The sequence below is a fragment of the Ranitomeya imitator genome, chromosome 10, assembly GCF_032444005.1.
Source record: "Ranitomeya imitator isolate aRanImi1 chromosome 10, aRanImi1.pri, whole genome shotgun sequence".
Taxonomy (NCBI): Eukaryota; Metazoa; Chordata; class Amphibia; order Anura; family Dendrobatidae; genus Ranitomeya; species Ranitomeya imitator.
The window spans coordinates 24,930,683-25,068,821 of NC_091291.1; the positions used below are offsets into that span (position 1 = coordinate 24,930,683).

Genomic DNA, 138,139 nt, shown 5'->3' on the forward strand with positions numbered 1-138,139 from the left:
ACCAGCGCAGGTAAAGCTGAAAGCTGTGGAAACTGAATGAAATGCAAGACTACCTCTTGAAGCTCATCAAGAGAATGCCAAGAGTGTGCAAAGCAGTCATCAAAGCAAAAGGCGGCCACTTTGAAGAACCTAGAACATAAGACATATTTTCAGTTGTATCACACTTTTTTGTTAAGTATATAATTCCACATGTGTTAATTCATAGTTTTGATGCCTTCAGTGTGAATGTACAATGTTCATAGTCGTGAAAATACAGAAAAATCTTTAAATGAGAAGGTGTGTCCAAACTTTTGGTCCTGCACTTTACATGCAAGATTCTTTTCTTTAAAGCGATTTTTATTTTAATATTTTACAAGGTGCAAGGGAAATTTCTTTCTTTATGAGATTCTGCGGTAACTGCTCGCGACAAAAGACGGGATTTGTGCGGTTTGACAAAGGTGTCCTGAGGATTAATGCCACCTGCTGCAGCACTAACAAGTGCACTCCTATCAGCCCCATCAGTAAGTCATAGACGAGATGTCATTATGTAAGTTGCATGCTTTATATGATACAAAATCTATAGACTTATTAGACTTCAGGTTAGGACTCACAGAGCCGCCTGGCTGCTCCAAAATAAAACTGCACTGACGCACGCACCATTAATTCCAGAACTGCTTGTTCTTTTCCTTTTTCACATAGTCCCCCTCATCCATTCAGCACCATAGCCCCCGTTATTTAAACTGACATGCCCCCTGCCCTGACACGCCTTCCAGAAAAGCATAGCGAAACGCGCGTCGGGGTAGAGGGACGCCGGGAGATTTCCATGTGGCCAATATCAGGTACATTATGCCATTTTGGTACTAACTTAGGCAATGTTATTACATCAGTGCAACTAAAATGTGTATATAGTAGCAGTATAGGACTTATTAAGGAACATAACATCTGACTCATAGTTATCCACTTGCTGACAAGCACATCAGTATAGCCATTATTGAAATAGGCACATGATGTTTTTTCAAGGATCTGTTTCTAATATTGCCAATATTTAATTCATATTTATGGATTTCATACACCCAAGAATTGTTTTGTAGTACACTTTACTCTTTATGCCAATTTATACATTGGCTTATTTCTACCTCATTTGTGGTCATGTGTTTTGGAATACCCCATGGCATTTAGGTCCCTCTTTCACTGGATCTAGTACCTTTTCAATTAGCATGTTTTTAAATTGTTTAATCGATAAAAATAATATTTTAATTTTAAAGCACCACGTTTTGGGATCATTTTCTACTTTTGGCCCCCAATATAATGAATTATTGAGGCTTCAAAATAGTGTGTTATTGTGTCCCAATACACCCACGGTGGGATTAATCATAGAATAGAATCATTACTTTGTCTTATTTGTGATAAGGAGAAAATAACAGTACGTTTTACTGTAGGCTGTAAAGCAAAACTCAATTTTGGAGTTAGAGCTTTACTGACATCTAGTGGTCAACGTACGAATTGCAACTTTTTTTTAATTATTTTAATATGAAAAGCTGATGATAAAACGTAACCTCTTTTTTTTTTTTTTTTTTGTTTTCTTTTACTGCAAGTTCTACCAGATAAAGTTTTCTCTAAAGATGAAAAAGTCAAGGGCAATGGGATTAGGTGTAAATCGTGCTTTGCTACCAACGCTAGAAACTGTGATTGTAACGCCTATGTGAACTGTATTGCTGGGGAGACGCGATGTATTTCACGCTATATGTCTGCTACAGGTCAGTTCTGCGCAGATATTTATAATTATTGCTTTTTTAGATCATTATGATCAGGTTTTGCTTTGTATAATGTTGGAAGATGCGCATAAAAGGACCCACTGAAGCTTTTCCCATCCTTTTTCCATAGAGGGGCACCACCATGTTGCCACCATGCGAGGCTGCACCACCGCGGACATGTGTGAAGTCATCAAAACCTCAGAAATAAGCATGAAAGTAAATACCACCAGGATAAAATCCAACTTTTCATGCTCGAATGAAAGTGACAGCGTCCACAGGAGTTTACTGTTGCTTGTCTTTACTGCCGCCCTATTCTCCAGGTTTACGACAGCCACGTGATATCCGTCAGAATATGATGATGACTATTGACTCTTAAAAGCATTAAAAATAGTATTATTGCAAATTTACATATTACTAGTAATGAGAAAATATAACGTTTTCTTCTCCGCATACATACAAAGCCTAATCTGCTTCTTTCTCCACTTAAGAGCCTCTTCTTCTTCTACCCTTAAGAGCCACTTTCTCCAAATCCAAGATATAAGTCATATAATGGTCAGAAATAGTGTCATTCATCATGGACACATTGGGCAGCTTATTTTGACGGGTGAACGACAAACCATTAAAACAATGGAGAATGCGCTATTACGGAATAACGTAACCACTATGTACGTACAACAACGTGTTCACAGTCAGAAAATTCACAACAGACTTTTCCATTGGAGAAATGAAGACACTGAAGTCAGTGGTAAAAGGGTTGAAACCATTTTCGAAGAAGAAATGTCTTCAAGGAATAGAAAAATAGCAACCAAATGTGAACGGGGCGGACAATGAGGGCAGTCTAGGGTCATCCTGGTGAATATCTTTCCATGGGTAGCAAAAACCAGGTCAACATCTCCATAGATACAGTAGTACCGGGGTGACATGACCTGTAGGAACCTCGCTGACTGTATATAATGTGTGCGAAGTAGTGGAGAATACAATGGAATATTAATAAATACATAGAAAATGAGTAAGAACCTTGCGATTCCCTGTTATTTCTCCCACAGAAAGGGTGAAGAAAGAAGGAAAGAAAGAAAGAAAGAAAGAAAGAAAGAAAGAAAGAAAATGCATAGATAGATGGATAATAGATAGATAAATAATAGATAGATAGATAGATAGATAGATAGATAGATAGATAGATAGATAGATAGATAGATAATAAATAGATAAATAGATGATTGATAGATAGATAGATAATAGATAGATAGATAGATAGATAGATAGATAGATAGATAGATAGATAGATAGATAGATAGATAGATAATAGATAGATAGATAATAGATAGATAGATAATGGATAGATGATAGATAGATAGATAGATAGATAGATAGATAGATAGATAGATAGATAGATAGATAGATAGATAGATAGATAGATAGACAATAGATAGATAATAGATAGATAGAGAGATAGATAGATATTAGATAGATAGATAGATAGATAGATAGATAGATAGATAGATAATAGATAGATAGATAGATAGATAGATAGATAGATAATACATAGATAATAGATAGATAGATAGATAATAGATAGAGTGATAGATAGATAATAGATAGATAATAAATACATAGATAATAGATAGATAATAAATAGATAGATAGATAATAGATAGATAAATAGATAGATAGATAGATAGATAGATAATAGATAGATAGATAATAGATAGATAGATAGATAGATAGATAGATAGATAGATAGATAGATAGATAGATAGATAGATGATAGATATATAGATAATAGATAGATAGATAGATAGATAGATAGATAGATAATAGATAGATAGATAGATAGATAGACAAATAGATAGATAGATAATAGATAGATAGATAAATAGATAGATAGATAATAGATGATAATAGATAGATAATAGATAGATAGATAGATGATAGATAGATAAATAGATAGATAGATAATAGATGATAATAGATAGATAATAGATAGATAGATAATAGATAGATAATAGATGATAGATAGATAGATACTGTATATATAGATAGATAATAGATAGATAATAAATAGATAAATAGATGACAGATATATAGATAGATAGATAATAGATGACAGATACAGTTGAAACCAGACGTTTCCATCCACTCTATCACAAGACACATCTGTGTTTTTCTTTTCATGTCCGATGTTGGGAAACACACGCAGATGTCTATTTTTATATAGTGGACTAGCTATTGAACCCGTTCTACGCCCGCGTGGCGAGCATTTATATTGGTATATGGTCTCCATCCTGTCATGTGCTGCTCCATCCTGCGCCCCCACCCTGTCATGTGCTGCTCCATCCTGCGCCCCCATCCTGTCATGTGCTGCTTCCATCCTGCGCCCCCGTTCTGTCATGTGCTGCTCCCATCCTGCGCCCCCGTCCTGTCATGTGCTGCTCCTATCCTGCGCCCCCGTTCTGTCATGTGCTGCTCCCATCCTGCGCCCCCGTTCTGTCATGTGCTGCTCCCATCCTGTCATGTGCTGCTCCCATCCTGCGCCCCCGTCCTGTCATGTGCTGCTCCCATCCTGCGCCCCCGTCCTGTCATGTGCTGCTCCCATCCTGCGCCCCCGTTCTGTCATGTGCTGCTTCCATCCTGCGTCCCCGTTCTGTCATGTGCTGCTCCCATCCAGCACCCCCGTCCTGTCATGTGCTGCTCCTATCCTGCGCCCCCGTTCTGTCATGTGCTGCTCCCATCCTGCGCCCCCGTTTTGTCATGTGCTGCTCCCATCCTGTCATGTGCTGCTCCCATCCTGCACCCCCGTCCTGTCATGTGCTGCTCCTATCCTGCGCCCCCGTTCTGTCATGTGCTGCTCCCATCCTGCGCCCCCGTTCTGTCATGTGCTGCTCCCATCCTGTCATGTGCTGCTCCCATCCTGCGCCCCCGTTCTGTCATGTGCTGCTCCCATCCTGCGCCCCCGTTCTGTCATGTGCTGCTCCCATCCTGCGGCACCGTTCTTTAATTTGCTGCTCCCATCCATATGCCCCATACACTGCTCCATAAGATGCTCCATAGTATATGCCCCGTATCAGGTGGCGTAAGTAACAAATAGCTGTGACATGAAGTGCCACGGCCTCATGCCACAGCAATTTGTTACTTGTGCCACCTGATTCCTTTCCGTCACCATTTTCTTGGTCCTCCTGCTGGCGGAATCGGCGCCTGCGCAGTCCGCGCTTTCCGGTGCCATTTTCTTGAAGACACACTGCAGCGTGTCTTAAAGAAAATGGCGCCAGAAAGCGCGAACTGCGCAGGCGCCGATTCCGGCAGCAGGACCAAGAAAATGGCGGCGGAAAGGAATCAGGTGACGTAAATAACAAATTGCTGTGGCATGAAGTGCCACAGCTTCATGCCACAGCAATTTGTTACTTACGCCATTCCTTTCCACCCATTTTCTTCGTCCTCCTGCTGCCGGAATCGGCGCCTGCGCGGTCCGCGCTTTCCGGCGCCATTTTCTTGAAGACACACCTGCAGTGTGTCTTTAAGAAAATGGCGCTGGAAAGCGCGGACTGCGCAGGCGCCGATTCCGGCAGCAGGAATCGGCACCTGCGCAGTCCGCGCTTTCCGGCGCCATTTTCTTGAAGACACACTCCGGCTCCTCTGCATGTGACTGGTAAGTCAGAGGGCGGCGCCGGCGTGCATTAAGCGCGTCATCGCGCACACTGAACTGTCACAGCAGAGGAGCCGGGAGACGGAGCCGCACGCAGCGCTGGAACGGGGAAAGGTGAATATACTTACCCTCCTGGCGGTCCCTGCCTCTCCGGTGGAGATCGCGATGTGCGTTCAGTGCTTACGCATACCGCGATCTCCTGGGAGCGTCACTCTGTGGGGGCCAGACTGCGCCGGCGCTTGCGCTTGCGCAGTCTATAAAGGCTTCGGACAGAGTGACGCTCCCAGCGTTATATTATAGATGGAAACTTCTGGTTTCAGCTGTATGTATGAGATACGTTTCCACCAGTAGAGACTTATAGTAAACTCCACGTTTCCGGTCACACACACCACTTTACACTTCGTCCTTACTGTGCAATTATTCACCAAGTGCCAATTACAGAACTAAACTCAGAACTGATCTGATCTAAGATAATCATAATGAACGAACGGCCGACGCGTCACATTATTCTCCATCATTGTGGCTGTGACCGGATACTTTGTGCGGATGAGGTGTCTATGTTGTTGTGACTGCTGCTGACACAATTACAAAAAAAAAAAAAAAGAATCTTGAAGTTCTTAGTTTATCATGTGCTGATTTTACATGGGACTGCAAGCAGTCCTCTGTTAGCTAATTGAATTACTTGCATTTCGTTCTGTTCCCTTTTTGATTCGTACAAATCGGAGATGCGCGCACACGACTGAGTCATTATGGAAAACCAACGCCCCGGTGTCTTAAAAAAAAGCTATGAGTCTTCTGCTGTAGGTCGCGCAGTTGTTCTCTTACAATCCTCCTGGAATCATGGACCTCGCCGAGCTCCTGCTTCCCTTCATTCTATCCACCCTGATAGCCACAAGTAAGTAACTCTTTATACATCCTGGATCTTTCTGTAACTATGATTTACTTTTTTTCTTTTACATAAAGTAAACAAATAAATAAAGTAATAGACTAAACAATAAAGTAACAATAAATGTAAAGGTAATAATCTAAATATTGATTTTGCTAGAAACATGATCTCTATTTGTATCCTTTTTTTAGGTTCAACATTCTGTTCTCTAAAGATAAGTTTGTTTTTAAGACGAGGTCTGTTTCTAATTAAATGTTGCAAAAAAAAAACCCCCAAACAAACTGTCTTTGAATTTATTATGGAAAATAAGGAAACAAAATCCTGTTCTTTGTATTAACCTCTGATTATATTTCAGTAAGTGTCATAATTCAACACTAGTTTCGTGCACATTTCGAAAACGTTCCGTGTTCTTGCCTCCCAGAAGTTAGAACGTTTCATTCCTTAAGAGGAAAAAAAAAAAGGACTCGCTTTCCATTTTTGGCTAAAAAATCTTGGAAAATCTGACACATCGAAATGCTCTTGATTCTCTCACTAGTTAACTGCGAGAGTCCCTGCTCCTTATTCTTGTCAATATACAGCCTGGAGTAAATTTAGAAACTTTGGCAAGTAACCCTAGGAGAGGAATGTCATCTCCTGCAATGCCAGGACCCTACTTATACCGGAATGCAATGCCGGCAGAGTGGAGGGGTAAAGTATTAAAGCAGAGAACAACTTTTTAAATGCCATTTCCACATCAAACTTTTACAACTTTTTTTTTTTTTAAAAAGTGAATTTGGCTTCTTTGCAGTACCCAAATCAACCACTTAGTAAAAGGGGCGCTGTTCCTGGCTGACCATGCCCCATACCTGACAGGCAATGGCTGTGTATAACAGCCAGGATCTGCCTCTTTTAACCTGCGAAATGCCATGGTCAATATACAATGTGTCCGTAAAGTCATGGTGCACTTTTAACCAGTCACTGGAAAGCAACAAAAGACGATAGAAATGTCAAAAAGAAAAACTCTCTCAGTTTCATACCCATTCAGTGCAGTTCGATATGTGCTCCATTTGTTCCCCTACACACATCCAAACGATTGCAGGATGTCACAGACCTGGCAGTGTATTAATCAGAGTTCAGATTATCAGGGGTTAATCAGACTGGGGGGCTCAGCAACAGCTTAAATGAGTTAGTGTTGTTTGATTGGTTCTTGTTATCTCTCAACATGAACTGTTCTGATATGATTGGGCCAGAGAACGGGCACCAAAAGTGCACCATGACTACAAAAGTGCACCATGACTACAAAAGTGCACCATGACTGCAAAAGTGCACCATGACTACAAAAGTGCACCATGACTGCAAAAGTGCACCATGACTACAAATGTGCACCATGACTGCAAAAGTGCACCATGACTACAAAAGTGCACCATGACTGCAAAAGTGCACCATGACTACAAATGTGCACCATGACTGCAAAAGTGCACCATGACTACAAAAGTGCACCATGACTGCAAAAGTGCACCATGACTACAAATGTGCACCATGACTGCAAAAGTGCACCATGACTACAAATGTGCACCATGAATTTATAGACACACTGTACAATGGGAGCATTAGCAGGAGGCATAATTCCGCATGATGAGTTTTTTTTTTTTTGAAGGCCTATCATCTCTGACTGTGGCTCGCCTTCAAAGGAGAATGTGATTTTTAATATATACAGCAATAATCAAGTATCGCCTTTTATGGTGTAAACGATGAGATGATTGTAGAATCTGGTCTCATAAGTGGAGTAAAAAATACACTTAACTTTAAAAGAATATCATTTCTATAAAATTAAAAAAAATGAAAGCATAAAAATTAAAATAAAAAGAATTGACCAATTAGCATAACTCATTGTTGTGCCGACACATGGAACATGGCAATGTGCAACAAAAAAAAAACAATTGAAAGATACTATGACTTGATCAATATATAAATTACATTAGGTTTAATATATAATTATTTAGGTGATAATATGTATGTATATACAAAAACGGATTTTGCAGTTTTCACTTGGTCAATTGAAAATCATTGCAGGCTGAAATTTCTTGCTCTGTAGAGATTACTTCTCATCAGTTACCTTGTCATCATCACACATTGAATAACAATGAAAGGTATCACATATAATGCAGGATCCAACATTCACAATAGGTGATGTCGTCACAGCTCACCCCTTCCTCCTCCTGTACAATGAGGAGGATATCAACCTCGTGTGTTATCAACCTCTATACACAGTAGATAACACAGGATCCATCATTCACAGCAGGTGATGTCACAGCTCACCTCCTCCTCCTGTACAATGACTGATAACACCTCTATATACAGTAGATAACACAGGATCCACCATTCACAATAGGTGATGTCACAGCTCACCTCCTCCTCCTATACAATGACTGATAACACAGGATCCACCATTCACTATAGGTGATATCACAGTTCACTTCCTCCTCCTCCTGTACAATGAGGATATCAACCTTGTGTGTTGATATCCTATATATATCCTACCTATATAAATATATATATATATATATATCCTACCTATATATATATACAGTAGATAACATACGTGTGTTATCAACCTCTATATAGAGTAGATAACACAAGATCCACTATTCATAATAGGTGATATCACAGCTCACCTCCTCCTCCTGTACAATGAATGATAACACCTCTATATACAGTAGATAACACAGGATCCACCATCCACAATAGGTGATATCACAGCTCACCTCCTCCTCCTGTACAATGACTGATAACACCTCTATATACAGTAAATAACACAGGATCCACCATTCACAATAAGTGATGTCACAGCTCACCTCCTCCTCCAGTACAATGACTGATAACACCTCTATATACAGTAAATAACACAGGATCCACCATTCACAATAAGTGATGTCACAGCTCACCTCCTCCTCCTCCTGTACAATGACTGATAGCATCTCTATATACAGTAAATAACACAGGATCCACCATTCACAATAAGTGATGTCACAGCTCACCTCCTCCTCCAGTACAATGACTGATAACACCTCTATATACAGTGGATAACACAGGATCCACCATTCACAGTAGGTGATATCACAGCTCACCTCCTCCTCCTGTACAATGACTGATAACACCTCTATATACAGTAGATAACACAGGATCCACCATTCACAATAGGTGATGTCACAGCTCACCTCCTCCTCCTGTACAATGACTGATAACACCTCTATATACAGAAGATAACACAGGATCCACCATTCACAATAGGTGATGTCACAGCTCACCTCCTCCTCCTGTACAATGACTGATAACATCTCTATATACAGTAGATAACACAGGATCCACCATTCACAATAGGTGATGTCACAGCTCACCTCCTCCTCCTGTACAATGACTGATAACACCTCTATATACAGTAGATAACACAGGATCCACCATTCACAATAGGTGATGTCACAGCTCACCTCCTCCTCCTGTACAATGACTGATAACACCTCTATATACAGTAGATAACACAGGATCCACCATTCACAATAGGTGATGTCACAGCTCACCTCCTCCTCCTGTACAATGACTGATAACACCTCTATATACAGTAGATAACACAGGATCCACCATTCACAATAGGTGATGTCACAGCTCACCTCCTCCTCCTGTACAATGACTGATAACACCTCTATATACAGTAGATAACACAGGATCCACCATTCACAATAGGTGATGTCACAGCTCACCTCCTCCTCCTGTACAATGACTGATAACACCTCTATATACAGTAGATAACACAGGATCCACCATTCACAATAGGTGATGTCACAGCTCACCTCCTCCTCCTGTACAATGACTGATAACACCTCTATATACAGTAGATAACACAAGATCCACCATTCACAGCAGGTGATGTCAAAGCTCACCTATTCCTTCTTCCTGAGCAATGACCTCTACAAAGGTCACAGAGGTGTTCCCACAACGCTCTCCCAACAGGTCACCTCTAGTCTATTGTAACTGCTGTAAAACTTGTCTCTAAGTCATAGTAACTGCAGCTCAGACGCGATGGCTGCTCCGTAATCATATACAGAAGGACGCAAATGGCACAAAAATCGACAGCAAATAAAATAGGCAGAAAAAAGAGAATATTTATTGTTATCTGGTTTTAATAGATTTTTTTTAAATATCTGCCGTACACAGCTGATGCATTTCCTCATATGCTTTTGTAACAGCACACCACGTGGTCAAGTGAGGTACTGCAAGTAAAAAGTAAAATATTCTAAAGCATGCTAGCGTATAAAAGGGATATTTAATCTTAATCTATATCTCATATTTCTTTGCAAAACCACGTACACCAGGTTTGTGAACTGCTTTTACCATGAATTTAAGATAGCACCGACCTATGGATTTATATGGTCGTAATTGTAATCATTTGTATCTTTCAGCCTTTTCTCTATCTTGCAATGAATGTTCTGGGTTGGCTGCCAAATCCTGCCATAGGGTCAAAGTCACTTGTCCTCCAGACTTTAATGTTTGTGTTGCCACCTTAGAGACTGACATTCCAGGTAAGACGTAAAACATTATTACCAATATTGTAATATTCAATAGGGAAGATATATTAGAGAGTGAAGATATCACAAAGGTTTCTTTACATGGGACCCTCCGCATTTAGATGGAGCAAGGAGCCACAAAGAATCAGAATCTTCCTCTCTTTGGAGGCTTTGGCATAGCCAAATATTATAAAGTCACCCATCTATTTTAATAGTACCTTGCAATGCTGCATTTCTCCTGTAGAGGCCGCTGCAGCGAACAGGTATGATCTGTTACATCATTCCCAGCAATCTTTGTGGTTGGGGTAATTTACCATGAAGAGGAATCCAGCTGTTAAATAAAAGTTTATTTTGATTGATCACCATGGTCCAAACACTGAATGTATTTCCTAATATATAAATTAATTTAAAAAAAAAGTCACAAGTTCAAAGGGGTCCATTTTTTTTTGCTTATGCTTTATTCCCACTGCTCCACTGAGTATTCCACTCTTTTCTTTTTTTAACACTCGCCATATTTTTCCAGAGATATGGTTCTTTTTATTTAATGCTATTTTTTTCTTCACAAAGGGGCGGTGCTAGCAGGGTAATTATGCAAAGCAGCCTTAAGACACGCCCCCGAGGAACCTGTGCTTTAAAAAAAAAACGCCCTATTTCTGGAACTGTATGGCAGATTTTTAAAAAAAGAAAAAAAATTTAATATTCATGGGATTAATGGGGATAAAGTAGGAACGAAAATTGGTAACGTTTAACCACGTAGCATGTCCTCTTTAAAGGGACCGCTTCAGAGTCAAAAATAAAATATATATATGACTTTCATAGTGCCAGTGACCTTCAAAAATTAGGTCAAGGTCAGTTTGTACTCTCAAATCCTCAGCAGCATGCCTATAGGGATGAAGAGGAAAGATTGGCTACATAGGAAGGCGCCAGAGTGTTATGTGGTAGATGTGACAAAGTGCAAGGATTTTGCACTGGGATTTAGTAGCTCCTCAATCCTCCAAAATATCTGGAAAATGGTTGAATGTTCTTTTCTTCTATGTCGGATGTTCTTTTATTTCTCTTGTAGATGGAAAGGAGGAAATGACGTTGTACAGAGAGTATTGTGGGAAGAGTAGCATGTGCTCCTATACTGGAAGTCTCACCACCCAATTCGCTGGGAAAAAAATGAGCAGCACCTGCTGTTACACTAGTAACTGCTCTCCACCATTGCCAAAGTGTAAGCATCTCCTACAGGGATAGTAACACCTTAGCTACTAAACGGAATATCTGCAACTCTTGAGAAAATAACCTGGTGAAGACTTAAAGTGGTGGACTATCTATCTATCTATCTATCTATCTATCTATCTATCTATCTATCTATCTATTATCTATCTATCTATTATCTATCTATCTATTATCTATCTATCTATCTATCTATCTATCTATCTATCTATCTATCTATCTACCTATCTATCTATCTATCTATCTATCTATCTATCTATCTATCTATTATCTATCTATCTATTATCTATCTATCTATCTATCTATCTATCTATCTATTATCTATCTATTATCTATCTATCTATCTATCTATCTATCTATCTATCTATCTATCTATCTATCTATCTATTATTTATCTATCTATCTATCTTATATCTATTATCTATCTATCTATTATCTATCTATCTATCTATTATCTATCTATCTATTATCTATCTATCTATCTATCTATCTATCTATCTATCTATCTATTATCTATCTATCTATCTATCTATCTATTATTTATCTATCTATCTTATATCTATTATCTATCTATCTATTATCTATCTATCTATCTATCTATCTATCTATCTATTATCTATCTATCTATTATCTATCTATCTATCTATCTATCTATCTATCTATTATCTATCTATCTATCTATTATCTATCTATTATCTATCTATCTATCTATTATCTATCTATCTATCTATCTATCTATCTATCTATCTATCTATCTATCTATATATTATCTACTATCTATCTATTATCTATCTATCTATCTATCTATTTGTCTGTCTATTATCTATCTATTATCTATCTATTATCTATCTATTATCTATCTATCTATCTATTATCTATCTATCTATCATCTATCTATCTATTATCTATCTATCTATCTATTATCTATCTATCTATCTATCTATTGTCCATCTATTATCTATCTATCATCTATCTATTATCTATCTATCATCTATCTATCTATCTATTGTCCATCTATTATCTATCTATCATCTATCTATTATCTATCTATTATCTATCTATCATCTATCTATCTATTATCTATCTATCATCTATCTATTATCTATCTATCTATTATCTATCTATCTATCTATCTATTATCTATCTATTATCTATCTATCATCTATCTATCTATCTATCTATCTATTATCTATCTATCTATCTATCATCTATCTATTATCTATCTATCTATTATCTTTCTATCTATCTATCTATTATCTATCTATCATCTATCTATCTATCTATCTATCTATCTATCTATCTATCTATCTATCTATCTATCTATTATCTATCTATTATCTATCTATCTATCTATCTATCTATTATCTATCTATCATCTATCTATCTATCTATCTATCTATTGTCCATCTATTATCTATCTATTTATCTATCGATCTTTTTCATTGATGTATTATTGAGGGCATGATGAATAAATATTTGCATTGTCATCTAGCATTCAATCACATTACAAAATGTTCTGTTCTTGTTAAGTCCCAGAAGAAAAAACTGACAAAAATGGGGTCTCCTGTAAATCCTGCGGCGATTTGAAGGAAGCATCTTGTGAATCAACCACCACCATAGATTGCGTTGGGGACGAGAATAAATGTGTAGCTGTGGCCATCACAAGTAAATCAGGTACAAATCCTCAGTGCTGTCATGTGTAATGACTAGGGATGAATGAACCCGAGCTGTAAAGATCAGAATTCATACACGGGCTGCAGCGCAACCAATCAACGAGCTTTTAAGCTGCGGGCACTTCTGGAGCCATCATACCCATGCCAAGTATTGACATGGCTGTGATTGGCCGGCGCCACCCCAGACCCGACCTTTATAACTGCCAGATCTCGCGTGGCGATGCTACTCAAGTGAGAAACAGTGTAAAAAATGATTAAATGATTTAAAGAATGACGTGGGTTCTCCATTTTTTTTAGTAACCAGTCAAAGGAAAACAGACAGCTGTGAGCTGTTCTTATTATGCTTCAAGTGTGCCACTATCCTTGGACCTTTGAAGTCTATTAATATCAGTCCCCAGCGGTCTATTTTGTTTTTGCTGGATATTAAAAATGGGGGGACCAAAAAAATAACATAGGACACCCAATATTTTTAACAACCAGTTAAGGCAAAGCAGAATGCTAAGGGCTGATATTAATAGGCTGGGAAGGTCCATGCATATAGGCCTTTTCATAGCATAATAAGACCAGCTCACAGCTGTCTACTTTCCCATGGTTGGTTATAAAAAAAATAGGGGGGCCCTACATCATTTTTAAATGTATTTATTTATTAACAAATCCAGTAAACTACATACACTGCTCCACTCCTCCTCTTGGACCTCCACCTCCTGGATCAAGATTAGTGATGAGCAAACTCAAACTTTAAAGTTTGGGTTCATACTAGAGTCTGTGCACTAGACCCCGAACATGGACTTTTGTCCCTGACAGCTATCATACTGTTTGGGTTTGCCAGCCGAATAAAGCTTGTTGAGAGTTTGCTACTCAGCCAATCAACAATCCTTTAGGATGTGGTCACTTCCGGAGCCATCAAAGCCCATCATGGACTGGCATGGCTTTGATTTGCCAGAGCACCATGTGACCCTGCCTGTATAAATGCCAGGTCACGGGTTGCACAGCCATTCTGTTCCTCGTGGGCTGTTAGTTTGGTTCTCTGTGCCATAAAAGCCTGTTCCTCTGTGGCTTAATAGCCTTTTAGTAGCGCATCCAGATCCAACCTCTTCCCCGCAAGGTATTTTTCTAAGGAGAAAAAACATGAGGAGAGCAGCAAATGGGGATGTGGACATGGTCCTGGTGCTGTTAGTGGTGATGGTGTAGCTGCTACAGGGAGAGGACGTGGTCGATCTTCACCTGTTACGTGTCCAACTGCAACATTTTACTCAGGTGAATGCAGGCAACACGATGTTTGGTGTTATTTAGTAGGCCCCAATACCACAGAACAAATAGCGAGGCCAGAATATGTGAAGGCCTTGTTAGATTGGATGGCTGAAAGTGCCTCCAGTTTCTTCACATTTTCTTTCACTTAGTTCCCTGGAGAAAGCGTTCAGTTCGTTCAGTCGACACCTGAGTGCACGGCTGCCACTAGGAATTTCGGGGCCCAATACTGGCAAAATTTTCAGGGCCCCCTTAAGACTCCACCCAGGCTCAACCCCTGCCCCGCCTCTACCCCTCGAACTGTCCATAGCCCCACCGCTCTCGGAAAAACTCCACTTCTCACCAATCACACATTAACAGTTTCCATCACCAGATCACACACACAGCCAGCAGATTTTGTTTTGGCAAAAAGTTTTTTTTAATCTGCCACGACGACAAGGTAGACTCTTTTGGCCGGGCCCTACTCTGCTCTAACTTATTAAACATTTGCTAAAATATGCAATACAATTTAGGTATATTTTTATTTATTTTTCAATTTTTCAAATGACCAATAATACCACATACAAGGGACAAATACCACAACACCATGACCAGACACCATAATATCACCACATAGTGACCTATAATACTATCTACAAGGAACAAGTACCACCAGACCATGTGCAGACCACAAATTACCACCACAGTGACCGAACAATATCACATACAAGGGACAAATACCACCGCAGCATTTACAGACCACATATTACCACCACATGGTGACCAACTACATACAAGGAACAAATACCAACACAACATTACCAGACCACATACAGTATTACCACCACACAGTGACCGAATGATAGCACATACAAGGAACAAATACCGCCACACCATGGCCGGACAACATATTATCACCACATTGTGACTGAATAGTACAATACTGATCATTAATACAAAAAAATACTATCATTATAAGTGCCATTATACACAGGAGATCTGTACTTAGTATGCAGTGTCTGTGTACAAGTAATACAGTGGTCACCGGTGCCATTATACACAGGAGCTCTATATATAGTGTCAGTGTACAGGTAATACAGGGATCACCAGTGACATTATACACAGGAGCTCTGTATATAGGGTACAGTGTACATGTAATACAGTTATCACTAGTGACATTATACACAGGAACTCTGTATATAGTGTATAGTGTACAGATAATATAGTGATCACCAGTGCCATTATACACAGGAGCTCTGTATATAGGGTACGGTGTACATGTGATACAGTGCTCACTAGTGACATTATACACAGGAGCTCTGTATATAGTGTATAGTGTACAGATAATATAGTGATCACTAGTGACATTATACACAGGAGCTCTGTATACAGTATACAGTGTATGGTGTCAGTGTACAGGTAACACACTGACTCACTGATGACGTCTCTAGCTGAAGTCTTTAATCTTTGCGTTTCTTTTTAATCCAGCGCAGACCGCCATCACTTCTTTCAGCCAGGACTCGTCGCTGCATAAAATAACACAGTTATCTAGAGCACCACTTCCAGAGCACATTCCCCACTTTTTCCCTTTCTTCTACACTACACATCTGAATACACATGTTCACCCACCATTAATATATAATTGCTTATTATGCAACTCACCATTCCAAATATAAATTATAATCCGCCACTGTGCCCCCACTATCTGTACATAGCCACTTTCCCCATTTAATATATAAATTAATTTGCACCTGTATTCTTTCCCCCAATTTATTACCAGTCACTTTATCCTCAATGACCCCCACTATGTACCTCCCGCTCTAACCCTTACCCCAATTCATTATAGTTACATGCCCCTTCTGCCTCAATTCATTGCCATGTCTTCTCTCTCTCCCACCCACTATTCATTATCAACTGCTCTTCCCCACTCTCAAAATTATACTGTATACAGTGCATGGTGTCAGTGTACAGGTAACACACTGACTCACCGGTGACGTCTCTCCCCACCTTCAATACACCATTTGCTCTCCCCACCCCCACCTTCAATTCAATTGCTGTCCACGTCCCTCACACTCACTTGATGTGCAGTCCCTATCACCCCCACATCATCATTTGCAGTCCACCTTACTTCATCATTTAGTCCTCTATCCCCCCTTCACTTCATTTGCAGTCCCACTTGCTTCATCATTTGCATCATTTCATCATGTGTAGTACCCCCTCAAACACAATTCATCATCTGCAGTCTCCATCACTCCCACATCATCATTTCCAGTCCCCATCACCACCACTTCATCATTTGCAGTCCCCATCACCCCTGCATCTTCATTTGCCGTCCCTATCACCCCCACATTACCCTCACATCATTTGCAGCCCCCATCACCCCCACATTATCATTTGCAGTCCATGTCACGCCCACATCATCATTTGCAGTCCCCATCACCCCCACATCATCATTTGCATTCCCCATCACCCCATCGTCATTTGCAGTCCCCATCACCCCCACATCACCATTTGCAGTCCCCATCACCCCATCGTCATTTGCAGTCCCCATCACCCCCACATCATCATTTGCATTCCCCATCACCCCATCGTCGTTTGCAGTCCCCATCACCCCCACATCATCATTTGCAGTCCCCATCACCCCCACATCATCATTTGCATTCCCCATCACCCCATCGTCATTTGCAGTCCCCATCACCCCCACATCACCATTTGCAGTCCCCATCACCCCATCGTCATTTGCAGTCCCCATCACCCCCACATCATCATTTGCATTCCCCATCACCCCATCGTCGTTTGCAGTCCCCATCACCCCCACATCATCATTTGCAGTCCCCATCACCCCATCGTCATTTGCAGTCCCCATCACCCCATCGTCATTTGCAGTCCCCATCACCCCCACATCATCATTTGCAGTCCCCATCACCCCTGCATCATCATTTGCAGTCCACTTCACGCCCACATCATCATTTGCAGTCCCCATCACCCCCACATCATCATTTGCATTCCCCATCACCCCATCGTCATTTGCAGTCCCCATCACCCCCACATCATCATTTGCAGTCCCCATCACCCCGACATCATCATTTGCAGTCCCCATCACCCCATCGTCATTTGCAGTCCCCATCACCCCCACATCATCATTTGCATTCCCCATCACCCCATCGTCATTTGCAGTCCCCATCACCCCCACATCATCATTTGCAGTCCCCATCACCCCCACATCATCATTTGCAGTCCCCATCACCCCATCGTCATTTGCAGTCCCCATCACCCCCACATCATCATTTGCAGTCCCCATCACCCCTGCATCATCATTTGCAGTCCACTTCACCCCCACATCATCATTTGCAGTCCCCATCACCCCATCGTCATTTGCAGTCCCCATCACCCCCACATCATCATTTGCAGTCCCCATCACCCCCACATCATCATTTGCAGTCCCCATCACCCCATCGTCATTTGCAGTCCCCATCACCCCCACATCATCATTTGCAGTCCCCATCACCCCTGCATCATCATTTGCAGTCCCCATCACCCCCACATCATCATTTGCAGTCCCCATCACCCCTGCATCATCATTTGCAGTCCACTTCACCCCCACATCATCATTTGCAGTCCCCATCACCCCCACATCATCATTTGCAGTCCCCATCACCCCAACATCATCATTTGAAGTCTCCATCACCCCCACTTCATCATTTGCAGTTCCCTATCCTCCTTCACTCCATCTGTAGTCCCCCTTACTTCATCATTTGCAGCCCCCTATCATTTCACCATGTGCAGTACCCCCTCAAACACACTTTATCATCTGCAGTCTCACTCCCCCTAGCTCACCCATTTTTATACTTACCTCAGTCGTTCCCAGGGTGTCTAGTGTTTTCAGCAGTGAAGCAGCAGCTAGAATGTATGGGCTGCTGAGAGGACCTGACAGGAGCCCCTACATTCTAGCACATTCACTACTGAGATTGCTTTAATGTATGGGTATGCAGGGAGCCCATACATTCTAGCTACAGCCGAGCAGGAGCTGTGCAGCTGACTAGGTAAGATGGCCGTGCACAGCTCCAAAAAGGCTCCCAGGCCCCAGCGCCAACGTGTGCGCTGCAGTGCACATTAAGTGCATGATGGGGCCCGATCAGTAGAAGCACAACAGTGGGGCCCCGGATCTGCGGGCCCCTCTGTGTACTGCTGCTGACCGGGCTCCATACAGCAGTAAGGGCAGTAATGCCCTGATGGCAGCCCTGCCTGAGGGTCTTAGTCATCGTTCTTCCACCTCACCTCCTTGCAAATCGGCCTAGCAGTCTGAGTTCATGCAGCAGTTTATTCTGCTTTTTGATTAGTTCACTGGCTGGGCTTCAGTTGCCCATCCACTTGGCCCTGCTCCAGAAATGGAAGTGCACTTATGCCCAACCACTCGTTCTGTTGGAGGATGAGTACGTGGGAGGGCCAATGCACACGATCAGAGTACCACCGCAGCACATCTCTGAGGATGAGGAAACACAGTTGCCAATTGCTGCAAGTTTCTACAGTGTGCTGACCGTCAAGGATGGAAGCAGTCAGGACTGGGGGAAGATGATGTGTAGGATCATGAGGTCCTTGACCACACATGGATCGAAGGGCCTCATAGTGACATGTGCAGCTCGAAGGAAAAGGAGTTAGTTACGCTTCCCGGTCATAAGAGAAAAAAAGAGGGAGCATGGTGGAGAAGCACAATCATGGGCCCAGTAGCCAGTACGTTGTCTGCTACTGCACTTCGAGCTAAGGGGATGAGACCAAACTGCCAGCTCAAAGGAGCTCCCTAGCATGGGACTTCTTCACCCAATATAGTGATGACAAGTAGCAGCTTGTTTGCATGCCATGCCATCAAGTGAGGCGTCAATATTCTAAACCTGAGCACCACCTGCATGATCAGGTATCTCAAATGCAAGCACGAGGTGCAGAGAAATACACATCTTAAAAAAACAAGACAAATCTGAGCCTGCTGCTGCTCCCTCTTTTGCTGCACTCTCGACTTTTTCCTGTTGGTCACTTTCAACAGGGCCACCTGCCTCAGACAAAGAGACCAGTAGTGTTACCGATCATGACTACAGTGTCCCATGGAAATTTCCCGCTCTCCATCATTCAAACCCTTGAGAGAAAGAGAACATTCCACCCTAACCACCCATGAGCCCATGTGCCTGAAAGTCAGCATTTCTAAACTACTGGCATGTGAAATGCCTCCACTCTGGCTGCTGGAGATCGCCAGTGTGAAATAAACTGATGTTGGCGGCTGTCCCACACCACGTTGTTCCCAGTCGCCACTACCACAGTTCTTGGCCTAGCCGGTTTGACTCACATCTCTTGTCTGGTGCATGTGCTGAACTTGTTGATGCAGAGCTTCCTGAAGAGCTACCAAAATATGGCTGATTTGCTGCTGAAAGTGCGCGCAGCGTGTACGCGGTCTCAGCGTTCTCACCCTGCTGCTGCTCACCTCCTTACGCTGCAACTTCACTTCTGCATTCCAGCTCACGGCCTCATATGTGGCGCACCAGCAAGGTCGAACGCCACCTTGCATATGCTGGAGAGACTTTGCAGGCAGCAGCAGGCAATAGTGGGGCTTCAGCTGCAGGGGAGTTTCTGTCTTCCCCTGTGGGGGTCACAGGGGCTAAGTCCTACACAGCTCCTGTCAGTTCTCAGCGGACTAACGAGGACCCCACAGGGCGGGATACGCTGGTATGACTCTTCAATACCACTTCTACAGTCCAGTCAGTCAGAGTAACACACTCCATCCCATACTAATGCGTCTTGCTTTCTACATAGGAGAGTGTGTCCCAACATGGTGACCACTTGGCCTTCTTTAATATTCTTAATCGCTATAGTCCTGTAAGGATTACCGTATATTCCTCTTGCTTCCCTTCACTTCGGTCTTCTTTGACCTTTCAAATAAAACTCCACATCGTCCTGTAGGGAATCCTGGAGTAGACGTTAGTCCTTGTCCTTTCCTTCCATCTTTGTCGAGCCTCTTACCAGTAATCTGGCTTCTCACTGTCGTTATCCTTTTCAGATTCTTACAAAGTGTATCTTGGGTCTCCCTGTTGAAACATGAAAACACATTAACATACGAATCTCCAAACTGTCAGACCTGGGGTCTTTCACTGCCTGAAGCTGGACCCTATCTATCTTACTACAAGGAAGTTGTCTAATGTTTCCTAATGTAGTCCCTTCCATTCTGGGATAGTACCAACTATGAACTCTTTCTTGCTCCTACTAAGTGCATACAAATTAATAAACAGATAAAATCACATTTAAAGGGAATTTGTCACCCCAAAAATCGTATATGAGCTAGGGCCATCTGCATCAGGGGCTTATCTACAGCATTCTGTAATGCTGTAGATAACCCTCGATGTAACCTGAAAGGTAAGAAAAGGAAGTTATATTATATTCACCCAGGGGTGCTCCCGGTTCGGTTTGGGTCCGATGGGTGTCGCGGTCCGGGTCCGGCGCCTTCCATCTTCTTACGATGACGTCCTCTTCTTGTCTTCACGATGCGGCTCCGGCGCAAGCTCCTGTTGAGGGCAGAGCAAAGTACTGCAGTGCGCAGGCGCTGGGCCTCTCTGACCTTTCCCGACACCTACGCACTGCAGTACTTTGCTCAGCATCAACCGAGCAGACAAAGTACGCCTGTGCTGAAGCTGCGGCAGGAAGACAAGAAGAGGACGCCATTTTATGAAGATGGGAGGTGCCGGACCCAGACCGCGATGCCCATCGGATCGGACCGCAGCGGGACCACCCCTGGGTGAGTATAATGTAACCTGTTTTTCTTACCTTTCAGGGTACATCGGGGGCTTATCTACAGCATTAGAGAATGCTGTAGATAAGCCCCTGATACCAGTGGGCTTAGCTCATATATGATTTTTGGGGTAACAGATTCCCTTCAAAACATGTAATACATTATATCACACCATACAGTATATCATCAAGAGAGTTGGGGTATGGTCAGCACCTCTACTTCCAATCAAGACATTATTTAACCCCTCTCTGCCATTGGATGTACTATTCCATCCACGTGGGGTGGGCTCTACTTTCCATGGACGGAATAGTACATCATAGGCGATCGGCTGCGCTCACGGGAGGAGAGTGGCCGATCGCCGCCGGGTGTCAGCTGATTATTACAGCTGACATCCGACACTATGTGCCAGGAGCAGTCATGGACCGCTCCTGGCTCATTAACCCCCAAACACTGTGATCAAACATGATCGCAGCATTCCGGCGGCATAGGGAAGCATCGCGCAGGGAGGGGGCTTTCTGTGTGCTTCCCTGAGACCCTCGGAGCAACGCGATGTGATCGCATTGCTCAAAGGGTCTCCTACCTCCTCCTCCCTGCAGGCCCCAGATCCAAAATGGCCGCGAGGCTCCTTCCGGGTCCTGCAGGGAGGTGGCTTGCAAGCGCATGCTCAGAGCAGGCGCTTGCAAGCCTCCTCCAGTGCCTGTCAGATCAATGATCTGACACAGTGCACTGCAAAGTGTCAGATCAGCGATCTGACACTTTACCATGATGTCCCCCTCTGGGACCAAGTAAAAAAGTTAAAAAAAAAAATATTTACATGTGTAAAAAAAAAAAGAAAAATTCCTAAACAATGAAAAAAATAAAAAATATTGCTCCAATAAATACATTTCTTTATCTAAATGAAAAAAAAAAAACAATAAAAGTACACATATTTAGTATCGCCGCGTCCGTAACAACCCGAACTATAAAACTGTTGTAGTAGTTGACCCCTTCAGTGATTACCGTAAAAAAAAACAAGGCAAAAAACAGCACTTTATTATCATACTACCAAACAAAAACTAGAATAACACGCGATCAAAAAGACGGATATAAATAAACATTGTACCGCTGAAAACATCATCTTATCCCGCAAAAAAAACGGGCTGCAATACAGCATCATCAGCAAAAAAATAAAAAAATTATAGTCCTCAGAATAAAGCGATGCAAAAATAATTATTTTTATATAAAATAGATTTTATCGTATAAAAGTGCCAAAAGATAAAAAAGATATAAATGAGGTATCGCTGTAATCGTACTGACCCGAAGAATAAAACTGCTTTATCAATTTTATCAAGCGTGGAACGGTATAAACACCCCCACAGAAGAAATTCACAAATTGCTGGTTTTTGTTCATTCTGCCTCACAAAAATCAGAATAAAAAACGATCAAAAAATGTCATGTGCCCGAAAAAGTTACCAATAAAAGCGTCAACTCGTCTTGCAAAAAACAAGACCTCACATGACTCTGTGGACCAAAATATGGAAAAATTATAGCTCTCAAAATGTGGAGACGCAAAAACTATTTTTTGCAATAAAAAGCGTCTTTTAGTGTGGACAGTTGTCAATCATAAAAATCCGCTAAAAAACCTGCTATAAAAGTAAATCAAACCCCCCTTTTTTCACCCCCTTAGTTAGGGAAATATAATAAAATTTAAAAAATTTATATATTTCCATTTTCCCATTAGGGTAAGGGTTAGGGTTGGGGCTAAAGTTAGGGCTAGGGTTGGGGCTAAAGTTAGGGTTAGAGCAACAGTTAGGGTTGGGTCTACAGTTAGGGTTTGGGTTGTTGCTACAGTTAGGGTTGGGGCTAAAGTAAGGGTTAGGGTTGGGGCTAAATGTAGGGTTAGGATTGGGGCTAAAGTTAGAATTAGGGCTACAGTTAAGGTTAGGGCTACAGTTAGATTTGGGGCTAAAGTTAGGGTTAGGGTTAGGGATGGGGCTAAAGTTAGGGTTAGGGTTGGGGCTAAAGATAGGGTTGGGGCTAAAGTTAGGGTTGGGGCTAAAGTTAGGGTTAGAGTTTGGATTACATTTACGGTTGGGATTAGGGTTGGGAATAGGGCTAAGAATGGGGTTAGGGTTATGGTTGGGAATAGGGATAGGGGCGTGTTGGAGTTAGATATGTGGTTAGGGTTGCGATTAGGGTTAGGGGTGTGTTGGGGTTAGGGATGTGGTTGGGATTAGGGTTAGGGGCACGTTCGGGTTAGGGGTGTGATTAGCGTTATGGTTAGGGTTGGGATTAGGGTTAGGGGTGTGTTTGGGTTAGGGTTTCAGTTACAATTAGGGGGTTTCCACTGGTTAGGTACATCAGAGACTCTCAAAACGCGACATGGCGTCCGATCTCAATTCCAGCCAATTCTGCGTTCAAAAAGTAAAACAGTGCTCCTTCCCTTCCTAGCTCTCCCGTGCGCCAAAACAGGGGTTTACCCCAACATATGGGGTATCAGCGTACTCAGGACAAATTGGACAACAACTTTTGAGGTCCAATTTCTCTGGTTACACTTGGGAAAATAAAAATTTTGGGGGCTATAAAATCATTTTTGTGGGAAAAAATTTTATTTTTTATTTTCACGACTCTGCGTTATAAACTGTCGTGAAACACTCGGAGGTTCAAAGTTCTCACAACACATCTAGATAAGTTCCTTGGGGGGTCTAGTTTCCAATATGGGGTCACTTGTGGGGGGTTTCTACTGTTTATGTACATCAGGGGCTCTGCAAACGCAATGTGACACCTGCAAACCATTCCATCTAAGTCTGCATTCCAAGCGGCGCTCTTTCCCTTCCGAGCTCTGCCATGCGCCCAAACAGTGGTTCCCCCCAACATTTGGGGTATCAGCGTACTCAGGACAAATTGGACAACAACTTTTGGGGTCCAATTTCTCCTGTTACCCTTGGGAAAATACAAAACTGGGGGCTAAAAATAATTTTTGTGGAAAAAATAATAATTTTTATTGTCACGGCTCTGCGTTATAAACTGCAATAAAACACTTGGGGGTTCAAAGTTCTCACCACACATCTAGATAAGTTCCTTAGGGGGTCTACTTTCCAAAATGGTGTCACTTTTGGGAGGTTTCAATGTTTAGGCACATCAGGGGCTCTCCAAACGCGACATGGCGTCCCATCTCAATTCCAGTCAATTTTGCACTGAAAAGTCAAACGGCGCCACTTCCCTTCCGAGCTCTGCCATGCGCCCAAACAGTGGTTTACCCCCACATATGGGGTATCAGCGTACTCAGGACAAATTGTACAACAACTTTTGGGGTCCAATTTCTTTTGTTACCCTTGGGAAAATAAAAAATTGGGGGCAAAAAGATCATTTTTAGAAAAAATATGATTTTTTATTTTTACAGCTCTACATTATAAAGTTCTGTGAAGCACTCGGTGGGTCAAAGTGCTCACCACACATCTAGATAAGTTCCTTAGGGGGTCTAATTTCCAAAATGGTGTCACTTGTGGGGGGTTTCAATGTTTAGGCACATCAGGGGCTCTCCAAATGCGACATGGCGTCCCATTTCAATTCCTGTCAATTTTGCATTGAAAAGTGAAACGGCGCTCCTTCCCTTCCAAGCTCTGCCATGTGCCCAAACAGTGGTTTACCCCCACATATGGGGTATCGGCGTACTCAGAACAAATTGTATAACAACATTTGGGGTCCAATTTCTCCTGTTACCCATGGTATAATAAAACAAATTGTAGCTAAAACAATTTTTTGGCGGAAAAAAGTTAAATGTTCATTTTTTATTTAAACATTCCAAAAATTCCTGTGAAACACCTGAAGGATTAATAAACTTCTCGAATGTGGTTTTGAGCACCTTGAGGAGTGCAGTTTTTAGAATGGTGTCATACTTGGGTATTTTCTATCATATACAGTTAGGTCCATATATATTTGGACAGAGACAACATTTTTCTAATTTTATTTATATACATTACCACAATGAATTTTAAACAAAACAATTCAGATGCAGTTGAAGTTCAGACTTTCAGCTTTCATTTGAGGGTATCCACATTAAAATTGGATGAAGGGTTTAGGAGTTTCAGCTTCTTAACATGTGCCACCCTGTTTCTAAAGGGACCAAAAGTAATTGGACAGGTTCAATAATTTTAAATAAAATGTTCATTTTTAGTACTTGGTTGAAAACCGTTGTTGGCAATGACTGCCTGAAGTCTTGAACTCATGGACATCAACAGACGCCGTGTTTCCTCCTTTTTGATGCTCTGCCAGGCCTTCACCGCGGTGGTTTTCAGTTGCTGTTTGTTTGTGGGCCTTTCTGTCTGAAGTTTAGTCTTTAACAAGTGAAATGCTGCTCAATTGGATTGAGATCAGGTGACTGACTTGGCCATTCAAGAATATTCCACTTCTTTGCTTTAATAAACTCCTGGGTTGCTTTGGCTTTATCTTTTGGGTCATTGTCCATCTGTAGTATGAAACGAGGACCAATCAGTTTGGCTGCATTTGGCTGGATCTGAGCATACAGTATGGCGGCTCTGAAGACCTCAGAATTCATTCGGCTGCCTCTGTCCTGTGTCACATCATCAATAAACACTAGTGACCCAGTGCCACTGGCAGCCATGCATGCCCGCGCCATCACACTGCCTCCGCCATGTTTGCTTTGGATCATGACCTGGACCACGCCTTCGCCATACTTTTCTCTTTCCATCATTCTGGTAGAGGTTGATCTTGGTTTCATCTGTCCATAGAATGTTCTTCCAGAACTGTGATGGCTTTTTTAGATGTTTTTTAGCCTTTTTCTTCTTGATACTTATGAGTGGCTGCACCGTGCAGTGAACCCTCTGTAGTTACCTTCATGCAGTCTTCTCTTTATGGTAGATTTGGATATTGATGCGCCGACCTCCTCGAAAGTGTTGGTCACTTGGTTGGCTGTTGTGAAGGGGTTTCTCTTCACCATGGATATTATTCTGCGATCATCCACCACTGTTGTCTTCCGTGGGCGCCCAGGACTTTTTGCATTGATGAGTTCACCAGTGCTTTCTTTCTTTCTCAGGATGAACCAAACTGTAGATTTTGCCACTCCTAATATTGTAGCAATTTCTCGGTGGGTTTTTTCTGTTTTCGCAGCTTAAGGATGGCTTGTTTCACCTGCATGGAGAGCTCCTTTGAGCGCATGTTTACTTCACAGCAAAACCTTCCAAATGCAAGCACCACACCTCAAATCAACTCCAGGCTTTATATCTGCTTAATTGAAAATGACATAACGAAGGGATTGCCCACACCTGTCCATGAAATAGCCTTGGAGTCAATTGTCCAATTACTTTTGGTCCCTTTAAAAACAGGGTGGCACATGTTAAGGAGCTGAAGCTCCTAAACCCTCCATCCAATTTTAATGTGGATACCCTCAAATAAAAGATGAAAGTCTGAACTTCAACTGCATCTGAATTGTTTTGTTTAAAATTCATTGTGGTAATGTCTATAACCAAAATTAGAAAAATGTTGTCTCTGTCCAAATATATATGGACCTAACTGTAGACCCCTCAAAGTGATTTCAAATGTGATGTAGTCCCTAAAAAAAAAATGGTGTTGTAAAAATGTGAAATTGCTGGTCAACTTTTAACCCTTATAATTACCTAAAAAAAAAATTTGGTTCCAAAATTGTGCTGATGTAAAGTAGACATGTGGGAAATGTTACTTTTTAAGTATTTTGTGTGACATAGCTCTGTGATTTAAGGGCATAAAAATTCATAGTTGGAAAATTGCGAAATTTTCACAATTTTCGCAAAATTTCCGTTTTTTTTCCACAAATAAACGTAGGTAATAACAAAGAAATTTTACCACTATCATGAAGTACAATATGTCACAAGAAAACATTTTCAGAATCCCTGGGATCTGTTGAAGCGATGCAGAGTTATAACCTCATAAAGGGACGGTGGTCAGAATTGTAAAAATTGGCCCGGTCATTAACGTGCAAACCACCCTTGGGGGTAAAGGGGTTAATTGAACAATGAACATTTGATAATGTAACAAATACACAATTCCCACATGTGTGGGTCCCACCATTGGGTCTCTAGTCTGGGCCTCTAATGATATTGTTAAGAATGAAAAGTTGACCACACACGTGTGACTCTTTCTATTAATTTTTATGGGAGCTTAGAAGTTTGATAAGAAACCGTTGACAGCAGTTCTCATAGATTTCATGGGAATCAATGGCGAGAGGTATGCATGCCTATGAGCCTAGTAGCATGCTGGGGAGCGTTCAGAGCGCCCATAAAAAATCAATGGAAAGAGCTACGCACATGTCCAAGAGCCTAGTAGCATGCTCAACAATATTCAGACCTCACAAACAAATCAACAGAAAATTACTCATGTCTAAAGGTTTGAAAGCAAGCTCAGGAGTTTTCAAAACTTTCACTATGATGAAAGGAGAGAGCTATGCATGTGCGCACCTCTGATTATTCTTAAGATATTAGTTGTTGAAAACATTGCTTAATAAAATATCTTTTTTTCACAGAAACTATGTCTACCACATATTCTCTAAGTGGCTGCGGAACACCAGGATTGTGCAATTTGACGGAAAGAGAATATCAATTTGTAGGACAGACAATCAAAACCACCTTCACGTGCTCCAGTGGGAGCGACATCCATACTCTGGGTCTGCCTCTTCTGCTGCTGCTGGTTACATTCGTTTTTTTCAAAGTCCTCTCTTGAACCCTCAGATGTGCAAAAAGATGCAATGTTTCAATGATATTAGATTTTCCAGTATATTTATTCTACCAGTTTCTCATAGTTTTCAAGAGGTTTGCTTACTGTCATCCAATAGTTATAATCATTGTATACCATTGACATATGTGACAACCAGAATATCCCTCCAAGGATAATACATAACTTCGACAATATCCATTTGTCGATGGAGAATGTGCACACAGTGGTAATTTCATGAAAGCTCTCTGGTGTTCTCACTTTCCTTCTAGTTTTGTTTTTGGAGGACCATAAATGACCCAACAAGGGCTCCAACGGGTCCATAGAAAACTCATCCAAAGTTTTTCGTAAGCCCGAGTACTTAAAGATGGTGTTGAGTGTCCCTTTGCTACCTAAGATATGGCAGAGGAATGGAAAAGTACATGGGGACCCAATGGTTAGAAGTTTTGAGAAGTTCTGGTTTTGGTGGTACTTTGCATATCCTGGTCAATGGCTAATGTTAATGCTTTGCTTACCTACATTCTATAAAGCTTTTATGAGGTCTAAATTCCCAAATATGGTATTTCATAGAGGCAAGTGCCTTTACTCTCCTTGACTCCAGGTTTACAGCTATGGATAGTATCACATGATCTTTCTCAGAAAATTAGCAGCCTTAGATAGAGATCATGCGATACATGCAGTAACTGCAAAGAAGCAGGAAGTGCAGATTCGGGAAGTGCAGAAGTGGCAGCTGTACTCAGACTTTATCGTAGGTGCACTTTAAATGTAAGAGACAGAATCTAAAAAAAAATCTAGAAAAATTTAATTATAGGATTTTTACACAATTAATTTGCATTTTACTGAATGAAATAAGTATTTGATCCAGAAACCTTTCTTTGAAGTTACAGAGGTCAGATGTTTCCTGTAGTTCTTGACCAAGTTTGTACACACTGCTGCTGGGATTTTGGCCCCCTTGTCCATACAGATCTTCAGATCTTTCAGTTTTCGGGGCAGTCGTTGGGCAATATTGAGTTTCAGCTCCCTTCAAAAAATTTATATTGGGTCTGGAGACTGGCTAGGCTACGCAAGGACCTTGAAAAGCTTCTTACGGAGATGTTCCTTAGTTGTCCTGGCTGTGTGTTTCAGGTCATTGTCATGTTGGAAGATACAGACAATGCTCTTATTGAGTGAAGGAGGTTGTTGGCTACAATCTTGAGATACGTGACCCCATTCATCCTCCCTTCAATACGGTGCAGCCGTCCTGTCCACTTTTTTTTGTAGAAAAGCACCCCCAAAGTATGATGTTTCCCCCACCATGCTTCACGATTGGGACAGTGTTCTTGGGGTTGTGCTCATCCTTCTTCTACCTCCAAACACGGAGAGTGGAGTTGATACCAGTAAGTTCTAATTTGGTCTCATCTGACCGCGGAACATTCTCCTATGCCTCTTCTGGATCATCCAGATGGTCATTGGCAAACTTCAAATGGGTCTGGACATGAGCTGGAGTGAGCAGAGGGACCTTTTGTGCCCTGCAGGATTTTAATCCATGATGGCATAGTGTGTTACTAATGGTGATGTTTGACACTGCTTGTCTATTGTCCTCTACAATTTTGTCCCTGGTGTCCTTAGACAGCTCTTTGGTCTTGACCATGGTGGAGAGGTTGGAGTGTTATTGAGTGTGTGGACAGGTGTCTTTTATACATGTAACAAGGTCAAACAGGTGCACTTAATACAGGTAATTAGTGCAGAGTAGGAGGCTTCTTAAAGAAAAACTAACAGGTCTGTGAGAGCCAGAATTCTTGTTGGTTGGCAGGTGATCAAATACTTATTTAATGTAATAACTTTCAATTTATTTATTTATAAATAATATAATATGATTTTCTGGTTTTGTATTTTTAGATTATGTCTCTCACAGGTAAAGTGTACCTATGATAAAAAAAATTACAGATTTCTCTATTCTTTGTAGGTGGGACAACTTGCAAAATTGTCAGTATATCTAATAATTATTTCCCCTCCTGCAAATGGGAGGTGGATTCCCAGACATTAAACTTCTAAAATAGTAGTTGTAACTGTGCCTATTAAATGAAATATTCTAGGAAATCACACGGACATACTTATATTACTAGGTTTCTCATGACCACAGTTTCTCTTGTACAGCATAATGCCAATTATGTCCCATAAAAAAAAAAAAAGAAAATGTACAGGAAAATGTAACTGTATATTTTCATTTCCCATTTTATGTAATAAAACGTTTTTTCCACCAATGTTTCAGAATCTTATTTGGACTACAAAACTACAAATTTTTGTTCTACAAGGTGTTGAGTTCCCGCCTCTGCGCAGGGGGAATCTCGATCCATCTCTGCTGCGGTCTCCCATTCTTCTTCAGCCGCAGTGGAGTCTGCTTAGCAGAGACATCGGTCCCAGCATCTTACTCAGTCTCACTCTGTGCATAGGGTTGCTGCTGCTTTTCCAGCTTCTGCCATTGAAGCCAGTGCTGGGCAGCGGCGAGCAGACGCTTCTGAGACTAAGTCCCACTTTGCACACACTGAGCATGCCCAGGGCAAGATCTCTCAGTGGAGATCTAGGGTCACATGCTCAGGTACTGCAGCAATTCCATTGGTCCTTCTCACGGAAGGTCCTGTAGGTACTAGGACTAAGTTCTGCTTTGCACACTGAGCATGCCCAGGGCAAGATCTCTCAGTGGAGATCTAGGGTCACATGCTCAGGTACTGCAGCAATTCCATTGGTCCTTCTTTTGAAAGGTCCTATACGTGCTGCATCTATTTAAGGCTCGCATGGCCGCACGGCCATGCGCTAGTGTACATTTGTAAACGTGTGTGTGTTGTGAGTGAAAGTCGCTCTTTAAATAACCCTCCCTATTGGATGACTGTTCGCGGAAGGTGTATGATTGCTTTCTAGCGTCCGACATATCCAACAGCACGTTACACACAAATACAGCGTCTAGTTGCTGTGTCCGCCAGTGCGGCGCCGTGCGCTTTCACAGCGCTTTCCTGACCCAAGCCTGGGTGGTTAGTGGCGTCCGCCAGTGCGGCACCGCATGCACTCTCGTGCATTCCTTTGTTACTATTTTGGTTATGCTGACACCCCAGTCGCAGTGTCGACCGCAAGTAGTCTACACAGACTCAGATCCCAAGTCTTAGGACTGAGCTCGGAGACTCCTTGCTTGTGCTCTTGTGTGCGGTACCGCGGCCCTGTGACTTAACAGGGTTCACTTCCTTCACACAGGGTGAAGTTAACGCATGTGTATTCACATTGTACCGCCATATAGTCCATCATTACTTGGCAGCAGGTTCCATCTCTGCACGGTGGACCCCGGGTTGCGAACGCACCTTATTCTACCTATCTTATTATTTGGTGCGTTCTGCTAGGCCTAACATTACACTAACGCCAGGGTCTGGCTAGTAATGACGGACAAACAGCAATCCTTAAAAGTGTAAACGATGGTGGCGCAAAAGTGTCACCGTTATAAATAATCCAGCAGCACTACCAACAGACTTCCACTTCTAAGTCTGTAAAAGATGCAAAACGTATAAATATCTAGTGCCTACCGGTATATATTACTCACGTATATATACATATTTATACTTTAAACAGCAATCCTTGCAGTACATCCAGCAGCTGGAGGGTAGGTTGGCGGCTCTCGAGAGCTCAACCTCAGCTGTGGATGTAACCGCAGTTGCTGTTCAAGCTGCTAGCGTGGCTGCAGCAACCTTGTCCACTGCCACCCCGTACCGACTCTATCACGCCTCCCGCTGCCAGAAAAATTTTCTGGTGATAGTAAGTCTTGTAGGGGTTTCGTGAGTCAGTGCTCTATACATCTCGAGCTTCTGGCCTCTCGTTTCCCTACAGAGCAGGCAAAGGTGGGGTTTATTGTGTCTCTCCTGTCGGACAGGGCGTTAGAGTGGGCTATGCTGCTGTGGGAGCGTGGCGATCATGTGGTGCAGAGTGCTTCGTTTTTCCTGAGCACTCTGAAACAGGTCTTTTTAGGACCTCGTGTCACCCATGATACAGCGCTCCAACTGTTGGCATTGACTCAGGGCTCGTCCTTGGTCAGCCATTTTGCTGTTCACTTCCGCACCCTAGCATCTGAGCTGGAGTGGTCGGATAAAGCCCTAATTCCGATATTTTGGAGGGGGCTGGCTGACCACGTGAAGGATGCCCTGGCTACTAGGGAGATTCCTGCCACACTGGAGGAGTTAATAGCTGTGTCCACTCGTATTGACCTCTGTTTTCACGAGCGGAGGTTAGAGCGAGCCCAGTGTAGGCAGAGGTTTCGGCTGGCTCCCACCTTCGCCAAACCTTTGGAATCTCCAGTCCAGGCCCCTGAGTCACATGAGGACATGGAAGTGTCACGAGTGGGATCTAAGTCCCGGACCGCTCGTGCACTCCAGGTTTGTCATATTTGCCAGCAGTCAGGACATCTTGCCACCAGATGTTCCCAGCGGTCGAGGAAACGTCAGCGTTTAGTGGTAGTAGGTGGAGGTACACTAGACATGGCGACGTTTGCCTCCAAATTGTCCTTTAAGGGGACAATAACAATTGGCTCATTCACTCACTCGGTAGAGCTCTGCGTGGATTCTGGGGCAGAGGGCAATTTTATGTCTTCTGCCTTCGCCCAACATCACGCAATACCCCTGGTTATGCTAGCTCAACCAGTAACGGTACGGGTGGTGAATGGGTCGACACTGCCTTCACAGATAACACACCAGACCATCCCTTTTACTCTGTCCATGTCGCCATCCCATCAGGAGATTATATCTCTGCTCGTCATTCCTGAGTGAATTGATGAGGTCCTGTTGGGAATACCTTGGCTGTGGTACCACTCTCCTCATATCGAGTGGTCCTCAGGCAGAATTCTGGGATGGGGTGAATCTTGTGGGGGTAGGTGTCAGAGGGAGTGCATTCAGGTTGCTCCGACAGAGGTACCCGCCGGTTTATACTCTCTCCCCAAGCAATATTGGTCTTATGCAGACGTGTTCTCCAAAAAGGCAGCGGAGACCCTTCCGCCTCATCGCCCCTATGACTGTCCTATTGATCTCTTGCCTGGTGCTGAGCCTCCCCGGGGTCGAGTTTATCCGTTATCTCTCCCGGAGATGGAGGCAATGTCACAGTACATCCAGGAAAATCTGGCAAGAGGATTCATTAGGAATTCAGTGTCACCTGCTGGGGCAGGGTTCTTCTTCGTGCAGAAGAAGAATGGGGAGTTGCGTCCATGCAAAGACTACAGGGGTCTTAACGCCATCACCATTATGAATAAGTATCCTTTGCCCTTGATATCTGAGCTCTTTGATAGGCTTCGGGGAGCAAGGGTATTTACTAAATTAGATCTGCGGGGTGCTTACAACCTGATTCTCATCCGTGAGGGGGATGAATGGAAGACGGCTTTTAACACCAGGGATGGGCACTATGAATATCTGGTGATGCCCTTCGGGCTCTGTAATGCCCCAGCCGTTTTCCAAGACTTTGTGAACGACATCTTCCAGGATATGCTCTCCACCTCGGTCGTAGTCTATCTGGATGATATTCTCATCTACTCGCCAGATATTGACTCCCACTGGAGAGATGTTTGCAAAGTTTTCAACCTCCTACGGGCAAACTCCCTCTACGCCAAGTTGGAGAAGTGTATGTTCGAGCAGGAGTCCTTCCCATTCCTAGGCTATATCATCTCCGCCCAGGGATTGGCTATGGATCCTGCCAAACTACAGGCTGTGATGGACTGGCAGGAACCCCATTCTCTTAAAGCGGTGCAGCGCTTTATGGGGTTCATTAATTATTATCGCCAGTTCATTCCGCACTTCTCAACTTTGGTAGCTCCCTTGGTTGCCCTCACCAAGAAGGGGACAAATCCCAAATTGTGGTCTGAGGAGGTCTCCAAGGCCTTTAACTCCATAAAGTCACACTTCGCTAGCACTCCCATCCTACATCGCCCCGATGTAGATAAGCCATTTATCATGGAGGTGGATGCCTCATCTGTTGGTGCTGGAGCAGTCCTCTTCCAAAAGGATGCTCAAGGTCGGAAGCATCCTTGCTTCTTCTTTTCTAAGACCTTCTCACCAGCAGAGAGGAATTATTCCATCGGGGACAGGGAGTTGCTAGCCATGAAGTTGGCTTTCTCGGAGTGGAGACATCTCTTGGAGGGAGCTCGTTTTCCCTTCCAAGTCTTCACAGATCATAAAAATTTGGTGTACCTGCAGACAACCCAGCGGTTAAATTCTCGCCAGGCCAGATGGTCCTTGTTCTTCTCCTGGTTTCATTTCACCCTCCATTTTCTTTCTGGGGAGAAGAACATTCGGGCCGACGCTCTCTCTCGCTCCGTTGTGTCATCTGTGGAGGAGGAGGAGGAGCCTCGGCTTATTGTCCCTTCAGAGAGTCTGAGAACGCTGGCTCCGGTTTCGCTAGAGTCTGTGCCCCCAGGCAAGACTTTCGTTCCATCTAATATGCGACTGGAGGTTCTCTCTTGGGCTCACTCGTCCATGGTGGGTGGACACTTTGGGACCAAGAGGACATCTGAGCTCTTGGCGAGGACGTACTGGTGGCCGCATATGGCTCGTGACGTCACAGACTATGTTCGGGCATGTGTTTCCTGCGCCAAGAACAAGTCTCCTCGCCAACGGCCAGCTGGGTTGCTTTACCCCATGTCGGTGGCGGACAGGCCCTGGGAGATGGTCAGGATGGATTTTGTGGTGGGCTTACCCAAGTCTCGTAACTGCACCATTATCTGGGTGATCACTGACCATTTTTCCAAAATGGTGCACTTGGTGCCTCTTCCACGGCTACCTTCTGCACGGGCTCTGGCTGTGTTGTTCATCAAGCATATCTTTCGCCTACACGGTATGCCAGACAAAATGGTCAGTGACCGGGGTCCCCAGTTTGCGTCTCGATTCTGGAGAGAGCTTTGTCGTCTACTCAGTATTGAGTTGAATCTCTCTTCGGCATATCATCCCGAGACGAATGGGTTGGTAGAGAGGGCCAACCAGACCCTGGTCACATATTTACTACATTTTGTTTCTGCGAGGCAGCATGACTGGGCATCCTTGCTACTGTGGGCAGAGTTTGCGCTTAACAACGCCATAGCCGACTCCACCGGTCAGACTCCATTCCTCCTAAATTACGGCCAGCATCTGCGTGTCCCTGTGCCCATGCCCGTGTCTTCCACCGACTCCAGGGTGGCAGACTGGGCTGTGGAGGCACGGGACATTTGGGACCGCACTCAGGATGCCATTCGGGCCTCCAAGGAGAGAATGAGGTCCTCCGCCAATGCTCATCGGCGCCCCGCTCCGACCTTTGCTCCTGGCGACTTAGTGTGGCTCTCCGCCCGTAACATCAGGCTGCGTGTTGAGTCCACTAAGTTTGCACCTCGCTACTTGGGTCCCTTAAAGGTCCTCGAACAGGTTAACCCTGTGGTCCACCGTCTGGCCCTTCCTCCACGCCTGGGTATCACCGACACCTTTCATGTGTCCCTCTTGAAACCCGTATACATGTCCCAGTTTTCCGAGTCATCTGCCGGGACATCGGGTTCGTCTACGGACGATTACGAGGTGAATGCTATTTTGGGGTGCAAGGTGGTTCGTGGCAAAAAATTCTATTTGGTGGATTGGAAGGGTTATGGCCCAGAGGATAGGTCCTGGGAGCCTGCTGAACACATTCAAGCTCCACAGCTCATTGCTGCCTTCGAGCGTAGCGAGGTCCAAGGAGGGGGGGCCCTAGGAGGGTGGGTAATGTTAGGTGTTGAGTTCCCGCCTCTGCACAGGGGGAATCTCGAACCATCTCTGCTGCGGTCTCCCATTCTTCTCTAGCTGCAGTAGAGTCTGCTCAGCGGAGACATCGGTCCCAGCGTCTTGCTCAGTCTCACTCTGTGCATAGGGTTGCTTCTGCTTTTCCAGCTTCTGCCATTGAAGCCAGTGCTGGGCAGCGGCGAGCAGACGCTTCTGAGACTAAGTCCCACTTTGCACACACTGAGCATGCCCAGGGCAAGATCTCTCAGTGGAGATCTAGGGTCACATGCTCAGGTACTGCAGAGACTTCCATTGGTCCTTCTCACGGAAGGTCCTGTAGGTACTAGGACTAAGTTCTGCTTTGCACACTGAGCATGCCCAGGGCAAGATCTCTCAGTGGAGATCTAGGGTCACATGCTCAGGTACTGCAGCAATTCCATTGGTCCTTCTTTTGAAAGGTCCTATACGTGCTGCAGCTATTTAAGGCTCGCATGGCCGCACGGCCATGTGCTAGTGTACATTTGTAAACGTGTGTGTGTTGTGAGTGAAAGTCGCTCTTTAAATTACCCTCCCTATTGGATGACTGTTTACGGAAGGTGTATGATTGCTATCTAGCGCCCGACATATCCAACAGCACGTTACACACTAATACAGCGTCTAGTTGCTGTGCCCGCCAGTGCGGCGCCGTGCGCTTTCACAGCGCTTTTCTGACCCAAGCCTGGGTGGCCAGTGGCGTCCGCCAGAGCGGCACCGCACGCACTCTTGTACATTCCTTTGTTACTATTTTGGTAACGCTGACACCCCAGTCGCGGTGTCGACCGCAAGTAGTCTACACAGACTCAGATCCCAAGTCTTAGGACTGAGCTCGGAGACTCCTTGCTTGTGCTCTTGTGTGCGGTACCGCGGCCCTGTGACTTAACAGGGTTCGCTTCCTTCACACACGGTGAAGTTAACCCGTGTGTATTCACATTGTACCGCCATATAGTCCGTCATTACTTGGCAGCAGGTTCCATCTCTGCACGGTGGACCCCGGGCTGCGAACGCACCTTATTCTACCTATCTTATTATTTGGTGCGTTCCGCTAGCCCTAACACAAGGTGTGTGCGTGCGGGACGAATTTGAAGACCTTTTCCTGGCATTAGACTAGAAACTACAGAAAATATTTATTATAACCCATAATCATCATAAATAGAATCCATGTGGCAAATAAATTCAATTTTTCACACCAACCACAGGAAATTACAATGTTTCCAGCTTTATGCTTTTCTGTGTAGAGTGGGACATAATCAGCTGAGTTATTTCATCATTATTTTACAGATTATTTCATCATTATTTTACAAATTCCATTTTTCACTATAACCACAGGAAACCACAATGTTTCCAGCTTTATGCTTTTCTGTGTAGAATTGGACATAATCAGGGGAGTTATTTAATTATCTTACAGCTTAGTTGGTAGTGGAAGAGGAAAAGGAATTAAGAGGTAATCTAATCCTTCAATTGAATAATCATTATAAGACCACGCTCACATGTTCAGTTTGTGGTCAGTATTTTACATCAGCATTTGTAAGCCAAAATTAGGAGTGGATCGATCAGAGTAAAAGTAGAATAGAAACTCATCACCACTTCTGCGTTTTTCACTCACTCTTGATTTTGCCTTACAAATTCTGATGTATCATACTGACCAAATGTTGTATGTGTGAATGTGACTTTTATTTGATGGAAGTTACACAACAGGAACCCCTCTGATAGCTGGAAGAGCAGGAACGAATCTTATTTTTCACAACTTATCTCTAATTAATGGCATTTCAATTTTTTTATCCTCTTAATATATTGCCGTCATCATATTGTACAGCGCTGTGCACTTACAATTGCTTATTTTGACTTTCGACCCAATTTATTCTTCTCTTTTCCATTAAGTCTATGACATCACATGATTAGAAACTGACTAGCTGAATCCTTCTAAACTCTACGTAGAAACAGGAGGACAATTTTGCCTGCATGTGTCATAAGTCACTGCAAAAGTCATGAGTCACTGCAAAAGTTTCTGGCAGGAGGGAGAAGGGAGCAGCTGGGTCAGGAGTTGACCGGTACAGAGAAAAGAGACCTCCTCTTTCTACATAGAGTAGAGAAAGAGAAGAATTATCTGGGTAGAAAGGTAAAAAGAGCAATTGTAAGTACACACTGCTGTATAATATGATGCCTGCAATATATTAAGAGGATAAAAACTTTGCTGTGAGTGCTTCTTTAAATATATAAAACTTTTAACTTAAGGAACAAAACATTGCTAACACTTGATAATAAACGGAGCTATAATAATATGACACATCTCAGATTTTACCCCTTTCTGCTCTGTATTATAGTAATAAATCCCATTTAGTGGGTTTTTACTGCTATAATGTGTTATCCCATATATATGAACTATCCAATGCTAGGCGATAAATGTGTAATTGGGCAGGTATATGCTAATGGAACACACTCTGATCATGAGAACTGGGTCCCAAAGTCCCCAATTTGGTTGACACAGTAATGATCTTTTGTGACCATTGCTCCATTCACTGTCAATAAGAGTACCAGTTGCTCTCGCTCACACAGGGAACTTTGCATTCTCCATTCTCAGAATCGGTGGCATTGTTAGAAGCCAGATCACCAGTGATCATACATCATATTTATCATAATTTTTTAAAATTACTTTTAGATAATTATCCACATAAAAGAAATATATAAAAGTGCAATTTTCACACCTAACGCTGAAAATTACGCAATGTTTCCAGTTTTCTGCTTTTCTGTGTAGACTGGGACGGCAGCAGCTGAGCTATAACATCATTTTAAGGAGGAGTTAGCAGTGGATGATGAAATCTAATACTTAAAATAGATCATCAATATTAGTTCAATGGGGTCTTTATGTGCATGTGAATTAAAGATCTCTCTTATGAATAAGCATTAAATATTTATTTAATAATCTCTTTATAAGAAATCTGTTACTAGGTTTTCCCATCTAGTCTGAGAGCAGCATCATGTAGAAAGAGGGACCCTGTATCACTAACTGGGCTGATTGCTGTAGTTCTGATACAAACACTGTTTTATCATCAGGAGATTATCAGTAGAGGACTAGACAAATTGCTGGAAAATAGTTCTCCAAATTCATAAGCTCTGAAAAAGAGGGTAAGTAAAACGATCATGAAGCCAAATTATGATAGAAGGTACAATCACTTTATTGTAGCATATAATAACAGGTAAGAGGAAGAAAAAAGTGCATATGTGCGGTATAGAGGATTGCAGGACACACGGTAAGAGCTAAAATGACAATGACATATGTAAGTAATAGTGTCACACTGTCACACAGTATTAAGTATATTTCCAAAACCCTCAATAAGCGCCAAATAATTAGGTGTCAGGTATCAACAAATCCAGCTAGTATTATGACAAGGCCATATAGTCATTAGTATGGGCATGGACTACATGATAGAATTAATTACAATGGTACCATACCTTGTAGGGCATTTACCCCGACGAAGGCAGGTCCAAAACGCGCGTTGGGGTGGAAGCACATGTTATTGAGACTCTCCCTCTGTGATGTCTCTACAAGGTACGGAGCCATTATAATTAATTCTTTCATTCCCTTTATTCTCTTTAAGACACGGTAATTTTGATTATGTCCAAAAAAAGTTATTGCTTCTAAAATAAGACAATGAACAGTTAAGGGTTACCAATTGGTTTTACATTAAAGGGATTTCAGGGTCAGATGTGTCTTTCTGCAATCTCATATGCAATTTTTATGCATGCGGTCACGCGGTGACTAACTGATGATAGCAGTTTGTCTGGGTCGGAAAACTCCTTTAATCTGGGAAGCTTATGCATATATTTACATTGTTCTGCTTTCTTCCCGTGCTTGACATCTTGTCTCTTCATTACACAGTCATGTAGGCTTTATTTTACATGTTGCTACATGTCTCATTTGAAGAATGGAATCACTAGTGTACTTAAAAAATGTAAAATGTTTTACCAAATTATATTTTTCAAATTTAGTGCAAAATAGTTTTTGCAAAAACCATGGGGTGAAACTGCCCTAAGAAAACATATTTCACATTGCTAAGAATTCCAACATACTTGGAAGTTGCACTATCATCACAAGGACCCATTTAAAGAAGCACTTCTGCCAAATTTTGTATCCTTTTAATATATTGTAACCATCGTATTGTACAGCACTGTTCTTACAATTGCTCCTTTTGCCATTCTACCCTGTAAATGCTTCTCTTTTCTCTATTCTATGTAGAAACAGGAAGTCTCTTTTTATTTGAGTCATCCCCCTCTTCACTTTCAGATCCAGCTGCTCCTTTCTCCCATTGCCAGGGAATTTTGCAGTGACTTATGACTCATACATGGAAAATAGACTTCCATTTTCTGCATAGAGATTAGAAGGATTCAACTAGTCATTTTATAACTACATGATGAGTTAATCTAGAAGTGGGAAACAGAGCGCACAATAGGGTGATACCCTATCGAGGGACAGTAGGAGAGTGATGGTTGCGCTCAACTGGTGGAGTTGTGACAGGCAGAACTCCTATATAAGCATGAAGAAAAACTGCTGCTGTTGCGCCGTGGCTCGTGGATAAATCCGCCAAGAGATATTGGGTCCAGTTGGATGAACACATTGGTGGAGTGAATCAATTCTTCAGAAATGATGATGAGAACAAGGTTTCTTATTCACAATGCCCTACCGGTGTCTTTACCAAGTGAAAAAAGAACAGATGCGACCACATTGAGATTCTGGTTTGGCTATTATCCTAAGTCATGTGACAAGGCTCTTTAAAGGGTCGACATTGACTTGTAGGATCGCTACCTTCCAATAGGTGGCACTAGAGTTCTAATTCTCTTCCTCTCTGAAGAGAAAATTTGTATAATTAGCACTTGATAAAGGCGCCGTTAAGGCGTCGAAGCGCGTTGTGAATAAAAAAACCTTTTTCTCATAATTTCTGAAGAATTAATTTACTCCTGTAGCCCAGCCCACCCGCGTGTTCATCCAACTGGATCAAATCTAATTTCATGATTTCATAGACCTTTTAGAAAACAGAACACTTTTCCGAGTAGAAAGGCAAAAGGAGCAATTGTAAGTACGCAGCATTATATCATAGGATATATTGCCATCTATTAAGAGGATAAAAACTTTGTCAGTAGTGCTTTGTTTCATGCATGAATCACAATAGCAATCACATCGGGGTTAACAGAGCTTCAGCGTGCCACGAGGCTATCATTGCAGGAAACGTATTCAGGTAATATGTATGGGATCTGTTCACATTTTCATATGTTTTTTGCTTCTGTGCAGCTTTATTGGTTCTTAGCCTTATTAGAGCTGTGACTATAGGTTGACGGGACTGTTTGCTGGGCAGGAGTTGTTTGTACATTGGGGTGAGGGTTTCCCTTGGTACTTGGCCACTTTGTTACGAGGGTCATAGACTTATAGGCTTAGCCATATATTACAGGCGTACTTACGTCCGCTGCTGGGCAATTTTCCCTGCGTGCATTGATTTTTTCAGCCTTCTCTCTATGACCCGCTCTGGCTTTAGTGGTGGAAGATATACTTGCACAGCGCGTTATGGCGCCGTTAGACCGTTTCCCTCTGTATAGCCTGCATCGTCACCGATATACAACAGTATCTTTGGGCTTGAGAAAGCATATTTTTTGCACATTATGATATATAGATGAATGTTACCTAGATGGGTTTACACCTGCTTATCTAGCTGATCTCTGTATTGTTTACTATCTGTAACTGTGAGGCATTCTTTTAATTGTTTGTAGTTTTATGTGTTAATAAAAGTTATTTGGTATATCTAACGCTTCATGATTTATGGAGTTTAATAACTCCGTGATCAATATGTTCTGAGCAGTTTTTGGAGTGTTGCCCACCCTTGGTACAGAGGAAATGGGCTTGTGCTTTGTGCTTAAAGGGAAGGTGCCATCAAAAAAATTTTTTTTTTTCAGAAATTGTAAAAATGTAAAGAATTAATGATTACGTTTTCTTAAAAAATATTATCATTTGTTTATAATTTAGCAAAATATGAAAAATAATTTGAAAAGTTTTGGAATTTCCACTTTTCAACACTAGGGGGAGCAGCTGCTGAAATTTCACAAAAACCTAGTGTACAACTAGCTCACATTACAGCACTGCAGTAAATATGGGCGGAGTCTGCTGACGTGTGTGATGTCTCCTCTCCTCCCCTTCTGGGTGTTTGCTAAGGGATTAGAGAGGATGAGATTCAGGAACCCAGTGAGCAGCCATTTTGTTGGCGACTGCAGAGTATGGCTGCCATCACACTATCAGTATTTGGTCAGTATTTTACATCAGTATTTGTAGCCAAAACCAGGAGTGGAACAAATAGAGGAAAAGTATAATAGAAACATCTGCACCACTTCTGTATTTATCACCCACTCCTGGTTTTGGCTACAAATACTGAGGTAAAATACTGACCAAATACTGATAGTGTGAAGGCAGCCTTAGGCTACTTTCACACTAGCGTTGTTGGCTGTACGTTGCAATGCGTCGTTCAGGAGAACAAATGCATCCTGCAAAGTTGTCTGCAGGATGCGTTTTTTCCCCATAGACTAACATTACCGACGCATTGCGACGTATTGCCACACGTCGTAACTGCCGTGCGACGGTTGCGTCATGTTTTGGTGGACCGCCGCCACAAAAAAAGTTACATGTAACGTTTGTGCGTCGAGTCCGCCATTTTCAACCGCACATGCACGGCAGAAACTCCGCCCCATCCTCCCCAGACCTTACAATGGGGCAGCGGAAGCGTCGTAAGACTGCGTCCGCTGCCCACGTCGGGCATTTCTTTCACAGCATGCGTCGGTACGACGCACTGCGATGGGCCCGTACCGATGCTAGTGTGAAAGCAGCCTTATACTGACAAGTCTACGGTCACCGAGGATGGCAGGCAGCAAGGATTCTGGGAGATATGTGGTGGAGGGAGCAGGGTGACAGCAGCACAGAGTATTTCAGGAGAGCAGTGTGCTGGTCTATGGGCGCCCCCTGTTCGGTGCGCGGAGCAGCCAGGGATTGTACATAGAGCGCTGTCTTTTATACACATGGATGGACCGTCTGCTTGTTTGCTCCACAGAAATCCAGGAAACATTTCTGCATATTGATGGCCTGTTCTGATCCAGACATTGCATGCAAAGACCCCATTCCCCTCCTCAGATCCTGTCTTCCCCATCCTGTCCTGGCGATGTGTGAAAGCGAGGCGACAGGCGAAGTACGGGGTGACGCTGGGAAGGAAATGTAACCAAATAGTAACGATAAAAATGAGACCCCTCTCTACAGCTGCCTCACCAGCCTTCCCCTGACTACACCTAACTAGAGGTCATGCTGCCCCTCTATTACCCCAGACCCGCGTGCAGGTGCTCAGCCAGAACCACCATAGAATGGGTCCGCTTTCTGAAGATAATACTGCCATAGTGCTCTCATATAATACCGCCATATAGATCACACACAATACTATCAAATAGATCACACAATACTGTCATACAGTTCTCACATAATACCACCATATAGATCACACATAATACCGCCAGTGTTCTCACATACCGCCATATAGATCACACATAATACTGCCATAGTGTTCTCACATAATACCGCCATATAGATCACACACAATACTATCAAATAGATCACACAATACTGTCATACAGTTCTCACATAATACCACCATATAGATCACACATAATACCGCCAGTGTTCTCACATACCGCCATATAGATCACACATAATACCGCCAGTGTTCTCACATACCGCCATATAGATCACACAATACCGCCAGTGTTCTCACATACCGCCATGTAGATCACACATAATACCGCCAGTGTTCTCACATACCGCCATATAGATCACACATAATACCGCCAGTGTTCTCACATACCGCCATATAGATCACACATAATACCGCCAGTGTTCTCACATACCGCCATATAGATCACACATAATACTGCCATAGTGTTCTCACATAATACCGCCATATAGATCACACATAATACCGCCAGTGTTCTCACATACCACCATATAGATCACACATAATACCGCCAGTGTTCTCACATACCACCATATAGATCATACATAATACTGCCATAGTGTTCTCACATAATACCGCCATATAGATCACACATAATACTGCCATAGTGTTCACATAATATCGCCATATAGATCACACAATACTGCCATAGTGTTCTCACATACCGCCATATAGATCACACATAATACTGCCATAGTGTTCTCACATAATACCGCCATATAGATCACACATAATACTGCCATAGTGTTCTCACATAATACCGCCATATAGATCACACATAATACTGCCATAGTGTTCACATAATACTGCCATATAGATCACACAATACTGCCATAGTGTTCTCACATACTGCCATATAGATCAAACATAATACTGCCATAGTGTTCTCACATACCGCCATATAGATCACACATATTACTGCCATAGTGTTCTCACATAATACCGCCATATAGATCACACACAATGCTGCCAGTGTTCTCACATAATACCGCCATACATATAGATCACACACAATACCACCATATAATTCTCACAATACTGATCAACCATAATACCACCATACAGATCACATAATACCGTCATATAGATCTCACATAATGCCATAATACAGCATGACGCCCGCAGCTCCTGTTATCGCACGCATTGAGTTGTGTGTGCAATGGGGAAAGATATGCAGGGGGGAGAGGAGTGCATAGAAGTGGATTAGATACACGGTTCACCAGACAGTATCACACAGGAGAGGATTAGATACACGGCTCAGCATAATATCACACAGTATAGGATTAGATGCACGGCTCAGCAGACAGTATCACACAGGAGAGGATTAGATACACGGCTCAGCAGACACTATCACACAGGATAGGATTAGATACACGGCTCAGCAGTCAGTATTCCACAGGATTAGATACACAGGTCAGCACAGGATAGGATTAGATACACGGCTCAGCAGACAGTATCACACAGGAGAGGATTAGATACACGGCTCAGCAGACAGTATCACACAGGAGAGGATTAGATACACGGCTCAGCAGACACTATCACACAGGAGAGGATTAGATACACGGCTCAGCAGACAGTATCACACAGGAGAGGATTAGATACATGGCTCAGCAGTCAGTATTCCACAGGATTAGATACACAGGTCAGCACAGGAGAGGATTAGATACACTGCTCAGCAGACAGTATCACACAGGAGAGGATTAGATACATGGCTCAGCACAGTACAGTGATAGATGCAGGGTCTGATGTCCTGTGAGGAGCTGCAGTGAGGTCCGAGCAGCACAGAGCCTCCCCCATCCCCCTCTGTTACCTCTCTGCAGCTCCTGATAAGAGAACATCAGACCTCAGCACTTCAGACTCTCTAGCGATTCTAGAGATTCAGCCACACACCAGGCAGCAGAGGACAGGGAACGGCCGCTGAGTGTCAGGGGAGACAGATGGAGCTGCTCCTCCAACAGCACGGCTCTCCGTCACAGTGGAGCTCACAGTCAGGTACACTCCACTGTAGGCTGAAGCAAGATGGCGCCGACCTCCTGCCACTGCTGTGATGTGGAGACAGCCCAGGGGGCGTGGCCACATCAGAGCAGAGAGAAGCTTATGTGTAATGCATTGCTAGCTATGGGGTCGCCTTCCGACTACAGCTGTCTATGTCCAGGGCTGCCGTATGTGAAGACTGTAAGTGTCGTGCAGCTATACTTACAGTCCTGCAAATGAAAATGGCGGCGCCCAGTGGCAGAAAAAAAAATGAATAAAAAAAAAACAATAAATACTATGCACTTGAAAATAACTTATAAAAATAAGCAATTAAAGAGGTTTTTTTTTTTTTTTACAATATTAAAACGCGGCACCTTCCCTTTAATGAATCACAATAATGTCATGATTTTGCCATAACTCACAGTTGACCATTGGGCCCTAGTGTAGTATTCTTTTTAAAGGGATTTCAATGTAAATTCAACATTAACTATTACAGAATTGTTACCTGTAATTTGTATATCAGGAAATACAAGGAAAACAATTAATATTGTCTTCATTGCCACCCATAACTTTCTAAAAAGGGCAACAAAATAATATTGATTCCAAAAATGTAAATGAAAAAAAAAATCCATTTACAGAAAAAAATAAAACACCAGAAAAAAAATACAATTTTTTTGGACACTTTCAGAACCATGACAAAATAAATCTCTCTTTTTTGAGGCTATGTATCACGTTTTGCACCTACACCAGGCATTACACAATTTAACAATCTTAATAATAATAATAATAATAATGATAATCTTTTTTTAATATAGTGTGCTAACATATTACGCAGCGCTTCAGTTTGTACACATAGCATTCCTTTAAAACAAAAATGTTATAAAAAAGTAGATACTTATAATTTCATACTATTTTCCATTTTGCATTTGCAAATACAAATTTGAAAATTTTGCAAAATTGTTTTTTTGTGGTCAGAGAGGGGTTTGTAATAGAAAAATAAACATGTAAACCTTGAGTTGTGTTAATGGAACATGTCATCTCCTGGTGTATTCCCCTCCCTATCCCATCTGCCGAGTTCTGGCAACACCCATGGATGAATTATAACAGAGCACGGACAGCTGAGATCAAAGCTCTTTTGCTATAATAGTTCTGGAAGCCGAGTGGACAATGAGCTCCTGTCTGCTGATCACCTGCCTCCTGTCTGCTATTGCAGCCACAGGTAAGGACAGTTATTTTTTTTTAAAAGGAAATAACATGAAGCAATGATTTCTGTAATATGACCACTGAGCTGGTATGGAGTGCATATAAATAGAAGGGGACTACTCATTCCTCTCAATGATATTCTCAATGTAATATGTAGCTTAGGCTATAATTACTAAGCTCTCGGCTAAAATATTCTTCATCCAAAGCTCATACAGAATTAGTTCCTTATAGAAAACGACAAGTAAATAATAATAGTAATATGACAAACTCAGGTCTGCTACTCCACCATTTTCAGCCCTTCTGATAGATAAATAAATCTCTAGAATGTTGGAAGTTTTTCTTTAATTCTTTTTGCAACTTAAAGAAAACTTTTGATTTACGTCATCATTATCAACAGCACTTAAGTCATGTTGTGTTAACAACCTCTACATCTATATGTGAACCTGCCTATTTTATAAGATAGATTTCTAAATTATAAAATAGAAAATATGAATATATCTGCCTTTAATCAACATTTAGATGGCGGGTCTAGTTGAAGATAAATATGAGAAATAATGTGTTTTTTTTAAAGTTAAGGTTAAGTATTTTATGATGCTTTGTGGGTGTTCTGTAAAGTGATATAACATGAAGATTGTGCAGAGATAAGACAAGTGGTTGCAGCTGTTACACTCAGAAAATGTGTAAAAACCACAAGCCTTAGATATGAAGGAAACCAAGAAACCACAAGGTGAATGGATGTTGTAAAGCTTAAGGTTATATCATCCTCTCTACTCTTGTTTTATCTAGTTTTCTAATAGTCGTGGTAAAATCTGATGACCATAATATTTTCTTTATATCATTGGCAGAAACTTTTATCTTACTTTGAGTTCTGACAAATGTTTCTTTTTAGTCTTTAAGGAGGCAATCATCTTCTTCCAGTTAAAATAATAATTTTGGTTACTTTTGATGATTCTTCTATAAGGATAACAAGTTGAGTTAGTGAGGTGATAGAAAGAATTCATATGGGGTCAATGGGTAAAAGGGCATTTCTGTCCTTGTCACAAGACGTTTAAGTGCATGAATGACAGGTTCTTGGTGTACATGGGAAAGGGGGGTATGCATGAGTAGAGCTCCATTTTAATTTTTCAATGTATCCCTATCTGCTTAGGTGAAATCCCTATGAAAAGCATTCATACATGTGAACAATGTGAAAGTGTTGCCTCTAGGGTTGAGCGAAATGGGTCGTTCATTTTCAAAAGTCGCCGACTTTTGGCAAAGTCGGGTTTCATGAAACCCGACCCGAACCCTGTGTGGGGTCGGCCATGCGGTACGCGACTTTCGCGCCAAAGTCGCGTTTCAATGACGCGGAAAGCGCCATTTCTCAGCCAATGAAGGTGAACGCAGAGTGTGGGCAGCGTGATGACATAGGTCCTGGTCCCCACCATCTTAGAGAAGGGCATTGCAGTGATTGGTTTGCTGTCTGCGGCGTCACAGGGGCTATAAAGAGGCGTTCCCGCCGACCGCCATGTTACTGCTGCTGATCTGAGCTTAGGGAGAGGTTGCTGCCGCTTCGTCAGAAGCAGGGATAGCGTTAGGCAGGGTCCATTAACCACAAAACCGCTTGTGCTGTAGCGATTTCCACTGTCCAACACCACCTTCGGTTTGCAGGGACAGTGGAGGCTGTATTTTTTTTTTTTTCTCAGCGCTGTAGCTCATTGGGCTGCCCTAGAAGGCTCCCTGATAGCTGCATTGCTGTGTGTACGCCGCTGTGCAAACCAACTGCTTTTTTCAAAGCACAAATCCTCTTGTTCCTTCCTTTCTGCACAGCTATCTTTTTTGTTTGTCCACACTTTTTATTTAATTTGTGCATCAGTCCACTCCTTATTGCTGCCTGCCATACCTGGCTGAGATTACTGCAGGGAGATAGTAATTGTAGGACAGTCCCTGTTTTTTTTTTTTTGTGGGAGATTAAGATTGGCAATTTGGCATTTCTGCTAGAGTGCCATCCCTGTGTGTGCCATCTCTCTCACATAGTGGGCCATAGAAAGCCTTTTCATTTTTCAATTTTTTTTTTTTGTGGGAGATTAAGATTGGCAATTTGGCATTTCTGCTAGAGTGCCATCCCTGTGTGTGCCATCTCTCTCACATAGTGGGCCATAGAAAGCTTTTTCATTTTTCTGTTTTATTGGGTTTCTAAATACTCCCTGAAAAAATCAAAAAGAAATTAGTGGGAGATTAATATTGCCCTTTCTGCTTGTGTGCCACTCCTGACTCCTGGGTGTGCCATCTCTCTCTCTCAAATAGTGGGCACTGGGCCATAGAAAGGCTATTTTTTATTTTATTTTATTGTGTTTCTAAATTCTCCCTGAAAAAATCAAAAAGAAATCAGTGGGAGATTAATATTGCCCTTTCTGCTTGTGTGCCACTCCTGACTCCTGGGTGTGCCATCTCTCTTTCTCAAATAGTGGGCACTGGGCCATAAAAAGGCTATTTTCTTTTTTTTTTGGTTTCTAAATTCTCCCTGAAAAAATCATTTTATTTTATTTGTTTTCCAAATTCTTCCTGAATAAATCATTTTATTTTATTTTGTTTCTAAAGTTTCCTTAAAAAACAAAAAATAAATAAAAATACAGTGGGAGATTAATATTGACATTTGTGCTTGAGTGACAGTCCTGCGTGTGTGGCATCTCTCTGATTTGGTGCCACAGAAAACAGAGTGTGTAACATTGTGCCTGATTTTCCTTGTGGTCTCACCCACCTGTAAAGGGATATCTAACTCATACTGAAGTTATAGCTCACCGTGTAAGTTGTTTGACAGCAACAACTAAAGTTACTTTGGTTAAGTTTTTAAAACAATGAGGAAGTCTGGTGGAAGAGGTCGTGGCCGTGGGCGTTCATTGTCAGCTGGTAATGATGGTAGTGGTAGTGGAGCATCATGTGGTCGTGGGAAAAAAATTATTCCACCTAAGTCTGGAGCTGTGGAGCCAGGTTCGTCATCTGGCTACACAAGGCCTCGAACGCTCCCTTTTCTGGGAGTTGGAAAACCGCTTTTAAAGCCGGAGCAGCAACAGCAAGTTTTGGCTTACCTTGCTGACTCAGCCTCTAGCTCTTTTGCCTCCTCTTCTGAAACTGGTAAATGTAAAAGCAGCGCGTCGTTAGTGGATGTTCACGGTCAGGGACAAGTCGCTTCCTTGTCCTCTTCAGCAAAAACAACAACAGAGAAGAATGCAGCAGGCGACACAATGCGTTACTCCATGGAGCTCTTTACACATACCGTCCCTGGCTTAGAAAGTGAAACAGTTAACAGGCCATGCCCATTACAAGTAGATTCTGACATGGAGTGCACTGATGCACAGCCACAGCCAGACTACTATGCTGGTCCTTTGACTCAGACCACAACATTGCCCTCTCAGGGTACTGATCCAGAATCAGACCCTGATGAGACTATGTTGCCCCGTCACGAACGCTATACCACCGACCTACACGATGACACAGACGAAGTTGCACACGAGCTAGAAGAGGAGGTTATAGATGACCCAGTTGTTGACCCCGATTGGCAGCCATTGGGGGAACAGGGTGCAGGCGGCAGTAGTTCTGAAGCGGAGGAGGAGGGGCCGCAGCAGGCATCAACATCGCAACAGGTTCCATCTGCCGGGCCCGTATCTGGCCCAAAACGCGTTGCAAAGCAAAAAACTGTTGGAGGACAGCGTGTCCATCCGGTTAAAGCTCAGTCTGCAATTCCTGAAAAGGGATCCGATGCTAGAAAGAGTGCAGTCTGGCATTTTTTTAAACAACATCCAATTGATCAGCGCAAAGTCATCTGTCAAAAATGTTCAACTAGCTTAAGCAGAGGTCAGAATCTGAAAAGTCTCAATACAAGTTGCATGCATAGACATTTAACCACCATGCATTTGCAAGCCTGGACTAACTACCAAACGTCCCTTAGGGTTGTAGCACACTCGGCCAATGAAGCTACTCAGCAACGCAACATCCCTTCCGTCACTGTAAGGCCACCATTTTCTGCACCTCCGGCAGTATCTGTGCAGGTTTCTTTGCCATCCCAAAGCAGTCAGGGTCAGGGAATAACCAGTTTCGTAGGAGGAAATACTGCATCTAGGGCACCGGCGGAAACAATACCGTCTCCAACCGTCTCTCAGTTTGCCATGTCCACCGGCACACCCGCTAGTTCCACGATCTCCAGCTCTCCAGTCCAGCTCACCCTACATGAGACTCTGATTAGAAAAAGGAAGTACTTATCCTCGCATCCGCGTACACAGGGTTTGAACGCCCACATAGCTAGACTAATATCGTTAGAAATGATGCCCTACCGGTTAGTTGAAAGCGAAGCTGAACCACGCTACGAGCTACCCAGTCGACACTCTTTTTCCAGAAAAGCCATCCCAGCTGTTGTGAATTCTGTGGCAGAGCTCCCTCCTGTGGTCACAAGTGGTACTTCGGCTGGTTCTCTCTGTGAGCTTCCGTTGGTGGAGGAAAGTGGTACTGTGGCTTCTGAGTTTCCTTCCTCAGGTGATGTGGTGAAGTCGTTAGGTGCTTCTCTATTTAACTCCACCTAGTGCTTTGATCCTGGCTTCCAGTCAATGTTCTAGTATTGGACCTGTTTCCTCCTGGATCGTTCCTGTGGCCTGCTGCTCTGCATAGCTAAGTTCCTCTTTGCTATTTGTTTGCTGTTTTTTTTCTGTCCAGCTTGTCTATTTATTTTTTACTGCTTGCTGGAAGCTCTGGGACGCAGAGGGTGTACCTCCGTGCTGTTAGTTCGGTACGGAGGGTCGTTTTGCCCCTTTGCGTGGTTTTTGTAGGGTTTTGTGTTGACCGCAAAGTACCTTTCCTATCCTCGCTCTGTTCAGAAAGTTGGGCCTCACTTTGCTAAATCTATTTCATCTCTACGTTTGTCTTTTCATCTTAACTCGCTGTCATTATATGTGGGGGCTGCCTTTTCCTTTGGGGTATTTCTCTGAGGCAAGGTAAGCTTATTTTCTATCTTCAGGCTAGCTAGTTTCTCAGGCCGTGCCGAGTTGCATAGGCAGCGTTAGGCGCAATCCACGGCTGCCTTTAGTGTGGTTGGAGAGGATTAGGGATTGCGGTCAACAGAGTTCCCACGTCTCAGAGCTCGTTCTTGTTTTTTGGGTTATTGCCAGGTCACTGTATGTGCGCTGACCTCTATGTCCATTGTGGTACTGAATTACCTTTCATAACACCCAGCCCTGCACCAGTATGTTAAACAGCGCATCGTCCATGCACTCAGGCAATCTGTGAGTACAAAGGTGCACCTGACTACAGATGCATGGACCAGTAGGCATGGCCAGGGACGTTACGTGTCCATCACGGCACACTGGGTGAATGTGGTGGATGCAGGGTCCACAGGGGACATCAATTTCGGGACAGTTGTGCCTAGCCCACCTTCTAGGAAACAGTTGGCTGTAGGCGTTCGCACCCCCTCCTCCTCCTCCTCGTCCTCCTGCAGAAGCGAGAGCTCTTCCACAGACCGCAGTCGTCAAACCACTCCATCGTCAGCTGTCACTGTTGCACACCAGTTGTCCCATTATGGGGCAGCTACTGGCAAGTGTCAGCAGGCTGTATTGGCTATGAAGTGTTTGGGCAACAACAGACACACCGCGGAACTTCTGTCCGAGTTCTTGCAGCAAGAAACGCAGTCGTGGCTGGGCACAGTAGATCTTGAGGCAGGCAAGGTAGTGAGTGATAATGGAAGGAATTTCATGGCTGCCATCTCCCTTTCCCAACTGAAACACATTCCTTGCCTGGCTCACACCTTAAACCTGGTGGTGCAGTGCTTATTGAAAACTTATCCAGGTTTCTCCGACCTGCTTCTCAAAGTGCGTGGACTTTGCTCACATATCCGCCGTTCGCCTGTACACTCCAGCCGTATGCAGACCTATCAGCGGTCTTTGAACCTTCCCCAGCATCGCCTAATCATAGACGTTGCAACAAGGTGGAACTCAACACTGCACATGCTTCAGAGACTGTGCGAACAGAGGCGGGTTGTTATGTTTTTGTGGGAGGATACACATACATGGGCAGGCAGTAGGATGGCAGACATGGAGTTGTCGGGTGTGCAGTGGTCGAAGATACAAGACATGTGTCAAGTCCTTCAGTGTTTTGAGGAATGCACACGGCTGGTTAGTGCAGACAACGCCATAATAAGCATGAGCATCCCCCTAATGCGTCTGCTGATGCAAAGTTTGACGCACATAAAGAATCAGGCGTCTGCACCAGAGGAAGAGGAAAGCCTTGATGACAGTCAGCCATTGTCTGCTCAGGGCAGTGTACAGGACGAGGTAGCGGGCGAAGAGGAGGTGGAGGACGAGGAGGATGATGGGGATGAGTATATTTTTAATGAGGAAGCTTTCCCGGGGGCACTGGAAATTGGTGGCATGGCAAGGCCGGGTTCTGGTTTTTTGAGGGACACAAGTGACGTAGATTTGCCTGCAACTGCCCCTCAACCAAGCACAACCGCAGATTTGACAACTGGAACTTTGCCCACATGGCGGATTATGCCTTGCGTATCCTCAAAAGGGACACACGAATTACAAAAATGATGAACGATGACGATTACTGGTTGGCCTGCCTCCTTGATCCTCGCTATAAAGGCAAATTGCAAAATATTATGCCACATGAGAACTTGGAACTAATATTAGCAACAAAAAAATCAACTCTTGTTGACCGTTTGCTTCAGGCATTCCCAGCACACAGCGCCCGTGATCGTTCTCACACGAGCTCCAGGGGGCAGCAGACCAGGAGTGCTAGGGGTGCACACATCAGAAGTGGCGTTGGACAGAGGGGTTTTCTGACCAGGTTGTGGAGTGATTTTGCTATGACCGCAGACAGGACAGGTACTGCTGCATCAATTCAAAGTGACAGGAGACAACATTTGTCCAGTATGGTTACAAACTATTTTTCATCCCTTATCGATGTTCTCCCTCAACCGTCATTCCCATTTGATTACTGGGCATCCAAATTAGACACCTGGCCAGAATTGGCTGAATATGCATTGCAGGAGCTTGCTTGCCCGGCAGCTAGTGTCCTATCTGAAAGAGTATTCAGTGCTGCTGGTTCAATATTAACCGAAAAAAGGACTCGTCTGGCTTCACAAAATGTTGATGATCTAACATTCATTAAAATGAACCACAACTGGATTTCTAATTCTTTTGCCCCACATTGCCTGGGCGACACCTAGCTTTCCTATGAAAAGCTCTTGCCTGTGGACTACTGTGAATTACTTATCAAATGTCTTAATTTGCAGCAGCTGATTGTCCAGCATACGACATGTTTACACCTCCCTAAATGGCCAAACTCCCCACACGGGGCCGTGGTATCGCGACTTGGCGCAAGCACCCGTGAGAGTGCGGTTGTCTGAAGAGGTGGGTGTGCCCGCTTTTGGTCGACAGCACTGACACTGGGTCCCTCATAGTACAATAAAGTGTCTCTGGCGGTGGTGGTGCACACCCAACGTCAGACACACTGTTGTAACATGAGGGGCCCTGGCCCTGTACCGCCGGCCACAAGAGAGTTCACCCACCCCCAGGTCAAACATTGCTCTACCACTTCCACAATTATCTCTCACACTTCCACCAATGTTTAGACTATGCGCTGACATCCTTCCATTCCTGCCACTGACAATACCATTGTGTTGACATGTATGATGGTACTTAACATAGTCAGGGGCAGTGTCCTCTATTTACCCAAGTAAATACTTGGCGCCAAATTAGTAGGTCAGAAACTACGCAGAGGATCCCACCCCTGTACCTAAAGATTGCACCCTTTAGTGTTTTCGTTGGGTTTTAATGTGAGACATTCACATTTATGTATTGTTTTGGACTACTAACTGGCAGACACTCATTACAATCAGCCTCCGCTGACCTGGCCACTGCTGCCCGTGTAATCCTGGAACCAATTTTAAATTGCCTACAGCCCAATTTTATTATGTTAGGCCTTCGAAGCCTGTCTGCGGTCCCTCCTTCCACTAGGCCTCCACTGACCAGGCCACTGCTGCCCGTGTACCCCTGGAACCAATTTAAGATTGCCTACAGCAAGCCCAATTTTTTTATGTTAGGCCTTCGAAGCCTGTCTGCGGTCCATTCTTTCTACTACTACTACACTGACCAGGCCACTGCTGCCCGTGTACCCCTGGAACCAATTTTAAATTGCCTACAGCCCAATTTTGTTATGTTAGGCCTTCGAAGCCTGTCTGCGGTCCGTTCTTTCTACTACTACTACACTGACCAGGCCACTGCTGCCCGTGTACCCCTGGAACCAATTTTAAATTGCCTACAGCCCAATTTTATTATGTTAGGCCTTCGAAGCCTGTCTGCGGTCCCTCCTTCCACTAGGCCTCCACTGACCAGACCACTGCTGCCCGTGTACCCCTGGAACCAATGTAAAATTGCCTACAGCAAGCCCAATTTTGTTATGTTAGGCCTTCGAAGCCTGTCTGCGGTCCCTCCTTCCACTAGGCCTCCACTGACCAGACCACTGCTGCCCGTGTACCCCTGGAACCAATGTAAAATTGCCTACAGCAAGCCCAATTTTTTTATGTTAGGCCTTCGAAGCCTGTCTGCGGCCCGTTGTTTCTACTACTACTACACTGACCAGACCACTGCTGCCCGTGTACCCCTGGAACCAATGTAAAATTGCCTACAGCAAGCCCAATTTTGTTATGTTAGGCCTTCGAAGCCTGTCTGCGGTCCCTCCTTCCACTAGGCCTCCACTGACCAGGCCACTGCTGCCCGTGTACCCCTGGAACCAATTTCGAATTGCCTACAGCCAGCCCAATGTTATTATGTTAGGCCTTTGATGCCTGTCTGCGGTCCCTCCTTCCACTAGACCTCCACTGACCAGACCACTGCTGCTCGTGTACCCCTGGAACCAATTTTAAATTGCCTACAGCCCAATTTTTTTATGTTAGGCCTTCGAAGCCTGTCTGCGGCCCGTTGTTTCTACTACTACTACACTGACCAGACCACTGCTGCCCGTGTACCCCTGGAACCAATGTAAAATTGCCTACAGCAAGCCCAATTTTTTTATGTTAGGCCTTCAAAGCCTGTCTGCGGTCCCTCCTACCACTAGGCCTCCACTGACCAGACCACTGCTGCCCGTGTACCCCTGGAACCAATGTGAAATTGCCTACAGCAAGCCCAATTTTTTTATGTTAGGCCTTCGAAGCCTGTCTGCGGTCCGTTCTTTCCACTAGGCCTCCACTGACCAGGCCACTGCTGCTCGTGTACCCCTGGAACCAATTTTAAATTGCCTACAGCCCAATTTTATTATGTTAGGCCTTCGAAGCCTGTCTGCGGTACCTCCTTACACTTGTCCTCCACTGACCAGGCCAATGCTGGCCGTGTACCCCTGGAACCCAGCTGAAAGTGCATGGAGCCTACTTTTTTTCTTTGTTTTATATTTTTTTAAAAAAGATGAACTACTCTGTACCACGGTTCAAGCTACCCAGTCGACACTTCTTTTGCGAGAAAAGCCATCCCAGCCCTCCACCGGCATCAAAAAGTCTGCATTGTCATAGCACTCAGGCAATAAAACAGTAGTAGAAAGGTGCACCTGACAAGAGACACATGGACCAGTAGGCATTTCCACAAAAAGTTACGTGTCCATTACGGCGCACTGGGTTAATGTGTTGGATGCATGGTCCACAGGGGACAGCCTACAAAGTCTATCTGCAGTCCCTAATTCAAATTAAGGCCTAATAACTGTGTCTGTCTGCGCCACTCAATACAGCTGTCCTCCTTTAAAAAAATCTGAGCGTCAATAGTCTGGTTTTCAGCCTCTAGGAATTGGAAAACTGCATTGGGGCTACTACTTCGGTAGGGCCTACTAACGGTCTCTGCCGCTCCAAGGTGTTCTCCAGGTTTCCTCTCCATTGATTCAATCTTCATGCTCGTGTTTAGTAGTTGTTGAAACTACACTGCATTAGGCCTACAAATTGCGTATGGGGTGTAGAGACGGTGTGTTCCACTCCAAGGTGTTCCCCAGGTTTCCTCGCCATTGCTTCAATCTTCTGACTCTCGTTTAGTAGTTGTAGAAAACTACACTGCATTAGGCCTACAAATTGGGTATGGGGTGTGTTCCACTCCAAGGTGTTCCCCAGGTTTTGTCTCCATTGCTTCGATCTTCTGGCTCTTCTGAAGTAGTTGTTGAAAACCACACTGCATTAGGCCTACTAGTTGGGTTGGGGCCTTCTATCTGTGTCTGCTGCTCCTTGCTGTTCTCCTACTGTGAACAAAGCTGTGCCGCCGGTTTACTACTGTTGCCAATTTTGAACTGCATTTAGAATACTTACTGATTTGGGCCTACTCTCTGTGTCAGCCTCTCATTCCAGTTGTCCTCCACTGAACAAAACAATGCCCCCTGTGTAGTCCTGTTACCAATTTTGCACTGCATTTAGCTCACTTTATTCTTTGGGCCCATATCTGTTTCCCCCTCATCCTGCCCATTGCCCAGCCAGTGATAGATGAGTCTGCTGGTACATTGACCCATAACGCAACATTCCCCGTGCACGCTACACTGCAAGATTGTGACCGTGCTGAAAGTCAGGTCCCCCTTCCCGCATACCATACCACCTTACACGGGGACAAAGAGGAAGGTGCAGATGAAGGTGCAGGTTCATTCATCAGGTGGGGGGAGGAATACTCGTTGGCGACGTCACTGGCACAAGGCCCCTCATAGTACGCAAAAGTGTTGCTGCCGGTGGGAGGCGCCCCCGCCGTGCAAACACACCGCTGTACTTTGAGGGGCCCTGTGCCAGTGCCAATGCCAACGAGTGGGCCCCCCTGCTTGCTCAGGATCACAGCACTTGCAAAGTTGAAATACCTACCTCTCCACTGCCGTGACGTGTTCCAGATGTCCTGGGCCCACTAATTACTTGAACAAGCCCTACCCCCCACAACTTTAGCCAAATTACCCCCAATTTCAAATGCCTTACAATTATTATAAGCTAAATTACGATTGACAAGCTTCAGTAGCAAGAATGGATGTTTTTCCCAATACAATGGGCTCTGTACATGTTTTCCTGGCCTCTACTCACTGTCGACTATGCTCCCCCATTGACTTGCATTGGGTTTCGTGTTTCGGTCGATCCCCGACTTTTCGCGATAATCGGCCGATTCCACTCGACTCGACTTTTGAGATAGTCGGGTTTCGCGAAACCCGGCTTGACTCTAAAAAGTTCAAGGTCGCTCAACTCTAGTTGCCTCTATTACAGTATTATTATTACTCATTTCTGTAGCACCATTAATTCCATAGTGCTGTACATTACCCGGGTTACATCAAAATACAAATATCACTTACAGTAAACAAACTAACAATGACAGACTGGTACAGAGGGAAGAGGACCCTGCCCTTGCGGGCTTACATTCTACAGGATTATGGGGAAGGAGACAGCAGGTCGGGGGTTGAAGATGCTCCAATGGTGTTGAGGTGGCCGTGTGGTCATTACAAGTTGTAAGCTTTCTTGAAAAGGTGGGTTTTCAGGTTTCTTTTGAAGGATCCAAATGTGGTGGACGTATAGGGGCACAAAATTCCAGAGGATAGGGAGAAGAGAAGGAGCTCTTGGGAGGACCAGAGATTGCGTGAGGGAAGAAATTGAGAGGTTATTTTGGAAATATACGGAGGAGAAAGGTTATGGATGGCTTTGTAGGTCAGTATTAGTAGTTTAAACTGGATACGCTGGGAAATTGAGAGCCAGTGACGGGATTTGCAAAGAGGGGAAGCAGGAGTGTAGCGAGGAGAGAGATTAATTAGTCGGGCAGCAGATTTAAGGGCAAACTGGACTGGTGCGAGAGTGTTAGAAGGTAGGCCACAAAGGAGGATGTTGCAGTAGTTGAGGCGGGAGATGATTAGGGCATGCACAAGCATTTTGGTAGAGTGAGGGTTGATGAAAGTACGGATTCTGGAAATATTTTTGAGCTGGAGGCGACGGGAGATGGCGAGAGCATGGATGTGTGGTTTGAAGGACAGGGCAGAGTCAAGGGTTACACCGAGGCAGTGGATTTTGGGGACAGGGCAAAGTTTGATTTTATTTATTTTGATAGCATATGCAAAGGTACTGCAAAAGCTATCAATGTCTGTTTCATGTGGGTTCCGTAATTAGATCCTGTGTCTTTCTCAAGAATGAGACCACGTTGTGTCAGGAACTGAAGGTGTCTTCAGCACTCTCCTTTAATTTCTATGAGAGGTTCATATACTGGTTGATCTGCACTTTTAGGAGCTACCATAAAAATAAATAGAAAAAGTAATATATTTGTTAACATCTTTCCATTCCTAAATGCTTATGATGGGGCCCCTTTCTTGAAATACATGTGTGGGATCTTGTAAACATGATATGAATGTGCCGGATGGGACAACCGTTTTAAAGAAGCCTCCATTGAAAATAAGCACCACTGCCACCGGTGGCCCCATTTTACTGGATGAAAAAAAATTGGGCTGCAGCAAAATGGTGCCGGCGGCAGCACTTGATCAGTATCATCTATCGGCAAGCGATAGATGCTACTCTGCATACGCCGCTGCTGTTGCCATTTTGCTGTAGCTACATTTTTTTTTTCAAAGCCACCACACATGTATGCAGTATATAAAATAGGGGCAAGTCTGTGAAGGATCAGTGACCTGTCATAAACCCCTAAGGATGAATATGAAAAAAGAGCACCAAATAAAGCCCCTCCCACAGGTCGCCCCAGAGCACGAGAATCTCATTAACTGAAAATTGCAAATACAGATTAAGCAAAAACCACAAGACAGATTTCATCAACCAAGGTCTCATTTTAATCAGCATCATCATGCCAACGTGACAGTGTCTGCAGTTTACTGAGCAAAACCCTGCAGATAGGTTCACTTTAAGTTTAAAAGGGTTGTCCATCCTTATGACTAGGGTTGAGCGAAACGGGTCGAACATTTTCAAAAGTCGCCGACTTTTGGCTAAGTCGGGGTTTCATGAAACCCGATCCGACCCCTGTGCGGGGTCGGCCATGCGGTACGCGACTTTCGCGCCAAAGTCGCGTTTCAATGACGCGAAAAGCGCCATTTCTCAGCCAATGAAGGTAAACGCAGAGTGTGGGCAGCGTGATGACATAGGTCCTGGTCCCCACCATCTTAGAGAAGGGCATTGCAGTGATTGGCTTGCTGTCTGCGACGTCACAGGGGCTATAAAGAGGCGTTCCCGCCGACCGCCATCTTACTGCTGCTGATCTGAGCTTAGGGAGAGGTTGCTGCCGCTTTGTCAGAAGCAGGGATAGCGTTAGGCAGGGTCCATTAACCACAAAACCGCTTGTGCTGCAGCGATTTGCACTGTCCAACACCACCCTCGGTGTGCAGGGACAGTGGAATTTTTTTTTTTTTTTTTTTTCCCCTCAGCGCTGTAGCTCATTGGGCTGCCCTAGAAGGCTCCCTGATAGCTGCATTGCTGTGTGTACGCCGCTGTGCAAACCAACTGCTTTTTTCAAAGCACAAATCCTCTTGTTCCTTCCTTTCTGCACAGCTATCTTTTTTGTTTGTCCACACTTTTTATTTCATTTGTGCATCAGTCCACTCCTTATTGCTGCCTGCCATACCTGGCTGAGATTACTGCAGGCAGGGAGATAGTAGCTGCCTGCCATACCTGGCTGAGATTACTGCAGGCAGGGAGATAGTAATTGTAGGACATTCCCTGTTTTTTTTTTTTTTTTTTTTTTGGTGGGAGATTAAGATTGGCAATTTGGCATTTCTGCTAGAGTGCCATCCCTGTGTGTGCCATCTCTCTCACATAGTGGGCCATAGAAAGCCTTTTCATTTTTCTGTATTTTTTTTTGTGGGGTGTATAAATTCTCCCTGATAAAAATACAGTGGGAGATTAATATTGGCCTTTGGGCTTGTGTGCCAGTCCTGAGTGTGCCATCTCTCTCACAAATAGTGGGCCATAGAAAGCCTATTTTATTTTTTTTTGGGTTTTATAAATTCTCCCTGAAAAAAAGGGAGATTAATATTGGCCTCTGGGCTTCTGTGCCAGTCCTGAGCGTGCCATCTGTGCCAGTCCTGAGCGTCCCATCTCTCTCACAAATAGTGGGCCATAGAAAGCCTATTTAATTTTTTTTTTGGTTTTATAAATTTTCCCTGAAAAAAGGGAGATTAATATTGGCCTCTGGGCTTGTGTGCCAGTTGTGAGCGTGCCATCTGTGCCAGTCCTGAGCGTGCCATCTCTCTCACAAATAGTGGGCCATAGAAAGCCTATTTAATTTTTTTTTTGGTTTTATAAATTTTCCCTGAAAAAAGGGAGATTAATATTGGCCTCTGGGCTTGTGTGCCAGTTGTGAGCGTGCCATCTGTGCCAGTCCTGAGCGTGCCATCTCTCTCACAAATAGTGGGCCATAGAAAGCCTATTTAATTTTTTTTTTGGTTTTATAAATTTTCCCTGAAAAAAGGGAGATTAATATTGGCCTCTGGGCTTGTGTGCCAGTTGTGAGCGTGCCATCTGTGCCAGTCCTGAGCGTGCCATCTCTCTCACAAATAGTGGGCCATAGAAAGCCTATTTAAATATTTTTTTGGTTTTATAAATTCTCCCAGAAAAAAAGGGAGATTAATATTGGCCTCTGGGCTTCTGTGCCAGTTGTGAGCGTGCCATCTGTGCCAGTCCTGAGCGTGCCATCTCTCTCACAAATAGTGGGCCATAGAAAGCCTATTTAAATATTTTTTTGGTTTTATAAATTCTCCCAGAAAAAAAGGGAGATTAATATTGGCCTCTGGGCTTCTGTGCCAGTCCTGAGCGTGCCATCTGTGCCAGTCCTGAGCGTCCCATCTCTCTCACAAATAGTGGGCCATAGAAAGCCTATTTTATTTTTTTTTTGGGTTTCAGAAATTCTCCCTGGAAAAAAAAAGGGAGATTAATATTGCCCTTTGGGCTTGTGTGCCAGTACTAAGCGTTCCATCTCTCTCTCTCTCTCAGTCAGTGGGCCATAGAACGCATATTTTTGGTTTTATTTGTTTTCTAAATTCTCCCTGAAAAAATCATTTTATTTTATTTGGTTTCTAAATTCTTCCTGATAAAATCATATTTTTTTTATTATTTTTATTTCTAAAGTCTCCCTGAAAAAAAAAAAAAAAAAAAACAACCAAAAAAACAGTGGGAGATTAATATTGGCCTTTCTGCTTGTGTGCCAGTCTTGACTCCTGGGTGTGCCATCTCTTTCTCTCTCTCTCTCTCTCTCTCTCTCTCTCTCTCTCCAATTGTGGTCCATAGAAAGCCTATATTTTTTTTCCTTGATTTGGGTTCTAAAATCTACCAGAGAAAATAACTACATCAATCATTGGTAGAAAAATATTGGCCTCTGGGTTTGTGTGCCACTCCTGACTCCTGTGTGCGTCATCTCTCAGTCAGTGGGCCATAGAACGCCTATTTTTGGTTTTATTTGTTTTCTAAATTCTCCCTGAAAAAATTATTTTATTTTATTTGGTTTCTAAATTCTTCCTGATAAAATCATATTTTTTTTATTATTTTTTTTTCTAAAGTCTCCCTGAAAAAAAAAAAAAAAAACAGTGGGAGATTAATATTGGCCTTTCTGCTTGTGTGCCAGTCTTGACTCCTGGGTGCGTCATCTCTCAGTCAGTGGGCCATAGAACGCCTATTTTTGGTTTTATTTGTTTTATAAATTCTCCCTGAAAAAATCATTTTATTTTATTTGGTTTCTAAATTCTTCCTGATAAAATCATATTTTTTTTATTATTTTTTTTTCTAAAGTCTCCCTGAAAAAAAAAAAAAAAAAACAACCAAAAAAAACAGTGGGAGATTAATATTGGCCTTTCTGCTTGTGTGCCAGTCTTGACTCCTGGGTGCGTCATCTCTCAGTCAGTGGGCCATAGAACGCCTATTTTTGGTTTTATTTGTTTTCTAAATTCTCCCTGAAAAAATCATTTTATTTTATTTGGTTTCTAAATTCTTCCTGATAAAATCATATTTTTTTTATTATTTTTTTTTCTAAAGTCTCCCTGAAAAAAAAAAAAAAAAAAACAACCAAAAAAAACAGTGGGAGATTAATATTGGCCTTTCTGCTTGTGTGCCAGTCTTGACTCCTGGGTGCGTCATCTCTCAGTCAGTGGGCCATAGAACGCCTATTTTTGGTTTTATTTGTTTTCTAAATTCTCCCTGAAAAAATCATTTTATTTTATTTGGTTTCTAAATTCTTCCTGATAAAATCATATTTTTTTTATTATTTTTTTTTCTAAAGTCTCCCTGAAAAAAAAAAAAAAAAAAACAACCAAAAAAAACAGTGGGAGATTAATATTGGCCTTTCTGCTTGTGTGCCAGTCTTGACTCCTGGGTGTGCCATCTCTCTCTCTCTCTCTCTCCAATTGTGGTCCATAGAAAGCCTACATTTTTTTTCCTTGATTTGGGTTCCAAAATCTACCAGAGAAAATAACTCCATCAATCATTGGTAGAAAAATATTGGCCTCTGGGCTTGTGTGCCACTCCTGATTCCTGTGTGCGTCATCTCTCACTCAGTGGCCCATAGAAAGCATATAGTTTGTTACATTTGTTTTCTAAATTCTCCCTGCAAAAATCTATTTTTTTTTTTTTGGGGGGTTTCTAAAGTGTTCCTGAAAAAAATAAAAATAAAAAAAAAATAATAGTGTGACATTAATATTAACATTTGTGCTTCAGTGACAGTCCTGCGTGTGGGGCATCTCTCTAATTTGCAGCCACCAAAAAAAGAGTGTGTAACATTGGGCCTGATTTTCGCTGTGGTCTCACCAACCTGTAAAGGGGTAGCTAAATCATACAGAAGTTATAGCTCACCGTGTAAGTTGTGTGACTGCAACAAATAACGTTAGTTTGGTTACGTTTTTAAAACAATGAGGAAGTCTAGTGGAAGAGGTCGTGGCCGGGGGCGTTCATTGTCAGCTGGTAATGAGGGTAGTGGTAGTGGTGGAGCATCAGGTGGTCGTGGGGGAAAAAATATTGCACCTAAGTCTGGAGCTGTGGAGCCAGGTTCGTCGTCCGGCTACACAAGGCCTCGAACGCTCCCTTTTCTGGGATTAGGAAAACCGCTTTTAAAGCCGGAGCAGCAAGAGCAAGTTTTGGCTTATCTTGCTGACTCAGCCTCTAGCTCTTTTGCCTCATCTCGTGAAACTGGTAAAAGTAAAAGCAGCGCGTCGTTAGTGGATGTTCACGGTCAGGGACAAGTCACTTCCTTGTCCTCTTCAGCAAAAACAACAACAGAGAAGAATGCAGCAGGCGACACAACGGGTTACTCCATGGAGCTCTTTACACATACCGTCCCTGGCTTAGAAAGTGAAGCAGTTAACAGTCCATGCCCATTACAAATTGAATCTGACATGGAGTGCACTGACGCACAGCCACAGCCAGACTACTATGCTGGTCCTTTGACTCAGACCACAACATTGCCCTCGCAGGGTGCTGATCAAGAATCAGACCCTGATGAGACTATGTTGCCCCATCACGAACGCTATACCACCGAACGACACGGTGACACAGACGAAGTTGCGCAGGAGGTACAAGAAGAGTTATTAGATGACCCAGTTCTTGACCCCGATTGGCAGCCATTGGGGGAACAGGGTGCAGGCGGCAGCAGTTCTGAAGCAGAGGAGGAGGAGGGGCCGCAGCAGGCATCAACATCGCCACAGGTTCCATCTGCCGGGCCCGTATCTTGCCCAAAACGCGTGGCAAAGCCAAAACCTGGTGGAGGACAGCGTGGCCATCCGGTTAAAGCTCAGTCTGCAATGCCTGAAAAGGTATCCGATGCTAGAAAGAGTGCAGTCTGGCATTTTTTTAAACAACATCCAATTGATCAGCGCAAAGTCATCTGTCAAAAATGTTCTACTTCCTTAAGCAGAGGTCAGAATCTGAAAAGTCTCAATACTAGTTGCATGCATAGACATTTAACCACCATGCATTTGAAAGCTTGGACTAACTACCAAACGTCCCTTAAGGTTGTTGCACCCTCGGCCAATGAAGCTAGTCATCAACGCAACATCCCTTCCGGCAGTGTAGGACCACCATTTAGCGCACCACCTGCTGTATCTGTGCAGGTATCTTTGCCAGGCCAAAGCAGTCAGGGTCAGGGAATCACCAGTTTCGTAGTAGGAAACACTGCATCTAGGGCACCGGCGGCAACAATACCATCTCCCACCGTCTCTCAGTCTGCCATGTCCACCGGCACCCCCGCTAGTTCCACGATCTCCAGCTCTCCAGTCCAGCTCACCCTACATGAGACTATGGTTAGAAAAAGGAAATACTTAGCCTCGCATCCGCGTACACAGGGTTTGAACGCCCACATAGCTAGACTAATCTCGTTAGAGATGATGCCCTACCGGTTAGTTGAAAGCGAAGCTTTCAAAGACCTGATGGACTACGCTGTACCACGCTACGAGCTACCCAGTCGACACTTTTTTTCCAGAAAAGCCATCCCAGCCCTCCACCAGCATGTTAAAGAGCGCATCGTCCATGCACTCAGGCAATCTGTGAGCACAAAGGTGCACCTGACAACAGATGCATGGACCAGTAGGCATGGCCAGGGACGTTACGTGTCCATCACGGCACACTGGGTAAATGTGGTGGATTCAGGGTCCACAGGGGACAGCAAGTTTGGGACAGTTCTGCCTAGCCCACGGTCTAGTAAACAGTTGTCTGTAGCCGTTCGCACCCCCTCCTCCTCCTCCTCCTCGTCCTCCTGCAGAAGCAAGAGCTCGTCCACAGACCGCAGTCGCACAAACACTCCATCCGCACCTGCCACTGTTGCACACCAGGTCTCCCATTATGGGGCAGCTACTGGCATACGTCAGCAGGCTGTATTGGCTATGAAGTGTTTGGGCGACAATAGACACACCGCGGAAGTTCTGTCCGAGTTCTTGCAGCAAGAAACGCAGTCGTGGCTGGGCACTGTAGATCTTGAGGCAGGCAAGGTAGTGAGTGATAACGGAAGGAATTTCATGGCTGCCATCTCCCTTTCCCAACTGAAACACATTCCTTGCCTGGCTCACACCTTAAACCTGGTGGTGCAGTGCTTCCTGAAAAGTTATCCGGGGTTATCCGACCTGCTCCTCAAAGTGCGTGGACTTTGCGCACATATCCGCCGTTCGCCTGTACACTCCAGCCGTATGCAGACCTATCAGCGTTCTTTGAACCTTCCCCAGCATCGCCTAATCATAGACGTTGCAACAAGGTGGAACTCAACACTGCACATGCTTCAGAGACTGTGCGAACAGAGGCGGGCTGTTATGTTTTTGTGGGAGGATACACATACACGGGCAGGCAGTAGGATGGCAGACATGGAGTTGTCAGGTGTGCAGTGGTCGAAGATTCAAGACATGTGTCAAGTCCTTCAGTGTTTTGAGGAATGCACACGGCTGGTTAGTGCAGACAACGCCATAATAAGCATGAGCATCCCCCTAATGCGTCTGCTGATGCAAAGTTTGACGCACATAAAGGATCAGGCGTCTGCACCAGAGGAAGAGGAAAGCCTTGATGACAGTCAGCGATTGTCTGGTCAGGGCAGTGTACATGACGAGGTACCGGGCGAAGAGGAGGTGGAGGATGAGGAGGATGATGGGGATGAGTATATTTTTAATGAGGAAGCTTTCCCGGGGGCACGGGAAATTGGTGGCGTGGCAAGGCCGGGTTCTGGTTTTTTGAGGGACACAAGTGACGTAGATTTGCCTGCAACTGCCCCTCAACCAAGCACAACCGCAGATTTGACAACGGGAACTTTGGCCCACATGGCGGATTATGCCTTGCGTATCCTCAAAAGGGACACACGCATTACAAAAATGATGAACGATGACGATTACTGGTTGGCCTGCCTCCTTGATCCTCGCTATAAAGGCAAATTGCAAAATATTATGCCACATGAGAACTTGGAACTAATATTAGCAACAAAACAATCAACTCTTGTTGACCGTTTGCTTCTGGCATTCCCTGCACACAGCGCCCGTGATCGTTCTCACACGAGCTCCAGGGGCCAGCAGACCAGAGGTGTTAGAGGGGCAGAAATCAGAAGTGGCGTTGGACAGAGGGGTTTTCTGACCAGGTTGTGGAGTGATTTTTCTATGACCGCAGACAGGACAGGTACTGCAGCATCAATTCAAAGTGACAGGAGACAACATTTGTCCAGTATGGTTACAAACTATTTTTCATCCCTTATCGACGTTCTCCCTCAACCGTCATTCCCATTTGATTACTGGGCATCCAAATTAGACACCTGGCCAGAATTGGCAGAATATGCATTGCAGGAGCTTGCTTGCCCGGCAGCTAGTGTCCTATCAGAAAGAGTATTCAGTGCTGCAGGTTCAATACTAACAGAAAAAAGGACTCGTCTGGCTACCCAAAATGTAGATGATCTAACCTTCATTAAAATGAACCACAACTGGATTTCAAAATCTTTTGCCCCACCCTGCCCGGCTGACACCTAGCTTTCCTATGAAAAGGTCTTGCCTGTGGACTATTCTGAATGACTTTTCCAATCTCGTAATTTTCTTCACCTGATTGTCCAGCATACGACATGTTTCCACCTCACGAAATGGCCAAACTCCCCACACGGGGCCGTGCTATCGCCACTTTGCGCTTGGACCCTTGAGAGTGCTGTTTGTCTGAAGAGGTGGGTGTGGCCGCTTTTGGTCGACGGCACTGCCACTGGGTCCCTCATAGTACAATAAAGTGTCTCTGGCGGTGGTGGTGCGCACCCAACGTCAGACACACCGTTGTAATATGAGGGGCCCTGTGCCTGTACCGCCGGCCACAAGACAGTTCCCCCCCCCAGCTCAAACAGTGCTCTACCACTAGCAAAATTATCTCTCACAGCTTCACCAATGTGTAGTCTAGCCGCTGACATCCTTCAATGCCTGGCACTGACAATACCATTGTTTTGACATTTTTGTTATGTTAGGCCTTCGAAGCCTGTCTGCGGTCCCTTCTTTCTACAACTACTACACTGACCAGGCCACTGCTGGCCGTGTTACCCTGGAACCAATTTAAAAGTGCCTACAGTCAGCCCAATTTTGTTATGTTAGGCCTTCGAAGACTGTCTGCCGTCACTCCTTCCACTAGACTTCCACTGACCATACACTGCTGCCCATGTACCCCTGGAACCAATTTAAAGTGCCTACAGCCAGCCCAATTTTGTTATGTTAGGCCTTCGAAGCCTGTCTGCGGTCACTCCTTCCACTAGACTTCCACTGACCAGACCACTGCTGCCCGTGTACCCCTGGAACCAATTTAAAAGTGCCTACAGCCATGTGTTATTATTTTAGGCCTTCGATGCCTGTCTGCGGTCACTCCTTCCACTAGGCCTCCACTGACCACACCACTGCTGCCCGTGTACCCCTGGAACCAATTTAAAATTGCCTACAGCCAGCCCAATTTTTTTATTTTAGGCCTTCGATGCCTGTCTGCGGTCCATTCTTTCAACTACTACTACACTGACCAGGTCACTGCTGCCCGTGTACCCCTGGAACCAATTTAAAATTGCCTACAGCCAGCCCAATTTTTTTATTTTAGGCCTTCGATGCCTGTCTGCGGTCCATTCTTTCAACTACTACTACACTGACCAGGTCACTGCTGCCCGTGTACCCCTGGAACCAATTTAAAATTGCCTACAGCCAGCCCAATTTTTTTATTTTAGGCCTTCGATGCCTGTCTGCGGTCCATTCTTTCAACTACTACTACACTGACCAGGTCACTGCTGCCCGTGTACCCCTGGAACCAATTTAAAATTGCCTACAGCCAGCCCAATTTTTTTATTTTAGGCCTTCGATGCCTGTCTGCGGTCCATTCTTTCAACTACTACTACACTGACCAGGTCACTGCTGCCCGTGTACCCCTGGAACCAATTTAAAATTGCCTACAGCCATGTGTTATTATTTTAGGCCTTCGATGCCTGTCTGCGGTCACTCCTTCCACTAGGCCTCCACTGACCACACCACTGCTGTCCGTGTACCCCTGGAACCAATTTAAAATTGCCTACAGCCATGTGTTATTATTTTAGGCCTTCGATGCCTGTCTGCGGTCACTCCTTCCACTAGACTTCCACTGACCAGACCACTGCTGCCCGTGTACCCCTGGAACCAATTTAAAAGTGCCTACAGCCAGCCCAAGTTTGTTATGTTAGGCCTTCGATGCCTGTCTGCGGTCCATTCTTTCAACTACTACTACACTGACCAGGTCACTGCTGCCCGTGTACCCCTGGAACCAATTTAAAATTGCCTACAGCCAGCCCAATTTTTTTATTTTAGGCCTTCGATGCCTGTCTGCGGTCCATTCTTTCAACTACTACTACACTGACCAGGTCACTGCTGCCCGTGTACCCCTGGAACCAATTTAAAATTGCCTACAGCCATGTGTTATTATTTTAGGCCTTCGATGCCTGTCTGCGGTCACTCCTTCCACTAGGCCTCCACTGACCACACCACTGCTGCCCGTGTACCCCTGGAACCAATTTAAAATTGCCTACAGCCAGCCCAATTTTTTTATTTTAGGCCTTCGATGCCTGTCTGCGGTCCATTCTTTCAACTACTACTACACTGACCAGGTCACTGCTGCCCGTGTACCCCTGGAACCAATTTAAAATTGCCTACAGCCAGCCCAATTTTTTTATTTTAGGCCTTCGATGCCTGTCTGCGGTCCATTCTTTCAACTACTACTACACTGACCAGGTCACTGCTGCCCGTGTACCCCTGGAACCAATTTAAAAGTGCCTACAGCCAGCCCAAGTTTGTTATGTTAGGCCTTCGATGCCTGTCTGCGGTCCATTCTTTCAACTACTACTACACTGACCAGGTCACTGCTGCCCGTGTACCCCTGGAACCAATTTAAAATTGCCTACAGCCAGCCCAATTTTTTTATTTTAGGCCTTCGATGCCTGTCTGCGGTCCATTCTTTCAACTACTACTACACTGACCAGGTCACTGCTGCCCGTGTACCCCTGGAACCAATTTAAAATTGCCTACAGCCAGCCCAATTTTTTTATTTTAGGCCTTCGATGCCTGTCTGCGGTCCATTCTTTCAACTACTACTACACTGACCAGGTCACTGCTGCCCGTGTACCCCTGGAACCAATTTAAAATTGCCTACAGCCATGTGTTATTATTTTAGGCCTTCGATGCCTGTCTGCGGTCACTCCTTCCACTAGGCCTCCACTGACCACACCACTGCTGTCCGTGTACCCCTGGAACCAATTTAAAATTGCCTACAGCCATGTGTTATTATTTTAGGCCTTCGATGCCTGTCTGCGGTCACTCCTTCCACTAGACTTCCACTGACCAGACCACTGCTGCCCGTGTACCCCTGGAACCAATTTAAAAGTGCCTACAGCCAGCCCAAGTTTGTTATGTTAGGCCTTCGATGCCTGTCTGCGGTCCATTCTTTCAACTACTACTACACTGACCAGGTCACTGCTGCCCGTGTACCCCTGGAACCAATTTAAAATTGCCTACAGCCAGCCCAATTTTTTTATTTTAGGCCTTCGATGCCTGTCTGCGGTCCATTCTTTCAACTACTACTACACTGACCAGGTCACTGCTGCCCGTGTACCCCTGGAACCAATTTAAAATTGCCTACAGCCATGTGTTATTATTTTAGGCCTTCGATGCCTGTCTGCGGTCACTCCTTCCACTAGGCCTCCACTGACCACACCACTGCTGCCCGTGTACCCCTGGAACCAATTTAAAATTGCCTACAGCCAGCCCAATTTTTTTATTTTAGGCCTTCGATGCCTGTCTGCGGTCCATTCTTTCAACTACTACTACACTGACCAGGTCACTGCTGCCCGTGTACCCCTGGAACCAATTTAAAATTGCCTACAGCCAGCCCAATTTTTTTATTTTAGGCCTTCGATGCCTGTCTGCGGTCCATTCTTTCAACTACTACTACACTGACCAGGTCACTGCTGCCCGTGTACCCCTGGAACCAATTTAAAAGTGCCTACAGCCAGCCCAAGTTTGTTATGTTAGGCCTTCGATGCCTGTCTGCGGTCCATTCTTTCAACTACTACTACACTGACCAGGTCACTGCTGCCCGTGTACCCCTGGAACCAATTTAAAATTGCCTACAGCCAGCCCAATTTTTTTATTTTAGGCCTTCGATGCCTGTCTGCGGTCCATTCTTTCAACTACTACTACACTGACCAGGTCACTGCTGCCCGTGTACCCCTGGAACCAATTTAAAATTGCCTACAGCCAGCCCAATTTTTTTATTTTAGGCCTTCGATGCCTGTCTGCGGTCCATTCTTTCAACTACTACTACACTGACCAGGTCACTGCTGCCCGTGTACCCCTGGAACCAATTTAAAATTGCCTACAGCCAGCCCAATTTTTTTATTTTAGGCCTTCGATGCCTGTCTGCGGTCCATTCTTTCAACTACTACTACACTGACCAGGTCACTGCTGCCCGTGTACCCCTGGAACCAATTTAAAATTGCCTACAGCCATGTGTTATTATTTTAGGCCTTCGATGCCTGTCTGCGGTCACTCCTTCCACTAGGCCTCCACTGACCACACCACTGCTGTCCGTGTACCCCTGGAACCAATTTAAAATTGCCTACAGCCATGTGTTATTATTTTAGGCCTTCGATGCCTGTCTGCGGTCACTCCTTCCACTAGGCCTCCACTGACCACACCACTGCTGTCCGTGTACCCCTGGAACCAATTTAAAATTGCCTACAGCCATGTGTTATTATTTTAGGCCTTCGATGCCTGTCTGCGGTCCATTCTTTCAACTACTACTACACTGACCAGGGCACTGCTGGCCGTGTACCCCTGGAACCAATTTAAAATTGCCTACAGCCAGCCCAATTTTTTTATTTTAGGCCTTCGATGCCTGTCTGCGGTCCATTCTTTCAACTACTACTACACTGACCAGGTCACTGCTGCCCGTGTACCCCTGGAACCAATTTAAAATTGCCTACAGCCATGTGTTATTATTTTAGGCCTTCGATGCCTGTCTGCGGTCACTCCTTCCACTAGGCCTCCACTGACCACACCACTGCTGTCCGTGTACCCCTGGAACCAATTTAAAATTGCCTACAGCCATGTGTTATTATTTTAGGCCTTCGATGCCTGTCTGCGGTCCATTCTTTCAACTACTACTACACTGACCAGGGCACTGCTGGCCGTGTACCCCTGGAACCAACATCAGAAAATATAAAAATAAGTATTTTGCTTATAAAAAAGAAAATACTGGTGAGATATCAAATGCAGACATTTTAACATTAAAAACAAACACACAACTCTAATCTGGTACAGTACTAAAAATGGCCACCAGCTACAATTACTTTCTCCTGCAAGTAGTTAACTGAAAGTTTTTTTAAATTGAAAACACACATATGGCATCCACCGAGTGTTGTCCTGTCGCGTCTTCTTTATATTATTGCCGAGAAGATGCAAAATAATGAAAATAATAAAATCATTAATTACCAAAATAATAGAGAAAGTCAACACCACATTGCAAATAAACATTCATTCCAAATAAAGAAGCAGGGCGCGTCCGAGGGTGAGTATATACCTAATAAGAATATAATCACCCTCGGACGCGCAATGCTTATTTCCAACAGCCTTCCTTCCTAAGAATCAGCCCTTCCGTCGTGTAGAGAGACGTTGTGTTACACTCCAAGGTGTTCCCCAGGTTGCCTTTCCTGAGCTTCGATCTTCCGGCTCTCGTTTAGTAGTTCTTGGAAACTACTCTGCATTAGGCCTTCAAATTGGGTATGGGGTGTAGAGAGATGGTGTGTTCCACTCCAAGGTGTTCCCCAGGTTGCCTTTCCTGAGCTTCGATCTTCCGGCTCTCGTTTAGTAGTTGTTGGAAACTACGCTGCATTAGGCCTTCAAATTGGGTATGGGGTGTAGCGAGAGGGTGTGTTACACTCCAAGGTGTTCCCCAGGTTGCCTTTCCTGAGCTTCGATCTTCCGGCTCTCGTTTAGTAGTTCTTGGAAACTACACTGCATTAGGCCTTCAAATTGGGTATGGGGTGTAGAGAGAGGGTGTGTTACACTCTAAGGTGTTCCCCAGGTTTCCTTGCCATTGCTTCGGTCTTCCGACTCTCGTTTAGTAGTTGTAGAAAAGTACACTGCATTAGGCCATACAAAATGGGTATGGGGTGGAGAGAGATGGTGTGTTACACTCCAAGGTGTTCCCCAGGTTGCCTTTCCTGAGCTTCTATCTTCAGGCTCTCATTAAATTGTGGTTAAATGGAACAACTGCATTTGGCGTACTAGTTGGTTTGGGGCCTACTATCGGTGTCTGCCACTCCTTGCTGTTCTCCTCCACTGAACAAAGCTGTGCCGCCTGTTTACTACGGTTGCCAATTTTGAACTGCATTTCGACTACTTACTGATTTGGCCCTACTCTCTGTGTCAGCCTCTCATTCCAGTTGTCCTCCACTGCAATGCCCCCTGGTTATTCCTGTGTTACCAATTTTGAACTGCATTTAGCCCACTTTCTTCTTTGGGCCTATATCTGTGTTTCCACTTCATCGTGCCCATTGCCCAGCCAGTGATAGATGAGTCTGCTGGTACATTGACCCATAACGCAACATTCCCCGTGCACGCTACACAACAACATTGTGACCCTGCTGAAAGTCAGGTTGCTCTTCCCGCATACCATACCACCTTACACGGGGACAAAGAGGAAGGTGCAGATGAAAGTGCAGGTTCCTTCATCAGGTGGGGGGAGGAATACTAGTTGGCGACGTCACTGGCACAGGGCCTCTCATAGTACGCAAAAGTGTTGCTGCCGGTGGGAGGCGCCCCCGCCGTGCAAACACACCGCTGTACTTTGAGGGGCCCTGTGCCAGTGCCAATGCCAACGAGTGGGCCCCCCCTGCTTGCTCAGGTTCACAGCACTTGCAAAGTTGAAATACTTACCTCTCCCTGCTCCACTGCCGTGACGTGGTCCAGATTTCCTGGGCCCACTAATTACTTGAACCAGCCCTACCCCCCACAACTTTAGCCAAATGACCCCCAATTTCAAATGCCTTCCAATTATTATAAGGTAAATTACGCTTGACAAGCTTCATTAAGAAGAATGGATGGTTTTGACATTAAAATGGCCACTCTAGGTGTTTTCCTGGCCCCCACTCACTGCCGACTATGCTGCCCCATTGACTTGCATTGGGTTTCGTGTTTCGGTCGATCCCGACTTTACGTCATAATCGGCCGATTTCACTCGACCCGACTTTGGACATAGTCGGGTTTCGCAAAACCCGGCTCGACTCTAAAAAGGTCAAGGTCGCTCAACTCTACTTATGACATTGGTGACCCATGCTTAGGATCATGTGGACAGGTCATCAATTGGGTAGTATTTTACATATTTTACATCATTATTTGTAAGCCAAAACCAGTTGAAGAACAATCAGAGGAAAAGTATAAGAGGAGAACGTCACCGACTCTGAATTTTTATCCCTTCCTGATTTTGGCTTACAAATGCTGCTGTAAAATACTGACCAAATACTGAACACGTGAATGTGGCCTTAGACTGATAGGAAATAAATTTCTATCGATGGAACATTTTGTTTATTTTGTTGTTTGTGTTTCTGAGCTGGGACAGGACTTGGATCTAGTTCTAGAGTTTCACTGGTCTATAGTAGTGATGGCAGGGAGATGACAAGGGTTCGCTGCCAGCATGAGTTGGGCCATGGCCAAACAAATCGGGTGATACAGTGAGTGAGTGACCACACCCAATGTGTTTGGCATCTCTGCCGTGCACAGCAATGGTCCACTGCAGACCAACCTTAATGGAGAAATGAAAAATGAGATATTAGATGACTACAGAGAGCAATTAGCGTTTAATACAATTCATAAGGAGCCAGAGTTTGTGCTGTGCTTGGGCTATGTTGGGAGTTGATAGGATTATATTGTGATCATATTTTGGGCTGTAGAATTCTACATAAAGAGTCCAATACAATTGTATTATGGTCATATCCAGTCATTAGTCACATTGGGAATTGCAGTGGTCAATGTAGAGAGTATGATAGGAATGTATTATGGTCAAGTTGGGATTTGCAGTTCTGTATGTAACGAGTATGATAGGAATGCATTATTGTCTTGTCCAGTGTTCGGCTCAGACTGTCACTGTCACCCTTTTTTGCTACAAGTTAGGACCTTTAATATCCCTCGGCTCTCGTGAAGCCATTCCTCCTTTTACCATCTTTCTTCCTTTGAACTGCTGCACTTAATTGCATTGTGGAATGTGTCTTTTGGCCTTTCGTACAGTCAGAGAGTTCACGTCCTTCTGGTTTATTAATACTTCAGAGCATGTCCCGTTACTGTGACTTCGACATTCCAGATTCCTTAGTCCGGTGCCAGAGACATAGTGTCAGAGTACGGAATTCTTTTGTAGAGTGTCCATGTTCTGTATGTATGATCCACCTTATGTTCCCTATCTACTGGACAAAGTAGAGAGTCGACTTTCACTATGGTGGACTGACCATTTCTGTAGACACGAGCGTCCATGTTCTGTATGTAGACAGGGTCGGGGAGCTATACATAAGTCCAAATTAACACGATCCTGCTTTGCGTTGTCTCATGAAGTCACCCCCTTTCCATTTGTTCATGTATGTGGATCCATCTTATGTTCCCAATCTACTGGACAAAGTGGAGAGCCAACTTTCACTCTAGTGGACTGACCATTTCTGTACACACGATTGACCTTTCAATTGAATGGACTGCACATAATACTTCATTTCACCAGTAGTCGGTGCTATCCCCAGTGATAACTTCCAGGAGCGTATGGATCCCCAACATTCACCTATTCGGAAGACAATCCCTCTCTATTGTTGGATCTAACTGCAGTAGGGATTGTAGAGATGGAGCCTAGTGTAACAGTATTTTATTGGAGACTGAACTCTAGATTTTAACTGGAGCATTTATTTAACAAAAGCCTAAGGTATGGAGATATTCAAAAGGTATTCCCATGTCAGACATTTGTAGAATATCTGAAGACACAAAAGAGAATAGTAAAACCAAAAACACTCAGTTTGAAAAAATGTTGCAGTAATCCGCAAGTGCTAGTAAAAGATGTAAAAAACAGGGTATTTGGTTGATACGTTTTTTGCAAAAAATGTATACTAAGCTGCTCTACCAATCTTCACGGTATACCCTTATCAGAGCAGTCCTAACTAATGTATGCAATCCCTATCTGATGTATTTAAAAACCTGATCATCTGTACATAACCTGTGTGAACAGGGTTCAGAGAGGAAAAATCCATGTGTGCATACAGGGTAGAACAGCTTGCGTGCAGATAGCCCAAGAGGAGTGGTGGAACTCCCCAGTCTTGTAGACACAAGAGAACAATTATGGAAACAGGAACACATGGGCTACTTGCACAGTGAACAAGTCTGTATGATCATGTTCACACACCACCAAGAAACCTGAAGACACAAAAGAGAATAGTAAAACCAAAAACACTCAGTTTGAAAAAATGTTGCAGTAATCCGCAAGTGCTAGTAAAAGATGTAAAAAACAGGGTATTTGGTTGATACGTTTTTTGCAAAAAATGTATACTAAGCTGCTCTACCAATCTTCACGGTATACCCTTATCAGAGCAGTCCTAACTAATGTATGCAATCCCTATCTGATGTATTTAAAAACCTGATCATCTGTATATAACCTGTGTGAACAGGGTTCAGAGAGGAAAAATCCATGTGTGCATACAGGGTAGAACAGCTTGTGTGCAGATAGCCCAAGAGGAGTGGTGGAACTCCCCAGTCTTGTAGACACAAGAGAACAATTATGGAAACAGGAACACATGGGCTACTTGCACAGTGAACAAGTCTGTAGGAGCATGTTCACACACCACCAAGAAACCTGAAGACACAAAAGAGAATAGTAAAACCAAAAACACTCAGTTTGAAAAAATGTTGCAGTAATCCGCAAGTGCTAGTAAAAGATGTAAAAAACAGGGTATTTGGTTGATACGTTTTTTGCAAAAAATGTATACTAAGCTGCTCTACCAATCTTCACGGTATACCCTTATCAGAGCAGTCCTAACTAATGTATGCAATCCCTATCTGATGTATTTAAAAACCTGATCATCTGTATATAACCTGTGTGAACAGGGTTCAGAGAGGAAAAATCCATGTGTGCATATAGGGTAGAACAGCTTGTGTGCAGATAGCCCAAGAGGAGTGGTGGAACTCCCCAGTCTTGTAGACACAAGAGAACAATTATGGAAACAGGAACACATGGGCTACTTGCACAGTGAACAAGTCTGTATGATCATGTTCACACACCACCAAGAAACCTGAAGACACAAAAGAGAATAGTAAAACCAAAAACACTCAGTTTGAAAAAATGTTGCAGTAATCCGCAAGTGCTAGTATTTGTAGAATATCTGCAGATTTTTCCATAAATGTCTTTTGATTGCATGGTCAACTGTTGAGACGCATGCCTATTAGTGATGAGCGAGTGTACTCGTTCCTTGGGTTTTCCCGAGCATGCTCGGGTGATCTCCGAGTATTTGTAACTGCTCGAAGATTTAGTTTTCTTCCTGGCAGCTGAATGATTTACAGTTACTAGCCAGCTTGATTACGTGTGGGAATTCCCTAGCAACCAGGCAACCCCCACAAGTACTCAAGCTGGCTAGTAGCTGTAAATCATTCAGCTGCCGGGATTAAAACTAAATCTCCGAGCAGTTACAAATACTCGGAGACCACCTGAGTGTGCTTGGGAAAACCCGAGCAACGAGTACACTCGCTCATCACTAATGCCTATCTCTACGACTTTGCACCATCTCATGACCTTTATAAATGGAGACATTTTTTTCCATTCACCTCCATAAGAGTTACATAAAATAGCTGAATCATGATTGACTATTTTCTGAACCCTTACAGAGATGTCTATGGAGAGAATCTATTTATTTTACTATCTTATATTGGGAAACCATATTACACAACGCTCTACTGATGTGGTCATTGATGTCCCCATTGGGGCTCACAAATCATCACATCTTTGGAGTATAGAAGGAGACCCACACACACATGGTGAGAACACAAAAACTTCTTTCAGATGTTGCCCTTGGTGGGATTTGATCCCAGGATCCTAGCTCTGCAAAATCAACAATGCTACCTACTGAGCCACCACGATGCAAATCGAGAACCTCATGTCCAGCCACTTCTCCATTTAGAGCAACTGTAGACTTGTTCTCAGGACTCATTCTTCAGATAGATGTGGTTCGTAGTGGTCTTAACCTGCATTTGAGATTATCCTAAAGCAATGTCTATGCTCCAAATTTTATTAGGAACTTTGGAAGAATTTTTGGAATGTTAACCTACAACCTCAACGCGAAGATGGCGCTCCCCTGTCCTGAGCAGGAATTAGGGTGCAGCATGTAACTTGGCTGGGTGTACACACCATCTGGAAAAGAGGAATAACTGGGTTCATAGGTGAACTAAAGAATATTACTCATAGTCATAATGTGCTAAACAAATGGCAGATTCCAGATATTATGAAGTCCAACTATACCAGAAAGACAGAAGCAATAGATGCTAGTGGCGATCAAGGTACCCAATATCTGTTATTCAATGGATTCCTGAAAGGCTCTACGAAGAAGATGACCATGACCGAAAAGACTCATTGCCTCCTCTGAAGTGGTGGAATGAGTCAACATCAGGAAGAGGGGGACCCATTGTGTCTTTTCATTATCCTCTAAATATGGATAGATGGCCTGACTGCCGTCCAATCCAATAGACAGGGGATAACTTACTATCATGAAATACCGAGAAGACAAAAATGGTTTTCTGGTCTAAAACTGTTTGAAATGGCGACATTTTTTTAAACAACTTCTGCATAAAAAATAGAACTGTTCAACAAGACTGGCATAAAAATGACTGGGGTCCTTCATATCTATAATTCTCTTTCTACAAATATGAAAATGGTAAACTTCCATCATTTTGTTAAATATCTCGCTTTTTGCAGCTAATAAGGAGTCGCATCTATTTATCTCCTAGGCTGCAGTTACATTCAGAGTTCCCAGTCCAGCTGTTACTTGTCAGTTGTCACGAAATCACATCTCGCTGGAGCCGTCTGCTGGCCAATGTCCACATTGCAGCAGAGACAGTGTAGAGCAGAAGGACTGTACTTTCCGCAACGCAACCAATTGCTGGGAATGGCAGGAGGTCAGCTGTTAGGAATTCATCTGTTGACACTAATAAATTCCAAACAGCAGCCAGCAGAATTCTGGGTGCAGCTCCAGATGTAAGTGGAGTATAGGGCATGAAATGACTAAAAAGCAACATAAATGTAGAGAAGGGTGTCTGATGTTACTCAGCATTAGCGAGTGAATATAACAATGCAACTGTGCATAAGTGAGAAGCTGATATTTCAACTCAACCCCATTCTCCTAAAGACACAAGAAACAAACACAGCACCGTAATCTGCACTAAATTAAATACTTAAAGAGTTAACGGGCGTTTTAATTTTTATTTCATAAATCAATAGTACACATGATAATAAGCAACTTTGTAATATATTTTATCAGAGAAATCTGCTTTGTTCTGTTCCTGAAAAGATTAGTTATTCTGATAAGGTTCTATGCTCCGCCTTTAGCTCCTCCCTCCTCCTACTACAAAGAACTGTATCCATAGCAACTGACATCTCCTGTCTCAGCCATGGAAAGGTCTCTCTTCGCTGAATACAAATTTTGATCAGAAATGATCAATTCTGACAGAGAACGAAGCAGATTTCTCTGATAAGATATATGGCAAAGTTGCTTATTTTCATGTGCACTATTGATTTATGAGCTGAAAATTTAAACAACGGTTACTCTTTAAGACAGGAAGGAGGCAAGCATTACGAAATGTATAGGATAGGCAGCATGTCAATGCTGGGAGTGGTAATCGTTTTTGTAGTCTCTCAGTTTAAAAGCGTTTTTCACAAAAAAAAGTGATTGCAGAAATATAAAACGAGAAAACTAGGTAGAACTCAACCAACCCAAGTCTACAGTCATGTCTCCATCCCGGCTCAGAGTTATGCGTATGCTGAGTATTACCCTTTATAACAAAGGGGGTGGTCGGAGGTTACCATGCTTGTAAGGTTAGCGCCCATGGGAGTGTGTTTAAGTGCCGTTATCACGTGCATGGAGGAGGGACCTGTTTCTGATTAATATTTAAAAAGGTGGAGGCTAGGTAACAGTCGGATCATGTGGGGTAGCGCATTTCAGAGAACTGGAGCAGCACGGGAGAAGTCTTGGAGATGGAGGTGCGAAGTTCAAATTTTGGAGGATGTTAGTCTTATGTAGTAAAAAATGACATTCTTTATTGGTAACCCATAGAAATCTCACGACGTGCATGGGGTTAAAAGAATTTGCAGATAGAACAAACGCATTTCGGATTATAATCCTTATTCATACATTTTTTTTTCGATGCTAGTCGTAGGTCAGTTTCAGAATGGAAGTAACGTATAGAGAGAAAAGGTACCTTCACACATAACGATATTGTTAACGATATCGTTGCTATTTGTGACGTAGCAACGATATCGTTAATGAAATCGTTATGTGTGACAGCGACCAACGATCAGGCCCCTGCTGGGAGATCGTTGGTCGCTGAATAAAGTCCAGAACTTTATTTGGTCGCTGGACTCCCTGGAGACATCGCTGGATCGGCGTGTGTGACACCGATCCAGCGATGTCTTCACTGGTAACCAGGGTAAACATCGGGTAACTAAGCGCAGGGCCGCGCTTAGTAACCCGATGTTTACCCTGGTTACCATGCTAAAAGTAAAAAAAAACAAACAGTACATACTTACCTACAGCCGTCTGTCCTCCAGCGCTGTGCTCTGCTCTCCTCCTTTACTGTCTGTGAGCCGGAAAGCAGAGCGGTGACGTCACCGCTCTGCTTTCCGGCTCCCAGACAGTACAGGAGGAGTGCAGAGAAGCAGAGCACAGCGCTGGAGGACAGACGGCTGTAGGTAAGTATCTAGTGTTTGTTTTTTTTTACTTTTAGCATGGTAACCAGGGTAAACATCGGGTTACTAAGCGCGGCCCTGCGCTTAGTTACCCGATGTTTACCCTGGTCACCGGCATCGTTGGTCGCTGGAGAGCGGTCTGTGTGACAGCTCTCCAGCGACCAAACAGCGACGCTGCAGCGATTCGGATCGTTGTCGGTATCGCTGCAGCGTCGCTAAATGTGAAGGGGCCTAAAGACAGGGGTGAGGGAGCAGATATAGGGTGGTGCAGAACCGTCAAGATCTTTGTGGGTGAAAGATATGAATTTATAGTGTATTCTGTAGCGAATGGGCAACCAGTGTAATGTCTGGAACAGGGTGTACGCTCCAGGGAAGTGGCTGGACAGAAATACGACCCTGGCTGCCGCATTGGAGAGTAGAGAGATTAGAAAGAGGGAGACCGATCAGTAGAGATTGAGTTGCAGTAGTCCAGACGAGAATGAATAAGGGCGGCAGTAAGAGTTTTAGCAGTTTCACTGGTGAGAAGAGGACGGATTCTGGAGATGTTTTTAAGACGCAGGTGACAGGAGCGAGTGATTGGATGTAGGGAGTAGAGGAAAGTTCTGTGTCAGATATAACCCCAAGACAGCGGGCATGATTCTGGGAGTTATGGGGAAACCATCCAAGGTAATTTCAATGTCAGGTAGAGTGAGGTTAGTAGAGGGAGGAAACACGAGGAGTTCAGTTTTGGAGAGATTTAGTTTCAGATAGAGGGAGGACATGATGTTAGAGACAACACTCATTCAGTCTTTGGCATTTTTTATCAGGGTGGGGGTGATGTCAGAAGAAGAAGTGTATAATTGGGTGTTCTCAGCATAGAGATGATACTGGAACCCAAATCCACTGATGCTTTGCACAATGGGGCGGAGTATAGAAAAAAGAGAGGAAGGGGCCTAGGACTGAGCCCTGAGGAACGCCGATAGTAAGGGGACGAGGAGAGGAGTAAGGGCTAGCAAAAGATACAGTGAAGGAGCTGTCAGAGAGGAAAGAGGAGAATTAAGAGAGAACAGTGTCCTAGAGGAAGATAGAGCAGAGCAAAGTGAGGAGGAGATGCACTATGATTAATGGTGTCGTGGACGCCAGAAATGCATCAGGTATTAACCCTATTTGACTTTTTATGAATGCTAAATAAAATCCTTGGTTAATGAGCTGCTGGAAGAGCTAATCTCCCTGTTTTTTCCTTCTATTATCCTTTACAATTAATTATAATGATACCCTGTAGTATAATCAAGAGCTGCACTCACTATTCTGCTGGTGCAGTCACTGTGTACATACATTACATTACTGATCCTGAGTTACCTCCTGTATTATACTCCAGAGCTGCACTCACTATTCTGCTGGTGCAGTCACTGAGTACATACATTACATTACTGATCCTGAGTTACATCCTGTATTATACCCCAGAGCTGCACGTACTATTCTGCTGGTGCAGTCACTGTGTACATACATTATATTACTGATCCTGAGTTACCTCCTGTATTATACTCCAGAGCTGCACGTACTATTCTGCTGGTGCAGTCACTGTGTACATACATTACATTACTGATCCTGAGTTACATCCTGTATTATACCCCAGAGCTGCACTCACTATTCTGCTGGTGCAGTCACTGTGTACATACATTACATTACTGATCCTGAGTTACATCCTGTATTATATTCCAGAGCTGCACTCACTATTCTGCTGGTGCAGTCACTGTGTACATACATTACTGATCCTGAGTTACATCCTGTATTATACCCCAGAGCTGCACTCACTATTCTGCTGGTGCAGTCACTGTGTACATACATTACATTACTGATCCTGAGTTACCTCCTGTATTATACTCCAGAGCTGCACGTACTATTCTGCTGGTGCAGTCACTGTGTACATACATTACATTACTGATCCTGAGTTACATCCTGTATTATATTCCAGAGCTGCACTCACTATTCTGCTGGTGCAGTCACTGTGTACATACATTACATTACTGATCCTGAGTTACATCCTGTATTATACTCCAGAGCTGCACTCACTATTCTGCTGGTGCAGTCACTGTGTACATACATTACATTACTGATCCTGAGTTACATCCTGTATTATATTCCAGAGCTGCACTCACTATTCTGCTGGTGCAGTCACTGTGTACATACATTACTGATCCTGAGTTACATCCTGTATTATACTCCAGAGCTGCTCTCACTATTCTGCTGGTGCAGTCACTGTGTACATACATTACATTACTGATCCTGTGTTACATCCTGTATTATACTCCAGAGCTGCACTCACTATTCTGCTGGTGCAGTCACTGTGTACATACATTACATTACTGATCCTGAGTTACATCCTGTATCTCTTTTTATTATAAAAGTACCAAACAAAACTTACAGGCAAAGCTTACAGACAAACTCAATAACAAAACAAATTATTTACAATCCCCAAAAAGTCCAATGTCCAGCAGATTTATACAAACAAAATGTTCCTCCATTTCATTAATACCCCCAGCAAGGGAAGAGACCTCAACCTATATCCTTTTTCCCCTTCATACACACATACCCATGCATTCATCCCTAGAAAAAAAAAAACAAGTCAGCCAACTGCCCTAAACAAAGTAAATAGGCCACCTGGCCGAACTTAATCATATATTTTTATATATTTTTTTTATTTTATATATTTTTTTAATTTTTTTTTTTTTTTTAATTATTATTTTTTCCTCTCCTAAACTATACCACCACCATTCCCCCAAAGGTCCCATGAAAGTTTGTGGCCTATCACACCAGGTCCCACGAGAGTTTGTGGCCTATCACACCAGGTCCCACCAAAGTTTGTGGCCTTTCCTGTACAGCAAGGTCCGTAAAAGTTTATGGCCTTTTTTTTCGTCTTCTTGGCATCCCGCCAGACGTCCATTCTCCAAAACCCATTCCCCCACCCCACCTAAACTAAATCCCCCTACACGCATCATAGTACACATGTAACATATATATACAACCTTATAATAACATATCAATAATAACATAATAATAATAACCAGTTCACACCTTAACCATGACCAAAGAACAGGCCCAAGTTCAATGCTTGCAAGCCCTATACCCAGGTTACCAATTACAAAACAAAAATCTGTAAGTGAGGGTTACAGCCCACCACCAGGAACTGGAGACCAGAGGCTCTCACCCTAATCTACCGCACATCACCCTGACCCTCCCTAACAACACAAAAGAGAAAATCCTGTCCCTATAGCCCTACCAATCTCTCCCTACCTGCCCCTATCTGTCCCTCACTGACCCTCACTACCAACCTAATACTAACTACCTGTCCCTAAAGACTGTCCCTATCTGTCCCTCCCTGTCCCTACACATCTATCTGACCCTACAAAATAAAGATAAAAAGATAAAACAGACTAACTCAACGCTATCACAGGCACACAGAACCTAACTCTCCCTAGGGCACATTAAAGGAGAAACCCCTCCATAGAAGAGAGGCCCTCCCTGCACCCAGCCTCTCAAACTCCAGCAAGCGCACTTTTGCCAGGTCACCCAGGATGTTCCTAATCACCTCTTCCCTGGGGAGGACTTTCCGCTGAGTAGACACTAGACACCGTGCATTCCACGTGTGGAACCTAGTTACTAAACTAACTAAGAAAACAGTGCCCCGATCTCAGCCACCAAGGGACCTGAATGCCCCATAGGCCCACTCCGCATAGGAAAGGCCTGCCAGCCTGGGCCAGCCAATGGAAGCACCCACCCTGCTATAGACCTCTGTATTAAAGGGACACCGAAGCAGGAAATGCTCCATGCTTTCAAGCATGCTGCCACACTCCTCGCGGGGACAATCCCGGTCATCAGAGCGTCTGCACTTCAGGTTGTCCCTCACATACAGCTTCCCATGGAAGCAGCGCCAAGCCAAGTCCCAAAACTTCAAGGGGATCTGCTTAGAGTTCAATAACCCGAGCCCCACCTCCAGATCCCAGCTTGGGCAATCCCTGAGCGCCAGGGGCTTCTGAAAGTGGGTCAACAGGACCCTATTGTCAAGAAACCTTCTCAACATGGTCCTGATCTCCCACACTCCCAGACCCCACCGACGGATCACCTTCAGAACCGGGGTAGCATAAGCCGGAAGATGCCCATGAGGTGTACGAAGGTCCTTCACCTGCCCTCCTATCTCCCATTCCTGGAAGAAAGGCCGAAACCACCCCCTACAGGAGAATACCCACAGAGGAGCCCTCTCTAACCAGAGGTTGGCGATGTTTGCCTTAAGAAAGGTGTTTACTAGAAACACCACTGGGTTGACCATACCCAACCCTCCTAGTCTCCTCGTGCGGTACGTGACCTCTCTCTTGATTAGGTTCAGCCTATTTCCCCATAATAATTGGAAAAACAGGCTGTAGACCCGTGTCCAAAGAGGCTCTGGCAAGATGCAGACGCTGCCCAGATATATTAGCAAAGGAAGCAAATAGCCCTTGGCAAGACTAACCCTTTCCCTTAGGGTCAAAGACCAACCCTTCCACTGATTCACCTTCTGAGCGGCAATCTTAAGTCTGCCCTCCCAGTTTTGCTGGGGATAGTCCCCCAGGCCGAAACTGATGCCTAATATTTTTGCTGTGGCCTGAGGCCCTGGAAGGGTGTCCGGGAGATCAAAACTTGGATCTCCCCCTCCCAGCCAGAGACTCTCACACTTGTCCCAGTTGATCATGGATCCGGATGCCACCGAGTAGCGTTCAACCTCAGACATCACCCAATCTGCCTCCTCTCTCGAGGATACAAAAAGGGAAACATCGTCAGCGTACGCCACTACCCTCAAGGCAGCCTCAGGATCCGCCTGGTCCATCCCGACTCCCACCAACGGTCCACGCTCCACCCTCCTTAAAAGGGGGTCGATCGCAAACACGTATAACAGTGGGCTCAGAGGACAGCCCTGGCGGACACCAGACCTCACCTCAAAAGGGTGTCCGACCCAACCGTTCACGAGCGGAAAAGTCTCTGCCCCATTGTATAAAACTCTCAACCAATCAACAAACCTCCCAGGCAGACCATACCTCAGAAGGACGGACCAGAGGTACTCATGGTTAACCCGGTCAAAGGCCTTCGCCTGATCTAAGGACAGCAAGTACCCTTTCCAGTGACCTGCCCTGCCCTGCTCCACTGCCTCCCAGACACCGAGCACAGCACTAAATGTACTGCGGCCTGAAACAGAGCAGTGCTGGGCCCCCGAAAGGAGCCAGGGCGCAAACTGCACCAACCGATTAAAAAGCACCTTTGCCAGAACCTTTCGGTCCGTATTGAGAAGCGCTATGGGACGCCAATTCTCAATACGGGACGAGTCTTTACCCTTTGACAGGATAATCAGGGCTGACTTCCTCATTGAACTGGGCAGAATGTCCGAGGAGAGACACTCATTAAACATCTCAGTCAAGAGGGGGACCAAAGAGTCCCTAAAAGTCTTGTAGAACTCATATGTTAAGCCATCCGGACCGGGCGACTTTTTGGGCCGGAGCCCATCAATCGCCCGTCTCACTTCCTCTTCCCTGATTGCTTCTGTCAAAACATGAAGAGAGGGGTCATCCCCTGGCTCAGGGATGGTTTCAGTCAGGAAAGCCGACATCTCATCTCGATCAGGATCCCTCCTCCCCAAGAGGTGCAAGTAGAAGGATCTGACCACCTCCAGGATCCCCGATTTGGATCTGTTCAGGGACCCCGTACTGTCAATCAGTCCTCTCACCATCTTAAAATTCACTGACAACCTGCAGTTTCTGTAAGGGTCGGGCGAGCGGTACCTCCCGAAATCCCTCTCAAAAACCAAGGATGTGTGCCTATCATACTGGCACCCCTTGAGCAAGGTCTTCACCCTGGAGATTTCCTCTCGGTCCCCTCCAGTCGAGACAAGCTGCTCGAGTTTCCTCCCCAGCTCCCGATACAGGCGGTACCTGTTCAGGCCCCTGAGGCTCGAGAGCTGACGGAAGAACCCCGCGACCCTTCTTTTGAAGATCTCCCACCACTCAGACTTACTGCTACAAAGACCCAAGAGAGGTACCTGGCTCTGAAGAAATTCCTCAAAGGACTGTCTTACTTCCGCCTCTTCCAGAAGGGACGAATTCAGCTTCCATAGGCCTCTCCCCATCCGGGGGGTCTCTGTAACATTCAAAGTAAAGAAAATGAAACAGTGATCGGAGAACTCCACCTCAACAGCGGACACTGCAGAAGAGACGGCTTCCTCCTTTAAAAAAAACCTATCTATCCTAGACCTACTGCTTCCCCTAAAAAAGGTGAAACCCCCATGACCTAGGGTGTGGACATCCACCAGGCGAGCTTTGCTTACTATGCTATTCAAGGCTACGCTATCATAAGCCAGCCGGTCTCCGGGGCCTCCCCTATCACGGAGTCTGGTTACAGTATTAAAATCCCCACCGAAGACCACCTGCCGGCTCGTAAAAAGATAGGGCTTGATCCTCAGGAAGAGACATTTACGGTCCCACTTAGATTGCGGGCCATAGATATTGATGAGCAGAAGCTCCTGTCCCCTCATGAAGATGTCAAGGACCAAACATCTCCCCATTTCTACCTCAATCACCCGTCTGCATTCCACCTCCGCGGTCTTAAAAAGGACCGCTACCCCGCTATACGGCTCGGCCGCAAGAGACCAGTATGAGGGCCCACTCCTCCATTCCCTCTTTGCTTTATAGATGGACCCCAGGTCCGTTAGTCTGGTCTCCTGCAAAAATAAAATATCAGCCTCAACCCGGGTGAAAAAATCAAAGGCCGTAAATCTAGCCGTATCTGACTTTATGCTGGCGACATTAATTGACGCCAGAGTCAACGGGGTAGGTTCCGCCATCATGGGTGATTGAGTTAGATGGCCTGTTTTTTAACCGTACCCCCTGATTTCCTCTTCCCCTCTGAGGAGGAGCCCGACTCACCCCTCCTCTTTAAAGACACCGAGGTGTCCATATCCTCCTTTACAGCACAGGGCTTCCCAGAAATAGATTCCTCGCCCCTGGACCCCGAGGTAGTCCCCCCTCCAGAGGAGTGTGAATCCCCCGGAGGACAGACCTCACCACTCCCCGAAGGCACCCCAGATGTTGCGTCCGGCCCCTCACCCCCGACCTCCGACACAGCAGAGTCATCGAGGGCTTGGAACCGATTGGAGAGGGGGATCAGAGGGGAGTCGGTGAGCCGTTCCGTAGGCATCCCAGTGGCCAGGGGGGGGGGGCGGGGGTGCTTAGATTTTTTAGCCTTGTTCTTCTTCTTCTTCCGACTCTTACCGGTACGATTGTCATCCGTTTTTTTAGGCTGCTCCACCACCTCTTCATCCAGACTATCATACTGGGAAGAGTTATCAGAAGCAGCCAACTCCTCCCTCTCCATCCTCCGGATCTCCTCGCTCACCGCCTTCTCCCCCAGGGCCTCAGAGGCTTCGGCTGCGGCATCCAGGCTGGGGGCAGTCATCACCCCAGTTGCCTGAGGCTTATCCTGCCCCTTGCCCTTACGGCGCCTCACCTGTTGCCACTGGTGGGCAGATGTACCAGCCTCGCCTTTCCTCACTGACCCCTCAGCTCCCCTCAAGCCTCCACCCTCAGCCCCAGCAGAAGTTGCACCACCAGGGACCCCCCCGGGGCTCCCCCCCGCTGGGCCAGAGATGGTGCTGGAGAAGGAACGGGGGCAGCGGCTATACAGGTGACCTAGGTCACCACACAGGTGACACCTAATGTCACCACAGGCCGCGGCAAGATGGCCTACCCCGCCACACAAGGCACATTTCTGCACCTTGCAGCCTGCGCTGAAGTGGCGGGGATCACCGCACCTGTGGCAGACCTTCGGTTGCCCCTGGTAGAAGATCTGGATTCTGTACCTCCCCAGAAATGCTGAGGAGGGGATGTGGGTGACCGTACCTCCTGAAACCTTCAACTTTACCATGAAGGTCCAGCCCCTTGACCAAATGCCAAACTCGTCCCTATTTTTCTTAGGGACTTCGGTGACTTCCCCATAACGGGAAAGCCACGTCATTATGTCGACCCCAGAGAGTGACTCGTTACTTGTCAGAACGGTCACCCTCTTTACACTATTTTGACGAGACACCGCCTGCATGGCAAAGTCTCGCCAGCCGGGCTCCCCCTTTGCCAGTTCAAAATTTGACCAGAAAAGCTCCAAGCCCTCTGGCCGAACAAAACTGACATCGAAGAAGGCGGTGCCAAATGGATGAATCAGGGCAAAGATGTCCGTTGCCCTGAAGTCCATCTTCAGAAGGAGCTCCACAACCCTCGCCCTTGGCGGGCACGCTTCACTGCCCCTCCACCGAAGACGGACCACATTCCGCCTGGCCACCCCCTGCCCGGCTGTCAGGAGGGACCAAACCGTTTCCCCTTCCCTTTTATCTTGGAAGGCAGCCAGGCCATGTCTATCCAGCCAAAAGGCCAAGTCCACCACTCTTCCCTCTACTTCGATCGTCCGTTCTCCCTTTTTGAGGGCCTCCAGGAAACTGCGCCGCAAGACGCTATCCCTGAGGTCCAGAGGCGAGGAAACCCCTTGACTAGACCCCGAGGCTCCAGTCACCACCCCCGAATAACTCAGAGGACCTGTGGCTGGGGGGGCAGATGGACCGGCCCCCTCCCCCCTTCTCCCACTACCATCAGACACCGTACTCACACTTGCCACGATATTCACACTTGCCACCTTAGACGCACTGCCACTCGCATCCTGAACCACAGACACTTCCATACCCGCACCCTCCTCATCCACTCCATCAGTCACCCCACTCTCACTCACATGCACACTGGGGTCAGTATTATTTTGCCTCACCTTTTGGGTATTTCCAGGTTTTGTTTTCCCACTGCTAACGCCACCTACTGGTGGCATCTTCCCTGCTGGGGGGTTTGGCACACACAGTGCTGCTGTCCCTTTAAGAGTCCTGCTGCCATTGGGTTTAAGCAGCACTGTCTTACTTTCCACCACAGCAGGCACAGAGCTTCCTCCCTCACTGGCAGGTAGGAAGTCAGGAGCAGACCCGCCTCCAGCTCCATCCTGCCTTGTGGCCGGAGCCCCCACCGCAGGTAAGCCCCCCGACACAGGGGACCCCGCCAGGCAGGCGCCCTTGCTGCTATCTGCTGCAGTTCCTGCACCATTGCTGACCGCAGCTAAGACCATTTTTTTTTCTTTTGCTTGGGAAGCCACGCCCCCAGCCTCCAGCCGCACAGGACAGCTATCCAAAGCTGCTCCTACATGGGCAGCGGGTGCCGAGGAGGCCACGCCCCCTGAGACCGGCCGCAGCGGGACCCCCAGAGCCGACCCAAAGCTGGATCCACCCCCAGGAATCCCCCCAGCGGTACCAGTCCCCTGAGGCACAGCACCCCCCACCACCACACCCTGGGCCACAAACAGCCTGGCCACAGCAACTCCAGCGGATGGCCCCAGGCTAGGCCACTCCCCCTCAGCATCCACCAGCGGCGGTGCCCCCAATGCAGGAGACCCCGACTTCACCGCAGACCCCGCCAGGGGAGCTTCCACCATTTTTTTTTATGAGCCTGCTCTGCTGGAGCTGCAGGCCCCTCACCCTTTACTTTACTAGGTGCCTGGGTCCCCAGAAGCGATCCAGCTTTAATGGATCCGTAAGTGGGGGACCCGGACACCCCAGCGCTCACCGCCGGAGATGCGGTCCCGGCTGTCACTCTCTTGCCCACCACTGGGCCACTCTCCACATCATGCTCCATATCAGACACATCACTACCCCCTCCATTACCACAAACAGAGGCAGCGCCCTGCGTGTCATGGCCTGTAATCTCCCCGCTCCCTCGCTGCGGACCCACAACAGAGGCCGAGCCGGGGTAGGTAGCGGGTGCCGCACAGCGGGACCGGGGGGCCCCAGAGAGGGGGACATACACGAATTTCTGCACAGTAGATGTTTTCTGCTTATTCCTCTTCTTAGCCTTTCTCTTCATCCCCCTCCTGGTTGCCTCGTCCTCGCAGATCTCATCCCCGAACCTCAGCTGGTTAAAACGGACCGGGGACTCGATCTGCCGGATCTGCTGCATGACGAGGCAGCCCCCCTCACTGCTACTACTCCCACCATCCTCATCCTCCCCCTCGCTCCCGCTGTCCCCTGAAGGGCCAGAATCTGACGGGAGAGCCACCTGCTCGGGGGCTATCCCGCTATGCGACGCCTGGAGATCTCTTACCAGGCCACCAGGCGGTGGGTAGGGCACGACCTCCTCCTCGCATTCCTCTTCCTCATCATCCTCCTCCACCACCTCCTCCACCACCTGGCCGGAGCTCCGTGACCCCTTCAGAGCCCCACCGGCCATGGCTCTGAACCGGTCATCGTTCTCCAGCTTTTCACGGAAGGGCCCGCTGCCATCCAGGATCTCACATCTCCGGCTTTCCAGGTCTTGTATGGATTTCTTGATCTTCTTGACCGCGGCGGATAGCTCAGCCTTCTTATTGCCGGAGGCCCTGTCAGACCTCTCCTTAGCTACCCTCAACTCCCCCCAGAGGGATTTTAGCTTCCTTGAGGCGTCCTCATACTCGCAGAGGTGCGCATGGACGTGGGAACCATAGACCAGGGCGGATTCTCTAGCCGCCTTGGTGCCCCAACCAAGAGGCACCGCTGCAGCACCTCTGCTCGTACTAGGCCTACCTCCGGGGGAAGGAGCCGCCGCGGCCTCAGGGGTCCTACGGGTCTTCATGTTGGATCCTTGGCCAGATCTTGTGGCCCTAGCCGGAGTTGGAGTCCTCCCACCCCCCGCCGATTTGGACCGGGAGGTGGGAGCCGGGGGCCCAGCCCCGGAGGCCAGTCCCAAAATGAGCCTTCTTTCCTGGGAAGGGGGCAGACAAAAAGTCCTGGATGGAAAACTTTACCTCCCTTCCCAGGAGCTCTCTCTAGGCAGCACACAGAGCACACGGCAAACAGGCTCCGCCTCTTCCTGTATGACACTCCAGAGCTGCACTCACTATTCTGCTTGTGCAGTCACTGTGTACATACTGTAGCATGGCTAAAGGGTGTGTAGTCGATGGGAGGTATGTGCCACATAAGTGCCTTGTTGCTGTAATGTAACCCGGAATATTGCGTTGTTTTATATAACCATATGTTTGTGTTTCAGGACCTGTGGTGATGTCAGACCACATGGCTAATCATGTGATAGATTACTGGGTGTGGTTAGTCCTATATAAGACTGGCTAATCCTTTACACAAGAGATATGTGTGGAGGTGAAACCCTCCTGAGTGTGTTCGGCTTCAGGACTGAGCCGGATGAACTGGACACTTGTTTTCCTTTGCCTGAACCAAAGGCTATTTTGCTTTCTGTTGTTTTGCCACATTGTTTATGAAGCAATAAACCCAGTGAACTTTAAAGGAACACGTCTCCTGAGTGTCAGCCGTCGCAGCTGAGTGAGTGAAATCGCTACAATTGGTGGAGACCTGCGAGCAGCGTTCCCAGCGGAGACGTGAGTTTATTTTTGAATGGCCTGGGTCAAGGCTGTTGCAAGCCAGCAAGCATTGCCGGAGAAAATGGAGGACCTGCTGAAACACTTGGTCCAGCAGGAGCAAAGGCAGCAAGAGACCAACAGGCTGTTGATGCAGCAGATACAACAGAGCCAGCAGCAGATACAACAGAGCCAGCAGGAGCAACGGCAGAGTCAGCAGGAGCAACGGCAGCAGTTACAACAGAGCCAGCAGGAGCATCAGCAGCAGATGCAGCTTCTGGCAACCGCCATCCAGGGCAAGGCGAGCGCCCCAACCCCAGGTTTGGCTGATGACACCCACGTCCGGAAGACGGTAAGACGTGCATTGCAGAAAATGACTCCCGGGGATGATGTTGAGGCCTTCCTGACGGTGTTTGAGAGGGTCGCTGAGAGGGAAAAACTTCCGCCAGAGCAGTGGGCAGAGGTACTTGCGCCATACCTGACGGGAGAACCCCAGAAGGCGTACTATGATTTGACCTTGCAGGATGCCAAAGAGTATCACAAATTGAAAGCCGAGATTCTCGCACGTCTGGGGGTGACACTGACTGTCAGGGCACAGCGAGTTCACTCCTGGGGCTATCACCGGGACAAACCACCTCGTTCCCAAATGTTTGATCTGTTGCACCTGGTCCAGAAATGGCTGCAGCCAGAATCCTCTGCGCCTGCACAGATGGTAGAACGGGTGATGATGGATCGGTTTGTCCATTCCCTCCCGAGGCCTATACAGTCTTGGGTTGCCCAGGGTGATCCCCAGAATGCCGACGAGCTGATCGGACTGGTTGAGAGATACCAAGGGTTGGAAGGCTCCTTCGGGAGGCAGCCCATGCCGTACTGGGGGTCCCAGAGGGCAGCTGAGTCCCAAAAAGGGGTGGTGCGTCCAAGGTCACAAAGGGCGGGGGAGGTGGTGCCCAAGGTCCCCACGGGTGATGTTATTTGTTGGAGGTGCCACAAGCCAGGACATATAGCTGCCCGTTGTTCCCAAGCCACTGAGCAGATGGACTGCAGCATGGGACGCCGTTGTTCATACTATGCGTATCCAGTCTGTAGTGTGAACTCTCCATCCAACGAGGGACCTCCAGCGTGTCCCGTAAAGGTGAACGGTCGAGCAGTAACGGCACTGTTAGACTCGGGGAGCCTAGTGACCCTGGTGAGGGCCACTTTTCCTCTTCATCTGCTCCCAGGAAAGAAGGTCGGAGTGCGGTGCATACATGGTGATGCAAAGGACTACCCTATGGCCAGGGTGGACATTGAAACGGCATGTGGCACTGAATCCCACATAGTCGGCGTAGTTCAGGACTTGTTGCACCCTATAATTATTGGCCGGGATTTCTGTTTGTTTTGGGATTTGTGGGGAAAGGGTTCTGAGCTCCCTGGCAGGGAACCAGTGAACCCTGGAACGGTATCGCCACACCCAGAGGCAGACAGCTTTCCTTTTTGTGTTCTGGTTGGGGATGAGGAGGAAGTATCCCCTACATCTGACATTCTGGAGTTAGAGGTTACCGGTGAAAATTTTGGGACTGCCCAACATAGGGACCCCACTCTGAGGGAAGCCTTTAATAATGTCACAGTTATTGACGGGGTGGTACAGGAGCCGGGGGCAGACAAAAGATTTCCCCATTTTCTGTTGAGGGGGGAATTGTTGTACCGGGTCACGAAAATAAGGGAGGAGTTGGTAGAGCAGTTGATAGTGCCGGGTCCGTATAGACGGAAAGTCTTGGACATGGCCCATTCACACATCTTGGGTGGACACCTAGGGGTGGAAAAAACGCAGGAACGGGTTGTGCAGAGGTTCTATTGGCCTGGGTGTCACCGGGAAATAGTGAACTATTGCAGGTCCTGCCCTACATGTCAGCTAACTGCTCCTACTCCTCATTTCCGGAACCCCCTTGTGCCACTGCCCATTATTGAGGTACCGTTCAAGAGAATTGCCATGGACTTGGTCGGTCCCTTAGTTAAATCAGCTCGGGGCCATCAGTATATATTAGTCATCCTGGACTATGCCACACGCTATCCTGAGGCAATTCCCTTGAGGAATTCTTCCTCAAAGAGCATAGCCCGCGAGTTGGTCCATGTCTTTTCCCGGACAGGTCTGCCAAAGGAGATCCTGACTGACCAGGGTACACCTTTCATGAGCAAGGTGATGAGGGAGTTATGCAAAGCCCTGAAGATCTCCCAGTTGAGGACCTCGGTGTACCATCCCCAGTCAGATGGTCTTGTTGAGAGGTTTAACAAGACTCTAAAGAGCATGCTGAGAAAAGCTATAGAGAAAGACGGTAGAGACTGGGATTGTCTCTTACCCTATCTGATGTTTTCCATTCGTGAAGTTCCACAGGCCTCCACAGGGTTCTCACCGTTTGAGCTTCTATATGGCCGACATCCACGAGGACTCCTGGATATAGCCAAGGAAACCTGGGAAGCCGAAGTCACGCCCCACAGAAGCGTCATTGAGCATGTGGCCCTGATGCAGCAGAGGATTGCAAAGGTGATGCCTATCGTGAAAGAACACCTTCTCCAAGCACAAGAAGCTCAAGCCAGGGTCTACAACCGGTCTGCAAGAGTGAGGCAGTTCAATTCGGGAGACCGAGTTCTGGTGTTAGTTCCAACGGTGGAAAGCAAGTTCTTGGCCAAATGGCAAGGGCCATATGAGGTTGTCGAGAAACTTGGTGAGGTAAATTATAAAATTCACCAACCAGGAAGACGGAAACCATTCCAAGTTTATCATGTCAACCTCATCAAGCCATGGCAAGATAGAGAGCCGACAGTTACTCCGTCATTGTTAAGCAACCCAGAAGGTGAGGTTGGAGCGGTTACTATAGCAGAGACGCTATCGAAAACCCAGAAACAGCAGTGCCGGGAGTTACTCCAGAAAAACAGGGACCTGTTTTCAGAATTGCCAGGATACACGAAGGTCATAGAGCACGAGGTCCTAACAGAGCCCCATGTGCGGGTGAATGTGAAACCTTATCGTATTCCTGAGGCTCGTCGAGAAGTTATCTCCAAGGAAGTGGAGCGTATGTTGAGGCTTGGAGTCATTGAGGAATCCAAGAGCGGTTGGTCAAGCCCAATTGTCCTGGTCCCAAAACCTGATGGAGAGTGGAGGTTTTGCAACGACTATCGGAAGTTGAATGAGGTCTCCAAGTTCGACGCTTATCCCATGCCCCGTATTGATGAGCTCATCGAAAGGCTTGGGCACGCCAGATATATATCCACCTTGGATCTGACAAAGGGGTATTGGCAGATCCCCATGGCGCAGGAAGCCAAGGAGAAGACAGCCTTTTCGACACCTGATGGATGCTTCCAGTATGCCCGGATGCCGTTTGGCCTACAGGGAGCTCCGGCGACCTTCCAGAGGGCTATGGATAGAGTTCTTGCACCCCATAAGGCCTACGCTGCTGCGTACCTAGATGATATCGTCATCTTTAGCCCGGACTGGGAGAGTCATCTGGAGAAAGTCCAAGCGGTGTTGGATGCTATAAGAGAGGCCGGATTTACTATAAACCCAAAGAAGTGTGCCTTGGGTAAAGAAGAAGCTAAGTACCTTGGATACATAGTGGGTCACGGAGAAATAAAACCCCAAATCAGTAAAGTGGAGGCAATTCAAACGTGGCCAAAACCAGTTTCCAAGAAGCAAGTTAAAGCCTTCCTGGGAATCGTGGGATATTACAGGAGGTTCATCCCAAACTTCGCCACGATGGCTGCGCCTCTGACTGACCTGCTAAAAGGGACAAAACCAGTAATGGTTAAGTGGTCCGAAGAAACAGAGTCAGCCTTCCAAGAAATGAAAAACGCTTTGTGTAAGCAACCCGTTCTGATGGCCCCAAACTTCAAGAAAGAGTTTATTCTTCAGACAGATGCCTCAGATGTTGGGGTGGGAGCAGTCCTTTCCAAAGAACTACATGGAGAGGAGCATCCTGTTCTCTATCTGAGTAGGAAGCTGTCCTCATCTGAAAAGAACTACTCAGTCGTTGAGAAGGAGTGCTTGGCCATAAAATGGGCAGTGGACACATTACGGTACTATCTGCTGGGACGTAAATTTAGACTGATATCCGACCATGCCCCACTTAGGTGGATGAGGGAAACGAAGGGTAGAAATGCTAGGGTCACCCGTTGGTTCTTATCCCTGCAGGACTTCAGTTTCCATGTGGAACATCGGGCCGGAAAGCTGCACGGTAATGCGGATGCCCTATCAAGAATCTCTTGTTTAGTGGGAGAAAGTGCCAAGCCCCACGGCTTTAGGCAGAGGGGGGAGGTATGTAGCATGGCTAAAGGGTGTGTAGTCGATGGGAGGTATGTGCCACATAAGTGCCTTGTTGCTGTAATGTAGCCCGGAATATTGCGTTGTTTTATATAACCATATGTTTGTGTTTCAGGACCTGTGGTGATGTCAGACCACATGGCTAATCATGTGATAGATTACTGGGTGTGGTTAGTCCTATATAAGACTGGCTAATCCTTTACACAAGAGATATGTGTGGAGGTGAAACCCTCCTGAGTGTGTTCGGCTTCAGGACTGAGCCGGATGAACTGGACACTTGTTTTCCTTTGCCTGAACCAAAGGCTATATTGCTTTCTGTTGTTTTGCCACATTGTTTATGAAGCAATAAACCCAGTGAACTTTAAAGGAACACGTCTCCTGAGTGTCAGCCGTCGCAGCTGAGTGAGTGAAATCGCTACAATACATTACATTACTGATCCTGAGTTACATCCTGTATTATACTCCAGAGCTGCACTCACTATTCTGCTGGTGCAGTCACTGTGTACATACATTACATTACTGATCCTGAGTTACATCCTGTATTATACTCCAGAGCTGCACTCACTATTCTGCTGGTGCAGTCACTGTGTACATACATTACATTACTGATCCTGAGTTACATCCTGTATTATACCCCAGAGCTGCATTCACTATTCTGCTGGTGCAGTCACTGTGTACATACATTACATTACTGATCCTGAGTTACCTCCTGTATTATACCCCAGAGCTGTACTCACTATTCTGCTGGTGCAGTCACTGTGTACATACGTTACATTACTGATCCTGAGTTACATCCTGTATTATACTCCAGAGCTGCACTCACTATTCTGCTGGTGCAGTCACTGTGTACATACATTGCATTACTGATCCTGAGTTACCTCCTGTATTATACCCCAGAGCTGCACTCACTATTCTGCTTGTGCAGTCACTGTGTACATACATTACATTACTGATCCTGAGTTACATCCTGTATTATACTCCAGAGCTGCACTCACTATTCTGCTTGTGCAGTCACTGTGTACATACATTACATTTTCTGATCCTGAGTTACCTCCTGTATTATACCCCAGAGCTGTACTCACTATTCTGCTGGTGCAGTCACTGTGTGCATACATTACATTAATGATCCTGAGTTACATCCTGTATTATACTCCAGAGCTGCACTCACTATTCTGCTGGTGCAGGCACTGTGTACATACATTACATTACTGATCCTGAGTTACCTCCTGTATTATACCCCAGAGCTGCACTCACTATTCTGCTTGTGCAGTCACTGTGTACATACATTACATTACTGATCCTGAGTTACATCCTGTATTATACTCCAGAGCTGCACTCACTATTCTGCTGGTGCAGTCACTGTGTACATACATTACATTACTGATCCTGAGTTACCTCCTGTATTATACTCCAGAGCTGCACTCACTATTCTGCTGGTGCAGTCACTGTGTACACACATTACATTACTGATCCTCAGTTACCTCCTGTATTATACCCCAGAGCTGTACTCACTATTATGCTGGTGCAGTCACTGTGTACATACATTACATTACTGATCCTGAGTTACATCCTGTATTATACTCCAGAGCTGCACTCACTATTCTGCTTGTGCAGTCACTGTGTACATACATTGCATTACTGATCCTGAGTTACCTCCTGTATTATACTCCAGAGCTGCACTCACTATTCTGCTTGTGCAGTCACTGTGTACATACATTACATTACTGATCCTGAGTTACCTCCTGTATTATACTCCAGAGCTGCACTCACTATTCTGCTGGTGCAGTCACTGTGTACATACATTACATTACTGATCCTGAGTTACCTCCTGTATTATACTCCGGAGCTGCACTCGCTATTCTGCTGGTGCAGTCACTGTGTACATACATTACATTACTGATCCTGAGTTACATCCTGTATTATACTCAAGAGCTGCACTCACTATTCTGCTGGTGTAGTCACTGTGTACATACATTACATTACTGATCCGGAGTTACATCCTGTATTATACCCCAGAGCTGCACTCACTATTCTGCTGGTGCAGTCACTGTGTACATACATTACATTACTGATCCTGAGTTACCTCCTGTATTATACCCCAGAGCTGCACTCACTATTCTGCTTGTGCAGTCACTGTGTACATACATTACAGTACTGATCCTGAGTTACCTCCTGTATTATACTCCAGAGCTGCACTCACTATTCTGCTGGTGCAGTCACTGTGTACATACATTACATTACTGATCCTGAGTTACCTCCTGTATTATACTCCGGAGCTGCACTCACTATTCTGCTGGTGCAGTCACTGTGTACATACATTACATTACTGATCCTGAGTTACATCTTGTATTATACCCCAGAGCTGCACTCACTATTCTGCTGGTGCAGTCACTGTATACATACATTACTTTACTGATCCTGAGTTACATCCTGTATTATACCCCAGAGCTGCACTCACTATTCTGCTGGTGCCGTCACTGTATACATACATTACATTACTGATCCTGAGTTATACTATTTTCATCATTGTCCTGCTAATCTGTTAGTAAATACATCATGCTTCTGAGCCCATTGATTGGCTGCTGTGTTTATGTGTTGGCAGCAAACAATAACCATTAAACAGCTTTTACTTGATTTACTGCTCCAAGAACAAAGTAAAAAAAATTGTGTTAATTGTAATTCAATTTCGCTTGAAAATTCAACAAACACATTGCATTTCAGTTTATGTCCAGCAGGGGGCAATAGGCCATACTAAACTGCTGAATGAGTTTGATAAACTATTATCTGGTCATGGACACTTTCTCATGTATCCTCGTCTCATCAAAATCCAACAATCGTTTCTCTTTTTCGTGATCTTTTTGAAACCTTTGATTCTGAGATTTCTCTGTATTTTTTATCGCAGGTTACTCTCTCTCGTGTATTGAATGCACATCGCTGAGTGACACTGTATGTAAAGGTGAATCGAAAACCTGCTCCTCTGGAAATGACTCCTGCATTTTATCCTATATAATCACATCCATGGGTAAGTTACAAAAAGTTTCAGACCGTCTCCTTTATTCTCAGGTTCTCTGAGTTTTTCAAGCTACAGCTTCGTCTCTTTTTTAATGATGTTATTATCATAGAATAATAGAATGTTAGAGTTGGAAGGGACCTCTAGGGTCAACGGGACCTCCGGGGTCATCGTGTCCAACCCTCTGCTCAATACAGGATTCCCCAAACCATCTCAGACAGGTGTCTGTCCAGCCTCTGTTTGAAGACTTCCATTGAAGGAGAACTCACCACCTCTGCCGCCTGTTCCACTCATTGATCACCCTCACTGTCAAAAAGTTTTTTCTAATATTTAATTTGTATCTTCTCCCTTTCAGTTTCATCCCGTTGCTTCTTCGTTATGCGCTGCTAGAATTTTAATATTTTAATTTTAAGTAGTTCATCCTCACTAACGTCACTGGCAGCGCACCAACCTAACCTTTACCTTTTTATCTCTCAATCTTCAATCTCATTTGCATCCACATCCACTAAACCAGCTTCTTACATGTTAGAGTTTGAAGGATGTAAATAGTAAAACTTAACATTTTTTTTATCTAAGTTTAAGCAGTAGGAGAAAGCTGGATCCAATGTAAAATTATTGTCCCATGTCTGGTATCATCCGTGGACTGTTCCTAATTATCAGATATCACATGACTTATCACCCAACCATCTTCTACTAATATTTCCCCACCTATTAATTTTCTTTCACCAATTTCTTTATCTGGCCTAACCTCTAGGATACCATTACTTAGTTTCCAAACTCTATAATCCCACCAATCTGCCAAACTCCACCAACCGACTAATCTCCACCAAACTCCACCCAGCAGCTTCATTAAACTTCATAAACCGACTCAACTGCATCACACTTCACCAATTTACCATCTTAACTGCTCCAAATGCCAACAGCCCACTAAGAAACTAAACTCCTCTAAAACTTTACCAACCCACCAACCAACTTAACTCCACCAAACTTTCCATCAGTGCATAAATTCAACTCCACCAAACTTTACCAACAGACACAAATCCAATTAATTAACTCAGCAACTCAACTTCACCAAACTCCTCCAACTGTTGTGAATTCCGCTCTTGGGCTCCCTCCGGTGGTTGTAAGTGGCACTTTTGTGAGTTCTGCTCTTGGGCTCCCTCTTGTGGTTTCAAGTGGTATGGCTGCTCCTTGGAGTTAGCTGTCATCAGCTGCCTCCACTTATCGTCTCTTCTGCTCGGCTATTTAGGCCTGGCCCTTTCCTTCAGCCAGTGCCACTTGTAAATGGTTCCTGGTTGGATTCACATCTCTTTGGATTTCCCTGTTATCCTGACCAGTTCAGCAAAGCTAAGTTTTTGCTTGCTCTTTTCTGTTCACAGATTGTGGACTTATCCGTTCTGTGCTTTCTATGTTTTGTCCAGCTTATCAGTATGAATTAATTCTGTCTTGCTGGAAGCTCTGGGAAGCAGATTTACCCTCCACACCTTTAGTCAGGTGTGGAGATTTTTGTAAACTCTGCGTGGATTTTTGTAGTGTTTTATACTGACCGCACAGTATTCCATCCTGTCCTATCTATTTAGCTAGACTGGCCTCCTGTGCTCATCCTGGTTTCATTCTGTGTATGTCTTTTCCCTCTCCACTCACAGTCATTATTTGTGGGGGGCTAATCTATCCTTTGGAGATTTTCTCTGAGGCAAGATAGCTGTTGTGAATTCTGTGATCAAGCTCCCTCCTGTGGTCACGAGTGGTACTGCGGCTTCTGAGTTTCCTTCCTCAGGTGATGAGGTTAAGTCGTTAGGTGCTGCTCTATTTAACTCCACCTAGTGCTTTGATCCTGGCCTCCAGTCAATGTTCTAGTATTGGTCTTGCTTCCTCCTGGATCGTTCCTGTGGCCTGTCTGCTCAGCATAAGCTAAGTTCTGCTTGTGTTACTTTTGTTGCTATATTTTCTGTCCAGCTGGCTTTTTTGGTTTTGCTTGCTTGCTGAAAGCTCTGAGACGCAGAGGGAGCACCTCTGTACCGTTAGTCGGTGCGGAGGGTCTTTTTGCCCCTCTGCGTGGTTGTTTGTAGGTTTTTGTGTTGACCGCAAAGCTATCTTTCCTATCCTCGGTCTATTCAGTAAGTCGGGCCTCACTTTGCTAAATCTATTTCATCTCTGTGTTTGTGTTTTCATCTTACTCTCAGTCATTATATGTGGGGGGCTGCCTTTTCCTTTGGGGAATTTCTCTGAGGCAAGGTAGGCTTATTTTTCTATCTTCAGGTCTAGCTAGTTTCTCAGGCTGTGCCGAGTTGCATAGGGAGCATTAGGTGCAATCCACGGCTACCTCTAGTGTGGTTTGATAGGTTTAGGGATTGCGGTCAGCAGAGTTCCCACGTCTCAGAGCTCGTCCTATGTTTTGTGGTTTTTGTCAGGTCACTTGTGTGCTCTGAACTTCAAGGTCCATTGTGGTTCTGAATTACCTATTCATAACAGATAGCTTTCGTGCTTCTTTCTTTAGGGGTAGTTAGCTTTTAGGCTGTGATGAGATGCCTAGGGAGAGTTAGGAGCATTCCACGGCTACTTCTAGTGTTGTGTTGAGCTTAGGGACTGCGGTCAGTACAGTTACCACTTCCTTCAGAGCTTGTTCCATGTTGCTCCTAGACCACCGCATCATAACATCCAACCAACTCAACTTCACCAAACTCCACCAACCAACTCAACTACACCAAACTCCTCCAATGAACTAACTACACCAAACTCTTCCAACCAACTCAACTACACCAAACTCCTCCAACTAACTCAACTACACCAAACTCCTCCAACCAACTCAACTCCACCAAACTCCTCCAACCAACCCAACTACACCAAACTCCTCCAACCAATTCAACTACACCAACTCATCCAGCCCACTCAACTACACCAAACTCATCCAGCCCACTCAACTACACCAAACTCCTCCAACCATCTCAACCACATCAAACTCATCCAACCAACTCAATAAACTACACCAAACTCCTCCAACCAACTCAACTACACCAAACTACACCAACTTACAATCTTAAGGGTTCTTTGAGAGGATTTTGATAATTGGTCCTATGTTGGATTGCAATGCATGAACTGGGAGGACATTTCCTGACCCAAGCGTGAAAGCATCGTAGGAATATATGAAACTGTCACAGTTGATTCAGGAGATCTGTGGCCAGTCCGGTGCATTACGATCCAACATCGAACCGATTATCGTGGACATCTGAAAGAGCCATTACTCCGCTAAATGATACCAACCTACCAGCAAACTCATCTACTGCAAAAATTTACCAACCTGCTCAACTCCAACCACCTACCAACCAACTCAACTTCACCTAATTTCACCAACCAACTCAACTCCAACTAATGCCACCAACCAACGCAACTCCACCTATTGTCACCAATCAACTCAACTCCACCTAATGTCACCAACCAACTCAACTCCACCTAATGCCACCAACCAACTCAACTCCAACCAGCTCAACTTCCTACCAACCAGCTCAACTTCAACTAATGCCACCAATCAACTCAACTTCAACTAATGCCATCAACTAACTCAACTCCACCTAATGCCACCAACCAACTCAACTGCAACCACCCACCAACCAACTCAACTCCACCTAATGCCATCAACCAACTCAACTCCTCCTAATGCCACCAACCAACTCAACTCCGTCAAACTACACCAATTCATAAACTTAACTCAATCAAATCACACAAGCCCACCGGCCAATGCAACACTAAATGTTTGTAAACCCACCAACCTGCTCAGCCCCACTAATTCATCAACTCAAATCCACCAAACTCCATCACCCCAACAACGAATTTCCATTAACTAGATACTCTTCTACAGACTCTCTGCACCTTACATTATCTTTTACTAGAGTAGCTCAGGGATGCCCTTGGTGCCAAAAACTAAATAGATGTCTATTTATTTCTAGGTGGAATGGAAATATCGAAAATGTACATCCGTCAATGTGGACAAAGCAATATGTGCTCAAAAACTGGGAGTATTAGCCTCCCCAATGGTAGAATAAAGGCTGGGACCAGCTGCTGTAAGACCAATGATTGTATGCCTGCTGATCCTGTCCGTAAGTTACCCATTCACAAAAAGTTTAGATAATGATTTTATAGTACCGTCCTCACATCTCATGGACTCCTGAAAAGCTTTTTTGTCCAACACTGTAAACCTCTTATCAAATTATCTAAGATAATTGCACATGATACGAGCTGGACTAATATCTTCTGGGAACATAGTGTGACCCAATTAATTTGGTTGCCCACCACAAAGACAAATCTGAACAAAATATTTACTCCACTATGGTCCATATTAACTGCCGCTGGTGCATGTGCCCATGGGTGTTCATGCATTGCCAGGATCGTTAAAAAAAACACTATTATACAAGATTTAAAGAAGCACCGGGAAATGCTAAAGGTTAATTTTTTAATCAAGCTATTTAAAAATAATTAATATTTTTATGATACATAGTTACTATGAAGCAGTCTTACTTTTTTGAACACCTTGCTTTTCTATGGGTTGTCTTTTTGTTTTTTGTTTTATTTTAATCCTAATTATTGTTTTGGTTTTTTTTTCATCTTAAGTTCCTACAGACTCAAATGAAAAAAATGGCATAATGTGTAAAACATGTTTTGCTCCAAACTCTAAGACTTGCAACAGTGACCTGATCACCGACTGTGTTGGAAATGAGAATGTGTGTATAAATCAGCTCACTACTATAAAAGGTAAAAAAAAATATATATCTATAAATTAATAGCTTCTTAATATTTTTGATGTAAAATAAAAGCATTACTGGCAAATTAAAGGGACTTTTACAGCGGGTTTTTGCAATGTAATCTGAGGGCAGCACAATATAGCAGCTGAGACACAGATTCCAGGGATGTGTCACATATTAGGCTGTGGGCTGTTGTTTCTATACAATGAAGGTTTTACTACCAGGAAATTACCACTGACTGGACCACAGTGCACAAGAGCCCTAGTCCGACCACACCCCTTTATTTGACAAGCAGCTCACTGTCAATAGACAATGTCCACAGAGCACTGTGATGTGGAAGGGGTTAGCAGTCTGAACTCTGCTATATTCTCCAACTAAAAATGTGTTTGATTGTGTTACAGCTATTGCACCCAGTAAACTAAGTGAGTAACCATTGGAATCAGGCTCTCTTTGCTACATTATGTTGCTCTCTGATGAACTGGCAAAAACCTGGAAAATTTGGTGTCAGATTCCTTCAACTATTTGGCAAAAGCCAGGAGTAGGCTTAGGGCGATCAATTAATCACCTTAGTGGCTTCATTTTGAAATTTTATTTTTATTTAATGTGCGTAATGATAGTTAGAACTCTTCTTATACAATATGTGGGTGTTTTGTCGATAATACTTCTTTAGCTTAGATATCTCTACTGGGTGTCACTATGAAGCTTTAATATGAAAAAGGCTTCTCTTTAAAAGGTTCTCTTTACACTTTGAAATGCCAAAAGTGTTGAAAGGGTTAAATGTTGTATCAAACAGTTCCTCGGGGGCGGGGCTAATTCTTAAATGTAACGTAAACAGGTCTTTTAGCATGACCGTCCCCTGTTATCTTATATTTTTTTCTGTTAGGCAGTTTCCTGTTGAGAGCCTGTATACAACATGATGATCACTACAGCCAATCACTGGGCTCAGCATTCTTCTCTTTTGTAAAAGAACCCAGTGATTGGCTAGAGATGTCACATGTTGTAGACGTGACATCATCACAACAGGCCTGTCAACCAATACTTTTTTTCTCATATGTTCTTCTTCTACTTTTTTCTTTTTCCTGTAATATTTTTGGATTTTTTATTTCTATCACTGTTACTCAATATTCCGTAGGAGATGTTCCTTCCTCAACAGTCGTACAAGGATGTTCTACCAAAGAGATGTGTGAGCCTGCTCAGCAAGTGTGGAATCTGGGCAAGATGACCGTTTATCTCGAAAACACCTGTTCGAACAGTGGTATCCCCTTACAAGCCAGTCTGCTCCCGGGCATTATCTCTCTCTGGCTCTTTTGGAAATTGTCATGTTAATCCTTGATATTTAGTCTCTGAAATGTATCCACAATGATACAAGCTATGGCTATGTATGTATGGGGCATTTATGTATGTTATGTTGCGCTGATTATAAGACTTGAATTTAGCTTTAAAACTCTGCTTTTGTCTTCGGTCAAAAACGACCGATCTTGAACTTCAATATTCTTTAAAATATTCAAGATGCGACTCTGAAACCCGTGGCCGACCGACCCATCCTCATTTAAGTCAATCAACCACAAGTTTCAGAACCGCATCTTGAACACCCCCAGAAATACCAAAGTTCAAAATAGGTCTCCCCAGACCGAAGACAACAGCAGGGTTAAGCATTGAGATGAATATTTGCACACGCTCTACTCAAGGGTTCCCCAACCTGTAGCTCGCTAGCCACATGTCAATCGCGGGCCCCTACTTTGTGGCTCAAGACTGATGGCTTCCTCATCGCGTTAATCTTGAGGCATGACAGAAAAATGACTGGCACATCCAAACTAGTGTGAATAGGTGCATACCAGGAGCAGCTACCTTCATATACAATATACAAAAAAAAGTTGCACTCTATCGTGCCAAAGCATGTCTAATATGAAATACATGAAATATTAATAGCAAAATGGCTTTTGAACATTAGGAAAAATATTTGAGAGACGCTTTGCACAGAATTTGGCCAAATAGTTTGAGCCCATCAACCATCGTCAAGGAGGTCTCATAAATCTGATGGGTCCCTACATATGGTTCCGGCCAACCCATATGTAGGCTTTGCTGACAGAGGTGTCCACATTCACCCAAGCATACAGACATTAGTCTTCGGTAAGTGCTCACATTTGGACAGGGAGGTCAGGGACTCATCAGATTAATGACACCACCTTGACGATGGTTGATGGGCTCACACTATTTGGCCAAATTCTGTGCAAAGCGTCTCAAATATTTTTCCTAATGTTCAAATGTCATTTTGCTATTCATATTTCATGTATTTCATATTAGACAATGCTTTGGCACGATTGAGTACAACGTTAATTTTGAGGCAGACAGGAAAGAGTTGGATGAAGAGGAGGAGGACGAGCCATGAAGAGCTTAAGGCTGGTGACATCATCCATGTTGGTGTTTGGCTGTTCCGCCCCCTGATGAACACTGTGCACTGTGCATTACATAACAATGAGGGGACACAAGAAGTCACAGAAGAGAGCTCATGGCAGAACATACAAGTACTGTCTCCATGGCTGATGAAGTGCTATTACCTGCCTGTACAGACCCGGAGACTGTCTGTACCACTAACGTGGTTGATTAAAAGTCACTGCCCATGAGGAGCCATTACTAGCACAGATTTCCCCCAACCACCCTATCAGTTCAGAAAGCCAATGTATGTCCCTCCTCCTGTGTCTGGATAAGCAGCACATGTGGCCACTATACTATGATGAACAGTCCTCAACCCCATTATATTAAAGGGGATGTCCATGTTCTGTAAAATGGACCCCAAATTGTGAAAAGTACATAATATAACAAACTCTTCAGGTACTCGTCCCCCAGGGTCTAGCGACTGCTTCCAGTGGTACTGATCAGTCACTGAGCTCAGTGCTTGTGCTTAGGATGACGCTGAGCTCGGTGACTGGTTAGAGCAATGACACGCATTGTTGACGGGACACCATCATCATAATCAAGGACTGCAGCAGAAGCAAGCGTTGGTCCCTAGTGGGACAAGTATCTAATGAGTTTGTTATATTATGCACTTTACACACTTTTCGGACCACTTTACTAACAGGTGATAACCCCTTTAAGAATAGGAGAACTAAGAATTAGTGATCTGATGGGGAATATTAATGTTTGTATGTAACTTCTTTGGGAGAAATTCTATAATTATATGTGCATCACATACCGGGGTGTAATTGATGTATGTCATATTAGTGGGGTGGAATTCAGATGTCCATGTATCACGGTCCGAGTGCAGACTGCGAAGCACCGACCGGCAGCAGGTCTTCTCACCAAACATGATAGACTCGTATATGAAGCATTCCTCCCAACCAACCCTGATCCAGAGGGACTGTCCTGAATTTGGGAAGTATGGGCTACGTCTCGACTTCAGCTTTGTCTGTCATCTCAGGACACTGATACTACCGAATATAATGGTGGAGCAGGGAGCCATCAGGTCCCTCCTTCACCATTCAGTCTATGCTGAGAATGGAGATCCAGCCAGGACCCTTTTGTGCTTTGAGCCCAATATGAAAAACAATGTGAATGTTTTGTTGTTGTTGTTTGTTGCCGACACGTTAAGTTTACACATGATCTAAAGGTCCTGGCAGGATATTCAGTCTTTTGCACAGACTCAACAGTGGGGCACTGTGGGGACCATAAAAAGGTTCCATATTCTATCGGAATACTACCAGACTTCACTAAGAGAAATACTTGAGTGTGGGAGAACAAAAAGGATGTTGAGGGTGAGGTTAGGTTACAGACTTAGCATAAAATAATGCAGTATGTTTCCCTCTTTCTTATCTTTCAAGGTTGGGAGACTGTATATCTCTATTAGGCTATTAAATTTGTGAGGCCCATGGTTACTTTATGCTCGGATTGTGAAACACAGATGGCTGAATTCAACAAAAGGCCTCATTCAGACATACATATATCAAAAAGAAAAAAAAACACAAAAATTGAGCTTGAGTTGTGTTATGTAGGCAATCCAGTGACACAGTGTGCCAGCAATCAGAGCACATACAGTGAACTGACAATAACCCAAAATCAATAGAACGAGCTCTGAGACGTGGAATCTCTGTAGACCGCAATACCTGAACCTAACCTTAACACAACTAAAGGCAGCTGTGGATTGCGCCTGACACTACCTATGCAACTCGGCACAGCCTGAGGAGCTGACTAGCCTGAAGATAGAAAAACAAGCCTGACTTGCCTCAGAGAAATACCCCAAAGGAAAAGGCAGCCCCCCACATATAATGACTGTTAGCAAGATGAAAAGACAAACGTAGGGATGAAATAGATTCAGCAAAGTGAGGCCCGATATTCTAGATAGAGCGAGGATAGCAAAGAGAACTTTGCAGTCTACAAAAAACCCTAAAGCAAAAAACCACGCAAAGGGGGCAAAAAGACCCACCGTGCCGAACTAACGGCACGGAGGTACACCCTTTGCGTCTCAGAGCTTCCAGCAAAACAAAATGACAAGCTGGACAGAAAAAGTAGCAACAAAAGCAAAAAGCACTTATCTAAGCAGAGCAGCAGGCCACAGGAAAGATCCAGAAGCTCAGATCCAACACTGGAACATAGACAAGGAGCAAGGAAGACAGAATCAGGTGGAGTTAAATAACAAAGCAGCCAACGAGCTCACCAGAACACCTGAGAGAGGAAGCTCAGAATCTGCAGTACCACTTGTGACCACAGGAGTGAATTCAGCCACAGAATTCACAACAGTACCCCCCCTTGAGGAGGGGTCACCGAACCCTCACCAGAGCCCCCAGGCCGACCAGGATGAGCCACATGAAAGGCACGAACAAGATCTGGAGCATGGACATCAGAGGCAAAAACCCAGGAATTATCTTCCTGAGCATAACCCTTCCATTTAACCAGATACTGGAGTGTCCGTCTAGAAACACGAGAATCCAAAATTTTCTCCACAATATACTCCAATTCCCCCTCCACCAAAACCGGGGCAGGAGGCTCAACAGATGGAACCATAGGTGCCACGTATCTCCGCAACAACGACCTATGGAATACATTATGTATGGAAAAGGAGTCTGGGAGGGTCAGACGAAAAGACACAGGATTGAGAATCTCAGAAATCCTATACGGACCAATAAAACGAGGTTTAAATTTAGGAGAGGAAACCTTCATAGGAATATGACGAGAAGATAACCAAACCAGATCCCCAACACGAAGTCGGGGACCCACACGGCGTCTGCAATTAGCGAAAAGTTGAGCCTTCTCCTGGGACAAGGTCAAATTGTCCACTACCTGAGTCCAGATCTGCTGCAACCTGTCCACCACAGAATCCACACCAGGACAGTCCGAAGACTCAACCTGTCCTGAAGAGAAACGAGGATGGAACCCAGAATTGCAGAAAAATGGAGAGACCAAGGTAGCCGAGCTGGCCCGATTATTAAGGGCGAACTCAGCCAACGGCAAAAAGGACACCCAATCATCCTGGTCTGCAGAAACAAAACATCTCAGATATGTTTCCAAGGTCTGATTGGTTCGTTCGGTCTGGCCATTAGTCTGAGGATGGAAAGCCGAGGAAAAAGATAGGTCAATGCCCATCCTACCACAAAAGGCTCGCCAAAACCTTGAAACAAACTGGGAACCTCTGTCAGAAACAATATTCTCAGGAATGCCATGCAAACGAACCACATGCTGGAAGAACAGAGGCACCAAATCAGAGGAGGAAGGCAATTTAACCAAGGGCACCAGATGGACCATTTTAGAAAAGCGATCACAGACCACCCAAATGACTGACATCTTTTGAGAAACGGGAAGGTCAGAAATGAAATCCATCGAAATATGTGTCCAAGGCCTCTTTGGGACCGGCAAGGGCAAAAGCAACCCACTGGCACGTGAACAGCAGGGCTTAGCCCTAGCACAAATCCCACAGGACTGCACAAAAGTACGTACATCCCGTGACAGAGATGGCCACCAGAAGGATCTAGCCACTAACTCTCTGGTACCAAAGATTCCAGGATGACCAGCCAACACCGAACAATGAAGTTCAGAGATAACTTTACTAGTCCACCTATCAGGGACGAACAGTTTCTCCGCCGGACAACGATCAGGTTTATTCGCCTGAAATTTTTGCAACACTCGCCGCAAATCAGGGGAGATGGCAGACACAATGACTCCTTCCTTGAGGATACTCGCCGGCTCAGATGAACCCGGAGAGTCGGGCACAAAACTCCTAGACAGAGCATCCGCCTTCACATTTTTAGAGCCCGGAAGGTACGAAATCCCAAAATCGAAGCGGGCAAAAAATAACGACCAACGGGCCTGTCTAGGATTCAAGCGCTTGGCAGACTTGAGATAAGTAAGGTTCTTATGATCAGTCAATACCACCACGCGATGCTTAGCTCCTTCAAGCCGATGACGCCATTCCTCGAATGCCCACTTCATGGCCAGCAACTCTCGGTTGCCCACATCATAATTACGCTCAGCAGCCGAAAACTTCCTGGAAAAGAAAGCACATGGTTTCAGCACTGAGCAACCAGAACCTCTCTGTGACAAAACCGCCCCTGCTCCAATCTCAGAAGCATCAACCTCGACCTGGAACGGAAGAGAAACATCTGGTTGACACAACACAGGGGCAGAACAAAAACGATGCTTCAACTCCTGAAAAGCTTCCACAGCAGCAGAAGACCAATTAACCAAATCAGCACCCTTCTTGGTCAAATCGGTCAATGGTTTGGCAATGCTAGAAAAATTACAGATGAAGCGACGATAAAAATTAGCAAAGCCCAGGAATTTTTGCAGACTTTTCAGAGATGTCGGCTGAGTCCAATCCTGGATGGCTTGGACCTTAACCGGATCCATCTCGATAGTAGAAGGGAAAAAGATGAACCCCAAAAATGAAACTTTCTGCACACCGAAGAGACACTTTGATCCCTTCACAAACAAAGAGTTAGCACGCAGGACCTGAAAAACCATTCTGACCTGCTTCACATGAGACTCCCAATCATCTGAGAAGATCAAAATGTCATCCAAGTAAACAATCAGGAATTTATCCAGATACTCACGGAAGATGTCATGCATAAAAGACTGAAACACAGATGGAGCATTGGCAAGTCCGAACGGCATCACTAGATACTCAAAATGACCCTCGGGCGTATTAAATTCAGTTTTCCATTCATCTCCTTGCCTGATTCTCACCAGATTATACGCACCACGAAGATCTATCTTAGTGAACCAACTAGCCCCTTTAATCCGAGCAAACAAGTCAGATAACAATGGCAAGGGATACTGAAATTTCACAGTGATCTTATTAAGAAGGCGGTAATCAATACACGGTCTCAGCGAACCATCCTTCTTGGCTACAAAAAAGAACCCTGCTCCCAGTGGTGATGACGATGGGCGAATATGTCCCTTCTCCAGGGATTCCTTCACATAACTGCGCATAGCGGCGTGTTCAGGCACGGATAAATTAAATAATCGACCTTTAGGGAATTTACTACCAGGAATCAAATTGATAGCACAATCACAATCCCTATGCGGAGGTAGGGTATCGGACTTGGGCTCTTCAAATACATCCTGATAATCACAAGAACTCTGGGACCTCAGAAGGAGTGGATGACGAAATAGACAAAAATGGAACATCACCATGTACCCCCTGACAACCCCAGCTGGATACCGACATAGAGTTCCAATCCAATACTGGATTATGGGTTTGCAGCCATGGCAACCCCAACACGACCACATCATGCAGATTATGTAGCACCAGAAAGCGAATAACTTCCTGATGTGCAGGAGCCATGCACATGGTCAGTTGGGTCCAGTACTGAGGTTTATTCTTGGCCAAAGGTGTAGCATCAATTCCTCTCAACGGAATAGGACACCGCAAAGGCTCCAAGAAAAACCCACAACGTTTAGCATAATCCAAATCCATCAGATTCAGGGCAGCGCCTGAATCCACAAACGCCATGACAGAATACGATGACAAAGAGCATATCAAGGTTATGGACAGAAGGAATTTGGATTGTACAGTACCAATGACGGCAGACCTATCGAACCGCTTAGTGCGCTTAGGACAATCAGAAATAGCATGAGTGGAATCACCACAGTAGAAACACAGACCATTCAGACGTCTGTGTTCTTGCCGTTCAACTCTGGTCATAGTCCTATCGCACTGCATAGGCTCAGGTTTAATCTTAGACAATACCGCCAAATGGTGCACAGATTTACGCTCGCGCAAGCGTCGACCGATCTGAATGGCCAAAGACAGACTCATTCAAACCAGCAGGCATAGGAAAACCCACCATGACATCCTTAAGAGCCTCAGAGAGACCCTTTCTGAACAAAGCTGCCAGCGCAGATTCATTCCACAGAGTGAGTACTGACCACTTCCTAAATTTCTGACAATATACTTCTATATCATCCTGACCTTGGCACAAAGCCAGCAAATTTTTCTCAGCCTGATCCACTGAATTAGGCTCATCGTAAAGTAATCCGAGCGCCAGGAAAAACGCATTGACATTACTCAACGCAGGGTCTCCTGGCGCAAGAGAAAATGCCCAGTCCTGAGGGTCGCCGCGCAAAAAAGAAATAATAATCAAAACCTGTTGAATAGGATTACCAGAAGAATGAGGTTTCAAGGCCAGAAATAGCTTACAATTATTTTTGAAATTAAGAAACTTAGTTCTATCACCAAAAAACAAATCAGGAATAGGAATTCTTGGTTCTAACATAGATTTCTGATCAATAGTATCTTGAATCCTTTGTACATGTGTAACGAGATTATCCATTGAAGAGCACAGACCCTGAATATCCATGTCCACACCTGTGTCCTGAAACACCCAAATGTCTAGGGGAAAAAAAAAAGACTGAACACAGAGCTGAGAAAAAAAAAATGATGTCAGAACTTCTTTTTTCCCTCTATTGAGAATCATTAGGTTGGCTCCTTGTACTGTTATGTAGGCAATCCAGTGACACAGTGTGCCAGCAATCAGAGCACATACAGTGAACTGACAATAACCCAAAAACAATAGAATGAGCTCTGAGACGTGGAATCTCTGTAGACCGCAATACCTGAACCTAACCTTAACACAACTAAAGGCAGCTGTGGATTGCGCCTGACACTACCTATGCAACTCGGCACAGCCTGAGGAGCTGACTAGCCTGAAGATAGAAAAACAAGCCTGACTTGCCTCAGAGAAATACCCCAAAGGAAAAGGCAGCCCCCCACATATAATGACTGTTAGCAAGATGAAAAGACAAACGTAGGGATGAAATAGATTCAGCAAAGTGAGGCCCGATATTCTAGATAGAGCGAGGATAGCAAAGAGAACTTTGCAGTCTACAAAAAACCCTAAAGCAAAAAACCACGCAAAGGGGGCAAAAAGACCCACCGTGCCGAACTAACGGCACAGAGGTACACCCTTTGCGTCTCAGAGCTTCCAGCAAAACAAAATGACAAGCTGGACAGAAAAAGTAGCAACAAAAGCAAAAAGCACTTATCTAAGCAGAGCAGCAGGCCACAGGAAAGATCCAGAAGCTCAGATCCAACACTGGAACATAGACAAGGAGCAAGGAAGACAGAATCAGGTGGAGTTAAATAACAAAGCAGCCAACGAGCTCACCAGAACACCTGAGAGAGGAAGCTCAGAATCTGCAGTACCACTTGTGACCACAGGAGTGAATTCAGCCACAGAATTCACAACAGAGTTGGTACACAAGCAGCACATAAATGCATGTTCACATTGGCCATAAAACATATAAAACCTACAAGAGAAAAAATGAGCAAAACCCTCGGTGTAACTAAGTAAAAAGCAAAAAGTGCAACTAAATAACAGAATTTTTAGTAATACTGTTTTTGATCAAAAATAGAATAAAAGTCATCCCACCTCGTCAAGGTAACTCTGATCCGGACGGTCCGACACTGTCTAATATTAAAAACCTTACCATGTGTCAATGTTGACCTCAGTGTATGAATAAGGGCAGACAAATGGACCGGGTCCAACCAGTGGTACACCAGTCTGGGGAAGCCTTATATATAATCTCCAGCTCAGAAAAGGGAGGCCACACCCCGCCTTGCACAGAATGCAATAATAAAAAGATTATAATACAAAATTTTGTCTGCCCTTATTCATACACTGCAGTCCACAATGACACATGGAAAGGTTTTTAATATTAGACAGAGTAGGACTGTCCTGATCAGAGTTACCTTGTCGTGGTGGGATGGCATTTATTCTATTTTTTGTCAAAAAGAGTATTACTAAAAACTCTTGTGTTATTTGGATGCACTTTTTGCTTTGTACTTAGTTGCAGTAGGGCTTTTGCTCGTTTTTTTCCTTGTAGGTTTTTTATCCATATATCACAGTCTGAAACCGCCATTTAATGGCTACCTGCCTATCTCCTGACTTGAGCGTAAGAATCTTGTATACGTATATGAGGCTTTTGAATTTGGATCAGGAGTTGAACGTTCAGTCCAACAACTCATGGTGGATTTTAATACTTAAGACCGAGTTCAAACTTATTTTCTGCAAATTATAACCTTTGTGCTCTTGAAAGTAAAATCACCCAATGCAGTATGCTGGTCCAATTTAAAGGCCAAACTAATGTCCACTATGTGAGCAATCCGAAACTGGTGCGCACAGTTCCAGACAATTTAGAAATTTGCGGATATGACTGGACCATTTTTACATCAGCAAAGCAAAACATGTAGCAAAGCAAAAAGTAGTAGATGTACTAACCCTCTGACTAACAATAAACTGGAAAACCCAGAATTATTCTCTAACAAATAGTGATAACCCCTTTCATGATTTGCTAGCCATATTTGGTCACAAAATATCTTCTATGATGTCTTCGCACAGATTGTGGCTCGCGAACATATTTCAAAACAGAATGTGGCTCTCAAGGTAAAAAAGGTTGGGGACTACTGCTCTAATCAAACATAAATTCTCATAGATTTTTACACTTACAACTTAATAATTATGTAAATAAAGACATTTTTATCCTAGAAAATGGTAGATTTTGCCTCTAGTATGAGGGTGTACCTTCTAAGTATACAGAAGTTGTTTCCATCTTAGCAAATGATGATCCGTCACTAGGACATGCCAATATATTGATAAAGAAGGTTTGAACCTTTTGATTCCCAAGAACAACACTAATAAAGGGTCCAAAAAATGTACATGCAGCTACAACACCACCTACTCATAATTGTAGCACCTGCACAACTTTTGGAATGAGAGAAAAGAGAAAAGGTCAGAAGGACCCCTGGTAGTTGACAGCATACCATGGCTTCCTCGGTCAAAGTTTGAAAATACACTGATTAGCAAGTCAAGGCATATTATAATAATAGCGCTGGATTAGTTTTCTAGACATGATAAAGAAGAACTACTAAGGTTTAGGGCACCAAATAAAAAAAATGCATTATTTTTCAGCTATGAACCTAATCCACATTGGCAGGTGAGCAAAGTATTGCATATCATAAATAAATGTTAAATGGGGTCAAATTTTATCCCATCGCTGTACCTTTACTATAGATATAAATCCAACGCCTAAGTTAATAAATATATTTTAGCCAAATAAATAATTGTTTCTGTTTTTTTTATGAAATGCTACTTGCTAATTAAGAAGAATATTGAATATGACATGATTGTTAGAGTTTTTGAATTCCAGTAGATATTCCTAGTCAAGAACAATTAAGGACAAATGTAAAAGCAAAATGGTGAAGCCATCAAAGAAACAGATCAGGTATGGTTTCTAAGACGAGTACCTGTCTGTAAATAGGTTAAAATAAACCTGCCAGGAACTTTTTAATCAAGGTGATTTTATGAGAAAATGTATCCTGAACTGAAATGGATTTTTCATTGTTATGAAAATAAATGCACTGGAAGAAAGCCAACTCTAGGTTACTAAAGAAATCTTTACCTTTTTTCACCACTGTTATTCATTTGTCAGGGCTCAGGTGCCAGAATTGTGATCATTCTCCTACGGTCAGTTCCTTTTGTGCAAATCAACACTGAGTTACTAGTGTAACCTTGCAGCCTCTTATGACATCATCAGCCACGACTTTTTAAGGGCAACCCAGACAGAAAAGTGCTGCCTGAGTTTTTAGTCAGCGTCGCATTCAGTTACCATGTGTACCTTTAAAATTAGCCTCATCTTCCATTTCTCTCAGCTCTTCGACAAACTCCATTCATCTTCATCAACTGTCTTTATCCTTTTACTGCCTGGCTTAAACCTGAGGTTAACTATTTTATTTCTGTATGCATTACGAAAACCAAACAATTTCTCTATGGACTACACCACAAAGAGGAGCTGACAGATCCTCTATATACTACACCACGGAGGAGAACCGAAAGATCCCTTATACAAGGGGGTACCCAAAAAAGAAAAATTACTTATTTACATTTTTTTTTATTCAGAATAACATCTTAAAAAATATTAATCACCTTCAAAATATTGTCCATTGGACAGGTTTTTCACTGTTCGAAACATTTTTACTTTCTTGTGAACTAATGCTGTTAAGCGCCTCCAGCTATTTTTTCTCAACCTCTTCTACATACTGAAAATGCTTTCCCTTTAGACTTTGTCTTCATTCTTGAGAATAAGAAGTTGCAGGGGATTGGTAGGGTGAATAAGGCAGTGTCCCTGATTTTCTATCAAAAGTCTTCGCAGGTGATGAATCTTGGTGTTACATCTATGATCCTAAAACAAAACAGCAGTCCAGCCATTGGAAGAAAGCTTCATCATCCAGACTAAAAAAGCACGGCAGGTGAATAGTGTTGAGCATTCCGATACCGCAAGTATCGGGTATCGGCCGATATTTGCGGTATCGGAATTCCGATACCGAGTTCCGATATTTTTATGATATCGGGAATCGGTATCGGGATTAAGATTCATGTGTAAAATAAAGAATAAAAATAAAAAATATTGATATACTTACCCTCTGACGCGCCCTGGTTGTCACCGCTGCAACCGCCATGCTTTCGTTCCTAAGAATGAGCGCGTTAAGGGCCTTCGATGATGTCGCGGCTTGTGATTGGTCGCTGAGCGGTCATGTGACTGCTCACGCGACCAATCACAAGCCGCGACGTCATCGAAGGACATTAACGCGCTCATTCCTAAGAATGATGTCGCGGCTTGTGATTGGTCGCTGAGCGGTCATGTGACCGCTCACGCGACCAATCACAAGCCGCGACGTCATCGAAGGTCATTAACGCGCTCATTCCTAGGAACGAAAGCATGGCGGTTGCAGCGATGACAACCAGGGCACATCAGAGGGTAAGTATATCAATATTTTTTTTTTTATTCTTTATTTTACACATGAATATGGATCCCAGGGCCTGAAGGAGAGTTTCCTCTCCTTCAGACCCTGGGAACCATAGAGGATACCTTCCGATATTTGTGTCCCATTGACTTGTATTGGTATCGGATATCGGTATCGGCGATATCCAATATTTTTCGGATATCGGCCGATACCATAGTTTGTAAGCTTGCGAGCAGGGCCCTCACTCCTCCTGGTATCTGTTTTGAACTGTATTTCTGTTATGCTGTAATGTCTATTGTCTGTACAAGTCCCCTCTATAATTTGTAAAGCGCTGCGGAATATGTTGGCGCTATATAAATAAAATTATTATTATTATTATTATTATTATTATTACCATCTGATACCGATACTTTCAAATATCGGACGGTATCGCTCAACACTACAGGTGAAATCAAATTTGAAGTCCATGATGGTTTGTTTTTTCAGCATTAAAGGAGTAAATCAGGTTAAATTGGTTCCTCAGGGTACCACAGTGAACAACCTTACTATCTGCAGGTGCTGAAGCAATTGCATGAGGCAGTGAGAAAAAAACTACCCAAATTGTGGCAATTGACAAACTGGCTGCTTCATTATGACGACACACCTGCCCACACAGTGGTGAAAATCAACCACCTGCAGAACCTCACCTGTATAGGGGTTGTCTTGCTAATTGTCTATCATTTCTACCTGATGTCTGTTCAATATGGCCATGTGAGGGCTTGATTTTTTGTGGGATGAGTTGTACTTTTGAACAACACTACTGGTCTACTCTTAAAATATCGAGTACTGGAAAAAAAATCCAAGTGCAGTAAAATTGCAAAAAAAGTGCAATCCCACAGTTGTTTTTTTTTTTACTAGGTTCTCAAAATACTAAAACTGACCTGCGATTATGATTCTCCAGGTCATTACGAGTTCATAGATACCAAACATGTGTAGGTTCTTTCTTATCTAAGTGTTGAAAAAAATTCCAAACTTTGTTAAAAAGAAAATTGTGCCATTTTTTGATACTCGTAACATCATCATCATTTTTTGCGATCTCCGGTTGGGTGAGGGCTTATTTTTTGCTTGCCAATCTGAAGTTTTTAATGACACTATTTTGATGCAGACATGATCTTTTGATCGCCTGTTATTGCATTTTAATGCAATGGCGCGGTGGCCAAAAAAGCGTAATTCTGGCATTTTGGCTTTTTTTCTCTACGCCGTTTAGCGATCAGGTTAATCCTTTTTTCTTTGATAGATCGGGCAATTCTGAACTTGATGATACCAAACATGTGAAGGTTTGATTTTATTTTTATTGTTTTATTTTGAATGGGGCAAAAGGGGGGTGATTTGACCTTTTATAATTTTTTTTACTTTTTTTATATTTTTGAAAAAAAAAATCACTTTTGGCATGCTTCAATAGTCTCCATGGGAGACTAGAACCTGCCACAACCCATCTCCTCTGATACATGCAGGTGATGATCAGATCGCCTCTATGTAGCTGTATGCCTCACTTGATATGAGTGCCGACCACCAGATGACTCTCATAGCAATCCAGCATTGACAACCATAGAGGTCTGGCAGGAGACCACTGGTTGTCATGCTAACCCATTGGTGACCCACGATCACGTGATGGGTGTCACCGATGGGTGGATTTCTGGCACGATTGCCATCATTTAATGGTTTAATAGTCGCTGGTGGATCGCGATTCCACCCACGGCTATTCTGGGCAGCTGACATGTGCCGGAAAGATGTGGGCTCGCCGCTGGAGCCCACATCAAAGGGAGGGAGTGGGCCGTGGGTGTATTATTATGCCCAACGTCATTAATGGGTTAAGTGTTCACTTTTTTGAACAGTGTGTGTATAGACAGTACAGAGCAAAAGTTTGGACACACCTTCTGATTTAAAGATTTTTCCGTATTTTCATGACTATGAAAATTGTAAATTTACATTGAAGGCATCAAAACTATCAATTAACACATGTGGAATTATATACTTAACAAAAAAGTGTGAAACAACTGAAAATACTGTATGTCTTATATTCTAGGTTCTTCAAAGTAGCCACCTTTTGCTTTGGTGACTACTTTGCACACTCTTGGCATTCTCTTGATGAGCTCCAAGAGGTAGTCACCGGGAATGGTTTTCACTTCACAGGTGTGCCCTGCCAGGTTTAATAAGTGGGATTTTTTGCCTTATAAATGGTGCTGGGACCATCAGTTGTGTTGTGCAGAAGTCTGGTGGATACACAGCTGATAGTCCTACTGAATAGACTGTTAGAATTTGTATTATGGCAAGAAAAAAGCAGCTAAGTAAAGAAAAACGAGTGGCCATCATTACTTTAAATGAGAAGGTGTGTCCAAACTTTTGCTCTGTACTATATATATTCTTAATTTAGTTTCACATACATTAGTCCATCACTTGGTATTTATATAATTGTGTGTACATACACACAGTACATATACATTTCACATATTGTATTGTTATACATTTTTAATTTTAGTCTCATACACACTATATATAAATTCTACACTTGATTTTGCTGTTTTTGTATTTTGTTATACACATATATAAGGTAATTTATTTATTTATTGCTTATCTTTTTATTATTTTTTTCACTTGATACATTAGATTCTTTTATATATATATATATATATATATATATATATATATATATATATATATATATATATATATATATATATATATATATTGTGTTCACCTATTCATCTATTCCTTAATATGGATTGTCACTTTAATGTAATCAGAATCATCTGATTCTGAATAATCATGCTGTCACATTAATTTATGTCTACATAATTACATATGTGTTCTTTAGTAAGCACTCATACTACAAGGTGGGCCATTTATATGAATACACCTGGGTGGGCCATTTATAAAGTTGGATCCAAAATGACCGATTTCAAAATGGCCGCCTTGGTCACCACCCATCTTGAAAACTTTTCCCCCTCCCATATGCTAATGTGCCACACGCAGAAAGTTGATATCACCAACCATTCCCATTATATTGAGGTGTATCCATATATACATAGCCTACCAAGGTGTATCCATATAAATGGCCCACCCTGTATATATACATATACATCTTAGGTCTTGGAGCATATAGTCAAATTGTAGAAAAGACAATCTTTATTTATACAAAACCTATAAAAGAGAGGTACAGGACATAAATATGCACTATAATGTAACCATGACATAACATAAATAGGGGAAGGAAACAACCCGCATCCCACCCCCCCCGAGAATAATAAACAGATGGCCGTAATATAACACCAGGAGAGCACCTAGGTAGGTGAACACTAGAGACACCAAATAGATGGAAGCAAACAGCACACTGGCCAAAAGCATCAAGGTCTCCACATAGTACTAACGCCTAACCAATAGATGGTTGTAACTATATGAGGCTAGACAAAATTGTCTATATTATCACTCATGGGCCACGTCCCATCAAACCATATATATGAGGATAACAAGATAATACTGAGTGACGGAAAACCACCACTGCCAATAGCGTACATAGAACGTACGCAGCCAATGTGTGAAAACGGCCGAAAAAAACCCGCTGTTAGCAGACATGAATAGTAGGACAAACCCGGTGCTCACCTAGTATCCAAGGGGGAGGGAAGGATGAGGGGGGTCCCGCCGGTGTAAACGCCCCACGGCCGTTTTCACACATTGGCTGCGTACGTTCTATGTACGCTATTGGCAGTGGTGGTTTTCCGTCACACAGTATTATCTTGTTATCCTCATATATATGGTTTGATGGGACGTGGCCCATGAGTGATAATATAGACAATTTTGTCTAGCCTCATATAGTTACAACCATCTATTGGTTAGGCGTTAGTACTATGTGGAGACCTTGATGCTTTTGGCCAGTGTGCTGTTTGCTTCCATCTATTTGGTGTCTCTAGTGTTCACCTACCTAGGTGCTCTCCTGGTGTTATATTACGGCCATCTGTTTATTATTCTCGGGGGGGTGGGATGCGGGTTGTTTCCTTCCCCTATTTATGTTATGTCATGGTTACATTATTGTGCATATTTATGTCCTGTACCTCTCTTTTATAGGTTTTGTATAAATAAAGATTGTCTTTTCTACAATTTGACTATATGCTCCTATTTCTCCTTTTTTATATCTGATATTTGGAGCGATTATATCTAATCTGGGGGATCATTATATATGTGCTCTCCTTCTCTTCCCAGATTCTTGTTAATATGTATTTAGCATCTTGGTTGATACATCTTAGGTCTTGTATTCTTAATATTTATTCTTATTTTCTCGATCTTGTCCTGCTATTGGCATGTCCGTTTGGATCCTGTCTGATACACTCACCAACAGTGTGCACGCGAGCTGGCTCCACCTCATTTCTATTCTCCATTGCGTCACTCTGCTTGATGACGCCCTGTCTTCATAATAATGAGATGACTGCTGATAATGATCTCTACACAATAGGAAGTTTTAGCCTTTATTGAAACTCAGTGACCCTTATGAAAATTCCATGTATTTCAAAATTAATATTTTTGGTGGATACATACACAGTAAAGGGAATTTTAATGAGCTACTGTTAGGGGTCGAATTCCCGCCTCTGCACAGGGGGAATCTCGGGCCATCTCCGCTGCGGTCTCCCATTCTTCTCCAGCCGCAGTGGAGTCTGCTCAGCAGAAACGTCGGTCCCAGCGTCTTGCTCAGTCTCACTCTGTGCAAAGGGTTACTGCTGCTTTTCCAGCTTCTGCCATTGAAGCCAGTGGTGGGCAGCGGTGAGCAGACGCTTTTGGGACTAAGTCCTGCTTTTCCCCAGGGTGAGATCTCTCAGTGGAGATCGAGGGTCACATGATCAGATACTGCAGCAAAACTTATTGGTTCTCCAGGAAGGTCCTGAAGTTGCTCAGGCTCTCATTGGTCCCTCTAGGAAGGTCCTTTACTTGCTGCAGCTATAAAAGGTTTCCATGGCCGAACGGCGATGTGCTACTATCAAATCTAAGTGATGTGCTTTGCGCCAGTGTGGTTACATGTATATCTGTTCAGGGACCCGGCTGAAATAAGCCCCTAGAATACCGGCTCCTCCGGTGAGGAGATTGTGTGTGTGGATTCAGGGCCCCGGCTGAAATAAGCCCCTAGAATACCGGCTCCTCTGGTGAGGAGATTATGTGTGTGGATTCAGGGCCTCGGCTGAAATAAGCCCCTAGAATACTGGCTCCTCCGGTGAGGAGATTGTGTGTGTGGATTCAGGGCCCCGGCTGAAATAAGCCCCTAGAATACCGGCTCCTCCGGTGAGGAGATTGTGTGTGTGGATTCAGGGCCCAGGCTGAAATAAGCCCCTAGAATACCGGCTCCTCTGGTGAGGAGATTGTGTGTGTGGATTCAGGGCCCAGGCTGAAATAAGCCCCTAGAATACCGGCTCCTCCGGTGAGGAGATTGTGTGTGTGGATTCAGGGCCCCGGCTGAAATAAGCCCCTAGAATACCGGCTCCTCCGGTGAGGAGATTGTGTGTGTGGATTCAGGGCCCAGGCTGAAATAAGCCCCTAGAATACCGGCTCCTCTGGTGAGGAGATTGTATGTGTGGATTCAGGGCCCAGGCTGAAATAAGCCCCTAGAATACCGGCTCCTCCGGTGAGGAGATTGTGTGTGTGGATTCAGGGCCCAGGCTGAAATAAGCCCCTAGAATACCGGCTCCTCTGGTGAGGAGATTGTGTGTGTGGATTCAGGGCCCAGGCTGAAATAAGCCCCTAGAATACCGGCTCCTCCGGTGAGGAGATTGTGTGTGTGGATTCAGGGCCCCGGCTGAAATAAGCCCCTAGAATACCGGCTCCTCCGGTGAGGAGATTGTGTGTGTGGATTCAGGGCCCAGGCTGAAATAAGCCCCTAGAATACCGGCTCCTCCGGTGAGGAGATTGTGTGTGTGGATTCAGGGCCCCAGCTGAAATAAGACCCTAGAATACCGACTCCTCCGGTGAGGAGATTGTATGTTTGCCTCTTTGATTGCGTAACCACAAACTGCTATCTGATCGGTAGTCGCTGTGTACTCTTGTGAGTTAAACAGGACACAATGCTTTCTTTAGGCGACTCTGTGAAGTAACAGAGATAGCTTTTACCGCCCTATATGGCTACCATTTGCCAGCAGCATGTTCTCCTGCACAGTGGACCCCGGGCTGCGAACGCACCAAATAACATCTCTCTCTTTACTCAGTGCATTCCGCCAGCCCTAACAGCTACTATTTTTCACGATATATTTTTTTTTATAAAGCCAGAATTTCCCTTCTATTGATACTTCCATCCTTAGATATTATCACCTTTCCATAAAATCTGAAACAACTCATTGCTTAGTGAATATTTATTGCAGTGTTCAGAAAATCACATAATAATTTAACTATTAAAATCTCAGAAATTACTTTTTTCCTTTCGATATTTTGAGCAGTCCATGTGTTTATAGGTTTTCGGCCTAACCAATACTTTACAATTTTTAGCTACCAGCAATATAAACATGTGTGGGTTGCCACGACCTATTTTTATTATCCTGGTGAAGAGAAGGAGGTTGTCACTAATGATTTTACAATATATGGCCCCAGCATGACAGACGTACATGTGGATAAGGGCTGCATTATTCAGAACCGGGCAGCATGATTGCAGCCAGGTATATTTTCCTCCGATATATTCCAGTGTGTTATAGAAATTGGATTGCAAAAAACAGCCGGAAGCCAAAACTTGAGACGCGACTAGTCCAGTATCTCCTCCGGCTGGCTTCCTCACATCTCTCTACAATCCACAGTAGATTCTTAACACTATATGTTGTCTGAAGCATAGGAGCATTTCAAAGAAAATCAAACCTGTCTGTAATCATGCTGACAGACTCTGATTCACGCTGCCCGTGAATTGGGCAGCATTAGCCAGCACATTACAGATATTTTGATCATTTTTTTCTATTTGTTTTATTAATTTTTAAAAAATGAGCTTTATTAGATTGCTAAATAATTTATGCCCCTGCATAATGTCAACTAGACTGACTAAGAACCTTTCAGTGAGCTCATTCTGATTGGGGGCTTGTAAATCCTTTATCGGTTCTTTGCTGAAAACCTCTCAACTAAATGACAAACAAATAAGAGAAGAGCTGAAATGTCCATTTTGCATCCAGCAACCCGTGTAAGTAAACATCATTAAAAGACAAATAGAGCAAAATGATAAATGAAATCCCAATATTAAAATAAGTTTTAAGTACTAAAATTAAGCAATTGTAGTTAATAATAAGCAAGGGTTAATCATATCCTTTAAGGTACTGGCACATGACACATTCTAGTATTTCTGGCAGGATATTCTCTTCTCTGCACAGTTTATGGCTTTCCCAGGTAAGATTCTGGGTAAATACAACAATGAAGTGATGATCTATATTACAAGGAATCTGTAGAGACACTAATAGTGTCACTATGGAAAGCCTAGATGGTGCAAGCAGGGGCCATGGGACCAGGAGTCGGGAGTGTAAGGAGCAAGACACACAGAGTGCACAGGACCTGAGAGTAGGACCTGTGACTAGATAGTCACGTGATCGTGGAGGGGTGGAGCTACGGCGCGAGGGGATGGGGAGTGAGCCAAGAGTGCTGAGCACAGGACAATAACGTAGTCAGAGGAAAGCCGAGGGTCAAAAGTCAGATGGGAGCGAGCAACCAGGGACAAGACTGAAGAGTAAACTGAGATGAGCCAAGGGGTCAGAAAACCAGGAAGGACAAATAAGTACCGAGCAGCAAACAGAGGCAGAAGTTAGGGGACATAACCGGGTCATGCACAGCAGGGCTCGCATGCGCAGAGGCTCAACGATTACAGAAGAGTAACCTGGGTCAGCAACCACTAAACCAAGTACACAGAAGTGTCACCGACACTTGACCTAGGCACCACCAATAATTAAATAGCCGCCCCAGATCCAGAGAGAGGCAACAAGAGTTAACCCAGACCTGGCCAGGATGGAGGCTGTATAATCCCATCCAGAGTCATGACAGAATCCATCAGAATATCTGTCAATTTGTTCTTGCCTAAAAGAGAATGTCTAAATCATCTCACAAAATTATATTTACATTCCCTGAGGAACCAGGGGTGGATTCATACTGTTGGGAGCGCACAATCAAATATTTGTTTCTCTGTAAATATCCCAACACTGAACTCAATGTGTATCCATTGTCTCAATCTGATATATTTATATTGTACCCTTAGGTGAGTTGGATATCTGAATTTTTAAGAAAATATTAAATGAATATAGAAAACAACACACCAGCCTACCTACTTATATATCTTCAATCCTACTGGTACCGAGACTTAATCATTGTATGGCTTTTTCAAGAGCAAAAAAGAAAGTGTTTTTGCCCAGCTCAATCCATTTTATTTTTTTAATTACATATTAATTGATAAATTATTAAAATCCATATCAATGTGTTAAAATAACTATGTGATATCCAGTAACGCGTTTCAGTCCTTAGTTTTGGCGTTTCGTTCAATTATTTTTCTTTCAGAAAAAATATAACTCCGCTAGTAATACTTCAGCCTAAGTTACATGTGTTATTATTAAACCATAACTGGACTGATTCCTTGTTAACAAAACTAATAGTGGTAAATAGGAGCATGATAATTCAAGTAAAAGATCCGATATATAACAGACTGTGGATGACATTAGTAAATAAATAAGGTTTACCACCTATGTTCTTCATTCCTTTAGTTTCACCATGTAATAATGCTTATAATTAGAGATGAATAGGACTTTACAGAATTTTTCCCCCTTAAATTTTGATTTGCAGCAAATAAATTTGAGCGCAACTCAATACTATAAAGCTTTTGATTGCTAAGGAAAGACATGTGAGGGAGGGGAGAGAGGCCCCATCCGACCATAAGACCTTACACTCCACAAAAGAAAGAAAGAGAGGAATCTTATGATCAAAAGAGCTTACACTCTACTTTGCCTTGATGAAGAGGTGACATACTTCAAAACCACCATAAGAAGTGATTCCACACAAGATTATCACTAAGAGGTGGGTCTTTATGAGTTACAATTGGATGTAGAAGAGTTGGGTTCTTATGACACCACTACTCTATGTGAAAGAAGTGGGTCCATGTGTGACCAACACTGCACATGTTTTTTTGACATTAAACCATCCTAGACACTAGATGAGATGGATCAACATTAGTGTTGAGCATTCCGATGCTGCAAGTATCGGGTATCGGCCGATATTTGCTGTATCGGAATTCCGATACCGAGTTCCGATATTTTTGTGATATCGGAAATCGGTATCGGAGTGTGTGGTGCGTATGGTTCCAAGGGTCTGGAGGAGAGGAAACTCTCCTTCAGGCCCTGGGATCCATATTAATGTAAAAAATAAAGAATAAAAATAAAAAATATGGCTATACTCACCCCTCCGAAAAATCCTGCCTGTCACCGCTGCGAGCGTCTGCCTCCGTTCCTGAGAATGTAGTGAGTGAAGGACCTTCGATGATGTCGCGGTCAGGTGAGCAATATAAAAGTCTAGCACTCAACTTCAGTAACCGTAGAAACAATTGTAACCGTAGAAACGATTTATTTAGTAGCACAAGAAACGTTTCAGTCCCTTGGGACTTTCATCAGTCACGTGCCTATGTAGGCCAGAAAGGCAAATTCAATATAGCTGAATAAGATTTGGATAAATATGGCGCATATGTGTGACGCCCTAGTATAAAAGGAGTATCAAGAAGCAGGCTGGAAAGCACATGGGATACGGTGGAAAATGACCACCTGTCGGGTAAATCACCCGTGACTTAAGATGCTGGATGGGGAGGGGAAGAGAAACCACCTCGAGACACGGCGTCCACCGCAAGTCTGCCACCGTATCCCATGTGCTTTCCAGCCTGCTTCTTGATACTGAAGTTGAGTGCTAGACTTTTATATTACACATATTGACGGTTTGGGAACCTAAGTCTTAGCACCATTTTTTGAGCTGTGCACACGGTGTTTTCTCTTCGCGGTCAGGTGAGCAGTCATGTGAGCGGTCAGGTGACCGGTCACCTGATCGCGACGTCATCAAAGGTCCTTCACTCACAGCATTCTTAAGGACGGAGGCAGACGCTCGCAGCGGTGACAGCCAGGGTCCTTCGGAGGGGTGAGTATATCCATATTTTTATTTTTGTTTATTTTTTACATTAATTTGGATCCCAGGGCCTGAAGGAGAGTTTGCTCTCCTTCAGACCCTGGGAACCATCGAGGATACATTCCGATATTTGTGTCCCATTGACTTGTATTGGTATCGAAACTCTGTATTGGCGAGATCCGATATTTTGCCGGTATCGGCCGATACCATCCGATACGATACTTGCAAATATCGGAAGGTATTGCTCAACACTAGGGTTGAGCGAAACGCATCGTTCATTTTCAAAAGTCGCCGACTTTTGGCAAAGTCGGGTTTCATGAAACCCAATCCGACCCCTGTGCGGGGTCGGCCATGCGGTACGCGACTTTCGCGCCAAAGTCGCGTTTCAATGACGCGAAAAGCGCCATTTCTCAGCCAATGAAGGTAAACGCAGAGTGTGGGCAGCGTGATGACATAGGTCCTGGTCCCCACCATCTTAGAGAAGGGCATTGCAGTGATTGGCTTGCTGTCTGCGGCGTCACAGGGGCTATAAAGGGGCGTTCCCGCCGACCGCCATGTTACTGCTGCTGATCTGAGCTTAGGGAGAGGTTGCTGCCACTTCGTCAGAAGCAGGGATAGCGTTAGGCAGGGTCCATTAACCACCAAACCGCTTGTGCTGTAGCGATTTCCAGTGCCCAACACCACCTTCGGTGTGCAGGGATAGTGGAAGCTACATTTTTTTTTTTTCCTCAGCGCTGTAGCTCATTGGGCTGCCCTAGAAGGCTCCCTGATAGCTGCATTGCTGTGTGTACGCCGCTGTGCAAACCAACTGCTTTTTTCAAAGCACAAATCCTCTTGTTCCTTCCTTTCTGCACAGCTATCTTGTTTGTTTGTCCACACTTTTTATTTAATTTGTGCATCAGTCCACTCCTTATTGCTGCCTGCCATACCTGGCTGAGATTACTGCAGGGAGATAGTAATTGAAGGACAGTTCCTTTTTTTTTTTTTTTTGTGGGAGATTAAGATTGACATTTCTGCTAGAGTGCCATCCCTGTCTGTGTCATCTCTCACTCAGTGGGCCATAGAAAGCCTATTTATTTTTTTTACTTGATTTGGGTTCTAAAATCTACCTGAAAAAATCACTACATCAATCAGTGGGAGAAAAATATTGGCCTCAGGGCTTGTGTGCCACTCCTGACTCCTGTGTGCATCATCACTCACTCAGTGGGCCATAGAAAGCCTATTTATTTTTTTGCTTGATTTGGGTTCCAAAATCTACCTGAAAAAATCAATAAATCAATCAGTGGGAGATTAATATTGGCCTTTGGGCTTGTGTGCCAGTCCTAAGCGTGCCATCTCTCTCTCTCAGATAGTGGGCCATAGAAAGCCTATTTATTATTTTTTTTATTGGGTTTATAAATTTTCCCTGGAGAAAAAAAAAAAAAGTGGGATATTAATATTGGCCTCTGGGCTTGTGTGCCAGTCCTGAGCGTGCCATCTCTCTCACAAATAGTGGGCCATAGAAAGCCTATTTTTTTTTTGGGTTGATTTGGGTTCTAAATTCTACCTGAAAAAATCAATAAATCAATCAGTGGGAGATTAATATTGGCCTTTGGGCTTGTGTGCCAGTCCTAAGCGTGCCATCTCTCTCTCTCAGATAGTGGACCATAGAAAGCCTATTTATTATTTTTTTTATTAGGTTTATAAATTTTCCCTGGAGAAAAAAAAAAAAGTGGGAGATTAATATTGGCCTCTGGGCTTGTGTGCCAGTCCTGAGCGTGCCATCTCTCTCACAAATAGTGGGCCATAGAAAGCCTATTTATTTTTGGGGTTGATTTGGGTTCTATATTCTACCTGAAAAAATCAATAAATCAATCAGTGGGAGATTAATATTGGCCTTTGGGCTTGTGTGCCAGTCCTAAGCGTGCCATCTCTCTCTCTCAGATAGTGGGCCATAGAAAGCCTATTTATTATTTTTTTTATTGGGTTTATAAATTTTCCCTGGAAAAAAAAAAAAAAAGTGGGAGATTAATATTGGCCTCTGGGCTTGTGTGCCAGTCCTGAGCGTGCCATCTCTCTCACAAATAGTGGGCCATAAAAAACCTATTTATTTTTTGGGTTGATTTGGGTTCTAAATTCTACCTGAAAAAATCAATAAATCAATCAGTGGGAGATAAATATTGGCCTCTGGGCTTGTGTGCCACTCCTGACTCCTGTGTGCGTCATCTCTCACTCAGTGGGCCCTAGAAAGCCTATTTTTTGTTTTATTTGTTTTCTAAATTCTCCCTGAAAAAATCATTTTATTTTATTTGGTTTCTAAATTATTCCTGAAAAAATCATTTTTTTTGTATTTTTTTTTCCTAAAGTCTCCCTGAAAAAAAAAAAAAAATCAAATCAGTGGGAGATTAATATTGCCCTTTCTGCTTGTGTGCCAGTCTTGACTCCTGGGTGTGCCATCTCTCTCTCTCTCTCTCTCCAATTGTGGGCCATAGAAAGCCTATTTATTTTTTTGCTTGATTTGGGTTCCAAAATCTACCTGAAAAAATCACTAAATCAATCAGTGGGAGATAAATATTGGCCTCTGGGCTTGTGTGCCACTCCTGACTCCTGTGTGCGTCCTCTCTCACTCAGTGGGCCATAGAAATCCTATTTTTTTTAATTTGTTTTCTAAATTCTCCCTGAAACAATCATTTCATTTTATTTGGTTTATAAATTCTTCCTTAAAAAATCATTTTTTTTATTATTTTTTTTTTCTAAAGTCTCCCTGTTAAAAAAAAACAAACAAATCAGTGGGAGATTAATATTTACATTTGCGCTTCAGTGACAGTCCTGCGTGTGTGGCATCTCTCTCATTTGTTGCCACCAACAACAGAGTGTGTAACATTGTGCCTGATTTTCGTTGTGGTCTCACCCACCTGTAAAGGGGTAGCTAAATCATACTGAAGTTATAGCTCACCGTGTAAGTTGTGTGACAGCAACAAATACCGTTAGTTTGGTAACATTTTTAAAACAATGAGGAAGTCTGGTGGAAGAGGTCGTGGCCAGGGGCGTTCATTGTCAGCTGGTAATGAGGGTAGTGGTAGTGGTGGAGCATCAGGTGGTCGTGGGAAAAAAAATATTGCACCTAAGTCTGGAGCTGTGGAGCCAGGTTCGTCGTCTGGCTACACAAGGCCTCGAACGCTCCCTTTTCTGGGAGTAGGAAAACCGCTTTTAAAGCCGGAGCAGCAAGAGCAAGTTTTGGCTTATCTTGCTGACTCAGCCTCTAGCTCTTTTGCCTCCTCTCGTGAAACTGGTAAAAGTAAAAGCAGCGCGTCGTTAGTGGATGTTCACGGTCAGGGACAAGTCGCTTCCTTGTCCTCTTCAGCAAAAACAACAACAGAGAAGAATGCAGCAGGCGACACAACGGGTTACTCCATGGAGCTCTTTACACATACCGTCCCTGGCTTAGAAAGTGAAGCAGTTAACAGTCCATGCCCATTACAAGTTGAATCTGACATGGAGTGCACTGATGCACAGCCACAGCCAGACTACTATGCTGGTCCTTTGACTCAGACCACAACATTGCCCTCGCAGGGTGCTGTTCAAGAATCAGACCCTGATGAGACTATGTTGCCCCATCACGAACGCTATACCACCGACCGACACGGTGACACAGACGAAGTTGCACACGAGCTACAAGAAGAGGTAATAGATGACCCAGTTCTTGACCCCGATTGGCAGCCATTGGGGGAACAGGGTGCAGGCGGCAGCAGTTCTGAAGCAGAGGAGGAGGGGCCGCAGCAGGCATCAACATCGCAACAGGTTCCATCTGCCGGGCCCGTATCTTGCCCAAAACGCGTGGCAAAGTCAAAACCTGTTGGAGGACAGCGTGGCCATCCGGTTAAAGCTCAGTCTGCAATGCCTGAAATGGTATCCGATGCTAGAAAGAGTGCAGTCTGGCATTTTTTTAAACAACATCCAATTGATCAGCGCAAAGTCATCTGTCAAAAATGTTCAACTACCTTAAGTAGAGGGCAGAATCTGAAAAGTCTCAATACAAGTTGCATGCATAGACATTTAACCACCATGCATTTGCAAGCTTGGACTAACTACCAAACGTCCCTTAAGGTTGTAGCACCCTCGGCCAATGAAGCTAGTCATCAACGCAACATCCCTTCCGGCAGTGTAGGGCCACCATTTTCTGCACCACCTGCAGTATCTGTGCAGGTTTCTTTGCCAGGCCAAAGCAGTCAGGGTCAGGGAATCACCAGTTTCGTAGTAGGAAACACTGCATCTAGGGCACCGGCGGCAACAATACCATCTCCCACCGTCTCTCAGTCTGCCATGTCCACCGGCACCCCCGCTAGTTCCACGATCTCCAGCTCTCCAGTCCAGCTCACCCTACATGAGACTATGGTTAGAAAAAGGAAGTACTTAGCCTTGCATCCGCGTACACAGGGTTTGAACGCCCACATAGCTAGACTAATCTCGTTAGAGATGATGCCCTACCGGTTAGTTGAAAGCGAAGCTTTCAAAGCCCTGATGGACTACGCTGTACCACGCTACGAGCTACCCAGTCGACACTTTTTTTCCAGAAAAGCCATCCCAGCCCTCCACCAGCATGTTAAAGAGCGCATCGTCCATGCACTCAGGCAATCTGTGAGCACAAAGGTGCACCTGACAACAGATGCATGGACCAGTAGGCATGGCCAGGGACGTTACGTGTCCATCACGGCACACTGGGTAAATGTGGTGGATGCAGGGTCCACAGTGGACAGCAAGTTTGGGACAGTTCTGCCTAGCCCACGGTCTAGGAAACAGTTGGCTGTAGCCGTTCGCACCCCCTCCTCCTCCTCGTCCTCCTGCAGAAGCGAGACCTCGTCCACGGACCGCAGTCGCACAACCACTCCATCCGCAGCTGCCACTGTTGCACACCAGGTCTCCCATTATGGGGCAGCTACTGGCAAACGTCAGCAGGCTGTATTGGCTATGAAGTGTTTGGGCGACAACAGACACACCGCTGAAGTTCTGTCTGAGTTCTTGCAGAAAGAAACGCAGTCGTGGCTGGGCACTGTAGATCTTGAGGCAGGCAAGGTAGTGAGTGATAACGGAAGGAATTTCATGGCTGCCATCTCCCTTTCCCAACTGAAACACATTCCTTGCCTGGCTCACACCTTAAACCTGGTGGTGCAGTGCTTCCTGAAAAGTTATCCGGGGTTATCCGACCTGCTCCTCAAAGTGCGTGGACTTTGCTCACATATCCGCCGTTCGCCCGTACACTCCAGCCGTATGCAGACCTATCAGCGTTCTTTGAACCTTCCCCAGCATCGCCTAATCATAGACGTTGCAACAAGGTGGAACTCAACACTGCACATGCTTCAGAGACTGTGTGAACAGAGGCGGGCTGTTATGTTTTTGTGGGAGGATACACATACACGGGCAGGCAGTAGGATGGCAGACATGGAGTTGTCAGGTGTGCAGTGGTCGAAGATTCAAGACATGTGTCAAGTCCTTCAGTGTTTTGAGGAATGCACACGGCTGGTTAGTGCAGACAACGCCATAATAAGCATGAGCATCCCCCTAATGCGTCTGCTGATGCAAAGTTTGACGCACATAAAGGATCAGGCGTCTGCAGCTGAGGAAAGCCTTGATGACAGTCAGCCATTGTCTGGCCAGGGCAGTGTACAGGACGAGGTAGCGGGCGAACAGGAGGAGGAGGACGAGGAGGATGATGGGGATGATTATATTTTTAATGAGGAAGCTTTTCCGGGGCCAGTGGAAATTGTTGGCGCGGCAAGGCCGGGTTCTGGTTTTTGGAGGGACACAAGTGACGTGGATTTGCCTGAAACTGCCCCTCAACCAAGCACAACCACAGATTTGAGAACTGGAACTTTGGGCCACATGGCGGATTATGCCTTACGTATCCTCAAAAGGGACACACGCATAACAAAAATGATGAACGATGACGATTACTGGTTGGCCTGCCTCCTTGATCCTCGCTATAAAGGCAAATTGCAAAATATAATGCCACATGAGAACTTGGAACTAATATTAGCAACCAAACAATCAACTCTTATTGACCGTTTGCTTCTGGCATTCCCTGCACACAGCGCCCGTGATCGTTCTAACACGAGCTGCAGGGGCCAGCAGACCAGAGGTGTTAGAGGGGCAGAAATCAGAAGTGGCGTTGGCCAGAGGGGTTTTCTGACCAGGTTGTGGAGTGATTTTGCTATGACCGCAGACAGGACAGGTACTGCAGCATCAATTCAAAGTGACAGGAGACAACATTTGTCCAGTATGGTTACTAACTATTTTTCATCCCTTATCGACGTTCTCCCTCAACCGTCATTCCCATTTGATTACTGGGCATCAAAATTAGACACCTGGCCAGAATTGGCAGAATATGCATTGCAGGAGCTTGCTTGCCCGGCAGCTAGTGTCCTATCAGAAAGAGTATTCAGTGCTGCAGGTTCAATACTAACAGAAAAAAGGACTCGTCTGGCTACCCAAAATGTAGATGATCTAACCTTCATTAAAATGAACCACAACTGGATTTCGAAATCTTTTGCCCCACCTTGCCCGGCTGACACCTAGCTTTCCTATGTAAAGGTCTTGCCTGTGGACTATTGTGAACGACTTTTCCAATCTCGTAATTTGCAGCACCTGATTGTCCAGCATCCGACATGTTAACACCTCCCTAAATGGCCAAAGTCACCACACGGGGCCGTGGTATCGCCACTTGGCGCCAGCACCCGTGAGAGTACTGTTTGTCTGAAGAGGTGGGTGTGCCCGCTTTTGGTCGACGGCACTGCCACTAGGTCCCTCATAGCACAATAAAGTGTCTGGCGGTGGTGGTGCGCACCCAACGTCAGACACACCGTTGTAATATGAGGGGCCCTGGGCTTGTACCGCCGGCCACAAGACAGTCCCCCCCCCAGGTCAAACAGTGCTCTACCACTTGCAAAATTTTCTCTCACAGCTCCACCAATGTTTAGTCTATGCGCTGACATCCTTCAATGCCTGGCACTGTCAATGCCATTGTATTGACATTTTTCTTATGTTAGGCCTTCGAAGCCTGTCTGCGGTCACTCCTTCCACTAGGCCTCCACTGACCTGTCTACTGCCGCCCGTGTTCCCCTGGAACCAATTTTAAATTGCCTACAGCCAGCCCAATTTATTATGTTAGGGCTTTGAAGCCTGTCTGCGGTCCCTCCTTCCACTAGGCCTCCACTGACCTGTCTACTGCTGCCCGGGTTCCCCTGGAACCAATTTTAAATTGCCTACAGCCAGCCCAATTTATTATGTTAGGGCTTCGAAGCCTGTATGCGGTCCCTCCTTCCACTAGGCCTCCACTGACCTATCTACTGCTGTCCGTGTTCCCCTGGAACCAATTGTAAATTGCCTACATCCCAATTTTTGTTATGTTAGGCCTTCGAAGCCTGTCTGCGGCCCGTTCTTTCCACTACTACTACACTGACCAGGCCACTGCTGCCCGTGTTCCCCTGGAACCAATTTTAAATTGCCTACAGCCAGCCCAATTTATTATGTTAGGCCTTCAAAGCCTGTCTGCGGTCCCTCCTTCCACTAGGCCTCCACTGACCTGTCTACTGCCGCCCGTGTTCCCCTGGAACCAATTGTAAATTGCCTACAGCCAGGCCAATTTATTATGTTAGGGCTTCGAAGCCTGTCTGCGGTCCCTCCTTCCACTAGGCCTCCACTGACCTGTCTACTGCCGCCCGTGTTCCCCTGGAACCAATTGTAAATTGCCTACAGCCAGGCCAATTTATTATGTTAGGCCTTCAAAGCCTGTCTGCGGTCCCTCCTTCCACTAGGCCTCCACTGACCTGTCTACTGCCGCCCGTGTTCCCCTGGAACCAATTGTAAATTGCCTACAGCCAGGCCAATTTATTATGTTAGGGCTTCGAAGCCTGTCTGCGGTCCCTCCTTCCACTAGGCCTCCACTGACCTGTCTACTGCCGCCCGTGTTCCCCTGGAACCAATTTTAAATTGCCTACAGCCAGCCCAATTTATTATGTTAGGGCTTCGAAGCCTGTATGCGGTCCCTCCTTCCACTAGGCCTCCACTGACCTATCTACTGCTGTCCGTGTTCCCCTGGAACCAATTGTAAATTGCCTACATCCCAATTTTTGTTATGTTAGGCCTTCGAAGCCTGTCTGCGGCCCGTTCTTTCCACTACTACTACACTGACCAGGCCACTGCTGCCCGTGTTCCCCTGGAACCAATTTTAAATTGCCTACAGCCAGCCCAATTTATTATGTTAGGCCTTCAAAGCCTGTCTGCGGTCCCTCCTTCCACTAGGCCTCCACTGACCTGTCTACTGCCGCCCGTGTTCCCCTGGAACCAATTGTAAATTGCCTACAGCCAGGCCAATTTATTATGTTAGGGCTTCGAAGCCTGTCTGCGGTCCCTCCTTCCACTAGGCCTCCACTGACCTGTCTACTGCCGCCCGTGTTCCCCTGGAACCAATTTTAAATTGCCTACAGCCAGCCCAATTTATTATGTTAGGGCTTCGAAGCCTGTCTGCGGTCCCTCCTTCCACTAGGCCTCCACTGACCTGTCTACTGCTGCCCGTGTTCCCCTGGAACCAATTGTAAATTGCCTACAGCCAGCCCAATTTATTATGTTAGGGCTTCGAAGCCTGTCTGCGGTCCCTCCTTCCACTAGGCCTCCACTGACCTGTCTACTGCTGTCCGTGTTCCCCTGGAACCAATTGTAAATTGCCTACATCCCAATTTTTGTTATGTTAGGCCTTCGAAGCCTGTCTGCGGCCCGTTCTTTCCACTACTACTACACTGACCAGGCCACTGCTGCCCGTGTTCCCCTGGAACCAATTTTAAATTGCCTACAGCCAGCCCAAATTATTATGTTAGGGCTTCGAAGCCTGTCTGCGGTCCCTCCTTCCACTAGGCCTCCACTAACCTGTCTACTGCTGCCCGTGTTCCCCTGGAACCAATTTTAAATTGCCTACAGCCAGCCCAATTTATTATGTTAGGCCTTCAAAGCCTGTCTGCGGTCCCTCCTTCCACTAGGCCTCCACTGACCTGTCTACTGCTGCCCGTGTACCCCTTGAACCAACATCAGAAAATATAAAAATAAGTATTTTGCTTATAAAAAAGAAAATACTGGAGAGATATCAAATGCAGACATTTTAACATTAAAAACAAACACATACAACAAAAATCTGGTACAGTACTAAAAATGGCCACCAGCTACAATAACTTTCTCCTGCAAGTAGTTAACTGAAAGTTTTTTTCAATTTAAAACACAGATATGGCATCCACCGAGTGTTGTCCTGTCGCGTCTTCTTTATATTATTGCCAAGAAGATGCAAAACAATGAAAATAATAAAATCATTATTTACCAAAAAAATAGAGTAAGTCAAAACCACATTGCAAATAAACATTCATTACAAATAAAGAAGCAGGGCGCGTCCGAGGGTGAGTATATACCTAATAAGAATATAATCACCCTCGGACGCGCCCTGCTTCTTTCCGACAGCCTTCCTTCCTAAGAATCAGCCCTTCCGTGGTGTAGAGAGAGGGTGTGTTACACTCCAAGGTGTTCCCCAGGTTGCCTTTCCCGAGCTTCGATCTTCATGCTCTCGTTTAGTAGTTGTCGGAAAGTAGGCTGCATTAGGCCTACAAATTGGGTATCGGGTGGAGAGAGATGGTGTGTTACACTCCAAGGTGTTCCCCAGGTTTCCTTGCCATTGCTTCGGTCTTCCGACTCTCGTTTAGTAGTTGTAGAAAACTACACTGCATTAGGCCTACAAAATGGGTATCGGGTGGAGAGAGATGTTGTGTTACACTCCAAGGTGTTCCCCAGGTTTCCTTGCCATTGCTTCGGTCTTCCGACTCTCGTTTAGTAGTTGTACAAAACTACACTGCATTAGGCCTACAAATTGGGTATCGGGTGGAGAGAGATGGTGTGTTACACTCCAAGGTGTTCCCCAGGTTTCCTTGCCATTGCTTCGGTCTTCCGACTCTCGTTTAGTAGTTGTAGAAAACTACACTGCATTAGGCCTACAAAATGGGTATCGGGTGGAGAGAGATGGTGTGTTACACTCCAAGGTGTTCCCCAGGTTTCCTTGCCATTGCTTCGGTCTTCCGACTCTCGTTTAGTAGTTGTAGAAAACTACACTGCATTAGGCCTACAAAATGGGTATCGGGTGGAGAGAGATGGTGTGTTACACTCCAAGGTGTTCCCCAGGTTTCCTTGCCATTGCTTCGGTCTTCCGACTCTCGTTCAGTAGTTGTAGAAAACTACACTGCATTAGGCCTACAAAATGGGTATCGGGTGGAGAGAGATGGTGTGTTACACTCCAAGGTGTTCTCCAGGTTGCCTTTCCAGAGCTTCGATCTTAATGTTCTCGTTTAGTAGTTGTTGGAAACTACACTGCATTAGGCCTCCAAATTGGCTATGGGGTGGAGAGAGATGGTGTGTTACACTCCAAGGTGTTCTCCAGGTTTCCTCGCCATTGCTTCGATCTTCCGACTCTCGTTTAGTAGTTGTAGAAAACTACACTGCATTAGGCCTACAAAATGGGTATCGGGTGGAGAGAGATGGTGTGTTACACTCCAAGGTGTTCCCCAGGTTTCCTTGCCATTGCTTCGGTCTTCC

The 138,139-nt window shown here is 44.7% G+C and overlaps 2 protein-coding genes and 1 pseudogene across 2 annotated transcripts; all 3 read left to right on the plus strand.

The window, feature by feature from the left end:
• The window catches only part of LOC138652145 (uncharacterized), a 19,597-nt pseudogene extending 16,848 nt beyond the window's left edge, over window positions 1-2,749 (plus strand).
• Window positions 2,750-6,112: 3,363 nt separating this feature from the next.
• On the plus strand, window positions 6,113-29,134 carry LOC138651912 (urokinase plasminogen activator surface receptor-like). Its single transcript, XM_069742517.1, has 5 exons — window positions 6,113-6,268; window positions 10,696-10,815; window positions 11,864-12,013; window positions 13,549-13,692; window positions 28,184-29,134. The coding sequence occupies exons 1-5, from the start codon at window positions 6,214-6,216 to the stop codon at window positions 28,378-28,380; spliced, it is 666 nt and encodes a 221-aa protein (XP_069598618.1). The 5' UTR covers window positions 6,113-6,213; the 3' UTR covers window positions 28,381-29,134.
• A 17,625-nt stretch (window positions 29,135-46,759) lies between these two features.
• LOC138652305 (phospholipase A2 inhibitor and Ly6/PLAUR domain-containing protein-like) lies at window positions 46,760-106,099 on the plus strand. Its single transcript, XM_069743093.1, has 5 exons — window positions 46,760-46,847; window positions 99,338-99,457; window positions 103,390-103,539; window positions 104,051-104,191; window positions 105,314-106,099. Exons 1-5 carry the CDS (start codon window positions 46,796-46,798, stop codon window positions 105,505-105,507), a joined length of 657 nt encoding a protein of 218 aa, XP_069599194.1. The 5' UTR covers window positions 46,760-46,795; the 3' UTR covers window positions 105,508-106,099.
• Window positions 106,100-138,139: the final 32,040 nt, after the last annotated feature.

Excerpts from the sequence above, each read along its gene's own strand:
- LOC138651912 (XM_069742517.1), top strand. The coding sequence starts at position 6,214 with ATGGACCTCGCCGAGCTCCTGCTTCCCTTCATTCTATCCACCCTGATA. Across the intron at positions 6,269-10,695 it reads ATCCACCCTGATAGCCACAA|CCTTTTCTCTATCTTGCAAT; the intron begins GTAAGTAACTCT and ends TGTATCTTTCAG. Across the intron at positions 10,816-11,863 it reads CTTAGAGACTGACATTCCAG|ATGGAAAGGAGGAAATGACG; the intron begins GTAAGACGTAAA and ends TTTCTCTTGTAG.
- LOC138652305 (XM_069743093.1), top strand. The coding sequence starts at position 46,796 with ATGAGCTCCTGTCTGCTGATCACCTGCCTCCTGTCTGCTATTGCAGCC. Across the intron at positions 99,458-103,389 it reads CTATATAATCACATCCATGG|GTGGAATGGAAATATCGAAA; the intron begins GTAAGTTACAAA and ends ATTTATTTCTAG. Across the intron at positions 104,192-105,313 it reads TCAGCTCACTACTATAAAAG|GAGATGTTCCTTCCTCAACA; the intron begins GTAAAAAAAAAT and ends AATATTCCGTAG.